Genomic DNA, 144,179 nt, shown 5'->3' with positions numbered 1-144,179 from the left:
TGTAGTGGAATCATTCAAGTCATCTCCTCGTGACAATATTTCATTATTGGTGCTCTCAATTTCAATCAATGTAGTGGAATCATTCAAGTCATCTCCTCCTTGTGACAATATTTCATTATTGGTGCTGTCCATTTCAATCAATCTAATGGAATCATACAAGTCATCTCCTCCTTGTGACAATATTTCATTATTGGTGCTCTCAATTTCAATCAATGTAGTGGAATCATTCAAGTCATCTCCTTGTGACAATATTTCATTCTTGGTGCTGTCCATTTCAATCAATCTAATGGAATCATACAAGTCATGTCCTCCTTGTGACAATATTTCATTATTGGTGCTCTCAATTTCAATCAATGTAGTGGACAATTCAAAAGAAATTGCCACGGTCTCTTCATTGTGAGCCATTTTATTTTGAAATTGCTTGCTGTAAATTGCAGAAAAAAATAATCACTTTCATTTATCGTTTTTAGTAATACATAATATAAAACTAACTTTATCAAGTATTTAGTATAACAGAAGGACTGCAAATAAATAACAGAAAACATTTTTCAAATTATCTTCAAGTGTACAACATAGTTCCCCTTACAAATTAACAACTCACCTTTTTAAAAGTAGGAGAAGTGTTAGTACTGTGTAAATCAAACACCAGAAATTCACCACCAAAAATTCCTCACAAATGTACCTCAGACAGTAGTATCACAAAATGGCTGTGGTTTCCTCTCATTTGAAATATATACATAACCAATTAACTTTCATCACACACAAATACAAAACCAAAGTAACATTTTAATTGGTTCTAAATTTCAACACTTTCAAATGTGTTTTCCCCATGCAATTTTCCATAGGACATTTACATACGTCTACAGCCTGAATGGCTGAACGGAATTACACCAAACTTGGCAAAATGGTACATCAAACCTAAGAGGTCAGGAAGGATCTACTATGCCCCCTTATGGTCATTTCCCCCTTCGCTTTGGCCTCCTCTTGTCTCTCAATCCTACCGAGAGACAAGATGGCGGCCGCTACGGACTGTTTGGAATGTTGACAGACGCCGGAGAACCAATCAGCTTCGCAAAGCTCCGTAACGCGAAAAGTACGCGAAGCGGAGCGCTGTTACAGATATATATCTTTTTTTGAACGTTAATTTCTCAAAATCGACTGGAGCACATATATTGAGACCTAGCAAAGGCACATCGGGCTACCAGTCCCTAATATTTTGCCAAGTTTCGTGCAAATCCATTCAGCCGTTCGATTATTATAATTTTTTTTTTTTTTGCCCCGCGGGGCCCTTTTAAAACCTCCACATCAAACGTAGGGGGTCAGCGAGGATCTACTATTCCCCCTTATGGTCATTTGCCCCTTCGCTTTGGCCTCCTCTTGTCTCTCGATCCTACCGAGAGACAAGATGGCGGCCGCTACGGACTGTTTGGAATGTTGACAGACGCCGGAGAACCAATCAGCTTCGCTTCACAAAGTTCCGTTGCGCGAAAAGTACGCGTCCTGGAGCGCTGCCCGGTCCGCTGTTACAGATATATATCTTTTTTTAAACGTTCATTTCTCAAAATCCACTGTAGCACATATATTGAATTTTGCCAAGTTTCGTGCAAATCCATTCACCCGTTCGGGCTAAAAGTGAGGCCAACCGCCCTATGGAAAACTCAATGTTAAAAACACGTTTTGGGACCCCCCTTTTTTCTCAGCCCCCCCTTGACGAACCCCCCCCAAATTTTCAAGGGCTGCTCAGAAACAAAATGTGCCATTTTCCTGAAAATTTCAGCCAATTCCGTCCACAAACGCCAAAGTTATTAGACATAGAATTTTCAAAAAACCCATAGAGAAAAAATCCTAACTATATATACCTACTGGCGACCGCCAGTAGGTAATATATATATATATATATTCACTGAAAAAACCATAGGTTATAGACCATATATAGTTAGGAATTAGCATTTACAAAACCTTGAAAATTCACTGAAAAAACCATAGGTTATAGACCATATATAGTTAGGAATTAGCATTTAGAAAACCTTATTTTACTCACACAAAACCATTGAAATTCCATATATAGTTAGTTGCACTAACTATATATCGCGCACCCGCAATCCACTGCTGATGATGTCACATATTACATCATTCATGACATGGTCAGTGACATGGTCAGTGGCATCACTGATGACATCACTTATGACATCATCTAGTGTCTGTGTGTTTTTGTAAAGTTTAAATACGTTTTACATATTGAAGAATGACTGGATGGATGGAAGACTGAGTGTGTGTGTGGCTGGCTGGGAGGTGTGTGACACTGTGCATATCAATGTGTACTTGTATCAGTGATTGTATAAGAGAGTAAGTATGTGTTAGTATATGTGTGAAAAGTATGGTGTTCTGTGTTTAACTATAGATGAGGAAATCGAAGTGTGATTGATTCTTCACAGGACTGACTAGGTGTATGAGTGCATATGATAGTGTTCTAATAATAACTGACTGTATGTATGAGTAATTGTATGGGTGAATGAGTGAATGTGTGTGTAGACGTACGAATCAGTGAGTGCGTATGTAGTAACTGGTATTGGTGTGTCATGATGTCATCAGTGATGTCATTTAAGATGTCATCAGTGATGTCATTTCAGATGTCATTAGTGATGTCATCAGTGATGTCACTGAAGTATGGTGTTCTGTGTTTAACTGTATAGATGAAGAAATGGAAGTGTGATTGATTCTTTACAGGACTGACTTGGTGTGTGAGTAACTCCATGGATGAGTGGCAGTGTGTGACTGTCTGCATAGGTGTATGAGTGCATATGATAGTGTTGTAATAATGAGTGACTGTATGTATGAGTGATTGTATGGGTGAATGAGTGAATGTGTGTGTAGACGTAGGAATCAGTGAGTGCGTATGTAGTAACTGGTATTGGTGTGTCATGATGTCATCAGTGATGTCATTTGAGATGTCATCAGTGATGTCATCAGTGATGTCATTTGAGATGTCATCAGTGATGTCATCAGTGATGTCACTGACCATGTCATGAATGATGTAATATGTGACATCATCAGCAGTGGATTGCGGGTGCGCGATATATAGTTAGTGCAACTAACTATATATGGAATTTCAATGGTTTTGTGTGAGTAAAATAAGGTTTTCTAAATGCTAATTCCTAACTATATATGGTCTATAACCTATGGTTTTTTCAGTGAATTTTCAAGGTTTTGTAAATGCTAATTCCTAACTATATATGGTCTATAACCTATGGTTTTTTCAGTGAATTTCATTGGTTTTTTAACAGCTAATATCTGTAGCTGTAAAATGTATTCTTCTTTAAATCCAAAAATATATTTTATATGTTTATTAATAATTTTTTTTTTTTATATTTTTTTTTCATCGTTCCCGCTTCGCGAATCGGGAAGCTTCCCGTTAGCTGACCTTGATGCCGCGTAATAGACCGCGAGCCGGTAAACGTTTCTTTACCGCAACTGCCGCGTTAGAAAACAACATCGTGACGCCTCCCGTCCGCATGACGTTTCGCGTTGTCGCGTGATACGTCATATGACGTGCTACGTTAGCGAACTGGTACGCTTACCGAGTCGCAAAGCACAGGTTTCTGGAAGCAAACCGGGAGGCCCTGCAAAGCGCTTAACGTAAACACAGCAGGTCATGTGACTTGGTAATAACACTTTTCATTGGTTCATTTCACTTTTGGTTTCCTAATGATGTAAGACTAGGTCATATAATCTAAAATGAACACTTTTCATTGGTTGAGAACTATTGTTTTTCCCAAATGATGAAAATCCCTCCTTCTTTCCTCACTCTGACTTTCATCATTGTGAGAGAAAGACCCTTTGTTACCAGTGAGCAATGGCTTCTTTAGTAGCTTCAGCTGGTGCTTCCCCACCACCTCCACCACATCCAAGGAAGAGTGGACCACCTGCTCAAGTTATAATTCAGCAAGAAGAGGAAGAAGAGGAACAGGACGACGAGCACGAAGAGAGGCACTTTTTGCCTGAGGAGCCCAGGACGTCTCACCGGAAAGAAAACTTCATTTGGCAATTTTTTAAAATTCCCAAAGGTCAGGAAAAAGTAAATGCAAGATACGTAACTTGCCTTATATGTCAAGATAGACTGTCCAGAGGGACCGACAAAAAATACAGTTTCGGAAACTACACAATGCATCGCCATATGACTAGGTGGCATCCTAACAACTACAGTGCTGCACAGTTTCGTAACGACCTAGATAATCTCCCTATTATGGCCAGAAGATCTGTTGTACCGGAAGTAACGGGACCAGAGGGCCGGGAGATGGTGCCAAATATACAAACGAGATTTCATGAAGTAAAACAAGTCTGCGTATATTGCAGTGGATTCATTTGCTACGGAGAAAGAAGCATCACTCTGATCAACAGAGCTATTGACTATCATATGCAAGTTTGTACGAAACGCCCCAAATAAGAAATACTTTTTTTTTGTTTTGTTGCTCCTGTTGAGCCCTTTATAATGAATCGTTTTCATTGCCCCCTCCAAGAAAAACCCCCAAAAATATAAAACTGTTCAGAAAAATTCAAAAAAAGTAAAAAAATGTTCAGAAAAATAATAAAAAAAATATAAAACAACAAAAACAATAAAAAAAAAGTTATTTTCAGAACTACCTCCCCGTTATAAAAAAATTGGTACAATATTTGGAACTGTGCCAACCTCTATTTCTCGTAGTTCGCTTCCCAGTTCGCTCGCCGGTACACGAACCGGAAGTGAACCAAAAATTTAAAAAAAAAAAAAAGAACAGTAAGTATAAGGGAAGGAAACAGACACTTATGTTAAAAGAAAGACAGCTATAGGGGAGTAAACTAGAGATACTATTACCCGTAATCCACTGCTGATGATGTCACATATTACATCATTCATGACATGCTCAGTGACATCATCAGCAGAGGATTGCGGGTTTTTTGGCAACGTGCCTTATCCACGGTTTAATAACGCTGCCTTTTGCTTTATATAAGTTTTCAAATTGTATGAAATATATACCAATAGGTCGTTATGAACCTTTAGATAGTGCTTTTCTTCATGAGGTCTGGTCGCTTCCATACACATACAGATGTTTCAAAGATGATCAAGAAGTTTATCTGAATGGAGAGGAATGCACTGAGACGCCAGATCATTCACTAATGTGTAGGCACATACAGTTACACGGTTCATGCAACAAACACCGACCAAATATGGCTTGCGTGTTGCAAGGCACGCCAGTTCCTGCTATCATCCCCACGTTCAAGTTGTTGGAAAATGGTAGTTATTTGATGCTCAATAATGAAGATTGTTCTGGGTTAATTATAAGTATTCCTTTTATCGTAACAGTAAGTGAACGGGTTATTTGCTGCAGAAATGTTCTATTTCCTCCCACACATGAACATAGGGAGTTTTCAATCTGGCCACAAATACCAACCTTGGGAGCAGATTTCAACGGCATGGCAAGAATAAGAGCTCTTTTGTCTCAGAGAGAGGTGGCCTTGAGTTCGGCCCGTGAAACTTTCGTGCTTCACATAGCGAACACCCGTACAGAGGTGCAGACCCTTTTCAATACTGATTCGCCTTTCCATTTCAGCAAGATGGTTTGGACTATCTTTAACTCGTCCTCCACAAAGGCCCTGGCGCACTTTTTTAAAGTTGTTACCAGTGGTCTCGTGACTTCATTTGAGAAAATCTTTGGAGTCATCCCTGCTTTCTTTCATTCTATTTTTTCCACTGTGCTTCGTGGATTCCCATTTTTACTTGCATTACCAGCGGACGCTCTTGTGCTTTTTTACATTTTTAAATATGGATGTCCCTCCTGTGCAAGCTCCCGCCCTGCAGCTGCTGACACTGTTCCGCAATCGCATGCTAGAATATTATGGCACAATGCCGTTGGCGATATTAAGCACGGCATATGGATTATCTTTTCGATTCTCCTACTTCACCTGTGTCCAGCCTGTATTTCACTGCCTGACCTGTGATTTCGATTGGGCCATTGATTTGTGTCTCTGCGGACCGGTTTCTCCTGACGTCGACTTTAATCAGCTGATGACTCCTATCATTACTCACGAGTTGGTTTGTCCTGGCGAAAGGATTATGGCTGTGGCATTGATGCATGGACTAATTGGTCCCTGGAATTTACTGGCGGCAACACAGTCTTTCTTGGAACAGAGCTTTCTTGAAAACCCACCGAGCTGTCCTCTCATGGTGATAGAGGATCCGGTGCTGGGAGAGCACGTATGTTCTTTTCCGCTTTTAAATTGGATGGCTGAACTCTTTTCGGATGAAGACGGTGACTTCCTATTGGAGGCTGTTGCAGCTTATTTTGCATACACAGTTATGTCATAGACCTTTTTCATGTTTGATATGCTGAGTACTAGCATTTCATTGACAATTCATTGACTTATTTGTCAAGTTTTTATTATTTAGCTTGCCTATTGGCTTAAGACTCGATAAAGTACTTGGCTGTTTTATTTTTCTTTAGCATTAAATTTTCCTAGTTTTTAATGTTTTACCTTGCGGACCGTCCACATATAAAGTTGCAATCTGCTCTCATGAGATGGCACTTCTATTATCTTATTCAGTTCGTTTCCGGATCATGGGGAGGTGTCATCTAGGTCCTGGATATCTTTACACCGTGTTAAGTTAGCATGGGCTCATTACCGGTTTAAACGCCATTTTTCCTTTTTTGCAACTTCTGCACACGACACTTAGTTGTTGCTTTAGCTTTCAACCTAGTAGTTCATCGTGGTTTACATGAGAATAATATGTTTTTGCTCTACTATCTGCTTTGCTTGTTAAACTATATCTGTACAGCGAGTGCTGTAGTTTCAAGAACAACACGATACAGAATTGTTATGAGGTCTGATCTCCACGACTTCATACTCATAACATAAGTGCAGCTTCTGCCAATTCTGGGCATGAGGCGGGTTTTATATTGCTTTGCCGAACACACATACACAACAGTTGATGCGGTTCACATGAAGAGAGAGCTGGTGTATGCTGATGTGATTCCTTCAAATCTAAGACACTAAAGTATGGGCACGCCCTAAACCAACACAAACAGACCTTCTTAGCAAATAATATAATATGTGTATTAGGGAGGGTGAGATATAAGCAGCCGCGGGCCGTGGAGGGAGTTACGGTGGGGCAGGGAGGCGGGGAGGGGGAGGGACAGGGTGGAGCCCACTCCACCCTGCCCCTCCCCCTCCCCGCCTCCCTGCCCCACCGTAACTCCCTCCACGGCCCGTGGCTGCTTATAAGTGTTGCTAACTCTTATTCATTTACAGCATGTTAACATACTGTCACCATTCGCTTTTTATGTACTAGTAACTATGCTGGTAATTTTGCTACTGATAATATGTGTACTTGTATTATCTAAGATACTGCGCCTGAGAAGACGGCATTAGTAAATAAACATTTCAAATACACATGTGTTCTTCTTAACTCCATGTTCTGGTTTCTAAGAAATATATAACGACCGACTGTTCATGAGTTCCACGTATCCTGAGGTACTATAAGTTCATATTCTGGATTGTCTAAACATTGAGAGTTTGTTATATCCAATGTGACACTGTACCTAGCTTGCTAAGGGGTTTTTGATTACTAAGGTGAGTTTTGGGGCACCCTAATTCGCCGAGGTTCCAATCCTCTGTCCACAGTTCTGTGTGAGAACAGAAACCCTGCGACAGGGGCACCCCCGACCCTTGCTGGAGCTTCATCACACTTGCGATACAACTCCAGCAATGCGCCACCTTTACGGCACAGATACATCACGCATCTGTGCTGTTTTTGCCCCATGATGCGCCGCATTGTAAATGCAGCACACCATAGGTGACGGAACAGCGGCACAGAATGACTAACACATCCCTGGTGATGCGCCAGTCATCATAAATCTATCCCTATGCTTCTTATCTTGTTAGAGATGAACCGCCATATGTATCATCAAAGTTTTTTGCATTTCCTAAATAGCGAACTTTAAGGAATAAATAGCGATTCTTTACCATTCCTAGTTTGCGATGAGCTATTTGCTAATTACAAATTACCCATTCATTTCCTTCATTTCCATAGGGCGGTTGGACTCACTTTTAGCTCGAACGGCTGAATGGATTTCCACGAAACTTGGCAAAATTGTAGGGACTGGTAGCCCGATGTGCCTTTGCTATGTCTCAAAATATATGCTCCAGTGGTTTTTACGAAAATTAACTTTGAAAAATATATATTGGGCTACATTGGCCTATATATATGTTGGAGCCCAAATGTAGCCCAATGTAGCCCAATGAAGCCCAATGTAGCCCAATGTAGCCCAAAGATGGCCGCCAGAGACAAAAAAAACAAATGTAGCCCAAATATCAGCCAGATGTAGCCCAACTATAGCCCAGTGACAGAATGACCAATCAGCTTCGCAAACCTCCGTTACGCGAAGCGGAGCGCTGTTACAGATATATATCTTTTTTTGAACGTTAATTTCTCAAAATCCACTGGAGCACATATATTGAGACCTAGCAAAAGGCACATCGGGCTACCAGTCCCTAATATTTTACCAAGTTTCGTGCAAATCCATTCAGCCGTTCGATTATTATTATTATTTTTTTTTTTTGCCCCGCGGGCCCTTTTAAAACCTCCACATCAAACCTAGGGGGTCAGCGAGGATCTACTACGCCCCCTTATGGTCATTTGCCCCTTCGCTTTGGCCTCCTCTTGTCTCTCGATCCTACCGAGAGACAAGATGGCGGCCGCTACGGACTGTTTGGAATGTTTACAGACGCCGGAGAACCAATCAGCTTCGCTTCACAAAGCTCCGTTGCGCGAAAAGTACGCGTACTGGAGCGCTGCCCGGTCCGCTGTTACAGATATATATCTTTTTTTAAACGTTAATTTCTCAAAATCCACTGTAGCACATATATTGAGACCTACAAAAGGCACATCGGGCTACCAGTCCCTACAATTTTGCCAAGTTTCGTGCAAATCCATTCAGCCGTTCGGGCTAAAAGTGAGGCCAACCGCCCTATGGAAAACTCAATGTTAAAAACACGTTTTGGGACCCCCCTTTTTTCTCGACCCCCCCTGGACGAACCCCCCCCCCCCAATTTTCAGGGGCTGCTCAGAAACAAAATGTGCCATTTTCCTGAAAATTTCAGCCAATTCCGTCCACAAACGCCAAAGTTATTTGACATAGAATTTTCAAAAATCCCATAGGAAAAAAATCCTAACTATATATACCTACTGGCGACCGCCAGTAGGTAATATCCAAACAAGATCCTGACATTAGGAGTGCCACTGCCTCTCAGGTCGGGCCCGTCTCAGGTGTGTCAGACCTGTGGAACACTGTGACCGTGGTATGGAACTTTCCTTTTGAAGCACTGTGTTGCACTCGGGACACAGGGAAGCAAGTTGAAGTTTTGCCTAGATCGACATTGAACAATATAATAAAAGGAAGCATGCAGTCTTGGAGAATTATGGGAATTGCAGTCCCGGTAACTCTGGATATGATACAGAACAGTGTAACAAAGGAAAACTTTAATTGGGAAACCATTTGGGGGTTAAACTGTTTAATCTGAGTTAAGGAACAGTACTCACCTTCGTTATACAAATGAATTGTGGGAAAAACTGCACGAATATCCTAAATGTGACTGCCTCTTTAAAATTTGAATTGAGAAAGTGGACAGCTATCCGTTTTCAATGTCTATAAGTTATGTTTTAAGAGCTAAATGAACCCATCGATGTAAAGGCAGCAAGTGGCAAATGATTAAGACTCGCCCAGTCGAATCGTGTTATGCCTGTTTGTCGTGGAATAAGCAATTTAAACAAGCACTGTTAGTGTGGCCCGTATTACGCTGCTGGAAGTAGCGCGTGTTTCATGTGAAATATGGGAGGTGTCTGACACACCTGAGATGGGCCCCGACCTGAGAGGCAGTGGCACTCCTAATGTCAGGATCTTGTTTGGAGCTTATGCTAAAAGGAGTGCCCTCCGGCTGTGTTACTGAACAGGACCGAAGTTTCATTGGAAGGGCCACGATGAGAGGCCCGCCTCAACTTGGAGAATGAACATTGTCCAGCTAGGGTTTGCTGGAGGAATTTTTTCCCTTGCACTTCGTGCTTGATGTAACCTGCTGGAAAGGCTAACTAAGTGCTGAAAAACAACTCGGTGGTAGCGGGACTTACCTGTGGAACACTGTGACCGAGGTATGGAACTTTGCTATTGAAGCACTGTGTTGCACTCGGGACACAGGAAAGCAAGTTGAAGTTTTGCCTAGATCAACATTGAAAAATATAATAAAAGGAAGCAGGCAGTCTTGGAGAATTATGGGAATTGCAGTCCTGGTAACTCTGGATATGATACAGAACAGTGTAACGAAGGAAAACTTTAATTGGGAAACCATTTGGGGGTTAAACTGCTTAACCTGAGTTAAAGAATAGTACTTATCTTCGTTATACAAATGAATTGTGGAAAAAAATGCACGAATAACCTAAATGTGACTGCCTCTTTAAAATTTGAATTGAGAAAGTGGACAGCTCTCCGTTTTCAATGTCTATAAGATACATTTTTAAGAGCTAAACAAACCCAGCGATGTAAAGGCAGCAAGTGGCATATGATTAAGACTCGCCCAGTCGAAACGCTTTATGCCTGTTTGTCATGGAATAAAGCAATTTTAACAAGCACTGTTGGTGTGGCCCATATTACGCTGCTGGAAGTAGCGCGTGTTTCATGTGAAATATGGGAGGTGTCTGACACATCTGAGACGGCCACGACCTGAGAGGCAGTGGGAAGGAGAGAACTCTGGGTAGTTCCCAAGTTTAGGTGGAAGGCATCTCCTGTATAGGACACCCTCAACACCAGCGACACTCTAAATTTGCTCACCTCAAATGTCTGCTTTTCTATCAAAGTTTTTAAGCATAGGATTAGCACAGTGCTATCCAAGCCGAGATAGAAATGGACAAAGTCTTCTGCCATTTGTACAGCAAAGTCTTTAAGCATAGGATTAGCACAGTGCTATCCATGCCGAGCTGTAAAATGACAAAAGCCATTTACCACTCCAGGAACAATATCACAGCTTTGAATTGGTAAAATACCATCCAAGCCAACCTGAACCATTTCAGGGTGGTGCAGTACAGCATCGATACAACATGTGAGGGGGTAGTTGCTGAAGAAGAGCAGGCAGAGGGGTCACGGTGGGGGGCTCCTGTGGGAAACATGGGGTTAAAGCCCTAATGTCTTGTTGCAGGGGGACGTAAAGAAAGTATTCCAAGGGGGAAGTGGGGTGTCGCCAAAGAACTCCTCGCTGAGGCGAAATTTACTGTTAACATATAGCTCACCCCAAGTTCAAATAGGAAGTTTCCGGAGGAGTTGGTAGCAGCCTCCCTACTGCATGACCGGGATGTCGGGTCTGCCATGGAGAGGCAGCAGGGGAGAGTATAATGTAGGCGTGTGGAGGAGTCAGGCTAGGTCTCGCCAGGCACTGGTGGTGCAGTCCACTGTGGTAGAGGCTAGGGGGCACATTTATGTTAACTGGCGCATCCGCAGGGATGCGCCAGTTAATGTGCGCCACAGTGCGCCACTGCTCCGCCACCCATGGTGCGCCGCATTTACAATGCGGCGCACGATGGTGCAAGGCAGTGAAGATGCGTGACGCATCTCTCGGCGTACGGGCGGCGCATTGCAGGAGTCATGTCGCAAGTGCGACATGACTCCTGCAATGCACAGGGGCCACCTCTTCAATGCATGTTGTGTCACCCTTACGCCTGCTTCAAGCAGGCGTAAGGAATGGACGTAGAAGGTGACTGAGTGAAATCTCATAGATTTCACTCAGCCACTTTTAGGAGGTGTTCATGCGCAAGAACGCCCCCCCTGCGCAGGAACGCCTCCTTATGGCGCAGGGCTTTCCAACGTGACGCATCTCCTAGATGCGTCACGTTGTAAATAGGGCGCATTGTTTGCGCCTCCGTTGCGTCACATTAAGTGACGCAATTGCAGCGCAAAGAGGCGCAAGGGCCTCATAAATCTGCCCCTAGGTGTCCCGGGATGGCAGGAGTGCTTAAATAGGCGGAGCATGGGGTCATGTATCTGTCCTCAACAGCAAGATGGGGCAAGTAAGGAGGGGGGGGTTGTCCAGTATGCTGCATAGTGGGCCTGCGCACAGCTGAAGTATAATTCTAATTCTGGGATTTCAAACCCTCCAGTGCAGAAGGGTTGAGTGAGGATATTCCAATGCAGTCTAGGTTGCTTTCCACCCCAGGTGAGCTGGATGAGTTGAGTTTTTAGGGCTTTGAAAAATGTCTACTGGAGCCATATGGGATAATAGTGAATAAATAAAGCAATTTAGGCAGAATTATCATCTTTATAAGTGAGGTATTCCCAGCGAGTGAGATCGGCATGGCGATCCACCTGGTGATTTTAGTGGGCAACCATAATTAGCTGCCATCAAATCGTTACGGTTGCGGGTTATTACTATTCCTAGGTAGGTAACTGTGTTGTCACACCATGCAAGGAGGTAGTCAGGCGTGAATTGTGTGGTGGAGCCTGTGAGGGGAAAAATCTGGGATTTGCCCCAGTTTATGTTGACCCCAGAGAGGTGTCCGAAGAGGATAAGGAGCCTTAAAATGGGGTTGAGGCTGGCTTCTGAGTTGGGGAGGTATAAAGTAATGTAATCGGCATATAGAGAAATCAATATTTGCCTCTCAGGGTAAATAAGGGCATGTTCGTGGTAATGTTGGTGGATTTTGGCAGCCAGGGCTTAATTGCCAGGGCAAATAGGATGGGGGACAATGGGCACCTCTGCCTGGTGCTTCTGGCTATTGAGAAGGAGGAGGATCTGGTGCCATTAACCACCACGCTGGCCTGTAGGCCTTTATATAGGAGGTGGATCCACGCCGAAAACGGAGCAGGAAATCCCATGCGGTTGAGCACGAAGGCCAAACAGTCGCATTCCAGGGATTCAAATGCCTTGGTGGCGTCAAGGAAGACAGCCACCACATTTGTGTTGGAGTCAATGTCGTGTAAGACAGCGAACAGGGTGCGAAGGTTGTGAGAAGTTCCTCTACTGGGAACAAATCCAGACTACATTTTTAAACATATTTATGAGTGAGTGCTTATCATCATGTCTGATGAGATCAGAGGAAGTGATGGTACACCCTTTTCAGTTATGGCATTGAAGGTCATCAGTAAAATGATAAAAATAATTGCAAAATAGAAGTTGAATTAAATAATGAATTATCTCACTACTCTGTTTTAATATTTGGCAGATTTCTGCCAAGTCCTAGGTGCCTCCCAATTCTGTTCTTTTTGCAGTGCTTATCTGCAATTGTCAGTGATTGGTGCTTGTGTCTTTGGCACCTAAGCATTGGTAAAGTCAATAAGTTTCAAGGAAAACACCAGCTGGCTCTTTCAAAATTGTATCTTGAACTACCTCATCATCAACCTACTACAGTCACTTTTATGCATGAGCCAGGCTGCTTTTTGGCCTTACTCCAGTAGTCTCAGCCTATCCGTGGGAACCAATTCTTGTTTAAAAACCAAAACAAATAGTCAAAGAAACATTTAGCATATTTTATTTTGACAAACATTTTCATACCCAAGCTTTTAACTACTACATTTTAGCTGCCGATTACTTATTTGAAATTGATGTTTAAGTTGTGAAAGCTGGCTCAAATTCATATTTTAAAATGCAGTTTGACATCTGGATCATTCTTATGAAACTGTCCTAAATGATCTAAAATGTTTAAAAAGCAGTGGAAAATTTCTGATTCCTTTGTTATGTTATGTTATTTTAAAATCTCTTATAAAGCGCACATACCCCGTCTGGTTTCTTGGCGCTAATTCCAAGAACCGCTGGAGCCCTATCGATTTATTATGTGCTTAGGTTTAACTATAGCCTTGAGAAAATAACCAGGTCTTGAGGAGTTTTCTGAATTTCACAAAGTCCGTACATGCTCTGAGGTTAGAAGGAAGAGAATTCCAAAATCCAGGTGCCAGCACTGCAAACCTGCAGCCACTTTGTGGCTTTAGTTTGTAGGCCAGGAGGTTCATGTGAGTTGAACGCGGGTTGCGAGTAGGTAAATGCCTGTGAGTAAGGCTGGAGATGAATTTTGGGCTAGGACCATACAAGGACTTAAAGATCAGGCATCCCACTTTAAGAGCTTTTTGATATCCATTCTGTATAGAATATAAAAGACTTCTGCATGTCCATTCAATTGATTCAAACTAGAAACAATCCATTAAAACAATGAACCAAAGCCTTTTTAGCTCGAACATACAAGAAAAATATTCAAGGTCTTTCAAACTCATTAAAGCTCTGTTATACTCTATTTTCAAAAGAGATTAGGATGTTGAGACTGATTCAACAATCTAATTGAAAGAGACAAAATAGAGTTGAAGGCTGCACTCCCCCATCCTTAGGACCGCCCAGTTACGTCAAATACTCGCTCAGCTCAGGGCTCTCTTTTCGGTATGGTGTCCGCGACATAACACGGCCAGTGGTGTTTCACTGTTGATACTTTTTTCTTTGGTGTGAGTTATTCAAGGTAGGTCAACTGTGCACAATTTGTACACAACAAGCATCTGTAAAGAATATCCATATGTACACAATTCTGTGGATGCCTAAAACTACAAGAGTTCTTAGAGACCAGACATTTAGGAACGTAAGAGCTTTTTTCTACCTTATCATGCCATATTCAGATGTTGTGATGATCTGACCAGCTTCGGGTGAGGACGTCTCATGAACTCAAGAATTAAATTAGACTGCGAACAGGTTCATTAAATGATGGCAATATAGCTAAATAAATAAAATGCTAGTCGCTATCATCTGCAGTAATGTGGAGATCACAAGTTTGAATCCTCACAAGACTGATATTTTGGGTAATAGTAACACCAGTTATTTACTGTCCATAGAAACAGCAGATGTGCAGTACAAAGCACTATTATTATTTAAAATACCAGTCATCCTGGTGGGAATTCCTGCTTCCAATTGTTCAGAAAGCTGTGACCTGGATACAGTTGAGCTTGATTGCTTGACTAAAAAAACAATTGATATTGATACAGTAAAGCAAATGTGTAATAATTGCGACCAGTTACACTATTCAACTGGGGGCATATTTACAAGCCCCTAACGCCACCGGAGCGTCACTTTTTCTGATGCTCTGGTGACATTGGGGCATTCCCCGTATTTACAAGGTGGCACTAAGCCACTTAATGTGGCTGAACTGCACCTTGTAAATATGATCCTTTTCGCAGCAGTCTGCTGTGGCAAAGGGGCAGGCACTGGGTGTTACTGTGGATGTTCCACTGCAACACCCTTTGCTTTTTAACCCTGCCCCAGATTTACAAGGCTGGGGCAGCATAAAAAACTAAGGCCAGGTAATACCTAGTCTTAGAATGGCGATACGAGGAGAAATTATTAATTCTCCTCATTTTTTGTACGTTCTGTGTGAAATCGCCAATTGTTTATTATTGATGTGCAGGAATTATCCCTTCCTGCACATAAACAATCACCCATACAACACAGTCCCCCTTGCAACATGGCACAAGGCAGGCACTAGGCATCTTTTTTTGCACCAGCACTAGGGAAAACGCAAGGGTGCATCGTATATTTGTAAATATAGCGCATCCCTCCATTTTGAAAATGTCAGAGTGCCCCATTGCCAAATTTGGCGTAACTATCCCCCTGGATTTCTTTCCAAGGGAGACAACAGGAATGTTTTTTCATCTGAGGTTAAGGGATACACTTTACCTATTTGTGATTATGAGATATAGTTAAGTTATTTTGCACTGATCATGACGTGCATTGACACTGAAAGAAATTAAATGTAAATATAAACCTAAAATGTCAAAGTTATATGTGAGATAACATTTTACTTGAAATCTTAAATTATCACATTGGATTAGTACAGAAGTAAGATAAAATAATATCTTGGAACAATTCTGAGTACATTATGTTTATGTGTTAGTTTTGCAATAGCTATATCTGATCCCAAAGCACACTAGGCTCGTAAAAATGCTGCTGTATTTTAAAGTGCCCTTGCTCCCTGCAGAGATGTCAGCCCTTAGAAGATATGATTATAGGGCGACACAGTTAGTACTTCGTCTATATTTTGCTGTTTCACTTTGATAACCTCGGGGTTACAATGTATGCCTGACAAAATGCAACTCTATTGTGACTAATGCCTTGTGGCAATTTAAGGGACTTATTCATCATTTGACAGCACATTTATAACAAGGATTTTCATTGTTTGTTGTTCTCTGCCTACAGTTATTGTTGGTTTATCTTTCTCGAAAAGCCCGAATGTAATAGCCAATAACAGAGTGCTTAGGCTCTAAGCTTGTGAGAAATGGTCTTGCGTTATATACGCACACACTGCTCATCCTTCTCACACAGCTGAAAATACACTGTATCTTCAGCTAAAACAACACGTTTTATGGATTCATTATATAAGGGTGGCACATTTTGATCTGTCCTTGTAGAGCATTGTCATGATTGCCAATAGAAAAACTGGATTTAACAAAAAGAAACTTAAATGTTGTTAAGAATTCAGAGGCTCCATATTGCATAGGTGGATCTGATGTTGAACTGAAAAACTATGCAAACACGTGTAAAGTCAGAAGCCTCTGTTGACTTTGGTGATGAAGAACTGAGGGAAATGCAGTCTCACTAGTTTTACCTGTTAGCAGTAGTAATTTATATTTGTCACAGATCTGATATTCCTGAGGGATTGTAGAAAATCTGGACGAATTTAAGATTTAATCTTGCAAAGAGCATGAGGGCTTGAGGTGGTTCCGGCATACTACTGTAGGCAATGTCTCTGTACAATAAAAACAATATTAGTGATGCTAAGGGCTTTCATATTATAGAAACTGCCACTGCTACTTGTGTAGTCCTTTCTGTAATATAAATGGAATAGGCCCTAACTTTGTGTCCATGAAATTTCATAGGAATGTTCTCTCATCTACATTATTGTGATTACGTTGGCAGGTCCCATTTTGACGTCTTCTTTTTTCATTAAGTGCCTGCTTGCAGATTCTTGCATCGCTTTGAGCAAAAAGTGTGAAGTTTTAGACATCTGCAGAAAAGTGTTAGTATCATGTTTGCCTCATATCTACACTTACATATTTATATTTGTATTTATTATGGACACTGACATAACTTTATGGACGCTCATAGGGGAAGCTGCTATGTTTTTCTTATTTTAGATATTGGAGCATATTATCTTTATGTGAATTGAGATGACACATTTATTGCCATGTTTGTTTACTCCTAATGATACTTTAGTGTCTGCAAGTTGTGCTTTTTTTATAAAAATGAGATAAGTTTAGTGATCAGATACTATAAAAAAAAAACAGGTATCTGCCCATAATTTGGAGGGAATTCGAACTTGGACAATTGCACTAGATGTCACACTAGTTTGTAGCAACACTAGTTTTGGTCCGGGGCTTCTCTGGGAGCGATGCAGAGCAGTGGCCTTCAGCTTTGCTAAACAGCTATTTTTTGCCAGTAGCAGGTATGCTCTGCTATCCATCTGAAGTAACTCAATTTCTAGGCTTGCTATTTCCTGCATCTGCTAAAATTGAGCAAAGCACTTACAAGTAGCAATCGGTTAATATAATGCTGAAGGGTCCAAGGGGTAGACCTTCGAGGGGTTTGTGCATTTGGGTGGGTACCCATTTGGGTTGTACGGTGAAGAGAAGAGAAACTCATTCACCTGATATTTTATGTATTCTTCTCACCCATAGAAACCTCCCACAGTTGGCCATTATCAATGTCTACTCTCGCCCAGTTAAGTACGAGCAGACATCTCCGACGCTAGATTGTCTGGCTGCTCTTCTTACTTCACTGTCTGGGAAAGCGTATTTCTTAATTGGTGGGAGTTTTAATTGTCATTTTGAACCCCTTAATGGTTTGTCAACATCTATTACCAGTGATGAGGATTCAATATGGTCAACACCTGCATCCAACGCCTACCTTATAAGGGGGTGGACCCCACTAGTTTTGCAATTAACCTCTCTTACCCTCACTTATTCGTTGAGAGCATGTAATGGTCGGTTCCCTGATGCTAATCCTGGGCACCCCACCTTTGATAGAACTGGCCAGGCAACAATAATTGATTATATTGTATTAAATGTTGAATTCTGGCACAAGGTTGCGAAGTTTTCTGTCCATCCCCATGAAGAAATCGACCATAATCCATTGGTCGTAACCCTAGATAGTCACTTAGTAGAAGTAGGTCAAGGCCTGGATAACCTCCCACTTGATAATTTAATAGTGGTTGAAGGAGGGTGAAGAATCCGTTGGGGTTTAATAATTCAATCTCCAGAAGTAATGTCGGATATGTATACTCGCATTATTACTTTGTTAGAAAAGGCAAGTCTCGTCTCTAGAAATAGTGCCAATCCAGAACTTGATAAGGACTTGGGTAAAATCCACCAGGACTTGGTGGCTAGCCTGGAGGATTTTTTTTTATAGCAGTAAGCCCAATAACGGTAATTATCGCAGAGAAAAAAAACCCTGGTTCAACAGGTCATGCAGGGATGCAAAGATAGCCCCGCTGTTAAGCCTTAAAGGGGGGGGGGGGATAGCACTTGAATAAGGGAAGCAACGGTGTTTTAAAAGAAATTCTTTTAGCAGCGAAATCTGAATGGAAAACAGAAAGATGGCAGGCCATCAGGAATGCCATGGATCATAAAGACACAATAGGCTTCTGGAACTTAGTCCACACTGGAAAAATTGAGGGTAGGACTACCATTGAGCTGAATATTGGTGAGTAAGCCTAGCGTCTTTATTTTAAAGATTTATATTTAAGCCCATATAATGGATCTAGTGAGAGTGGGATGTCGGTTTTTTGCCAAACCTTTGATTCCCCGGGGACATACTTCCCTGCATCTTGGCTGAGGTATTAGCTGCCCTAGCCAAGCTACTACCACACAAAGCTCCTGGGTTGGATAGAATCCCCGGGGACCTGTACAGAAATGAACAGGTTGTTTGGGCCCCATATCTTCAGACATTATTTAATGCTATTCTTTATGGCATGTCACCGCACCCCCACGTGTGCCGGGGCAGAGATTATCCCTATCTATAAAAAAGGGTCCCCCATAGAACCTGTAAATTATAGGCCAATTAGCCTTATTGACGTAACACTAAAGATTTTTGCTAGAGTGTTACTGGGAAGACTCCAGGAATGGATGGAAGACCGTACTATTTTAACACCCTTACAAGCAGGCTTTAGATGTTAAACATCTACCATAGATCAATTGTTTAGGCTTCAATTGCTCTATTGGATGCATATAGTTTTGGAGGGTGGTAGTTTGTACCCTACATTCGTGGATCTTAAATCGGCGTTTGATATGGTAGATCAAGACCAGTTGTGGGGTATTTTGTTGGACAGGGGAGTACCACCATACCTTTGTCACCAGCTCAAACGCCTCCATGAGGGAACATTTGCTAGGGTAAGGTTCGGCAAGAATGGGAAATTAACGGCTCCTTTCCCTGTTGGAAAGGGGGTGAGGCAGGCTTGTGGGCTTGTGCCAACCCATTTCTCACTCTTTCTTAACTGGTTAATTGGAGACCTTCTTGCCGTTAAGGATATTGACTCCCCAAAACTAGCTAACCGCAAATTTCCTGCCCTAATGTTTGCAGATGACACCCTGCTCCTCTCGAAATCACCAATGGGGATGCAGCGTATGTTAGAGTAATTTAGCCTGTTTTGTAAAAAGAGGAATTTGGTAGTAAATATTAAGAAAAAAATATATATGATCTTTCAGGCTGACTCCACAAATTGCCCGCACCCAAGAATGGATGATAGACCTTTGGAAAGGGTCTCTATTTTTGATTACTCGGGTCTCACATTAAATGATAAAATGGGGTGGGGACCTCAAGTCAATAAGGCTAATCTAGAATTAATCCAGGCCGTTGGGGGGATTTTAAAAGTTCATAAGAGATGTGCCCTAAAGGTTATAAGCCCGCCTGTAGAAATTTACAAGGTTCAAGCTAGGGGGGCAACTATGTATAGGGACGAACTGTGGGGACATAGCTTAGCTAATGTCCTCACTGTTACAGAAAACAACTTTATAAGACAAAACTTGTGCTTGCCTAAAAGTACCCCCTTAATACCATTAAGGATGGACCTGGGCATCCTTCCCATTGCGGACCTAATTGCTTCACGCCCACTGCTTTATTGGCGACGGCTGTGGAGTAAGCCAAGTTGGGACATTATAGGGAGGAATTAAAGGCTGTAATGTCTACTCTGGGGGCGGGTAGTATTCCGTGGTTGTCCTTTATTAGGGACTCATTTTGTGCAATAGGAAGGGATGACTTATGGTCGGCACCGGAGGAGTCATGCCTAGCTATTTAAAAAAAAATGTTGGCTAGTACATTGAAGGAGTATAAACTGACACGTATTTTACAGACAGTTAATCCTTCTAGTTTAACCTATGGGTTCCTGGACATAAAACACCAATATAAAATGGAGCAGGTGTTGGATCTATACAACCACCAACAGCAAAGAAAATGTTTTTGCAATTTAGATATGGGACGCTGCCTCTCAATGCACTAACCAATAAGTGGCTGGGCGCTACCACCCACCTTTGCCCGGGGTGTCTAATAGATTAATAAACTGTAACTCAGGTGTTGTTCTTCTGCTTAGCATATAAGTGGGATAGGTCAAAGTGGGTTATTCAACTCTGCAGAAACCTGGGTATCAGAAATTATAAAGAATTCTATAGGGTTTTAAAATCTGACACCAGCCCGGTTTTTGTTGTTGCAATTTCTAAATTCCTCTTCGCTATGTGGTGTAAACGAAGGTACTTATTGAAAACCCGATGCGAGAATTAGTAATACCCGCTCCTATCTGCCAACTATTGTGATCCTGGTCTCTGTAAAAACCTAGTCTGTAAGCGTAGGTATTCCTTGAATAACTGATGTGAGATCTATCAATACCCGCATCTAATTGGTTGTTATTGTGATCTTGGTTTTTATAAAAACATGGGCTGTGAATTTAAAACAAAATATTTATAGTTAAAATTATATTTTTAATGGTTGTTTTTAATTGATTATTTTTCCCGATAGTGATGATTATCATCTTATTTGCCTGCTTCCCAATGGGTGATTATTACTGCTATGTACGTTTGTACCATTTTATTAATTAGTGCTCTTTATGACACTGTGAATTTGTAAGAGCTTTTATGGCTGTAATAGCCGAAATAAAGTTTCATGAATGAATGAATATGATGCTATGCTAGGAACTAATTGACCATGTCTGAAATGCTCATATTACTTTTGCTGGCTATGTCATGCATTGCTTCATTTAGTTTCTCATTCTGTGTGGTTACTATACGGTGTGTATCACTTACAACGCAACTTTTACGTCGTAATGCTGTTACAACGCAGTTATTACAACGCAGGATCCATTACATCGGATGCCATTACAACGCATGGCATTACATAGCAGATGGTATTACAACGCATACCATTACATCGTAAGTATTGGTAAGTATATAATTTTTTTTATTTTATTTAATATTATATAATTGATTTAATTATTATTAATTATAAATAAATAAAAATATTTATTTATGTTTTTAAATATTATAAATTAAATTTATTAATTTAAGTAATTTTTTTAATAAGTATGAGTATAGGAGTATATGTTTTGGGGTACTGAGGTATATGTTTTGGGGTGTTTGGGTATTTTTAGGTTTTAGGGCAGGGTTTGGGTTTTGGGGTACAGGGGTGTTTTTAGGTTTTAGGGTTTTGGGGTACAGGGGTGTTTTTAGGTTTCAGGGTAGGGTTTGGGTTTTGGGGTACAGGGGTGTTTTTAGGTTTCAGGGTAGGGTTTGGGTTTTGGGGTACAGGGGTGTTTTTAGGTTTCAGGGTAGGGTTTGGGTTTTGGGGTACAAGGGTGTTTTTAGGTTTCAGGGTAGGGTTTGGGTTTTGGGGTACAGGGGTGTTTTTAGGTGTCAGGGTAGGGTTTGGGTTTTGGGGTACAGGGGTGTTTTTAGGTTTCAGGGTAGGGTTTGGGTTTTGGGGTACAAGGGTGTTTTTAGGTTTCAGGGTAGGGTTTGGGTTTTGGGGTACAGGGGTGTTTTTAGGTTTCAGGGTAGGGTTTGGGTTTTGGGGTACAGGGGTGTTTTTAGGTTTCAGGGTAGGGTTTGGGTTTTGGGGTACAGGGGTGTTTTTAGGTTTCAGGGTAGGGTTTGGGTTTTGGGGTACAGGGGTGTTTTTAGGTTTCAGGGTAGGGTTTGGGTTTTGGGATACAGGGGTGTTTTTAGGTTTCAGGGTAGGGTTTGGGTTTTGGGGTACAAGGGTGTTTTTAGGTTTCAGGGTAGGGTTTGGTTTTTGGGGTACAGGGGTGTTTTTAGGTTTCAGGGTAGGGTTTGGGTTTTGGGGTACAGGGGTGTTTTTAGGTTTCAGGGCAGGGTTTGGGTTTTGGGGTACAGGGGTGTTTTTAGGTTAAATTAAATTAATTATATTTTATTAATTACATTTCTTAATTAAAATAATTAAATTAAATACATTATTTTAAATAATTTAATTTAATTACAATCAAAAAAATATTTAAATTAAATTAATTTAATTATATTAATTAAATAAAATTAATTACAATTTTTATTAAAATTAATTTAAATAAATAGATTTAAATTTATTAAATAAAAATAATTACTATTTTAAAATGTATTTTAATTAAATTAATTAAATTAAATTAATTAAATTAACTTAATTACATTTTTTTTAAAAGGTATACTTACCTATACTTACGATGTAATGCCATGCGTTGTAATAGCATCTGCTATGTAATGCCATGCGTTGTAATGGCATCCGATGTAATGGATCCTGCGTTGTAAAAATTCCGATGTAACGGAATGCGTTGTTATAAACCGCGTTGTAGTGACACCAATCCTACTATACGTATTTTATGCATTACACTGGTTTTAGAAATAAATATAATAGAGCTTATCGCCTATTTTTTGTGCTATTTTGAATATGTTATTCATTTACGAATTGCTCAGTGGTTTGTCGATGGATCAGAGACCAGCTGGATCTCTAATTCACAATGGTGCATTGAACTAAGTCCTACCCCCACGGGGTTAGAAATCTAACCCCTGCATCTATCGTAGGGGGGGGCCAGAGTGTGCCAAACTGAGTGGACATTTTTGCTCCTGCAGCTGTGCTGCTATAGCAAATGCACACAGGCAAACAGACTGTTGGGATTTAAACTCAATGAGAGCCCCAAAAAAAGAATTGCACATTTGAAGTTGCCAAAAAAGGGACCTTATTAGAAGGTGCAACTTGTTCCAAGGGATCTCATCAAGTACTCCCCCCAGGCAGGGACATTCTGCACCTGCTTAAGGGATGGGTGAGAAATCTCTGCCCTCCACAAAATTAGGCCTGTTCCAATAGCAGTTCAAAACAGCCATGATATCTAAGCGTACCACTCCCTTCAGATGCTGTGGCCCCCCAGCATAAGGGCGAGAGTATTTTTGTCTGTAATGTGACTCTCAGTGCTCATCTGTGTCATTTGCATAAAGTGCACACAAGGATTGCAGATTAAATTGTTGTAATCATAAAACAGTTCTGCTATCCACCAAATTTTGTTCACTTGTTAAAGTTCATAATTTTGGATTCAAAGCAATACATGGCGCCCACATTGTGCCCACACCCTTTACCACTGTCATATACGGGCACTGCACTCACTTAAATCTAAGTGGCCATTCTGCATCAAGCTCTCCTCTAATTTCAGGTCCTTCAAACTGTTAATTCCTCTCAACTTTCCCACCAACTTTGAGCCAAGATCCACTCTAGCCCAGCATTAAAGTCTGCCCTCAATCCCTAATTCGCCAGTCTCCTTGCCCACTGAGGCTGACCACACTAGGCAACAATTCTTTACACAGGCTCTTTTTCTGAGACTCCAGCTTATTTTATTTTGTATAGAAAACATAAATATTATTTAACGTATCGAAATGTACTGCCACTCACTGTATTTCCTATTTTACCCCAGTTAGGTATCAAAAAAGACTAGCAACATCGGCTAACCCTGACTGAAGTAAGAAAGTATTGTATCGACAGCTCCAGCATAGTTGCCCGTTGCGCTGAGTACTGGACTTCTGCATATTAAATCTCTGCCATGAAGCAGAAAATCTGAAGTCGCTCATATACTTTGGGGCATATTTACAAGTCCTGATTGCCACAGGAACGTCACTTTTTACGATGTCTGTGTGGCAATAGGGGCTTCCCCTTATTTACAAGGCAGCGTTAAGCCACTTAACCTGGCTTAACACCGCCTGCTAAATAAGGCACCCTTTCGCTCTATATTTAGCCTGAAAGGGGTGGGCAATGGGTGTTGCGGTGGCATTCCACTGCAACACCCATTGATTTTGATGCTGCCCCCTAGTTACAACGGTGGCGTAAATAGAAGGCAGCACAAAAATTAACATGGCAAAATGAGGAGAAATGCTTTATTAATCCTCGTTGTTTCTATGTGTGCTGTATTGTGCAGCACACATCGAAACAACTAACTGCCAAGAATAATTGTTTATGTGCAGGAAGGTGTCCCTTCCTGCACATAAACAATCATTAAAAAAATTATGATATGAAACTTCTATGTCTGCTGTTTTAATGCAGCACACAGAAGTTACAACTCACCATTCTGGATTGTTTATGTAGGGACACCTTCCTGCACATAAACAATCATTCCCTCAATGTAGCACCCTTGCACTATGGTGCAAGGGTACCTACATTGGCACTCAGCAGTTTAATTTAGATCCAACGCAGGGAGAAACGCTGGGGTGGACCGTATTATTGTGAATACAGCATATCCCTACATTTGTAATGTGACGGAGTGCAGCGTTAGCTATTTTAGAGGTAGCCAGCAATCTGCCACTTTATTGTAAATATGCCCCTCCATGTGTTGAGTGCCCTCTTCAGCTACATGTGTGATGTAATTTAGCAAGCACTTGGTTATTCTTAGGGGAACAAACACACTCAGGGAGGATCAGAATAGTATAAAAATATCTTGACACCAGGATTCAGAAATACTGTCGAGATTTATATGAGCAGCACAGAGACTTCTTACATCAAGACACTCTAAAAGGGGGTACTGAGGACACATTTCCGAGAGTGGAACAGAGACCCTACATATATCACTTTGCTTGAATTCCAAACATACAGGAATCTTGACAGAGAGTGAGGTTGGGTACTCTTTGTATCGTTATTGTAGACATATATGAATAGGGTAGTGCGAACCAGGGCTTTAAGTGGGATGAAAAAACTGAGGGGGGGGTCTCTCAAAGGGGCGTGACCGATGTAATTAAGAGTGTGGCTTAAAACCCATAAGCTAAAAATCTGTGCTTAGCATAGTGTGCCACCTGACATGTATTTTGCTGTTTCTGATATATAATGCAACAAGTAACATCATACCTACAACAAGTCAGGACTATTGGCTTTGTCAACGGTTGTATAACATAGTAACTATGGCATTGTTGTATATAACAAATCCAGAGAGAAAATGAGTCTCCTTACAAGATTTCCCTTCCTATCAACGCTCGCCTGGCATGACGTCATGCTGTAACTTCTCCACTAGTGAGAAGTACGCAGTGAGAGCTCGGGCACATAGATGTGCCTGCTGTCACTGCAGTCCGGGGGAAAACGGACCACCTGTACCAGGGCACAAAACAGAGGCCTATAGAGACCCGTTTCGAGTCCTCGTTTAAAAAAAAACTGCCGGTGCCCAATTAAAGTCCTAGTGCGAAGCTCTATACCAGCAGCGTCTGCATAAAGGAAAGGGCAAAGAACACAACCACTGCGTGTTTCATGGGGTGGTGGAAGCTGCACATTTCTAAAAAGGGAAAAGTGTTTTATACTGCGTCGAGATCAAACTGGGCAGCATATATATACTTTCACTCTCCAATGAAGCTCAATTCTAGTTATTTCCTTGCAGATTTTACCAAATTTTCAAATGGAAAATTGAGCAATGTTCACAGATTCTCACGTACGCCTCCTAGGATTTGTTACATCCATGCCTTCAATAGTAGGCTGCATCACACACCTCACGAATTCATCGTCACAAAAATGATTTTATGCACGCAGATAGACCAACAAAACAAACTGTGCACACATATTCCCATGCACAATGGAATATCAGCTCAACAAGAAAGAACAAACAGAACCCCAAGATGAAAATAACAAAACACCGCCGCTAAAGCGTTTTAAGTGCATTGTCTGTTCAGGGTTTAGATTTCAGCTCTGTAGACTCAAAGCGAGAGAGCTGCAGTGCACAATGTGTGCTCCACAAACAGCCCCCCCGGATTTTGGTTCTTTGCATTTTAAAGTAAGAAAACATTAGCTTAACTCGAGCCTTTGATGTCTTCTCATTCCAGCAAAGGTCGAATAGGGGAGGTCTTCAATTAGTTTCTCATCAATAATGATGTCTTTGAGTATATTTTAATCAGGTATTCAATCTTACCCAAGACCAGCGACCGCATACCTACTTCTTACTGATGTTTTGAAAGATTTGGCTTCAGCATGCCGATTTATTTTGAGTTTGTAAATTGATGTGAACTATCTCAGTGCTTAAAAAAAGCATCATGCAAATACCTTACGTCCTCATCGTGCAGCGAATACTGGAGAAATACTGTATATGAAAAGAACCCTAGTGATTTACAAGGAAGTGCACGTGGTGAGCAATTTTTTGTTTTCATTATCAATTAAGATTCCTCAATTAACTAATTTTCTTATAAGCAGAAAGGGGTAGGTAGAATGACAAACGTCTTTTTTTTGTTTAAATGTTACCCTCACCTTCCTCTTAAAGTCGAAATTTCGACCATCTACCACCTACCCCAACCAAACTAGTGTGTGCACCTGCTCAATAATGTACGTTTTGCTGTGAGCACTGGAAATGGCTCCAAAGTGTTAATTTTGAGGGCTAGTTATGTTCTGCGTATGGCGCATGAAACACTGGTGGGTGATGATGTAAACCAGAGTCTATTTGCTATCTTCTCAGGAGAGGGGCAGCAATGCCAAAAGCAGGCAATTCCTTTCTGGGGCTCCATTCGAATATCTCAGTTTCTTGGAGATAGATCCGGAATAAGAAGTGACGAGCAATGTCTACACAATAGGGCTAGCATTAAAAACCCATAAACAGCTCTAGGAATGAAGAAATTAAAGCATCTTTATAGAGAATTGTTCAAATGCAGAGAGATCGTATATAGTAACTGAACCAAGTCCCCTCTGGCGCACTCCTAAGCAGGAATGTTCATCAGCTGGCTCTTATTGTTACAACAGGGTAAAGATGAATATGAATCAGCGGCTGATGGCCTCCAGCCTGACTAGGTGGTTCAGGTAACAGGTGAACCATTCCTCGGAACTGTTAGAACCTTTAGCTGAGGGAGCATATAAGTCAAAATGGGGTACATATGACAACGTACAGAACCCCAAAGGGCTATAGGGAGGTAGCTCTTAGAATCTGAAGACAGCTAATAGTGCCTAAAGTATGGACATGAGTTTTGGTGCTCGGAAAGTCACAATGTGTGCACTATGATGACATCTCCCCAAATATTTCTGTTGCATCAGATAATGATAAGCATTGCTAGGCACTCATATTTACATCATGCTACTTATTTGACTTTTGCTGGACCCTACTTTTGCTGGCTTTAGGACTTTATATAGTAGTAAAGTGCATCTGCCTCCATAATGTTAAAAATCTAGACACTAATAGTAGTTGGGGTTGCATGTACAGTGAATACATCCGGAACCTTCTTAAGAATCCAGCAAGAACCAGTCCAAACCAAGGTAAAATATTGTAAATGATTTGGCAAGTTCAGTAGTGGATTGCCTTTTACAAGCCCATTCAATCCTTTAAGTGCTGAGGCTTTGACAACACAAGTGCTGGACCCCTTTTTATTATTTCAGGGAGATCACACGTAAGCCTACACAATGTTTTTCCACTAAAAATATGGAGGCGAAATTTGCATCCTTTTTCCCACATGTTGGATATTCTGATGGTTTTGAAGGTCTATAGTTTACGCTTGAGTGTACATAGTAAGTAGCCAAAATGTAGCATCATTTTGGGTTTTTTCGGGATAATGGTGAAAATTGGTTGTACAAGAAAATATGCTTTTGTTTCTAATGTTATCATCAAAAAAACGTTAAATGTGCTTAAATCATGCTCTTCAAAGCTCTCAGGAACAGAGTTGATAAAAAAATCTTTTAAGCAGTTTTGACGTTTTCCAAGTGGTAGCCAGGATTTCCTGTTTTTGCCATATCTACCTAACTGCACTTTGTCGGGGGAAAAGGTATGAAACCAAAATGCTATATATTTCTGAAAAGTAGACACAATTCGGATTTCAGCAATCGATTTGCATCAAACTTAATCTGAATTTCATACATTTGATGGGTGGAAAAATGTAATGATTACCTTTGACTTTATGTGAACAAAGCAAAATTACTGGAAAGTCACCGTGCACCATGTATTGGTCCATTTGAAATGAACCTTGGAGATATTAGCTCTTTCATTACAGAATGAGCAACAAGGGTGCAAATGTATTTGCTCTGTGTGTTTTGCACCAGTGCAAAGTACCTTGAATAAAAGTCCTGATAACACAATAGGTTTAAACTAATTTGTTTCGGGTCAAAGTAAGTAGATTAACTAAAATGGCCGAACATATGTTACAGAGAGAAGAGGCTGAGAAAATCTATGTTGTGTTCTACGCATGCAGGTGTAAGACTTTTTTATTACACAGAATGCTTCATAGTAACAAATCAATGAACATTAACACTATTAAAGGCAGTAGTTACACATACATCTGTGAAGAATAACTCATTTTTGCTACTTAATTTTGATCAATATGCTCATTTGATTTAATTCATGTTATCATTCTATTGGTCCCCCCAAAAATGTTCTCAGTGACTCACAGGACATTCCACCATCGTATATTCTGTGGAAACACTACCTCCCACGTTCCCTCTCTCCAACATCCAGCAGACCTGCATTTTATATGTTCTTAATTATTTCCAAGTGTCTTGTGAATATTAATTTGAGTTTGCCAAATCGAAGAAAATACATTTCTTTATATACCATTGTAATGAACCAGGGGTTTAATTCAACCGATGTAGCTTGCAAGTTAAGACCACTTGTATTTTAATGCAATTTGATGCTTGATCAATAAAATGCACTGACTCACAAGCAGTCCAAAAGACTCTTGAAACTGAATCTTTAAAAAAAAAAATGCTGAACATTCAGCTTTTTCTTTGGCAAAACTGTGAATGGCAAAGAACTGTCCATCAGGTGCTGTACAATGTCAATTTATCCATGGACCGCCAGACTTGTGAAGGGTGTAGTTATGGCGGTATTCTGACCACCCTATTACAATTGGGGTGTCAGACTGCCATTGCCCTACTGCAGCTGCACGTGCCATGGTCAGGAGGCCGCAATATACTTGGCAGGACTGCCGCTGTTCCGCCAAGCATTTTTTGACTTTCCTCCCCTTGCCAGTTTTCATGGTGGTTCCTTCTCCATGAAAACCATGGCAGATAGAAAACAAAGGGGGCCCTGTAAGGCCTCTGCGCCATGGGTGCATGCAGGGGGTCACATGTTGTGCCCCCCTGTTTTCATGCACCACAGTTCCAGCACGGCATGGACTTTACAGTCCATGTCATGCAGGACTGTTTTTGAAGTTCCCATTTCGATGCCCATTTCAAGGACATCGCAGTGGGAACGTAAAATAAAGACCCCCAGAATTTCAGAAATACTGTTGGCAGGCAGCCCGACCACGAGTTTGACAGTTCAGCGGCATTGCAAACCCGTTGCTGCACCGCCAAACTCGTAATCTGGCCCTAAGTGATGAATGTTTCTGTGAATGCTGCCACTTATGGATTTACTTTTTTAAAATAATGCATTCAGGAAGAAAACTCTCCCTGAAAGCACTCTGCCTCAGAGGTATCTGACTATCCTTTTTGAGCATTCTACTTATCAAAGGAGACCCTTTCTTCTTTCTAGGTGAATTGTTGAATTGATGTAAGACAAGAAACGCACTATGCATTGTGCCCAATTAGAAAATATCATGGGAGTCATTCCCTTTGGCATGACATACTGCAACCTGTAATTCGCTTTGGCAGACCAGACACTGGATGTCTCTTTATTGTGTACATTACATGTTTAGAAAAAAATATGTATGGGGGCTTTGACAATTGGCCTGAATTAGAGTTTCTCAGACAGGGTACATTGTGACAAACACAATGGGGTAGCCGGTCCACCAATCTCTCAGTTTGCCCACTTCATTTAAAAATGGGTGTCCTAAGCTTTCAGTTAATGCAGCTCCATTGGCTCTTTTCGCTTTCCTCTAGGGCCAGCCCCTTGCTAAATTAAAGATGTGATTTCGGCCTGCAAGTTTCATTTAATGCTTTCTTATTAGTTTTACTATAGCCTTATAGCCTGCCATAGAGGGCTATACCGGCTATTAAAGGCACTCTCCAGCGTTAAAGGCCCGAGCCGAAGGCGAGGGCCTTTAACAAGGGAGAGGGACTTTAATAGCGGTATAGCCCATCTACGAAGGGCTATAAGGCTACTAGAACATTCTGTCACTAGAGGACAGAATGTTCTAACAAAAAAAACAAAGCCTTTTGGGAGCGTGAGGGATTGGAATCCCCTCAGGTTCCCTGAAGCCTTTGTTCACAGCCAGAGCTGTGAACAAATAAACATTGGAATGTTGGAGCTCCAGGCTTATACCAGCCTTTATAAGCCCAGAACACTCCATTGTTTTCAATGGAGCTCCCAACATTCCAATGTTCTAATTCCTATTAGTTTCATTGTTCGTTTACTTTTTTACTTTTCATTTACTTCATATTAGAACATTGGAATGTTGGGAGCTCCATTGAAAACAATGGAGTGCTCTGGGCTTATAATGGCTAGTATAAGCCTGGAGCACCAACATTCCAATGTTTCTTTGTTCACAGCTCTGGCTGTGAACAAAGGCTTCAGGGAACCTGAGGGGATTCCAATCCCTCACGCTCCCAAAAGCCTTTGTTTTTTTTTTGTTTGAACATTCTGTCCTCTAGTGACAGAATGTTCTAGTAGCCTTATAGCCCTTCGTAGATGGGCTATACCGCTATTAAAGTCCCTCTCCCTTGTTTAACGCTGGAGAGTGCCTGTAATAGCCGGTATAGCCCTCTATGGCGGGCTATAAGGCTATATTAGAACATTGGAATGTTGGGAGCTCCATTGAAAACAATGGAGTGCTCCGGGCTTATAATGGCTGGTATAAACCTGGAGCTCCAACATTCCAATGTTTCTTTGTTCACAGCTCTGGCTGTGAACAAAGGCTTCAGGGAGCCTGAGGGGATTCAATCCCCTCACGCTCCCATAAGGCTTTGCTATTTTTTTGTTAGAACATTCTGCCCTCTAGTGGCAGAATGTTCTAATAGCCTTATAGCCCTTCATTGCTGGGCTACCAGCTATTATAGTCCCTCTCCCTTGTTTAGGGCCTTTAATAGCCGGTATAGCCCTCTACGGCGAGCTATAAGGCTATATGAAATACATATTAAGGGATTGGTTTTACTGAACAATGATATGAATTTCTGGCCTTTCAAACTTTTCTAAGCATTGAGCAATTCATATTTTTATTTTACTCATATAAATATTTGCGGATGTTTTTGTTTCTTCTTGTAACCCTTGAATCCTCTTAGTAATATGTTTATTGAAGAAACTTCAGCTTTATAAAGCCAGTAAGAGGATGGATAGATGTTCAGAGGAAACCTAAATGTCTTCAATCATTCTTCTGTTCAACATGTTATTAAAGAATATTGAGATTTCTACCCACAAATTTCTCGACAAAAAACTCTGCATCAAACCCACTGATTGGTAAATATTGGAAATGCCGGCCATGTCCTTAAGTGCAGTAAATTACTCAAACAAGAAGTACATGGCCATGTCCTGAAGTGCATAAAGTTACTCAAATAACAAGGAAACCCCATCATATTGGTTTGGAAAATAAGTTCAGCATGTTGACAGGCAATTTACTTACTAGGAGCAACAAAGTCAACTAAACTGAATGCTATATGTCAATCTCAAAGAACAACTCTAATTTCAGAGTATATGGTGGGCAAAGCCATACACATTTAGTTTAGGACATTACAACTCTTGCTCCTCCTAGCTTAGCCGAAGGCTTCAAAATTGGGGAATATGGTCCCACTTCAACTAATGTGGCGAATATTACTGATACAGGTGAGAATAATTATTCCTATCATATATACTAAAAAGATGATGGAACTGTTATTCCAGGCATTTTATTCTGTTTTTGGCCCAGCACAAAAATACCTTAAACAGAGAAAAAAATAATTCCTGTAGGTGCTTGGTATTTGGTACTGCTGGCTTCCATAAAATGTACACAATATCACTTCACGATCCACATTGTACTGAGTGGGTCAGCTCAGAACATGTTGGGCAATATATATTAAGCAGGATAAAATTAGCACTTGATAAACAAATGAGGCCCATTCTTAAATATTATATTTGCCTTCCATTTAAATACACACCTACTATCATTCTTCAGTTTAAGACCAGACTCTCAGGCTCTTTCCATGGGTGTGTTCTTAAAAGACTGGGGTCAGGTAATGGACACCAGAATCCTCCAAAGATTCTCCGACAAGGAAAGTAAAGGATAATACTCTCTGCCGCAATTTATTAAAATCAGTGATTATGAGTACGTATTGTTGCCCCCATTGTGTAATCCAGCAGACTGCAACAATCACAAAATACTCGGACCTTTTTTTTGTATAGAGCTCTTTCAGCTCATGAATAAACGTTATTCTGTCACAATAAGACAATGGTACTCATTTGTCCCTCTGTAAGGATGGAAAGTGACCGATCTTCATCTTGAATGCACAGCAAGCACATTCTGCATAAAACTCTTGTGAGAGCTGTTATGTTAATTTCCTTAAACTACTGAATTTTAATATTATCACATATCGAAAAGTTGAATTATCTTCCCCACATTAGATTGTCAACAACCCTGGTCTTTGATTTGTTAAGTTTTGGAAGCACTTGCATTCTAATTGTGATTCACGTAGAAACCCCGGTTTCTACTTGCATCAGAATTGCAAATGTTGTAATAAAAACACAATCTTTGTTTTCTCCCCATTTGCATTTTCAAGAAAACCTTGGAAACAAATCAGTGGAGAAAGGATCCCAGAATTTGGTGCACCAACGTTACTCCCCCTTTCCCATTGTGAACCTCTGTCATAATACTGCATTATGGGCTATTAGGATTTACATACTAGAAGCTCTGAGGCTCAGATAATGAGAGCCTTAGACCTACACATTACTGTATTATTCACCCTTAAGCCTTCATAAATTATAAGAGGACAGATGTACACATCCATTTTTTAATTGCAAATCCTAAAATTTGCAAAATCCCAGAGATTGCAACTACAAATTTACATTTGATATATATGAGACCCACTTTTCCATTCCGACTTTCTAAATGCGTTTAGTGACCCATATTGAATTTCACTTAGTTGGGGCTCTCTCTTCGTAATTGTGATTCCATATGGCATGTATGAAAGGTTTGTGACTGTATTTGAATGCATCCTATCAGCTAAGGGTGTGCAGTTCCTGGGAAAGGAAGGAGGAAAGGTATCAGGTCAGAGAAGAAGGACCTGGAGGTGGGGGGACAGTTTCTTTAGGAACTAGATCCCTCACACACCCATGTGGCAACTTATACGTACATAGGTATCATAGCAAAATTAAAACCTGATTATAAAAAGCCAATGCACAATTTAAGCCGCTCCTCGCGACTATTCCTGTAGTATGTCTGGCCCAAAGTTCCCAGGCTGAGCTCTCACTGCAGTGTCTTTGCAGCTGGAGGAGGAAAAGGGATCTCAAGAAGCCAGAACAAGGTTCCAAGGTAAACCTCGATGGCAGCGAAGTGGAACTGGTACAGTAGCACGCTCCAGATGGGCTCCTCAAAAATGACATAGATCCGATAATGAAGACATGAGACAGGCTTTTGGACAAGAAGAACTAAACGATTTGGCGAATTTCCCAGATGTAGTCGTTATCAAGCCAAGTGTGTCCTGGAGGGACTCGTTCTCAGAGACCGCTGAGAAAAATCAACAGATTGCCCTACCTTTGAGAGGAAAAATCAGAGAATCGCAGCAATGAACGTAAGTGCATAATCTGTGCAGAACATGTTTTAATGGAATCTAGGATGTTGTGTTTTTTTAACAATCCTAGATCCCGCAGTTCTCATTCACCTCGAAGAGGAAATACGGTTTACGTCTGGATAAATTAACATCAACATTTTTGCGTGTGGAATGCAGACCAGTTATTGTCAATCATCTGTAATTACTTGCCACTGGTATGTGTGCATATTTCCACCCACTGCAATGCAATGTTTAGTAATTTCTCCAGTGTTTGAAGGAACACTTTAGAGCAGCTGGCATCTCTTTCCTGCTGACGGTGTTAAGTGAATGGCAGCAGTGCCATGCACGTTGTGCAAAACATGATTTATGTATTTTTCTAATTACTCTGAACAGTGCGGCATTGTAATGTCTATTTTTTCATTATAAACATTGCAAAACAAAGGATTACCCGTGAACACTTCTACAGCTGGCAGAATTTGGCTACGCATTCCATGTTTTCTGTTTTGGTGGAAAGCATGTTTTCTGCTGAATTAATCTTTATGGTTTTTTTCCTGCTGTATGCCCGTGTTGGGGGAAATATTATTTGATGAGGAGATTTTACTCCAAAAGACATATTCACATCACAGTTGACAGTAGCTTTTGTTCTGCATTTGTGCGCACGTTTTTACCTGAACGGTTCCCTGTGTCCAAGAGCATTTCACTAACTAACATCACCGAAAAGGGAATGAAGATAAGGTCCATCCATGACGAGTCTTCGAGAAAGATTATTTTACACTAAATGAAGAGAAGGGTCCTCTTTACTCACCACCAGTGCTTTAAACGGGCAGGAACTGTCTGGCACTTTGTGCCTGCACTTCTTTGATCTGAAAGGAAGGGTATCAGTAGTCTCAGCACTGCTGCAATACATTTATTAGGAGAGTACGAGCACTTCTCAGGAGCAAACAATTACTTTAAAGAGGGTGTGCCAGCACTTGTATTTTACCATTTAAAGCACTGCTTGACATAATATCAGAGGTAATAATAAAAAAAAAGTGATGTTCTACGATTAGCAAACGGGATCTGTTTAATTTGTAAAAATAGAAGTGCTATTCACCAAATCCTTCCTCAGGATTACTTATGAGCCAGCGGAAAGCAGCCCTTACCTGCAAAGCCACTATTGGCCAGAGGTTCCAAAAACCTCTGCATGCTGCCAATCTGGTCAGGAGACTCAGAAATTGAGAAATAGTCCTATTTTTAATATTTTCTGTTGTGGTTAATGGAAATAGAAGTAGGGTAGCCAATACGCTGTATTGGTGAAAGATCAGTGTATTGGCTGCCCTTTTATTTTTATGACCAGTGGAATGGGATAATCTGCTGGTTCCCTATACAGTAGTGCAGGAGATGTCAAAGTGTCCTGGTCCCCAAACAAAACTGCCAGGAGTGCCCTCCAGCAGACATCAGCACAAATTCACCACCGTGTGAAGCCTGTTTTATCTTAGCATACCTACTCATAAGCACTGTCAATAAAAGGTAAAGAAAAAAATGTAACTATGCTGGTAATACACTTTTTAGGTGGGTAATCAATCACCAGAGTTTTAGCATCTTCTATTTTCACACACAGATATTTCACTGCCAGTTTGTGGTGTCCCATGGGTAGGAATGTGGTGGGTACCATTACATCGGGTAATAGTTACACCTATTAGTTGCAAATCTCAGAAACAACAGAGGGAGTTATGAAGTAGTCTGTAACTACCGTCATTATTATTATTTTGCTGTTGTTTTTCTTATTATCATTATTGCCTAACGTATATGTAACTTGCTAAATATATGCTACATGCCTGCATTGTTTGCAATCATAGATTATCATTGAAGATTAAGATCAGACAAGATACATTTTTTGCATTTGTATGTGAATGACATGCTCAAATATGCCCGCCCGATTCAATGTTGTATCCTTTGAGCAAGTATTTAAACAATAGATTACATGCAGGTATGCATAGTTTGATTGGAATATTCAAAATGAACTAGAAAATACAGGATTTTAAAATGTTGCTGTGGATGTCTGATATCAATGTCTAATATGTCATTTGAATATTCAAGGCAAAATAACAGTTACTGTTATGAACCAAATTTGCAAATCAGGAGCCTAATTACAAGACTTCAAGCAGATTTTATTGAGATGTCGGATTGTAATGGTTTAAAGTATATCTTGGTAATTTTATGTTTGTTCCCTAAATGGGTTGAGGCCTATCACACCAGTAGATCAGATAGCCTTACAGTTATCAACTCGTTGATGGAGTTGGTCTTCCTACTTCTATTGAAAAAGATTGTGGAGACATATAAAAAGAAGATTTTGCAATTAATCTTCACAGCATTTGAAAAAAACCAAAGTTTCATTGTAGATATCAACCACAATCTTTAGCAATTGAGGGAAGAACAAGTGGCACTCTCAGCAATGAAGTTTGCAAATGTCCCTTCAGCTGATCTAGTCCCGTTAACTGATAACATTATGCTAGGGCTGGCTGATATGGTGAAATCTGTCTCTCATCAGGTGAATGTTGATACAGAAGAAGCAAGTCATATTACTTGTCATGACCTCAACCTTAGCAACTGAATTGAGATTCAAGAACATGTCAGGAATAATTGTTTGAAGGAACTATGGAGTGGTCCTTTCCACACAATATTGATGATGAACATTGCCATAAAATTTGCTGGTTTGCCACAATGGATGAACGCTTCTCACACAAAGCGAGAGAGAGAGAGAGAGAGCAGTTCAAGAAGTAGAATCAGCTGATCCAGATTCAAGTACACAGAGCCAAATGGAAAGTTGTGTTTCAATTCAGGTTTAAAGCCAAGTTTACAGCGTGAATCCAGAGGGGCATGAAAAAGGAGAAGACAAGCAAAAGCAACATGAAGTGGTGAAGGTTCAGGTTAGTCAAAGCAGTGCAGAACAACCTGAAGTTCCTGAAGTCCAGTTTCAAGGCAACGACCAGAGTGAAGAGCTGTTATAGTACCAAAAGGGTAAATGGTCAAAATATCGATTCCAAAATATAGACTAACCTAAATATCGACTCCAAAATATAGAATGGACAAAATATCGATTGGACAGAATATAGACATCCAAAATATCGTTTTGAAGGTAAGTAATGTAATATCGATTTTAAAAATATAGACAGTCAAAATATCGAAGTACATAATATAGTTTATTAAAAAGATCGAATTTTTAATAATATTGAATTTTTTAAAGTGTTTTGTATGTTAATATATGTGTGAAAAGTGTATATATTTTTGTAATTTATTTTAAGTAATTAATTTTATGTTATTTAATTTTTGCGTAATTTAATTCTGTAGCGGGTTGTGGGTTTATAGGGGAATAGGGTGGGAAGTAATTTAATTATAATTAATTAAATATGTTAATTAATTTATTGGTATTTATTTTGAATAAACTGTTAATTAATTTTTAATTGAAAAATAATTAATTCTTAATTGATAATTACATTTTATTAATTGATTAATTGATAATTATGTGAATAATATTAATTTATTTTCACTAGAGTGGGAATAGTAATTTTTACCCCTATGCTATCCAACGCTTTCCCTACTGTTGCACTCTCTGGAGTGGGAATAGTATTTTTTTATCCCTACGCTATCCAGCGCTTTCCCTACTGTTGCACTCTCTGGAGTGGGAATAGTAATTGTTACCCCTATGCTATCCAACGCTTTCCCTACTGTTGCACTCACTGGAGTGGGAATAGTAATTTTTACCCATACGCTATCCAACGTTTTCCTTACTGTTGCACTCTCTGGAGTGGGAATAGTAATTTTTACCCCTACGCTATCCAACGCTTTCCCTACTGTTGCACCCTCTGGAGTGGGAATAGTAACTTGTTACCCCTACGCTATCCAACGCTTTCCCTACTGTTGCCCCCTCTGGAGTTTGAATAGTAATTTTTACCCCTACGCTATCCAACGCTTTCCCTACTGTTGCACTCTCTGGAGTGGGAATAGTAACTTGTTACCCCTACGCTATCCAACACTTTCCCTACTGTTGCCCCCTCTGGAGTTGGAATAGTAATTTTTACCCCTACGCTATCCAACGCTTTCCCTACTGTTGCACTCTCCGGAGTGGGAATAGTAATTTTTACCCCTACGCTATCCAACGCTTTCCCTACTGTTGCCCCCTCTGGAGTTGGAAAAGTAATTTTTACCCCTACGCTATGCAACGCTTTCCCTACTGTTGCACTCTTTGGAGTGGGAATAGTAAGTTTTTACCCCTACGCTATCCAGCGCTTTCCCTACTGTTGCCCCCTCTGGAGTTGGAATAGTAATTTTTACCCCTACGCTATCCAACGCTTTCCCTACTGTTGCAATCTCCGGAGTGGGAATAGTAATTTTTACCCCTACGCTATCCAACGCTTTCCCTACTGTTGCCCCCTCTGGAGTTGGAAAAGTAATTTTTACCCCTACGCTATGCAACGCTTTCCCTACTGTTGCACTCTTTGGAGTGGGAATAGTAATTTTTACCCCTACGCTATCCAACGCTTTCCCTACTGTTGCACTCTCTGGAGTGAGAATAGTAATTTTTACCCCTACGCTATCCTACGGTAATAATATTGTGTATTTTTTAATAATATTATGTTAATATATATATATATATATGTTTTAACAGATATGACTGTATTTTTTTAATAAGTTAAATTAGTTATTTAATAATTTTAAGGTAATTTAATTATTTTTAAGTATATTTTAGCTATTTATTTTTAATATTTTTTTTAATTTTACATTATTTTTTAGAAATTCGATATTTTTACTAAGTATATATATATAAACAATATTTTGGGTTCGATATTTTGTCTGTCGATATTTTGGAATCTATATTTTGGGTAGTCTATATTTTGTCCCTCGATATTTAGTCAGTGATCCTACAAAAAGACAAAAGGCGGGAATGTCAGCAGTAAGAAGTAGTCTCTGATCCAAACAACAAAAAGTTGCAGTTAGAAATTAAAGTTACAAAGACCCGAAAGGAAAGAAGTTTTCAGAGAACAGAGTAGGCACAGAAAAAGTTGATCAAAGTAAAAATGCAGCCTCAAGTTCGAGTTTGAGTCAAATGGGCATGTCTCCCAAAAAATGTTTTTAGCAAGGACCTCGGCCAAATTTGGCAGTGCTGCACGCCAACATTTTAAAAATGCAGGGATGTGCAGTATTCACAAGAAAACGGCACACCCCTGTATTTCCCCTGGTGCTGGCACAAAAAAGCTGCCTAGCACCAGTACAGGAACCCTGTTGCCATGTTGTAATGGTGCCTGCACTGCAAAGAGACTGTTTATGTGCAGAAAGGGATGTCATCCTGCACATAAACAATCATTAACAGGCATTTGCTCTTTCCATGTGTGCTTCAGAATGCAACTCAAATAAAAAGAACAAAAAACAAGAAGAAATTATTAATTTCTCCTCGTATTGCCATTCTAACACCGGTATTCTATGATGTTAGTTTTTGGCACTGCCTCAGCCTTGTAAATCTGGGGCAGTGTCAAAAAGCAATTGGTGTTGCGGTGAAACGCCCACAGCAACACCTTTTGCATTCACCTTTGCTGCCGAGGAGTGAAGTGGAAAGTGCATATATACTAGCTGGTATTAAGCCATGCTAAGTGGCTTAGCACCACCTTGTAAATATCAAAAATGTTGCTATGCCACCACAGCATCATAAAGGCTTGTAAATATGCCCCAAAGTTCCTTGAAGAGTAAATAAACTCTAACAAAGACTGTTGCTGAATGAGGAAAGGTTAACTAAAATATTTCCAGGGACAGAACTTGCAAAAAAACACTGTGAACCACAAGAAAAACCCTATGAGTCAAAAAGGTTTGAAACTAGTGGAAGTGAAAACCAGTGGGCAAGAGGTCAACAAGAAAAAGGGTTCCTAATCGAAAGATGTCTCACTAGAATGGGTGCATCTAACTATAGTTTCAGAAGAAGAAAAACATGTTAAAACAGTGTTAAATGACTATCCATGGCTTGATCAATGCCAGTAGAAGTTTGAGATTGAATCAAAGACTGAGTTTGAAACAGAAGAAGAGCCACTTTGAATTGATTAAATAAACTTTTCATTTTTAGATGGATTTTATGAGACTGCTGTTTAACATAGAGAATTGAAAATCAAACTGAAATGATCCTTTTGAAATCAAAAATGAGGAAAATAATTTGGATTTAGTTTTTTGAATATTGAACAAAAATATTATTGCTTCAAAGACATTATGTGCTCTTCTTTCTCAGAGATGGGTTTGTAATACTGTATTTCCCTCTTTTGTGAGCACTCCCACTCTTATATCCTTTAGTATATCTGCATAACTCGTATCTGATTCATGGCGCATATTTTGGATTAACTTCGTTAATACTCTTGCCATGTCATGACAAGCATCACCAGATAATTTGTTGTATTGTAATTTGTTGCCATGTTCAACAGGCAGCATTAATAATCGATGAAGGGTAGCTCCGCTAACTTTATGAGCAGCTAAGCTTGTTGGTGCTCTGACTACACAAGACAAATTGGAATCTGTTGTCTTATGTGGGTAATTTGTCAGTTCTTTTATCAAGAAGCTTTTTCCAGTTCCAGCCTGACCACTTACGTACAATAGAACTGGTTTATATCTAGAACACGCTCACTTTTTATTCTCATGGAGAAATCCATGTTCTACTTTTCTGTTTACCTCTTAAAAAATGTCTTTCTGATCTGCATTAATTTGCTGTATTAGTAGTTCTAGATCCGAAGGTTCCCGTCTTACTTGCTGCATTGCATGCTACACTTCATTCATAGCTATTGCAACTTCATTTTCAATGATTGGCTGTCCAAGAGGATCTTGAATTCCAGGTGCTGAAATTTGAATGCTCTGAGCACTCTCTCTTGTTATCTCAGCTGCTATTGTTTCTTCTTGTTCAATCTCTTCTTTTATTTATTTATTTTATTTATTTATTTAGAGAGTTTTGTATAGCGCGAACGTGACCCTTGGGTATCAGAGCGCTTCACAGTTACATGAGGTAGAATTAGAAATACATTTTATATGGCAACATCATTCATCATTATGAGAGGTGGGTTAGGTATAAAGCTATGAAGTGAGCGTTACACAGTGATATGAGGTAGGTTTGGCATACATCTTATACAATATACATTTTATATGGCAAAAACCATTCTACAATATGAGAGGACGGTTAGGTATAAAACTATATAGTGTGCTTTACACAGTGATATGGGATAGGTTTGGCATATATCTTATACAATATACATAAGTATGTACAATGACGAGGTATAATTGGGCCATTGCATGAAATCAGAACTTCCATTGTTAGACGGATTCAGTCTCTAAAACACCTCTGTATGTCAATCTTCAAAGTTACCATCAATGTTATTCTACTACTTACTGTACTGTATATTATATTCCAGTACAATAGGTCCAAATTGTCTTTTCCCGTGTATTCTTCATCTATAAGTCTGGTTTAGTAAAGTACTGCCAGGTTATCCCCCATATAGCTGGTGCCTTTATCTTTACTTACATTTGTTGTACAGTTTTGAAATATCTATGTCGCGGTGGCGGCGATGACCTGTCTTGTCTATGTAAGGAACTTACTCATTAGGAATATCTTAGCTTCCCTTTTGAATGTTGCCGTGTTTGGAATCTTCCTAATATTTGAAGGGAGTAAGTTCCAAATTCTGGGGGCTGCTCCGGAGAAAGCCCTGTCATATGTTTTCTTCCTCCTGAAGATGGGTGGTCTCAGCAGCAACTCCTTGGCACTCCTGGCTGGTCTGCATCCTCCAGATATCTCTATCTTCTGGGCCAGGTATCTTGGTGTTTTGTAGTGGAGCGCTTTGTGGGAGATGCATGCCATTTTAAGTTGGATTCTGGCTTCGTATGGTAACCAGTTTAATGACTTTAGGTGTGGCGAGATATGATCGAATTTTCTTGATCCAGTGATGAGTATTGCGGCTGCATTGAGGCATGCTTTTAATGGTGCTGTGGACATTTTTGGTAGCCCTGCTAAGGTTGTACAACCGTATTCAATCCTTGAGATAACTAAGGATTGCACTGCCAGTTTAAGATCGGTCGTAGAAATGAATGGTTTCACTTTCCTAATGTAGTTCAAGTGAAAACGGGCATTTTTTGCCATTGCTTTGATGTGGGCTTTCATGTCTAGGTTCTTATCCAGTGTGATTCCTAGAGATTTAGCTGAGTCCACTAGGGTAGGGGTGCAGTTTAGTGCCGTGATCAGTTTGGTCCATTCCTTCACTTCTGTGTTGTTCTTAGGTGGTGAGAATAATAGGAATTCCGTTTTTTGCGTGTTTAACTTCAGATGATTGCTAGTTAACCAGCATAAAGAAATTTTTAAGGCCTCATTCATTAATTTAATGTCTTCCAGAGATAAATCTTGATGTAAATCTGCGTGTCATCCGCGTACATGTGATAGGATATGTTAGCGTCTAGTAGAATTTCTGTAAGAGGTTCGACATACAGGTTGAACAGTAAGGGAGATACTGTAGATCCTTGAGGGACTCCGATTGAATTAGGACAGGGTGGGGATAGCGTCTGATTGACCAAAAATCTTTGCGTTCTATTCTGAAGGAAGGATTCAAACCATTTCAGGACATTTCCTGACAATCCCATCCTGTCATGAAGACTGCTTAGTAGTTTTTCATGATTTACCGTGTCGAATGTGGCCGACAGGTCAAGCAGGAATAGTAGACATGTTCGATTGTGATCTAGGGCCAGTAACGCATCATCTAGGATATGTGGGATCGCTGTTTCCGTGCTGTCCTGTTCTGAATCCTGATTGGCAGTCGTCCAATAGCATGAAATTAGCGATGTGATGGTTTAGTTGATTTTGCACACATTTCTCGATTAATTTGGCCAGTATTGGAATATTGGTGACTGGACGAAAGTTATTAAGATCTGCTGGGTCCGCTGTAGGTTTTTTGATGATGGGCACGACATTCTGGAAGGATCCCTTGGGATAGCGAGGCATTTATTATCTTGGTCCATATTGGAATGACGATATGGTTGATTTTTTGTAGACATTTAGAAGGGAGTGGGTCATTGTAGTGGTTATTCGGTTTGATATCCGAGAGCGTTTTGGCGATAGTAATCTGGTCATATAGCTTGAAGGTAACCCACTGTGCTTTGTTTTTTGCCCTTTCATGGTCGATAGTCGGGGTGGTGGTATTATTTAGTGAGTGTGGTTGGTTGGGTATGTTATCAGGCGCCTTCTTGAGTTCTCTTTCTAGCGTGTTGGCCTTGTCAGTGAAGAAATTTGAGAATTCTTCACAACTCAGATGAGTTTTAGTCGATTCTTGTGCCGATTTGGCCAGCTTGTTAGATTGCTGCTTTAAGATCTCGAATAGTTTCTTTGGTCTGTTTGTAGCATTATCCAGTTCTGATCTAATAAATTCCTTTATGGAATTTAGGATCTTTTTGTTGTACTCCCTTCTCATTTTTCTGAGCGCTTTCAGCTCGGGGGATGATCGGTGTTGTCTCCATTTTCTTTCAGCAAGTCTTAGTTTCCTCCTATCTTCATTCAGAGCCCCATTAAACCATGGGTTTTTATCCTTTCCTGTGACTCTTTTCAGTTTTAGTGCCATGGTAGAGTTGACTATATTTGTAACTGATGTAGTGTAGTGATTGGTTAGATCATTCACATTCTGCAAGTTGTTAGACGGATTCAGTTTGAGGTGCCAGGTTTTTAAGAACCCGGTGGTGCCAGGGGATAACACCCGAAGACCTCTGAGTTCTCCCTTGTTCCGGACCACAGAAACACGGAGTCTTCTAGTCGCAGTCAGAGATCAAGTTTTATTGGCAGCTACCATGTAACATGTGTCCTAGAAGCACGACCACGCGGATTGTGTGTTCTCAGGAGACTGTTCGTTTTTACAGAACAAGCCTTCTCCTTATATACAGAAATAATAGCTGCAAGCAAGAATTCTTGAGTTTATGATATGGCTGTACACATATTTCTACAATAATACAAAGAGCGAAGTCATGTAGGCAAGCCCATATTTTAGACGTCCAATTCGTGATAGATTACCCGGTCAGGCCCGGAACTCCCATCAGATATCGACGAAACCCCAATAAAGAAGGGCACCTCCTAGTCATAAAACTGGCCATAAACAGGGTGCGTGGACAGGTGTGTGTGTGTAGAAAACATGATCTGTACGTGGTGAATGGTTTGTGGTATGTTATGCATTGATGCTATCGTATTCGGCCACTGGGCGAAGAGCTGCCCAAACAGGTTTGGCTGGAGGCAATGGAGTCAGTTGGGACAGGTCAGGGGGGAGTCAGGGAGAGGTGGACGTGTCCTTTTAGATCAAGCTCGACCTTACTCAATTGACTTATCATGAGGGCAAGACACAAGATGGATGCCGTTTACAAAATGGAGTCTGAGGGGTCGGAACGGAAACTACGATTTAGGGGTGTTGGCATTCCTCGATCATGACGCAAATGCATAGGAATGATGTCGTAATCATTACCGGTCTGTTGATACCAAATTCGTCATGGGATATGGATATTTTGTGGCACGGGTATTGGATCTCGATATCGTGATAACAGTAGGGTCCAGAATTTCAGAACCACAGACCCTCCTTTTGCCCTTATGTAAGGCAATAACTCATGTTAATCTGAGTCCAAATCTGTATTAATAAATTCATGGAGATGCTGCTGTAGCATCATTCTGTTGCTCAGTTCGTCCCTTGACACAGGCTTCCTTACACATGGGGTAGCACAGAGGCCACATAGTGCAGGAGCGCACTGTACACACAGGCAGAACATAAACAGAAGCGCTAAGATCATCCCAACGAAGATCAGTGTTTTCCATCCCCAGGCAGTGATCAGGCCCCAGAACCACCCTAGAAGGGACCAATCTCCTTTTTCCACGTGAAGGGAACCAGATATTTCGTGTAGTTTGGAGATGGCCTGGTACACTGTCGGTGCATTATCAGGGATGAAAATACAGCTACTAGATTGGATCACTCTGCATACACCACCACGATCGGCGAGTATGATATCTAGGGCAACTCGGTTCTGAAGGGTCATAAGTCGATCCGACTGAAGCTCGGTTGTCAAATTGTCAAGGGCTCCGGCCATTGTAATCACGGCGGATTCAACTATCCTCGATAACTGGCGAATATTCCTGCTGTTCACCATAGGCCCCCAAAATGGCAGAAACCCCTTTGCGAAGTCTGCAAATTCCTGACCCGCGGTGTCGTCTTTACTCACGACACCTCTAGCTGTCCTTGTCCGATGGTAATCTGCTCTGGCCGTGTAGGTGGGAGGCAGCAGAAATGAGATGAAGCATGTACCTGAGAAGTCAGGGGGCAACCATGTGTAGGCTTGGTCGTGGCAGACGAAATACGTGCCTTTGGCTGCTAAGAGTATAGGGGAAGTTCGGGAAGCGAACACATATGTTTCCGTGCATATGCTCTTTCCTAATTGTGCTTTGGGATCCCTACCGATACCTTGTAAACATAAGTGACCTCGGTGGGGTACTATCCAAACTGGGCGGGATTTCTTTGCTGTCTGTCCCTTACTCAGGTAAATCCCATTCTTAGTTATGTTCCAACGACTGTATGGAGTGAGTTCATCTTTGGGGATAGTTTGATACGTGTCGAACTCCCTACTCATATTTCTTATCCCTGCTACTAGTGCCTTGTTACTGGAATCGTTCTCAGTGGAACGGGTCGGGTATGGTTCTAGGGCGAATAGGAACATGGTCTGGAAAGCCCACAGAGAACCATAATAACTGAATGGCAGGATGAAGTATGGGATACCCTTATCCGTTGTGTGTGGCATGAGTCCACATATCCAACAGTTCGATGTGTTCATTATGGACTGGTGTTGGTGTAGGAGTTGAATAAATGAGTTGTTTACAAATTCGAGTCTTCTGGCAGACTCGTGTTCAGGTAGAGGGTGAAAGTAGTGTGGAGAGAGAGTGGGAGGAGGTGGTGGCCGAGTGTCATTTGAAAACAAGGAAACTTGAAATACGAATAGAGCATAACCAGTCAAAAACATCGTTATGCTACACATTAAAATACATGTTATCAAAAACCTTCTTTTGGCCAGTACAGTGCATAGTTGTCTTTCAATGTTCGTGAATCTGATAGGTCTCTTTACCCTAGGAAACTCCATCCTCTAGTTGCTGCCCGCGGTGGTAGATTGATTCTGCCAGGGAGTGCGCTCCGTTCAGTCCGGGGTAACTCCCTTGGACCAACCCGAACCGTTGACCTAAATGTCCCCAGCTGCACTCCCCAGACTTCAACCGCGACCCTAGCAGCAGAACCGGATGGCGGTTCGAAAATCAAAAATGAGCAAGTTCCCTGGGCGAGAGAGCTGAAAAATCAAAAATAGTTCTTAGGGGAAAAGAAATTCACATTAGTTTGCCTTTTATTAGTCTCTTTGTCTAGACCTTAGATTGTATCGTCGTTTCCCAGGTACGGTGTGGTCTTCAAACAATGTCTTAGGTTCTGAAGTGTCCAACTGCATTGACGGTGGCACAAGTCCTTGTAAAATATGATCACTCTCCTTTTCGGTACCAGTTTCTTTTAAACGTGCATTGCTGAAAGGGATGAAGCGAGGTATGGATTCTGTCTCAGAGTCGGCAAGTCCTTCATTGACCCACCGGTCGTATGGGAGGGGTAGAGGGACCCGTTTACAATGGGTCCCGTGCACCCAGTTCTTTTTGCCTTCCACCCGAACGGCTGATCCCGTGGAAAGAAGTACCAGGTACGGTCCGGTCCACCTCGGCTGTCCGTTGTTTGTGCGCTGGAAATTCCGCACCAAGACCCACGTGCCGGGTTCGATGGAGTGACCTGGATCGTCAGAGGCTGGAGGAGAGGAACTGTGAACCTGTTGGTGTAAAACACGCAATTTAGTTGTCAATTCGCACAAATAGTCAAGCAGTACGGGGTGTTCTATTTCGCTGAGTTTCTTTGGCCTTGGCACGCCCCAGACGTTGGCTGGGCGGCCAAACACTATCTCATGGGGGCTAAGTCCTAATCTGGAATGGACGGTCATTCTGGTTGACAAGAGTGCTAGAGGCAAGGCGTCAGGCCATTTAAGACCTGTACAGGCTTGGATCTTGGCTAATTTGAGCTTTAACGTGCCATTGTAGCACTCTACTAATCCAGCTGATTGGGGGTGGTTCGCAGCGTGGAACTTTTGGTGTATGCCTAGACACTCACACACTCTCTTCATCACGCGTCCTACGAATTCACTTCCATTATCACTCCAGACGATTCTAGGCATACCAAATCTAGGGAAGAATTCTTTGACAAGGGCTTTGGCAGTTGACAAGGCGGTATTGTCCTTAAGGGGGTACGCTTCCACCCACCTTGAAAAAGCGCAAACAACAACGAGCACATACTTCAGATTGTTGCACCTCTCCATGTGGATGAAATCGAGCTGCAAAACCTCGAACGGATACGTTGGAGGCGCAAAATGACCAGCTGGAGTTGGGGTTCCCTTACCGGGATTATGCTTCAAACACACCATACATTTTCTGACCACATTCTCTGCATATTTTGGGATATTACTATTCTGCCATACTGGGGCCAATAGCTTACATATTCCTTTCGAACTGATGTGCGCAAATCCATGACCCATTGTTACTACTGCAAGTACATAGGCGTTAGGTAATAGCCATCGCTGGTGTTCTGACAATTTGACCCAACAACCATTTGCATCTAATCTACCTTTACTTTCTCTCCATTCATTCACCTCTTTCTCAGTTGCCTCGGCTTGTATAGATTTCACGCTTTCGATGGTGTCCTCACACATTCCCACATCAGTAATCCATCTAGCGGGACCTACAACATACATCCGACTCATTGTGTTCCTTGCAGTCTCTTTCGCAACCTCATCTGCAAATGCATTCCCGCGGCCAACATCGTCTTGAATCTTTTTGTGTGCACTGCATTTCACAATGGCAACTTGTAGTGGCAAGGTCAGTGACTCGAGGAGCTCATTAACTAGCTGACCATGCTGTATCTTTGCACCATGTGACGTCAGGAATCCACGTTCACGCCACAATCTCCCAAAACTGTGAGCCACACCAAAGGCGTGTTGGCTGTCAGTGTACACATTCACTCGCTTTCCTTTCGCCAACACACATGCTCTTGTAAGTGCAATTAGCTCTGCAGCTTGTGCAGAATTGTGGGAAATGCGCGCGGTCTCTATAATGGTGTGTAATGTTGTTACGGCATAGGCTGCAGTCGTATCACCATTTGGCAACTTGAAACATGAACCATCAACCCATAAAGTATCATTGCATTCAGGAAGGGGAGTGTCCTGTAAGTCTACTCTCCCTTTTGTCTCTTCTTCTGTCCTAAAGCAGCAGTCATGTTTATCAATCTCGTCTGTTTCTGTCGGGATGGGTAGTAGCGTAGCGGGGTTGAGTGTATCACACCTCTTTATGTGGATGTGACTTGCTAGCAGTGTAAGTTCGTAACTGGATAGTCGAGCGCTAGTGAGATGTTGTGTCTTCGTCCTGTTTAGCAAAATGTCTACTGCATGCGGGACCATAACGATCAGAGTATTATTCATGACTAATCCAGCGGACTGTCGAATGCAGACAGCTGCTGCGGCGGTAGCCCTCAGACAACTTGGTAGGGCTTTAGCCACAGGGTCTAGAGTTGCCGAAAAATACGCGCATCGGCGCTGTTTGTCCCCAAAGTGTTGTGTTAGGACTGATAATGCACAACCTTCCTTCTCATGGACGTATAATGTAAAAGGCTTACTGTAGTTGGGGTTTCCCAACACAGGAGCCGAACACAATGCATCACGCAACTCGTGGAAACTCGTCTGACAATCTTCAGACCAGGGCATAGGATTGGGCGTGTCTTTACAGAGTAGTGCCAGCAAGGGTTTGGCTAGTAGTGAGAAATTCGGTATCCATTGTCTACAGTACGATGTAATGCCCAAGAAGGCTCGAACCTCTCTCTGTGTCCTTGGGGCACTCAGCTCTGCAATTGCCTGTATTCTTTCTGGTGTCAGTCTCCTTCCCTCCTTCGATAAGATGTGACCTAGGTAGGTTACTTCTTGTCGACAAAATTGTAGTTTGGAAAGAGAGACTTTGTGCTTCATGTCACATAAGTGACGCAATAATGACAACGTGGCTTGTTTGCAAATTTCTTCAGTGTCTGCAGCGATCAGCAGATCGTCTACATACTGAATCAGAGTTGACCCATCTGGCAGAACAATAGTGTCCAGTTGTGTTTTCAGGGCCTGACTGAATATTGATGGGCTTTCGCAGTAGCCTTGAGGAGCGCACTTGAAGCGGAAGCTTCGTCCTCCTAAATTGAATCCAAAAATATCTCTACTCTCCTCAGCAATCGGGATGCTGAAGAAAGCGTTCTTCAGGTCAATCACCGAGAACCAAGCTGCTGAAGCTGGAACCATTGTCAATAAAGCAGTAATGTCGGGGACAACTGGAAACTGTGGGATAACTACCTTGTTCACTTCTCTGAGGTCAATCACAAACCTGTACACAGGGGGCTGTGAAGGATCAGTACGCTTTAAGACTGGTAAAACCGGACTGTTACAAACATTTCCTGTTGTTTCTTCGATGACATCTTTGTCAATCAGATCATAAACAATCGTCAACAACGCTTTTTCGCATTCGCTGGATATTTTGTATTGGGGAATACGTGGCAACCTAACGTTGGCTTTCAATGTTATGACATACGGTGCTATCTCCAAACGACCTACATCATTAGAACCATTAGCCCAAAGTATATCAGGAAGACACGACAATTCAGTTGCAATATTTTCTTTTGACACATACATTGGAGAAACGACTTTTTTACCTAAAGTAAGCTGTACTCCCAAGGGAGAACAGTACAAAGTCGCATACAACCTCTTTAGTAAATCCAAACCTAACAAATTTTCACCGCAACCTGTTGTCAAAATGAGGGGTGCTTCTAATTCGCATGGGCCAACAGAAAGGGACATGGGACTAGAGATCGGGTTTCTAACAGGGGCGCCAGAGAAACCTACTGAGACATTCATTTCGCCAGACAAAGGTGCGCCAGGAAGTTTTGAGTGCATAATAGAACTTTTTGTAGCACCAGTATCCAGCAGAAATGGCTCTGACACTCCTGAGGTAATTACCTCGACATAAGGTCCATTCTGATCTACTGGAACTGAAACGACTCCCTCTCTTTGTCCATGGCTGTCCTAGCAATCATTACCCTCATTTTCGTGTTCGGTGTAATAGTCGTCAGCATAGTACTGAGCTGACCTAGACGATGCATTATTCTGTTGGTCAAAGCTGTTCATGGAATTCTGAGGCGGAAAAGAAGCTGTGTTCTGGGAGAAATGTCCACGGCCCCTACCTCTAGGGGCATGTTGAACACCTCTTCCCCTTACACCTGAAGCACCGTTTAAACGTCGCGCAAGAGCCGGACAATTACCTTTAAAGTGACCCTCTTCCTTGCAATACGCACATTGATTCCGGCCATACGGAAGACGCTGATGGGAAAACTCGTTTCCTTGCGCGTTTCTCGAATACTGCTGTTGTGGTTGATAATTGGGCTGACTAGCCACACGAGGCGGATAGGCCTGCTGGAGAAGAACCTTAGTTTTCAAATCTTTAGTCTTTTTGTCTACCTTATCTAGCTCGTCTTTGCGCCTATTTTCATAGTACTGGGCTGTAGCTAAAATCTGCGCTGGCGTAGAGACAGCCCAAGCACTCTCTGAATCTTTTAGTTTAGTACACAGTTCAGGAAGCAAATTATGTACGAATTTGTCTACAAACAATCTTTGACCACCCTCGGTAGCCATATCTTGACCACTATGATCGGTGAAAGTCTCCTCAAATCTCGTGAAAAAGTCAGACACATTCTCATCTTTCTTCTGCTTGCACGCAGATAGCTTGTCCCAGTTTACGCGTACTTCAGGCATTATTGTTTTCATGTACGCGATAATCCTACCGGGAAGTTCGGCTATTAACGGCTCAGGTTTAGAACCACCAATTTGTCTAGCATCTATAGCGGTAATATTAGCCCATGAATCACCTAGTTCTTGGTCATGGTCCGTATGACGAATTTTACTCCATAAAGGATGTGGGACAACATTCCCAAACAACATGTCTACATCCGCTAAATTCATTATATATGAGCTTGCAGTTTGCGATAACTCCTTATAATACCCAGTCGGGTTTTTACGGGGATCAGGTAGTGTCTGCTTGAGCGCTAAAACTTCTGATCTTTTCCAGGGGACATGTACCCATACACGCTGGAAATGTGGCAGAATTGGCGGTACTACATTCGCATCGCCTTCCCTCCAAACCGGAGGAACCTCTCTCATGGGGTACTGTCTCGCTCTTTTCCTACCTGATACGTCGTCTTCGTGCAATGATCTAGAGACGTTTCCCTTACTCCTATAAGAGAGCAATAACTCTATCGCTTTCTCACCATCTGCACCTACAATCATACCTTCATGGAACTTAAAGCGTGTACGCCATAGTTCGTCCATTGTGCATTTGGGATCATTTGTCTTCAAATCTTCGCACAGATATACACACATCTCTTCGAATACATATCTCTGAGTGGGTGCATTCCATTGACGGATAACTTCCATAACAGACTGAACATCATATCTAACAGTATCCGCAATCCATTGGCGTGCTAGTTCATTCAGCACTTTTCTTTCCTCGTAATCAGGCAGTTGACTACGTAACTGTCTATCTTCTGTTTTAGGGGTCGTTTTAGGCGACCCGAAGAAAGGTGAAAGCAGACCAGTGACGGTACCTGTCACTCTTTGTCTAATAGAAGGAGAACCTTGCGGAGGGGCAAGTGCATCGGAAAAGACAGGCTGAGGCAAAGAAGAAATCGAGGCCATAGCAGAGGAAGTTGAAACAGTGGCAGACGTAGTATCATAGGGAACAGTTGGAGCTGTAGGCAAAGTCGTAGAAGTAGATGGAGTATGTAGCAAAGATGGCGGCCCTTAAGAAGGCTGCGCCGGAGAAGTAGAAACCAGCTGAAGAGGACCTGGCTTTCGTGCAAGAGCTGGGTTACGTGCGCCGGGGCGCGGTATAGTAAAATGCTTTGGTGGTGCGGTAGCGTCTAACGCATACGGCGGAGGTGAGCTCAATAATTGGGACATTAACGGATCTTTCTCGGATCTTTCCTCTTGACCTCGTCCCTTATTTGGTAACATCGGGTAGCATTTATCTACTGCTAGTTTCTTGCTCCTAAGTATTTGTTCGCTTTCTTGCTCTTCCTCGTTATCCCTGTATGCAACGGCAGCTTGCACCATTGACATACCTCTTTTATTCCTTTTTGCTAATTTTATTTCTTTCTGTTTGGCTTCTTTGCGCCATAAGCGAAAAGAGTCAAACATCGCCGGCCGGGCTTTTTTCTTGAACAATTTGACCTCTAGGTTATCTAATATTTCTGAGTCAAAACTACCATATTGGGGCCATTTTAAAACACCATCCTTGCGGGTGTATTTTATCCACATTTCATTATATGTGATGGGATACAGAAAAGGGGGTGGTGATGAACAGAGTGTCTGAATTAAGCAGACCACTCTTACCCAGTCCAAAGATCAGGGCTTGATCCATCACCGTTATTTATCTCACTGCCCCATCCCAGCTCAGAACCTGGCTATATGCAAATTAGTCTGTCCCTGGCCCAGTGCATCATGGGAACAGGGCAGACCAAACTACCAAGCCAATTCTTCACCAGAAAGGAGACAAGCTACCGGGGACCGGTTTCTGGCATTTCAGCCTCTTCGGCCCGGCTTGCTTGAATCCTGATGGAGCAGTGAGAAAGGGACTCATGTCTGAGTATACCCTGCCACACCTATAGTGGCCAAAAACGATACAGAAAAGGGGGTGGTGATGAACAGAGTGTCTGAATTAAGCAGACCACTCTTACCCAGTCCAAAGATCAGGGCTTGATCCATCACCGTTATTTATCTCACTGCCCCATCCCAGCTCAGAACCTGGCTATATGCAAATTAGTCTGTCCCTGGCCCAGTGCATCATGGGAACAGGGCAGACCAAACTACCAAGCCAATTCTTCACCAGAAAGGAGACAAGCTACCGGGGACCGGTTTCTGGCATTTCAGCCTCTTCGGCCCGGCTTGCTTGAATCCTGATGGAGCAGTGAGAAAGGGACTCATGTCTGAGTATACCCTGCCACACCTATAGTGGCCAAAAACGATACAGAAAAGGGGGTGGTGATGAACAGAGTCTCTGAATTAAGCAGACCACTCTTACCCAGTCCAAAGATCAGGGCTTGATCCATCACCGTTATTTATCTCACTGCCCCATCCCAGCTCAGAACCTGGCTATATGCAAATTAGTCTGTCCCTGGCCCAGTGCATCATGGGAACAGGGCAGACCAAACTACCAAGCCAATTCTTCACCAGAAAGGAGACAAGCTACCGGGGACCGGTTTCTGGCATTTCAGCCTCTTCGGCCCGGCTTGCTTGAATCCTGATGGAGCAGTGAGAAAGGGACTCATGTCTGAGTATACCCTGCCACACCTATAGTGGCCAAAAACGATACAGAAAAGGGGGTGGTGATGAACAGAGTGTCTGAATTAAGCAGACCACTCTTACCCAGTCCAAAGATCAGGGCTTGATCCATCACCGTTATTTATCTCACTGCCCCATCCCAGCTCAGAACCTGGCTATATGCAAATTAGTCTGTCCCTGGCCCAGTGCATCATGGGAACAGGGCAGACCAAACTACCAAGCCAATTCTTCACCAGAAAGGAGACAAGCTACCGGGGACCGGTTTCTGGCATTTCAGCCTCTTCGGCCCGGCTTGCTTGAATCCTGATGGAGCAGTGAGAAAGGGACTCATGTCTGAGTATACCCTGCCACACCTATAGTGGCCAAAAACGATACAGAAAAGGGGGTGGTGATGAACAGAGTGTCTGAATTAAGCAGACCACTCTTACCCAGTCCAAAGATCAGGGCTTGATCCATCACCGTTATTTATCTCACTGCCCCATCCCAGCTCAGAACCTGGCTATATGCAAATTAGTCTGTCCCTGGCCCAGTGCATCATGGGAACAGGGCAGACCAAACTACCAAGCCAATTCTTCACCAGAAAGGAGACAAGCTACCGGGGACCGGTTTCTGGCATTTCAGCCTCTTCGGCCCGGCTTGCTTGAATCCTGATGGAGCAGTGAGAAAGGGACTCATGTCTGAGTATACCCTGCCACACCTATAGTGGCCAAAAACGATACAGAAAAGGGGGTGGTGATGAACAGAGTGTCTGAATTAAGCAGACCACTCTTACCCAGTCCAAAGATCAGGGCTTGATCCATCACCGTTATTTATCTCACTGCCCCATCCCAGCTCAGAACCTGGCTATATGCAAATTAGTCTGTCCCTGGCCCAGTGCATCATGGGAACAGGGCAGACCAAACTACCAAGCCAATTCTTCACCAGAAAGGAGACAAGCTACCGGGGACCGGTTTCTGGCATTTCAGCCTCTTCGGCCCGGCTTGCTTGAATCCTGATGGAGCAGTGAGAAAGGGACTCATGTCTGAGTATACCCTGCCACACCTATAGTGGCCAAAAACGATACAGAAAAGGGGGTGGTGATGAACAGAGTGTCTGAATTAAGCAGACCACTCTTACCCAGTCCAAAGATCAGGGCTTGATCCATCACCGTTATTTATCTCACTGCCCCATCCCAGCTCAGAACCTGGCTATATGCAAATTAGTCTGTCCCTGGCCCAGTGCATCATGGGAACAGGGCAGACCAAACTACCAAGCCAATTCTTCACCAGAAAGGAGACAAGCTACCGGGGACCGGTTTCTGGCATTTCAGCCTCTTCGGCCCGGCTTGCTTGAATCCTGATGGAGCAGTGAGAAAGGGACTCATGTCTGAGTATACCCTGCCACACCTATAGTGGCCAAAAACGATACAGAAAAGGGGGTGGTGATGAACAGAGTGTCTGAATTAAGCAGACCACTCTTACCCAGTCCAAAGATCAGGGCTTGATCCATCACCGTTATTTATCTCACTGCCCCATCCCAGCTCAGAACCTGGCTATATGCAAATTAGTCTGTCCCTGGCCCAGTGCATCATGGGAACAGGGCAGACCAAACTACCAAGCCAATTCTTCACCAGAAAGGAGACAAGCTACCGGGGACCGGTTTCTGGCATTTCAGCCTCTTCGGCCCGGCTTGCTTGAATCCTGATGGAGCAGTGAGAAAGGGACTCATGTCTGAGTATACCCTGCCACACCTATAGTGGCCAAAAACGATACAGAAAAGGGGGTGGTGATGAACAGAGTGTCTGAATTAAGCAGACCACTCTTACCCAGTCCAAAGATCAGGGCTTGATCCATCACCGTTATTTATCTCACTGCCCCATCCCAGCTCAGAACCTGGCTATATGCAAATTAGTCTGTCCCTGGCCCAGTGCATCATGGGAACAGGGCAGACCAAACTACCAAGCCAATTCTTCACCAGAAAGGAGACAAGCTACCGGGGACCGGTTTCTGGCATTTCAGCCTCTTCGGCCCGGCTTGCTTGAATCCTGATGGAGCAGTGAGAAAGGGACTCATGTCTGAGTATACCCTGCCACACCTATAGTGGCCCAAAACGATACAGAAAAGGGGGTGGTGATGAACAGAGTGTCTGAATTAAGCAGACCACTCTTACCCAGTCCAAAGATCAGGGCTTGATCCATCACCGTTATTTATCTCACTGCCCCATCCCAGCTCAGAACCTGGCTATATGCAAATTAGTCTGTCCCTGGCCCAGTGCATCATGGGAACAGGGCAGACCAAACTACCAAGCCAATTCTTCACCAGAAAGGAGACAAGCTACCGGGGACCGGTTTCTGGCATTTCAGCCTCTTCGGCCCGGCTTGCTTGAATCCTGATGGAGCAGTGAGAAAGGGACTCATGTCTGAGTATACCCTGCCACACCTATAGTGGCCAAAAACGATACAGAAAAGGGGGTGGTGATGAACAGAGTGTCTGAATTAAGCAGACCACTCTTACCCAGTCCAAAGATCAGGGCTTGATCCATCACCGTTATTTATCTCACTGCCCCATCCCAGCTCAGAACCTGGCTATATGCAAATTAGTCTGTCCCTGGCCCAGTGCATCATGGGAACAGGGCAGACCAAACTACCAAGCCAATTCTTCACCAGAAAGGAGACAAGCTACCGGTTTCCTTCCCAGTACAAGAATTGGCTTGGTAGTTTGGTTTGCCCTGTTCCCATCATGCACTGGGACAGGAACAGACTAATTTGCATATAGCCAAGTTCTGAGCTGGGATGGTGCAGTGAGCTAAAAAACGGTGATGGATCAAGCCCTGATCTTTGGACTGGGTAAGAGTGATCTGCTTAATTCAGGCACTCTGTTCATCACCACCCCCTTTTCTGAATCATTTTGTCCACCATAAGCGTGGAAGGGTATACTCAGATGTGAGTCCCTTGCTTATTGCACCATCAGGATTCAAGCAAGCCGGGCCGACGACGCCTGAAATGGCAGAAACCGGTCACCGGAAGCTTGTTTCCTTCCCAGTACAAGAATTGGCTTGGTAGTTTGGTTTGCCCTGTTCCCATCATGCACTGGGACAGGAACAGACTAATTTGCATATAGCCAAGTTCTGAGCTGGGATGGTGCAGTGAGCTAAAAAACGGTGATGGATCAAGCCCTGATCTTTGGACTGGGTAAGAGTGATCTGCTTAATTCAGGCACTCTGTTCATCACCACCCCCTTTTCTGAATCATTTTGTCCACCATAAGCGTGGAAGGGTATACTCAGATGTGAGTCCCTTGCTTATTGCACCATCAGGATTCAAGCAAGCCGGGCCGACGACGCCTGAAATGACAGAAACCGGTCCCCGGAAGCTTGTTTCCTTCCCAGTACAAGAATTGGCTTGGTAGTTTGGTTTGCCCTGTTCCCATCATGCACTGGGACAGGAACAGACTAATTTGCATATAGCCAAGTTCTGAGCTGGGATGGTGCAGTGAGCTAAAAAACGGTGATGGATCAAGCCCTGATCTTTGGACTGGGTAAGAGTGATCTGCTTAATTCAGGCACTCTGTTCATCACCACCCCCTTTTCTGAATCATTTTGTCCACCATAAGCGTGGAAGGGTATACTCAGATGTGAGTCCCTTGCTTATTGCACCATCAGGATTCAAGCAAGCCGGGCCGACGACGCCTGAAATGGCAGAAACCGGTCCCCGGAAGCTTGTTTCCTTCCCAGTACAAGAATTGGCTTGGTAGTTTGGTTTGCCCTGTTCCCATCATGCACTGGGACAGGAACAGACTAATTTGCATATAGCCAAGTTCTGAGCTGGGATGGTGCAGTGAGCTAAAAAACGGTGATGGATCAAGCCCTGATCTTTGGACTGGGTAAGAGTGATCTGCTTAATTCAGGCACTCTGTTCATCACCACCCCCTTTTCTGAATCATTTTGTCCACCATAAGCGTGGAAGGGTATACTCAGATGTGAGTCCCTTGCTTATTGCACCATCAGGATTCAAGCAAGCCGGGCCGACGACGCCTGAAATGGCAGAAACCGGTCCCCGGAAGCTTGTTTCCTTCCCAGTACAAGAATTGGCTTGGTAGTTTGGTTTGCCCTGTTCCCATCATGCACTGGGACAGGAACAGACTAATTTGCATATAGCCAAGTTCTGAGCTGGGATGGTGCAGTGAGCTAAAAAACGGTGATGGATCAAGCCCTGATCTTTGGACTGGGTAAGAGTGATCTGCTTAATTCAGGCACTCTGTTCATCACCACCCCCTTTTCTGAATCATTTTGTCCACCATAAGCGTGGAAGGGTATACTCAGATGTGAGTCCCTTGCTTATTGCACCATCAGGATTCAAGCAAGCCGGGCCGACGACGCCTGAAATGGCAGAAACCGGTCCCCGGAAGCTTGTTTCCTTCCCAGTACAAGAATTGGCTTGGTAGTTTGGTTTGCCCTGTTCCCATCATGCACTGGGACAGGAACAGACTAATTTGCATATAGCCAAGTTCTGAGCTGGGATGGTGCAGTGAGCTAAAAAACGGTGATGGATCAAGCCCTGATCTTTGGACTGGGTAAGAGTGATCTGCTTAATTCAGGCACTCTGTTCATCACCACCCCCTTTTCTGAATCATTTTGTCCACCATAAGCGTGGAAGGGTATACTCAGATGTGAGTCCCTTGCTTATTGCACCATCAGGATTCAAGCAAGCCGGGCCGACGACGCCTGAAATGGCAGAAACCGGTCCCCGGAAGCTTGTTTCCTTCCCAGTACAAGAATTGGCTTGGTAGTTTGGTTTGCCCTGTTCCCATCATGCACTGGGACAGGAACAGACTAATTTGCATATAGCCAAGTTCTGAGCTGGGATGGTGCAGTGAGCTAAAAAACGGTGATGGATCAAGCCCTGATCTTTGGACTGGGTAAGAGTGATCTGCTTAATTCAGGCACTCTGTTCATCACCACCCCCTTTTCTGAATCATTTTGTCCACCATAAGCGTGGAAGGGTATACTCAGATGTGAGTCCCTTGCTTATTGCACCATCAGGATTCAAGCAAGCCGGGCCGACGACGCCTGAAATGGCAGAAACCGGTCCCCGGAAGCTTGTTTCCTTCCCAGTACAAGAATTGGCTTGGTAGTTTGGTTTGCCCTGTTCCCATCATGCACTGGGACAGGAACAGACTAATTTGCATATAGCCAAGTTCTGAGCTGGGATGGTGCAGTGAGCTAAAAAACGGTGATGGATCAAGCCCTGATCTTTGGACTGGGTAAGAGTGATCTGCTTAATTCAGGCACTCTGTTCATCACCACCCCCTTTTCTGAATCATTTTGTCCACCATAAGCGTGGAAGGGTATACTCAGATGTGAGTCCCTTGCTTATTGCACCATCAGGATTCAAGCAAGCCGGGCCGACGACGCCTGAAATGGCAGAAACCGGTCCCCGGAAGCTTGTTTCCTTCCCAGTACAAGAATTGGCTTGGTAGTTTGGTTTGCCCTGTTCCCATCATGCACTGGGACAGGAACAGACTAATTTGCATATAGCCAAGTTCTGAGCTGGGATGGTGCAGTGAGCTAAAAAACGGTGATGGATCAAGCCCTGATCTTTGGACTGGGTAAGAGTGATCTGCTTAATTCAGGCACTCTGTTCATCACCACCCCCTTTTCTGAATCATTTTGTCCACCATAAGCGTGGAAGGGTATACTCAGATGTGAGTCCCTTGCTTATTGCACCATCAGGATTCAAGCAAGCCGGGCCGACGACGCCTGAAATGGCAGAAACCGGTCCCCGGAAGCTTGTTTCCTTCCCAGTACAAGAATTGGCTTGGTAGTTTGGTTTGCCCTGTTCCCATCATGCACTGGGACAGGAACAGACTAATTTGCATATAGCCAAGTTCTGAGCTGGGATGGTGCAGTGAGCTAAAAAACGGTGATGGATCAAGCCCTGATCTTTGGACTGGGTAAGAGTGATCTGCTTAATTCAGGCACTCTGTTCATCACCACCCCCTTTTCTGAATCATTTTGTCCACCATAAGCGTGGAAGGGTATACTCAGATGTGAGTCCCTTGCTTATTGCACCATCAGGATTCAAGCAAGCCGGACCGACGACACCTGAAATGGCAGAAACCGGTCCCCGGAAGCTTGTTTCCTTCCCAGTACAAGAATTGGCTTGGTAGTTTGGTTTGCCCTGTTCCCATCATGCACTGGGACAGGAACAGACTAATTTGCATATAGCCAAGTTCTGAGCTGGGATGGTGCAGTGAGCTAAAAAACGGTGATGGATCAAGCCCTGATCTTTGGACTGGGTAAGAGTGATCTGCTTAATTCAGGCACTCTGTTCATCACCACCCCCTTTTCTGAATCATTATATGTGATGGGACCTATGCCATGCTTCACATAGAGCTCATACGTTGGAGTTCCAATCGGAGGAACCGGACAAGAATCCTCTAATCGGGAGTCCTTACTACAACCAAGACAAAACAAGTTTCCAAGTCTGCTAAAACCAGGCATCTTCGCTCACTAGTCTAGCTTCAAACTTCAAAGGATTATCTGTTACGATATTTCTCGTGAAAACACGAGTCCTTCGGCTTTGGGGCTTGCAAGTACCAAATCAAAGCGTATCTCAAGGATACCAAAAACTAAGGATCAAACTAAGGACTGGGAGACGCTCCACTTATACTTAACTGAAGTATTTGAAGATCGGTGACGTCGCTAGAAGACTCGTCTATCGTTTCGCTCTACCAAGGATCACTGGGTCCAAAACAAGGCGATAGTCAGGGCAGCAGTCCTTCGTAGCCGTCGGGACGCGGGGAACCTCACAGCAAAGACCTTCGGAACCACGTCGACATACAGGGGTCACTGAAGTGGCTGGCCGTCCTCTAGAATTTTCACACGAAGCTCCTCACGAACATCTGGCTTGGACCGTCGCCGCTTGATACCGCCCCGAGTTGGGCGCCAACTGAGGTGCTGGGTTTTTAAAAACCCGGTGGTGCCAGGGGATAACACCCGAAGACCTCTGAGTTCTCCCTTGTTCCGGACCACAGAAACACGGAGTCTTCTAGTCGCAGTCAGAGATCAAGTTTTATTGGCAGCTACCAAGTAACATGTGTCCTAGAAGCACGACCACGCGGATCGTGTGTTCTCAGGAGACTGTTCGTTTTTACAGAACAAGCCTTCTCCTTATATACAGAAATAATAGCTGCAAGCAAGAATTCTTGAGTTTATGATATGGCTGTACACATATTTCTACAATAATACAAAGAGCGAAGTCATGTAGGCAAGCCCATATTTTAGACGTCCAATTCGTGATAGATTACCCGGTCAGGCCCGGAACTCCCATCAGATATCGACGAAACCCCAATAAAGAAGGGCACCTCCTAGTCATAAAACTGGCCATTAACAGGGTGCGTGGACAGGTGTGTGTGTGTAGAAAACATGATCTGTACGTGGTGAATGGTTTGTGGTATGTTATGCATTGATGCTATCGTATTCGGCCACTGGGCAAAGAGCTGCCCAAACAGGTTTGGCTGGAGGCAATGGAGTCAGTTGGGACAGGTCAGGGGGGAGTCAGGGAGAGGTGGACGTGTCCTTTTAGATCAAGCTCGACCTTACTCAATTGACTTATCATGAGGGCAAGACACAAGATGGATGCCGTTTACAAAATGGAGTCTGAGGGGTCGGAACGGAAACTACGATTTAGGGGTGTTGGCATTCCTCGATCATGACGCAAATGCATAGGAATGATGTCCTAATCATTACCGGTCTGTTGATACCAAATTCGTCATGGGATATGGATATTTTGTGGCACAGGTATTGGATCTCAAATCGTGATAACAGTAGGGTCCAGAATTTCAGAACCACAAGTTCCCTCTCACAGCTTTCTACCAGTAGTTCAATATTCAAGTCTTTAGTGTCCCTGGTCCATTTTTTGATTTGGATAGGTGCGTGGTTTTTTTCTTTTTCAAGTTGGGTATAAGGAAGGTTATGGCATAGTGATCTGACCAGTCATACTGAACAATTGAGTGGATTGCTATGTTCTTGTTTCTTGATAAAATCCAGTCTAGCGTTGCTCTTTTTGAGTGTGTTGGCTGTGTGCAGGCTTGGGTAAAGTTTAGCTTATTTAAAAAGTCTTTAAGAGCGTTGACCTGTTTGTCTGTATTGTCGTCCCAGTGTAAGTTAAAATCGCCTAGGAATATGTTGTTAGAGTGAGTGTTAGAGTTATCAGTGATGATCTCCATTAGCTGGTCTATGAAAGTGGCATTATTTCCTGGAGGATGGTACAGCGCATGCAGATTGCATCTTTGACTGTCTGTCGATCTTATATTAAGACCTAGGTATTCACAGGATTCAAGAGGGTCGGATTGTATTTGGTTGATCTCTATATCTGATCGGTGTATGCAGGCTATACCGCCTCCTATCTTTTTTAGTCTATCTAGTCTCACAATGTTATATTGAGGGGGTACTAAAAGATCCGTGAGAGGAGAAGCCATGTTTCTGTCAGGATTGCTAGGTCAATTTCCTGGCTGATGATAAGGGCAGCCATGTCTGAAGCATGTTTTGCTGCGGATCAACAGTTGAGCAGTAAGCATTTCAGAGGTTTCCTTGAGCTACTGGGGTCCTACTCTATCAAGTTGGTGGTTACTTGGACTTGTTCTAAGTTGTTAAGATTGGCTTTCCTTTCCTTATTTTTGGATGTTCTATTAACATCGATCGGAACTGTTCTAATTTCCTCTCCTCTACTGTGTTCTTTAGGCTCATATGTCTGGAGTAAGGATTGGGTTTCGTCTTCCGACAAGTAACTAAGATTCCTTACTGGTCGACTATGTCTATTTGATAATGGCATGGCCGTCTCCCTCCTCTTTCCTTGAGAGTTATGCACTACTTTTCGGATGTGCTCGACTTTGGTGTGCGTGCTTACCGTAATTTCCAGAAGCTTTTCCATTGTTTGCAGTGTACTTAGCATGTCCTGTGATATATTGCTAATTTGTGCCTGTAGTTCTTTGATATCTCTCTGGGTCTGGGTTGGCGTATAAGGAGTGCTCATCCGCTCTTTACGGTATTCACATTCTTCGTTCCAATGTTTTGGATCTGTTCTTTTTTCCCGAGTACCTTTTCTTTGAGTCATTAGTGTTGCTGTCTGCGCCTTCTCTATGTACGATGTGGGATTCTCTAACTGTGTCCTGCGCTCTTATTGCCACGTTTGGGTGAAGAGCGTTTTGTATGGTCATATATGTCGATTGTGCTGTACTAGATGTGGGTAAGGTTCCTAGGTTCTTACTGAGTGGCCTACTTATGGGAGATGTCACGTCATGGTAGAACCGCGATGATTCTCCCCTCTGTACCTGCGCCGGGGCGGTATTAGCGTATAATGTAGATATTTCTGTTCTCACTATGTCCTCTCCATCCAATGCGTCTGTCTCCGTTGTGGCCTCTAATGGCATTGATTGCTGTGGATTCAGAGGTTCTCTAGGTAGTGTGATGCCTGTGATGTTAGCGTTGGTGGTAAATAAGGTGTCTACTTGTGATGTCGGGTGTTGTTGAGCTCTTGGGCTCTCCAGTGGCGATGAGTGCTGTGGATCCTGAGGTTCTCTAGATAGTATGATGCCTGTGGTTGTATTGTTAGTGGTACATAGGGTGCCTACTTGTGAGGTCCAGTGTTGTTGAGCTCCTGGGTTCTCTACATACTCTTTTAAGGATAAAAATATGTTGTCAAACTTTTCTAGATCGGTATTGGCTGCTTGTATAAGCACTATTCCGTTCTTGTACAGCGTTATGCACAGGTCCACCCTGAGTCTTGGTGATGGTGTAATCACTAGTTTTGTGCCATGTGGGATATTGCTTACAGTTTTTATGTTGAGCTTCTTAGTAATGATAGTGCGCCATTTACCCGTTTTTCTGGTGTAAAATATCAGGTCATTTATGATTATGCCATTGACTAGATTATAGGAAGGGTCAGAGATCAGCGTGTCCGGGTTTTTCTTCATCAAATTGTGCTTGAATTTTTTGGCTGCGGTCTTGGATAAGTATGTCGGATATTTTATGACATATGCGTTTGTCCCTACAGATTCTAAGTTGGTGTCAACCATGCTTGCTATCTAATGTAACGTAATATGATGGTAGACACTCTTATATGTAGCGATGACTCTCTTATAAGGCACTGTCTATCTCTGACTATTATCGGATTAATGATTTTTCTTGTGGTGTCTCCCCTCTTCTTTGCTGACAAATATCCTGTCTATCCACTGTGTCCTCTTGCTCCCTTGATTTCCTGTGGGTTCCGCTTTTTTTTTTTTATCCAAATGTTGTGCTCCTTTATGTGTTCCCCTTGTCTTGGTATAGGTTTGTTTACTTTTGTAGTCTTGTTCCTTTCTCTTTGTTCATGGTGTTATATTAGGTGTTTAGAAATGGACGACGTCATAGTTCCTAAGCTCATCTGAGGGCTGGCTGCCCTTAACTGTTAATCTAGTGATAGTCCTCTATCCTTTACTATTTCTTATTACTTCCATTTTGGAATTGATGTTGGTGCAACAGGTAAAAAAGCACCAGGCTCTGAGTGGTCATTTTTGCAGACCATATGTGCAGCTAGACCTTGGAAATACACAGGTCGACTGAAATTCCTGCTCACTGTCTGTTTTAAAAAAATGTATTTTCCATCTTTAAGGGTCTGAGAGTCAGCGGCCGCCGCCATCTTAAAGTTAGGCTGGCCGGGCCATGACTTCCCTGCTCGTTGTGCTCTGTGCAGCTCTTCTTCACTTTAAAGGCTTAATTTCCAGATTATTGCAGTTCCAATTCTTTCTATATAACATTTCAAAAGAGCATCGTTTTGAAAGCGCTCTATTCCGGTCTAGCAACCAGCGGCGGCCGCCATTTTAGTGTCAGGCAGTCCGGGCCCTAACTTGCTTTCTATGCTCACAGCCTTGTGAGCCACACTCTTCAACTTCGGCTCCCATCGCTCGCTCCTAGTGTCGTCTGCTCAACGGGCCACGTGAGGACAGCGCGAGTCTAATGCTGGGCGTCCTACCACCAGTGTCCCTGGTGAGAAGCAGCGGCTCGTGGGTCTCGGTCTCACCATTTGAAGATACACTGGAAACACACAGCACACATTGCTGTCTTCCACAGGGTTGAATGAGCCTTCATAATAGTCAAATTCTCCAAGTAGCTCATTTTCAGTTTGCATGGCTTGAACAAATGTAACAAGGCTAAATAGAAAAACTCTCTTTTGTCTGGAGTTTGGCACCTTAGATTTGGATGGTTGATTACATTTCCTTTGTTGTGTCTCACCAAACAAACAAAAATTATACAATTTCTTTGTAAGACTCTTTTCTGCTGAAATCTTCCCCACATCTCTTTCATCTCAGGTTTCTCTGACTTTGCTATATAAGATGTAACATACCACGCATCAGCAATTGAGTTGTCTGCAACAAACTATATATCCATATTTTGCTGAATACCACTCATGATTGCTTGAGTTACAGTACTCCCTTTGCACAGGTTGTCAAACAGCTCTGCTGCCAACCTATCCCTATCCAAATTGTCACTCATTTTCCAATGTATATGCTATAAGTGATCACAGAGTGCCTATAGACCAGCCCTCCTTAAGTTCTATATTCTTTAACACTGGGTGTACAGGAGATTCTAGCGCTCATTTAGAAATCACACATGTTTGAAAACCCTCAATGTAATCTAGTTGGGTGCTTACGAATTAATTGAGAGAAGAGAACACCCTACTTCCCTACATACAATCCTAAGATGAACAGTATATCAAGTAATGTTTGCAGCACACCATTTATCACAATCTATATTAGACAATATTCATTCAAGAAACATAACAACAATCCATTGGGCTCTTGATGATCTTTTTTCGATTCTTATTTTTTCAACTCCATTCCCTTATGCCAACGTGTTTTGCCGTGGTTAAGGTAACCCACCGGCTTCCTCAGGGCTGGAAATAATACAAAATGCGCTTTTACAATTACATTATTGGAGTGCTGAGTATAATTTACAGAGCCCACAATGCCAAACAACCCTGTGCACATACTATTGATGAAGTCTGTGATACATGCATGATATTTACACACACATCACCCTATTGCTCTATAGAGAAAACCACTTTCTTTTATGAACACCATATATTTACAGTCAATCTTTTTTACAGTATATATTCACATTAAAGTACATTTCAATCCTGTTGTTTAAAACTTCCCTTTTGGTGTTTGTGACCATCTGCTACAAGGTTTCGACTGAGACCATAGTGTCCATAGACGTAGTTACCTCAAATGCGTTATTCTAGAGTTCCTAGTGTAAGAAAGAATGAAAACCCATTACAACCGAACAGGCAAAGCAAAGTCAGACTACAATGCGTATTTGTTCAATAATTATAATATTTGTGAGACGATTTCCTACCTCCTTGAGAGTAAAATTTCAACCACCAGTCTAGAATCTTTAAAATCTTGCATAAAGTGGAATTGTGTCCGTCTGCATTTGTACTAAAAAAACACACATGTGTTGTGCTACAATCCGCAATCGTTTATCCACAAATGAACTTACAACGCTACGATATCTGTTCATTGCCATGTTGCAATTTTTACCTTCCAATCCAAATCCTAGGGTGCGGTGAGATATTCACTATATTCAGTCGTATATATATTCTGTATATTGCTTAAAGCAACTCTGTATTCAATGAAGTCATCCATTTTATATCCAAAGTTCTACTTACAGCCTACTTATAAAACCAACGGAGTATGTTATCCAAACCTACCCGTTTTGGTCCGATCCCGGTTTCAAAATACAGTTCTCCATCGCAGCCTGCCACACATCCACTCTTCCCTTGCCAGAATTCTCACACGAAAAGACGCAACGTGAGTATGACCTCTAATTCGAAAGACAACTCTGTTACATTCATAAATCCAGCTCAACTCTCCTCTTACCTTTAGTCAAATGGTGGATTCGCTAATGTACATTGTGTTATTACTAGTCATTCTCCATGTGAATTTAGACTTATTCCACAGGGTCCTACGTGTATCGTTTCGTGTGGTTTCAATGTTGGTATCTTGCTGGCCTCTTTACCTCTTGCGCTTTGTAGTAGCTTTATGCTGGGATGATTACATTTGGGGTTACACAGATGAAGGTGGGGTAAAGAGTACCGTTGTTTTATGAGAATGGTCATAGATATACCCCAAGCCCAAATTGTGGGGCAGCGTTTAGGATAGCTAACACCATGTCTTCTGTCATCCAGGTTGCAAGTGTTTTTTCCCTGCCATTATTGTCCACCTGCTTGATGTACTCTATTGCTAACAGGTCTCTTGTTGATAGGTTCTTTAGTGCTGGAATGGCTACCATTAGGCTAAGGAAGTGTCCTCTGTTTAAATAGTCTTGTGGTCCTTGCGATATGTAATGGGGAGTTAATATTATCCGGTTGTTTAAAGGGTGTATAGAGTCATTTATCCGTAGGTGAGAAGCGGATGTTGTACTATGAATTGGGTAACCAGGCTGCCCATTTGGTGCTTTACTTCTCTCTTTTTCATGTTTCAGGTATTTTTTTGTACAAACCTGGTCGCTTGGTTCTCTGACAGGTTGGTGACCTCTTTGTAATGTGATTTCTTGTTCTCTAATAGAGTGGTTGGTTGTCTCAATATATGCCTGTGGTGCATGAAATGGACCTTTATGAGTGTCAACAGACCTCTTTTGTATTGATAGCTACTGTCTGGCGAGAATTTGTCAAGCCATTACAGTATTCATTCGATGTGTCCTGTGTTACTTTTATGTTATTCGTGGGGGCCAGTGGTCTTCTGTCTTAGGGCTTTGTTGCTTCTGTTTGAGTTGTATTTAGCAGAGCCCTTTAGTTAGGGACCTCTAGGTAACTGTTTTTGAGCTGTTTGGTACTGATTATTCTCCTGGTGATGATCCTTATGTCTCTGAAGTCACTGATTGATTAGTGCAGTTACTCCCCCCTTCCTCTGTATTTCCTTGGCAGGGTATGGTGGCAATTAGTTAACGGTTCTTTTCCTCATTAAAATTGAAAATTGGGTACATTCTATTTACCATTTGATCTGTTCCCTTATTATTATGAGGGTTATTTCTGGCCTCCTTAGCAGGTTTCTTCTGTCTTTTTATTAGTTGTGGTAGAAGTACATTTGAGTGTTCCGTCATTGTGTTTATATACCAATCTGCTGAGCCTCGGTGCATGTCATCCTCAATAACATGTGATAGTGGGGGTGGTTCTGTAACGGAAGCATTGTTGTCTAGTCCGGTGAGGTTTGCCATTTATCAGTTGCTGGGAGAGTGTTACTAAAAGTTCTTTGCAAAGCTAAGGATTTTGAAGTTTTTTTCCTATTTGGTAAGTGAGTCGCTATTGACTTGTGTGGTACTGGTAGCTGCACTGGCTGATTACATTATTACATTCATTTAGAATAGTTGTTAGAATTGTTGGTAGTTCACTTAGTTTTTCCACTATTTGGCAACATGCGCAGTTGGTTACCAAATGCGGAGAAGGTATGTTTTTCCTGGCAAATATTAGACCTATTAATGAGTCCAGTTTGATGTTTATGCCACAGACGTAATCTGCTATGATGTTCATCAGAATTATTTGGATATCAAGTTTCTCAGATTGCATACTGAGGGCAGTGTCTGAGGTTTGCAAGGATTTTATTAAAGAAGTGTGCAGATCTGAAAGAAGTTCCAGTTTTATGTCAGCTCCATTGGATACATAATTCCTTCCCGTTGAATGTAGGATAGTGGGCACTGGCCTCAATTCATTTTGGTTCATTGTGAATCCGGCCGATTTGGGCAGGCTGTTTTGATATACGAAGTTGTCCCTTTCTGACTGCTGAACGTTATTTATTTAGTTTTTATTGTTGTTAGCTGAGCTTATATTGTCATTATTTGATTGCTCAGATGAGCTGGCTATTTCTATTGTTGATTGTTGAAGTCTACCATTTGGGGTACCAGTTTGTTCGCACCTTGTGCAGTAACTGAATTTTTGACAACAATTCCTGTGGCCTGTGTTGGATCAGTGTTGTTTATTATTAGGGGTGGCTCCTTGCTAATATTGTCAGATTTGTCCTCCTGTTTAGTCAGCTGAAGCTTAACTGTTTTTTTTTTTATATTATTATTTTTAATGTTTATTCCTTCGTTTGTTGAAACCTCGGCATGCTTGATATTTCTATTAATTTTTGTTGTTCCTCCAGTTCGGATGCCGCTTAATTGCTGGATTGAACTGGATTCTTGGTATTAAGTCCTAATGCCTGCATTGTGTCTGTGTCGTTTGTTATTGAGAGGGCTCCATCCAGGGATCACTAGGATTTTCTATGTTGTGGGTGACTTCCTGTGTGTTGCTTTTCACTAAGTGCTCTCTTGGAGTGGAGTTGTAATTCGGTTTTACAGCATCATACATGGCTTCCAATCTATTATCTGTCACTGGATCGAACCTGGATGTGGAAGGAGTTGCTGTGCTCATGTGGACTTGAGCTTTGATGCCTTGCCTCGGATTGCTGCTGCTCTTTAGCTTTAAGGCCTCTGATTGTATATCAGCTTCCATAGAATGTGACTCTCTGGTGCTGCTATAAGCTGTATCCTTTATTGTTGTTGTTTATGTATGCCCTGTGGTGTCCTTCAAGTCTGCATCATATGTAGAGGCTAATTTATGCAGCGTCAGAGGTTTGGAAAGTCCTATGAGTTTGTCTGGCATTAAATAAATAACTGCTGGCGGATCCTTTAAAAACATAAATTTCCCTGTGGGATTAATTGATCCAAAGATGGAATAGGTTGGTGATATTAGCTTTCTCCAGGATTTCAAGATGATTTTTTCAAACCTTCCATAGGGGACTTGACGTCTTTTAGTTTTTGCTTCAGCTGAGTTTTTTTTGTGTTGATTGTAGTGGTTGCTTCCTGGTCCTGCACACCCACTCACTCAGCCATACAGCCTGTCACATAGTCACTCACTCACTCATATAGCCACACACATGCACTCACTTTTTCACTCATACAGGCACTCATACACATATTCAACCACCCATCCAAGTAGTCACACACCTACTCACTCACCCATACAGTCACTCACAAACCCTCTCATTTACTCATACAACTACTAACACACCCACTTTCCAATAAAGCCACACACACACCCACTCACTCATCCAAATAGGCAGTAACAGGCACATTCATTCACCGAAACAGGTACTCACCCATGCACTCACCCATCATACAGACACTCTCACAGTCACTCACTCACCAATATACTCTGTCACACAAAGGCAAGCATAACAAGACATAATTGCACTGTTACAAACATACACGTAACATATAATTATTCTTTCTGAAACCAGAATTGATGGTTCTAACAAGAATCACTTTTATAAAACTTTTTGCCATTATTTTTTTAAGTTTCTTGAAAAACGTTTGAACCACGGTGCTTGCTAATAAAAACCAGAAAACTTGCACCAGCACTTATGAGTGTTGAGAATCTGAACAATCGCAGGGATTAATTGCTCCCTTGTGGTCAAAATAGTCTTACATTTCGGGTGATAATGTGCGACTGCAGCACATTTCTGGACTGTGAGAGGTGGTTCTGTTGCCAACACCAGAGTAGATGAGGTGCTTGGATGTGCACCATCGCCACAAGATGTTTAGTCCCTCCTTTCCCTCTCAGCTTCTCTACTCTCTGAAGACGGGTTGAGCGGTGGCGTAACAAAGGCCCCAGCAGCCCATGCAGTGTGGGGTCCCAAGCTCCAGGGGGCACCCTAATCATGGTACCATGGCCTGAGAGCTTCTTAGTGAGTCCAGACAGAGACCCTCAATGTGGTTTGCAGGGGAGCACCTTCAACTTTCATTACACCACTGGGGTTGAGTGCATGGTATGCAGATGTTTCATCATTGATGATGTGCTGCACTAATACATTTTACCAGACCCTCTAGAGGGGATTCTTATGCAAAGACTCCCTGTCACCTTCTTGGCATTCACCTTCTTCTCTCCTTCTAATATCATGAAGAAGGTCCATACTATGCTCTCTTTCTTAGCCTCTGGTGGTTCTTTATCCTGGGACAAGTTCTCATGTCTTTCTGGGATCTGAGCACCACCAGATGCTATCTTGACCTCCAACTGTAGTGTAGTTCCTATATTCCCAATAGGCTCTGCGCATTGGAATAATATAAACAGCAGTGTAGACGTAGGACTGGGGTCGACTAGGTCTCTACTGACTATATTAGACTTAATTAGTTTTGCCAGCTAGCTCAGAGGTCACTAGAAACTTTCTCGAATAAACAAGGAGGAGTTTAACTTCCCTGGATAGACAAGAAGGGATTAGCTTCTGACAACCATAAACATGACAACTTTGCTCCCTCAGAATAAGAGTGTATCTCTAGAGTCGTGTGAAAACAATAGACAGTTATTTCGCTCAGTCAATCGTGCATACTTAGTTTCACCAGAGTGCAGAGAATAGAGAGACGGGCGTTTTCAATAAAAGGTGATATTTATTGAGCAGTCTTCTTTCTCATGCAAGAGAAATGAATTGCCACAATTGCAATACTTAGTATAAAGTAAAGTGCGTACAGTAAAAGGAGTATTATAAAATAATACTGTAAAAGCATGGATATGGTTTCTTAGTCATATGATACTTTAAAATGGATAAAATATAAACATACATATTTACATTGACTAACGTACTCAACTGGTGCTTCTAAATACGCCTACCCCGGTGTACCTGACCTAAGTCTAATACGTGGGAAGGAGTAAGTAAGTAGCAGTTTAGTGTTAAGTTGGTTTTGCCAAGAATCTGAGTCAAGAATTCTCTTTAAGGGTTTAGCCAGCTCCGTACCTGGGTAATAGAAAGCAGGAGGTCTGGTATCTCTCTCTCAGGACTCGATATCCCAGCAACCCGCAAGGGCATCTGAGAACACCGGAGCTAGATTTCTCGGCAGGAGAAAAGACAGCGTCTCTCTCAGTGCGTCAAAAGGGAGGGGAGCGTCAGTGGGCTCTCGCATCAGCTGGGCTCTCGGGCAAGTAGATAGCCGCTCTGCTCCAAACCACTGTGTGTTTGCTTAAGGCAACGTTGGTATATTTATACCTGAAAGGTGCCGGGTTGGACGTAAGGTTGGACATAAGACGTCAATAAAGATGTCACTAAGAACTGGCCATTCTTACAGTGCTCACATGAGTTCTAGGACAAATCAAAACAAAAGCATGGGGAATTCCCAGGTTGCTGGAGGTTTGGTTTGTTTAGAGAACTCGTACTTTCTAGGAGTCTGGGGAGTAGCCTTGCTTAATTTGGACTGCATGGGCTACGACTAAATATAAATATGATTCTTATGCCTTTATAAGGATATTATTTATTGTAACCACATAAGGGCATAATTCAGGAATATCGAATTAGGGTCCTAGATAGAAAAACACCAAACAAAACCAGAATTTCCAGAGACAATACACAGGTGTGAAATTCCACAGACACCAAAAAGATGGAGGAAATAAAGGTAGGATTCTCCTCTAATAATGAGATAATGGTGTTCAACCAAACAAATCCATAGGTTCCTACATCACATGGAAGTCACAACGCCGTTGTGTTCACATCGCAGTGATGTTGCGATGACATTGCAACTTCACAAAATGAGTTAATAAGAGCGTTAAAATGCTTTCCTGTCAATAATTACACAACTTTTATTATTTTGTTAGCAAACCCTTTACCACTACTAAACATTTGCCGGTGTCCCGTCCCCACTGCAGATCTGGAAACACATGCCGGCATAGTGTGCATTGGCATCACAACTACCTAAAAAATATTAAAACATACTTTTAAATATTTTTCCTCTTTATCACATTGTTATGTAAATATGTAAATTGATACTTGTATAGCGCACTACTCACCCGCAAGGGTCTCAAGGCGCTTGTACGAATACCGCTGTGGAACCCATCCTGGCTTTCCCTGTGAGGTGTCCACTCCTGGGCACCCCCAAGGTGGAGGCCAGGCATCCTTAGCGTTGTGGGGCCGTTGTGGAGATTAAGCAAGCTATTGCCCAGAGTTGCAGAGTGGGACTCCATGATTGGAATAGGCACCGAGGCGAGAATTATCAGGTCCGTGGAATTTTGAGCCCAAGGCCCGCTGAGGCGGGGAATTGAACCCTGGTCCCGGGCTAGACCTCTGCATCAGGGTCTGCCGCTCTAACCATTGAGCCACACTTCTCCACTTACCTCACTTACCTCAAACATAACCTTTAAATTTCCTATATATCTGTTTCAGGTCTGTCAAAACCATGCTGGATTCATAACACCAACACAACGGGTAACAATGGTTGTGCAGCTCCCACATTTTTTGAAAAAAGTAATATAAGCAATATATTACTATGTACACCTCACACCACAGTAAAAAACCTAACATGCAATGGTCATCCCGCCTTCTGACAAGATAGTGGGCGGCTTACCAAAACTTCCCCAATGCTTTTCCTATCAATTTTCATGCTGCATTCCTGATGCCCATGAATAAGAGGACATGTCCACCAAACAAGCAAATGGATACTTCATATAGCTAGGAGGAAGATGCCATGTTTGGTGGAGAATAAACAGAATAGTATCCACTCAAGGTGGTGGTGGTCCCTAAAGTGATGGGGAACACACAGTGTTGTTTAAATACCCCTCACACACCAACAGGCCCCTTGGTGTCATGCTTCATCATCGGGGCCTTCGCACCCCTCTACGGGATGCGGCGTGCTACGACTCACGACTACGTAGGAGCACTAAGTAGTGAACTATGTGAGGGGGTGTGTTACTAAAGGAAAAAGTGAGTGAGGTGAGGTGAAAGTGAATTACTTAAAAAATACCTGGCACGTAGGGAAAAATGTATTTTAATAAGTCCTCGGCTGGTATTATTAAAAAGGTGCAGAGTGGGGTTGGATAAGCACATATCCTCACCTTACTCACATGCAGATGTAAAAGTGGTTATGTGCTTATCCTTGTCCTGAAGAAGGAGCCCCTGCGCTCCGAAACATGTTGACACTCTGAAATGGTTGTAATACCCTAACACGTATACTTACAACCCCACTCTGCACCTTTTTAATAATACCAGCCGAGGACTTAATAAAATACAGTTTTCCCTACGTGCCAGGTATTTCCCTACGTTCCGCCGCGGTTGTAAGCCAACCGCGGCGGAAAAGCGGCAGACGGAAACCAGGACCCACCAGCCATCCTAATGTGGCGGTGGGTCTTTGGTGGGTCCGCTGCGGTTTTTCCGCATCCTCCGGTCCGGCGGTGGCTTCCGCCGGCCCGGAGGATGCAGAAATTCGGCAATCATAATAGGCCCCATAGTATGGCATTTAAATAATGCAATTTTAGGTCGACTGAAACTGTAGGATTACTGTTTATATGTGTTAGTTCATAGCTAGTCTATATCAGTTTTAAATTGATGTGAAATATTTTATACTGTGACATATTGGTAACATAGAGGTTGTTTCATTGATGTTTCTTGGTACTCTGTGAGCATCCACTTTTAGCAGCTTCGGACAAAATGTAATTTCCTTTGAGCATCCTAACATTGTCAATCACAGGCATCAAACTTTAACAATTTATGTTGTTGTTTCACCATATGAAGGTTGAGTTTTATTGTGAGTTAATATTGGTCAATTTAGTATTATAGAGCAAGTGTTTGATAAAGTGTCATACTCCAGAATGTACTTTTGTAATGATTTTTATTAATCTAATGAATAAAAATATTGTTTTCTGATTATCACCCTTCATCAGCCAGGCTAGCTTGAAGCCAGTGGTGTAGTGAGCACAGGACCCACGTCTGGGCATACCCTTCCACTTAGGGTGACATATGCAAAAGAAACAAGTGATGGACGGAATGCTGATCAATGCAAATATTCACCCTCCGTCACAAGGATTTGGGATTAATCCATCATTCTTTTGCTCACCACACCACCCCAGTTTCGACCCAGCCATATGCAAATCAGTTGTGCCCCTGTTCCTTGTGAGAACAGTCCAGCCCAAACTGCCAAGCCAGGTCCTCCCTGGACCATAAACAAGCAAGGCATCTGAAACATTATTTGCGATTCAGCGAGTGAATTTTAGTGAAGAATGTTACATTATTGTATGGTCAAACTGACCTAGGTTCGACTTTGCTCAAGTTGTTCTTGATGCACTGAATGCCTTTTTTGTATTCTTCTATGGCTGCTCAAGCCGAATAAAGATTTATTGATGATGATGATGAATACAGATATCAACCTGATCATAAAACATAACAATACATCATCAATAAATAGTATTTTACTAAACACATTGTATTAACTTTTTTCTAGTTGAAAATGAACAGACCTGTTTAAATTCTATTTATAATTTTTAACATATCAAAAATAAACAAACATTTCTGCTAACAAATGGCCTGAGAACTGACAGAAGACCAAGATGAATCCCCGACTGGTCTGACTTTGGGGCAGCTCCTGCTACTTTCTTGTCCACGTCAAATCAATAAAGGGTTCTGGCGATGTAATGAATGTGCTTCTGGCTAAAAGAGCACACCCAACCTCTGCACTCCAACTCTGGGAAGGAAATATACCACTGCACCTTTAAAAATACACTTTGAATAGCACTTCCTAGAGATGAGGAAAGGACACAGCACTCCCTTTAGGCAAGGCAAGGCAAGAAAAACGAATTCTGGTGCATTTAAAATAACACACACAAGTTTATTATTGCAATGTTTAGAAAGGTAGTCCAAATATATCATTAAATGCAGACTCCCACATATCAAGTAAGTAAATAAAATGAATGGTTGTAATAGAATGCAATATGTACACAGGTAGCAAAGAATTGAAAATATATACAAGAGAGAGAGAACGAGAGAGTGGATAAGAACACCTCACCGACTGATTCTGAAACATCCTTGCCAACTCTAGCTGTAGGAAGTCCTTTTCAACAGCCCAGGAAGGAGTTAGGTCGGGACTCAAGTTCCATAACCAATCCACAGCAATACGTCTATTCTGTGGTGAACTTCCCCCTGGCCCACAAAAGCTTCCAGCTTTAATACTATTATTCAATGTGGGACGAAACTTCTAGAAAACCCTGCCCCTTTCTCATTGGAAAAAAACAACCGGCTGTACCAGTCTGCATCAAGGCCAAGGCAGTGGCTGGCCAAGCCCCTGTATTTTGACTTTGAGGCAGAGTTGCACATTCTACAGATAATATCTAGTTCACTCTGGTCAGTGAGGTGCGAAAAACAAGTGAAGAATAGAAAGACCTTGAATAGAGTCAGCCACGTCAAAGCCAATAGTAAGAACTCATAATTCTGTACACGCAGAAGCCAACAAAGTCAGAAAGCAAGATGACATCAGGCCATGTCAAAGCCAATAGTCAAAGTCAGAAAACCAGATGACATGAGGTTATGTCAAAGCCAAGAGTAAGCACTCATAATTAACAAGCAAGGCAAAGTCAGGTCAGAGCCAATAGTAAACACTTATAATATAAATGTACTATTCTACTATGTGACAGCTCTCACTAAAAGACAACACGATTACAAGACAGAAGAGAAGCAGGCATATGCAGGACAGTCTCATATATCCAGGCTTCGGTAAAATAACACACTAAAGTCAGTTAACATGGTGGTAGTTTAGGGTCATCATAGGGTGCCAAATCACAAGAGCACCTCTTTTACTACATTCCACCCTATGACCCTCGATTATCATCATTTACATATATCAAAAACGGAACCTCTCAACTAAAGACACCACCACACGTGAAAAATTGCAATTCTTAACTGAAAGCACAAAAAGTTCATTTCTTAATTGAAAGACACAAAACTGTTGAAAAACTACATTTCTGAACTGAAAGAACAAAAACTATTCACAAAACTACATTTTTTAATTGAAAACTCAACTACAAGTTAAAAACCTCATTACATAACGGAAAGACACAAGTATAAAACTATGAATTCATAAAAGCATGTGATAATTACTTCAAAGCAAGTTCTAACTGAAAACATAGCCATGATTAAAAGACAGCATTTCATAACCGAAACTGCATTTGTTAATTGAAAGACATAAAAACTGTTGAAAAACTACATTTCCTAACTGAACGAACAAAAACTATTCAAAAAACAACTGTTTTAAATTGAACACACAACTACAAGTGAAAACCCCAATTTCATAACTGAAAGACACAAGTATAAAATTATGAAATCATAAAAGCATGTGATAATTACTTCAAAGCAAGTTCTAACTGAAAACATAGCCATGATTGAAAGACTACATTTCATAACTGAAAAACACAACTATGATCGAAACACTGCAATCATGAAAGCATATAATAGTTACTTCAAACCATAACTTAACTAAAGGCACAACTATGTATGAAGCACTGCATTTCTTAACTGAAGACACTAATATATAACTGTGAAATCATAAAAGCATGCAATCATCAATTGAAGCATATCTAGATATTCAGCAAGACTAACACAAAATAAATGATGCAAGCATATGAACTCAGTAATGCTCCTAATGTCTCAAATGGCTAATGCTGTAACTTCTACTGTTGAAGCAGCCAAACCTATATATTTAATGTCAAAAAATAAAAGCAACATCAACAGTTTTTTTTATCTTTAACTCAGAAAACACTTTCTTCAATAGCAACACATTTTTTTGTCGTTCTCTTTTTTAAACAAACAGTCCTTCTTTGTGAAAGACATGCAGCCCTCTTGCATTATTTTTAACTTCATCTCTACCTAACAGTTCATTGGTCTTGGCAAAATAAGTTCCCATCTGGTTCGTTCAGCCACATGACGTCAGCTTCCACCATCGAGTGATCACTCCAGGCTTGAGGGGAGAGGGGGAGGGGAAGGGAAGGGACAGGTCCCATGCATACAGGGACAGGGACATTAAGCACACCAACATGTCGCAGTATGATGATCTGAAAAAGAAACAAGCATCACTCTTCTTGCAAAAAACATTTTTCAAAAGCGCACATTCTCCTGTCCATGTTTTAAGTCTAAAGGCACTCTATTATCATTCCTGTCTGCACGGTTCACTGCTGGCTCTGGGGAATTGTCTGAGAGTTCTACCCACGCTTTAGCCTCTGAATTCTTGGTATTGGAGTGAAACTCTCTTTTTTCCTTGCACAGTAAGTAGGGCTGGGGCAGTCTCCTTCCTGACTATTTCTCCACTCACTGCTGGATACATGCATCCTTTATCAATTTGCAGAATCCCAAAGCACTCCATCTGCTCTGGTAATTTTCCTTCCTTCAACTTGCCCTTCACCTTCTGTGGGACTGGTCTAGATTGTGCATTCTGACACACAGGACACTGCAAAATCACAGTTTTAAACAAATCCACGGTAACTGTACTTTGTGTCAACATGGTCCAAATCTCTCTCCACAATTCCTTGCCCTACACTTCCTCTTCATTAATCATCCAATTATGAGCATGCCAGGTGGGAAGCCAAGTTGCTAACCCATTGGCAGTGGACCATGAATCAGTGTAAATATGACATGTCCATGGCAATTCTTGTTTCAAAGCTTGATACACAGCATATAGTTTGTGAACTAACTACTCTTTCCTTCTCCAGTAGTGGTAAAAAATGTCTGGGTCACAAGATTGTATGACACAGCCTTCCAGTGCCTCTTAGCCCTTACATACCTGGTTGCACCATCAGTAAACCACAAATGCTTCTTGTCCTCCACGGACAGTTTGCTAAATGGCTTACCCCACTTTACAGGAGACTCCTGTATTTCAGGTACATCCTGCAACACCTCTGTCTCTTCCATTGGTGCCTGTGCCACCTGCTCATGCAACACCACAGTACCTTTGGGACCTACTCTAGCCCTATCCTGTATAATCCACTTCCATTTGATTATGCTGGTTTTCTGTGCATGTTCAATTCTGTGAGTCTTTGGGGAAATTATCACCCACTGCATTTATTGTAATTTCAGGTCTCAACATCACATCATGCCCTAGGGACAATTGCTCAGTATCCACCAGAGCCCAATAGCATGCAAGCAACTGTTTTTTGCGTTGCAAGTAAGTAACACAACAATAGCGTGCCAGATAAATGCCTTTTTGATGCACACAATACCCATCAGGCACCGCTGTTGATAAATTGTTTCCATTGAAAAACCTTCAGTCTGTTGCTGCTTTAAAGTAACATTACCATTCGCACATGATGATTAGCATTGAACTACAACTTTGGCTGACCATGTCAACATTCATGCAATGACTTATGTGGTAGGAGACCTGAATTATTACTGCCCGATCAATTGAACTGCAGGTTGGGCTGACTCTGGTAACATCTATGTGATTCCCAATTGCGGGAGGGTACAATAACTTTTTTCAAAACCTCACGTCATTCATGACGCCGATTCGGCTGCCTTCATCATAGAAAAGGCGCCGCCGTTCACACCAGAAGTGCTGGCCGCAGAACGGACGGATGACTGTATGCGTCTTTAAAATCCGAAAAACAGAAGCATGAGGTAAGATTAAATTGGAAATCTGATCAGTAGCAGTTTGGAAAGCTCGCCCAATAGTATGCGGTTTATTGGCAGTTTGAACTTTGAATGTCTCATCTTCTCTGCATACTTTAGATTGATAATCATGTGTGGTTGCGTGATAGCACAAAATAGTATGGATACAATCTTGGGCTACTACAGCACATCTTGAAGGTATGTGGTTCAGTGTGCACTGAGCCGAAACTCCCATTTAGAGACAATTATTGCTGAACAATGTTTTGGTCCTAAGTTTTTGCTTTTTTGTTTTTCATTGTAAGGTTGTCTGCTGGAGTTTGACCCGCTGGTTTGATTGAAAGATTTGCGTTTAATTTTTAAGTAAGTCGGTGCCAGTTTCTTGCCTTATTGATTTGAGGTTGTTCAGGCTCAAATATTTATAGTTTTTCCTTTTTGGTGCAGACAGTGACAGTTGTATTGACAATGGCATTCATGATAAAAGTGACACAGCTGATGCCAGGATAAAGTCAACACAAGGTAAACGGTAGAAAAAACAGCAATGGACCGCACACCGCTAGCCCCTCCTCCGGGTCGCCCCTAAGCACTCTAGTATGTGCAGTGCCTGAAGTTCGAAGAATTACTGAAAGTTCGTAAGTGGTTCACCTATGTAGGTGCAAGTAGATACTTGTTGTTCCCCTGATCTCTAGACCTGGGACATGGCCCGGGTTTTGGGATATCTTCCCTCATCAGTAGAGAAAGTCAATAGGGGTGAAAGAGAAGGCCGCCTCATAACCGTCACGGGCCTCGTTGCCCAGCACGCAGGTGCGTCGTCCAGAAGCTCGTCAACTTGGGAGGCTCAAGGGAGCCCTTATGTAGAAAAAACAGCAATGGACCGCCCACCGCTAGCCCCTTCTCCGGGTCGCCCCTAAGCACTCTGGTATGTGCAGTGCCTGAAGTTCGAAGAATTACTGAAAGTTCGTAAGTGGTTCACCTATGTAGGTGCAAGTAGATACTTGTTGTTCCCCCGATCTCTAGACCCGGGACATGGCCCGGGTTTCGGGATATCTTCCCTCATCAGTAGAGAAAGTCAATAGGGGTGGAAGAGAAGGCCGCCTCGTAACCATCACGGGCCTCGTTGCCCAGCACGCAGGTGCGTCGTCCAGAAGCTCGTCAGCTTGGGAGGCTCAAGGGAGCCCTTATGTAGAAAAAACAGCAATGGACCGCACATCGCTAGCCCCTCCTCCCCCCCCCCCCTAAGCACTCTGGTATGTGCAGTGCCTGAAGTTCGAAGAATTACTGAAAGTTCGTAAGTGGTTCACCTATGTAGGTGCAAGTAGATAGATCTCTAGTTAAAGGTAAACTGGTTAAATCTTAAACAGAGCTGAAGCTTGTTAGAGTGTTTGAAGATTGAATTGATGGTAAAATGTGCACCTTTTTCTTTTCCTTTTCGTTATTTTAGCTCACTTTCCAGGTTCTGAGGATAACCCCGTTAATACACAATTGTGCAGAATGTTTTTTGTGACCAAGCAAGTATTCTGCAAAATATTTTGAGTATCAGGTCAACATTGGATTGTGTCAACTAATGAATTTGAGTTTGCTATTGACCTGAATACAGTACTGTTTGGCAAATTTTCTCCCTGGGTTTGAGTTTATCTCACATATTCTTGATTTAGTTGTGCATTCTTCCAACCTCTCCCTTGGGTTCCTTTTCTGTCTTTTCTTTTTCTTTGACTTATTCTTTTCAGTTTGTGTTGGAATTTGAGCTTGCTCATATGTCTTAAGTGTTTTTAAATATGAAATGTAACATGATGTTATATTTGTAAGCGATATATTTGTATCATATGGTTGTATTGTTTTGTGGTCCCAAAAGTATATGGAATGTTTATGAAAATAGTAACATGAACTCGTTCATTCTGAAATAATTCTTTAAAACAGACAAAAAAAATGAAAAATAAACATTTTTTTGTTTTACAATCACTATGAGTGCCACATGTAATTGTGACAAATGAAGCGCCAGTAGATATCAGTCTTGGCATTTATTCTGGTGAGTTGGCTTTCTTGTCCACAGCAGAAAACCCTGTTCAGCTGCTGGTCCTAAGAAGGCTATCTGACCTCATGGAACCCTTGTCAACTACAATCTGCAGCTTTGTCCCGCTGAGGAAAAAGTGACTAAGTCCAAATGAAGAAATCTTTACTGGGACTTCATCTAGCGACTCCCTGATGATTTTGCCTCCTATTCCCTGAACACAGCCAACTGCCTTACCCCCACTGAACTTTACCTTCTCAGACATTTTTTGGCAAAAAATCTTTTAAGTCTAAAGGTAACCAGAGACTGGGTCCAATCCACTTTGTGGATTTGAACCGCGTTCAATTGTGGTCTCCCATAACGTTTGACTTTGTCTTGGTCTTACGCGACTGGATGTCTGTGGTTTAGCTCTTTTTATCACCAAAACTATAAAAATTCATAACTCTGGTTGTACTAATTGGAATTAATTCATTTTGTTGTCATTTTATTGTTTGATATGTTCTCAATTTTTCCAAGTTGGTGCGGGGTTTTTCTAGTGTTGTTTTTTTGCATTTTTACTGCTTTGGTGCTGCATTAATAGTTTACATATTTTGTTTGACTTAAGCCTGTCTGCTTTTGTGCCAAGCTACCCAAGCATTAAGTGCAGGTTAATTTTGCGGCATTTGTAGTTTTCCTTGGCAGGGATTGTGGTTTCTGCTTGAGGAAGGTCTTCAACCCCATCAATCAAAGACCCAATTTCCTACATACTCCTTCAAGATTATCTAGGAAATGGTATTTGAATCTATTCAAGTTTATTTCCAGAGTACTATTTTATTTCTTTACATATTTTTCTACATTCAGCTTCAAGTTCAAAACACACTTCTCAAAGAAAAAATAAGTCTCCAAGGTATTCACACGGTCTGGCCACAACTAAAAAATATATTTATTGCCTAGCAAGGACGCACTGACCAATGAGAAAACATACACTACATAACTTCAAAATGGCACCTGCCATTTCCAAACATCTTGAGATTCCAATGAAGAAAATGTTTTCTGTTCATATGCCTCTGTGTAGGGCATCCTTCAGAGACACAACACCTTTTGTAAAGTGACACTGATATTCTGTGAATGCTGTCAACCTTTCCTTTCACAGAATGAATATAGTACTAATGAGTTCAGAGTATTGAGTTCAGAAGCTAGCTGAGCACCGGATTATGAGTATATGCCACAGATCATGACAAATACATCCCACGTGTACATGAGTGTTAAAGATGTTCTGTTCTGAAGATAAAATAATTAAAATGTCTCTTCTTAGATATTAGAACATAGAATGTAATTTAGGTTTCCCTTATCACCTATTAAGTTTTTGTTTCCTAGCCTCTTGGCAACCAGTTAGTTATGAAAAAGATAGCACTCCTGTCACATTTGTGTGTTGTTAGCCGTATTATTTTACAACCAAGAGGCCCCTTTGGGTATACATTACATTGTAAATTATTATTAACATAACATAGCATTACATGCTAACCTAGGTAATAAATGAAAAAAGACTGCCTCTAACATTTCAGTTGAAGGGTCATTATGGTTATTCAGTTGAAGTACGTAATACAAATTACATATCAACAAGGGAAAAATCAGTTACTCTGATTTCTTGGCATACAATGAATAAGTCCAAGTAATGTTCAGACGTTTGTGGTTCTGTGCATTATCTCCACTTTCACTACTTAACAGAATTTTAAGTACCCCATAAAGTGATTCAGCTTTTCAGTTGCAAGTTCTCTTCTCAAAGACATGTAGCAAACTGCATAACATAACGTCCTTTCTAAGCAAACAAATTACATTTTTAGTCAAGATAATATACTTCACCTGACTTGAAAATGCAACATGTCAGAAATTAAGGCACAGACATTATGCACATTCTGATGTGCATGCTCCTGTTTACCCCCTGCCGGTTTCAAGAATATCACAATCACAATAAGAACTAAGAGGTCTTTCAGTCTCTTGCTGCCAGTTCATCGTCTGGCAGCAAGGAGGGGTGTGGGGATTCCTTACTCTTTCCTGTCACCTCCATACTTTACGATTTTAGCCCTGGCCGGAGGGTCCAGGAATACATTTTTGAGTAATGACACCTCCGAGCTACTTTTAACCTTCACTGCACATTTTTCTTGGTGATCCCATTATAATTTGGCATTAAGTATATGTATATTTTACATGTTTGTATTGTCTACCCCTCCCTTTTGTTCCATCTCAGGTTTTGGTCTGCGCAGGGGTGTGCTTCAGCAATGCCCGATGATGAAGCATGTCACAACCTTGTGAGTGAGGGCAGTATTTTCACACTGTGCACGTGCCACCACCGAGACCTTTTTCCTTTTTCACAGTCTTCACTCCTCTTTGTGTGTATATGGTTTGCAGTCAAGCAACACAGGAACTGTTGATCATGTAGGATAGCTGACTGGTGCGAATTCTTCCGAAAGTGGCACAAAAATGTTGCCAATCTTTGGCTACTGTAGAGGATAAGAATAGAACCTGTCCACCAGATCTTCAGACCATTTTTGTATCTGGTGAACACTTAAAGGAAGGAAGGTTCCTTGTGGACCTGCTTGGGAAGAGGAAGGAGCTGCGTCGTGTTCTCCACTATAACCTAGGAATTGGAAGAGCTCTTAAAGTGTAATTAGAATAGACTGCATACTGTTTTAGTGATTGAAAGTCTGTAGAAAATCTGTAATCTGTGTTGCCATCCAGCTGCCCAGATTTGAGTGTACCAGACTAAATGTCATTGATGTCTGGGCTATAGTCAGACCTGTACCCTAGGAGACGTCCTTAGACAGGTGAGAGATTTTTGAAAGTCCAAGAGTAAATTTTCCAGTAACTGGAAGAAATAGAAACTGTTGTCAGAGCATGAAATAGTGGCAGAGAAGTCTGTCTCACCATTAGATCTGTGACTGGAATACCACAGAAAGGTACCAGATAAATTGAAAATGTAGGGCTTGTAGCAGCCTGAAAAAAGACTGCCTCTTCCCTCTATGCCTCAATGAGGCAGAAGTATTTGGTGATAAAGTTTTGGCGTTTTTCTCTTTAGTATAAGAGTGGCCTCCAGCAATGGTTTTTGGCAATGCAATTACACTACAATTGACTTTTATAACGTATTGTTCTATAAGAACTTTCTGACTTCTAATCTTTAAAAAATCTATTTAGCTCATATAATTTTTACAACTATTGTTTTTTTGTTCATAACCTTCTTGTAAATTGGTTTCAAAATATAATAGTTTCATTCAATGTTTATTGATGCAACTTCAATTTATCATGCCTTTATCATTGGAAAAGCCTGCTGCTTATTACATATGTATCAGTGGGTAAACAGAGTTTTTTCAATTAACTGATGTGTCATTCCTCCTTTTGAAATTAATAAATCAATTTCTCACAGCTATATTGTCATATGCTATGTTATATTATGATATTTTGTGACAAGTTATGTTATTTTATGTTATGTTATCAATATGTTTTTTTAAATCAAATTACCGGTGAGGTTATCCATGCTCTTTGTAGCAGGTGTGTAGGGCCACTCCTGGGGGCTTACTTGAAAAGCCAGGTCTTTATCTTCTTGAGAAAGCAAAGAATAGAGGAGGCTTTTATGTTTTGTAAGAGGTCAATCCAGGCTTTAGGGGCCATGCACGAAAATAGGGACCCCTGCTCTGCTTTTTTGTGTATGTGTGGGGTGTGTGCTAGTGAGAGACTGACAGAGTGAGGGTATCTCGAATGTTGGTTGAAGTGAATGTGGCTTTTTAGGTAGGCAGGGCCAGTGTTATGGAGAGCTTGAAGGTGTGGATGAGGACTTTAAATTATGAGCATTTGTGTATCTGGAGCCAGTGGAGTTCCCTAATGTGGTGTAGTGGACTTGCCTTAGGACATTGAGGACTAATCTGACTGCTGCATTTTGGATGGTCTGCAGTCTTCTTGTGAGCTGGTTGGAAATCCATGCATACAGGTATTTCCATAGTCTAGTCTGCTGGTGATGAGTGCTGGGGTGACAGTTTTCCTGTTGTATGGTAGCCACTTCAAGATTTCATTCAGCACCCTAAGTGTGTTGAAGGAGGCTGAGAATACTGAATTGACATGGGAAGTCATGACCGGTTTGCTGTCTATAATGATTCAGAGGTTTTTCACTTCTTGGTAGGGTGTGGGGTTGACCTAAGGTCTGTGGGCTACCAGGTGGAGTTCCATTGCAAAGTATTCTTCCCAAAGACTACCACCTACCCTGTCCCTGTAAAACATTCCGGTATTCAGATACTTTGGGTGCTCCTTCCAAATAATTTTATTTGGATTATAAACTTCTACTAGCTCTTGTAGCATAGAAGATCTGTTTTATGTAGAACAATACTTATTGAGAAGGTCCCCTCTCCTGCCTACTAGTTTTAACATCCTAATTGGAGCGAATTTTTAATACTAAGTTAGGCGTGAATCTTACTGTGTTTCAACATTTTCAAGTTCTTCAGAATTATCTGATTGCTGGGTCTACAGACACTAGAGGAGGTAAGTTATATAAGCACATAATGAATCTGGGTTGGTAAATATAATGTAATTACAGGGAGCCACCAACTTGGGATCGCCCACCTTTGCAGGCAAGAGCCTGGTCTCCATTATAGGTAATATATTAACCTCCCTGTGCTTTCAGTTACATCCTCTCTGCATCCATATCAATCGGTGTTTTCAGTGATCATAACACCCTTGAGTTGATGTCTGCTGTCTCTCAGGATGGTAACACTCCTCTCCCTAGAGGATACACAGGTTTAACAGTTCATGCTCAGGGAGTAAGGGTTAGATAGCATGGTACAGACTTTACCAAATGTTTTCCTCTTGTGGTCAAATTAAATCTTTCACATTTTCTGGAGGTTCTGCTATCCATCGATTGTCATAGTAATTCTGTTGTCCTAACATTTTGCAATCAGAATGCCAGCATTAAGAATAGCCTGTCTCATCCTGGTCCTGTGTTTGAGAATTGGAAACCATCTTGGTTTAAGAAGGATTGTTCAATTGCCAACAGGTGGCTGCACAAAGCCATAAAGGCTTCCCCTGAGTTGGGCCCTATTTGACAATTTGCTGCACCGACTATAAAAAAGCAAGTGGTGCAAGGAAATGGCCCTTAAGGAGGAAACATGGGGCAATCTAGTCTCATCCCTGAATGCCAAAGATACCTGTGGGTTCTGGAAAATTGTCAACAAGCCTAAAGTTTCAGGGGGCCTGACTGATGGGAAAGGGACTAATATTAGTGCTGACTGATAGATCCACTTAAAGGTAATTTATTCAAATCCAAATGATCAAGTTAGTGCCCCCGGTGTGTCAGGCGAAGTTTACCCCCTGTCATCTGGTTTGAGCTTGCTGAATTAAGTAAGAAAATTTGTTTCAGCTCCTCATGGAAGGCACCAGGTTCTGACAGGGTCCTGAAGGACCTTCACAAGAACAACTTAGATGTTTGGGCTCCCATTATAACCAATGTAGTAAACTCAGCTGTATCTAGTGGCCTTCCAACCTCATGGCACTCAGCAGTAATACTTCCTGTTTTTAACAAGGGCTGCAGATTTGATCCTTGCTGTTACCACTCAATATACCTGCTAGATTCTGCTGTAAAAGGTATTGGCCATATTATCCTATGGAGAATTGAATAATGTATTGTGAGTAATCATGTGCTTTCCCCAGCTCAATATGGGTTTAGAGAAGGCCTCAGCACAGTAGAACAGTATCTTAATCTCCATCTAATTGTCAGCAATACACCTTTGTAAGGGGGAGGGCTCTGCGTCTGTGCTTCTTGTGTCTAAGAAGAGCCTTTGATAGAGTCAACTGCAGCAAACTGTGGTTTTCTTGACTTTTTTTGCTGTTTAATCTGTTTTGTGATTTTTTATCATGTAATATTGGTATGGATCATTTTGCAGATGTATTTTAGAACCTTTGGTTCTTTTTAATGTCATTCTTTTGATTCTATTTTGTGTGTAATTTGTCTTTTAGTAGCATGTTTTAATGATCAAATTAAGATATATTGATGTCGGGAGGTTCCCAAGGAACCGGACTCTTTGATTCCCACTGACACTGATGTCCTGCTGCTTCAGGTGCAGGATATGGACAGTCCCTTTAAGACTCCTTGGAGGCAACAGGAGGAGGAGACAGGAGGCGTGATGTCAACCTAAATCTTCCTATCGGAGGAAGACGCCGAGAACAAGAAGGAAGTAGTCGTGCATACAGGAGAATACGCCAAGGAGACAGCGGAGAACAGTGAGGAAGAGAGGAAGATGCCAGAGATGCGTTGTGGAGTTTGACCAGCTGATGATGACCCTGGAGTCCTACCGAAGGTCCCAAAAAGTAGAGTTATGCCAGGAGGCTAACGATACCGCTCTTCGCCCCGCCATTCTCCAGGAGGAGTGTAGCTAGAGCAGGTATGTCGTCATCTTCAAGGGCTCTCCAAGGCACTAGGAGGGAACGGGTAGCTTTTTGGGGTGGACACCGCTCTAGCCTTCTTTGCGAGATTTCACATGGTGGCGGCGCTAGGTGGTACCACACACTCCCTTCCCTATATTTAAGTCTCCTGTGAATTGCCCACTGACCCATGGCTTGCTTTTGTTTTCTTTCCCATTGTTTCTCCGACTCCCTGGAGGACAACGGAACTCCGTATGGAAAAACAAGGCCATCCCTGAACCAGTGAGGAACAGGAGCCACTCCCACAAAACCGGACTCTCATTGTGTTTGAATTTTTAATAAAACCTAACTTTAAGCCATATCAAGTGTCTGACTGCTTACTTTTGGGTGCAGTGTCATTGGAGTGGACCCACCCCCCCTGGGATTTACGACAATTGATTAATTGATTGATTGAGTAATCAGCCATATACTTACTGTTTTGTTTTATATAAGCCTGTTTTTATTTTCTGGTCTTAGTATCTGGTGTATCTTGTTTGTTACTGTCTTAATGACCATTTTAAAATGAATTGGCCCTATTCGGTTACACTGCTTCAAAATTGTTCATGTAATTTTCACAAGCTTGGCACCAGCCCCTTTGGGGAACATTAAGATCCTGTGCTTAACTTTTATTGACAAATGCCTGTTGTCATTTTATACATTGTGCTCTGCACTTTGCAGTTATTAGCTCTTGGAGCAGCTGGCTGTTCCAGTATTTTTGATGGTCGTAAAATGTATTCCTGGGCATGAAATTCCGCTCCGCTCATGGAGTTTGCAGAGTTTTTCCCACTTCACATATCACGCAGAGTCCTGAAAAACTTGAGCTGAGTTTTTTCCTTGCTCACGTTTGCCAGTGTTAAGTTGGTGTGTATGGAAAATCTTACTCAAGCCCACCTGCTAGTGAGATTTTTCAATGTGGGCAGTTGCAGATGGCTGCTACTGCTCACGTCGATAAACCTTCTGTTGCATTGAGGAGGCTGCCACTCGAGTAGTACAACTACACAGGTGGCAGAAATAAGCAGCGCTCTATCATGCTGCGCATAGTGCTGTTTAAGCTAATTTTCCACTACAGGACAAACACCTGGCCCTAAGCATCAGCGGGAACAGTGCGACCTAACACGCTCTGCCGCTTTCGGTGCTCCATGTAGCGTGGCAGAGTTTTTTGGCACCTTTGTTGAGTCCTGCGTAGTGGAACTCCGCGATCTCCACCCAGGTTTAGTAAAATTAGGCTAGGCGCATGTTTCAGAAGTGAACATCAGGATTTTGCTCCTAACTTTTGTTGCCAAAAATCAGCCGCTACCCTACATATTGTACCCTGCATTTGTTTATTAACTACTGGAGCTGTTGTCTGTACTAGTAGTATTGAAAAAAGCAAAATGTTAGAAGGACACTTACCTTGTATTTTAAGACTGCTCACATGCCCATTGGTTGTGATAGTACATTTTTTAGTGCAATAATGAATTGAGGGCTATCTGATTTGGAATGTTACCATTGTTTATGTTGTTATTGATTGTAATGGGTTTAAGTAAACAATAAACTTATCATTATTATTATTATTGTGAGGTGTTTCTGGTGACAGCTGGGGGTGTGGTGAAGTCTTTGACAATTGCACAGATTTGTTTGCTGCTGTTGGAGTTGCCCTTTATTCCTCTGCTTATCCTCTTGTTTTCTAACATGGGCTGGTTTACATCCTCTGCAAGTCATTTTTGTCCACTTTCCATTTGCTGGTTCTCCATTTACATTCCAGTTGTTTACAGTGTCACTTGGTCATTTTATGGGTTTCTATGTACCAGCTGGCTTGAGTTCTGGTTGTTGCTGTATTGCTTGATTTCACGAGGGCCAGAGTAGCCGTGCAGTTGGTGATCCACTTGTTGAAGTTCACAATGTTGCATGCCAAGATGCCTGTGAGTTCTTGTGTAGGAATGATGTCCAAACCACCTATAATAATTTAATATAGTATTGGCATGCCGGGCCCACTGGCGGGGCTCTTCTGAGTTAATGGATGTCTATTGTGCCACTGACTACGGCATGGTCTGCCCAGATGATGGGTCTTGGAGTGTTGATCGCAATGTTGCTGAAATATGAGAAGGTTCCGGAGGTTTTTAGGAGGGGCAGCAGAGTTGGGGTCAGTTCAGTCTTCAGTATGGAAAATGAGGTCTCCTAGGAGTATGAGTTTGAGGTGCTCCATGTAGTGTGTTCTATCTTTGGCAGTGCAGACGAAGGTGTCTTTGTAGATGATGTAAATTCTTCCTCCAGGCCTGTTTTGACAGTCTTGCTTGGAGCCCTTATATCTAGCAGGAAGGAAATGGCAATCTCTGGCATTGAAGCTGAGGTCAGCCATGTTTCTGAGAGGAAGAGGAGTTGTGGGGTGGCATCTTCCAGCATGTACCAACGATCTGGGGCATGTTTGCTGAATCAGCAGGTGTTGAGGAGCATGCATGCTATTGGTTTGTAGGGGGGTGCAGGTTTCTTTGTTGGTAGGTGTTGGAGTGTTTGTGGGGGTAGGTTTAGTGGACATGTTCTTGGTTGGTGTTACAGCTGCGGTGATGCAGGTGAAACGGCATAGGGAGCAGGTGAAGGCTCCACCATGTTGTATGGTGTGGCGCACAGGCAGAGTGTGGGGCATATATGGGGTTCTGCAATACACCTGATGCCTGGCAAAGAGTCAGTGGCTGCTAGTTGGACTTGCTCTTGAATCCCAGAGATATGGGTGACCCCATCCAGTACCCATAATTCACTATTGCTAGATGCACTCACATTGACTAGGGAACTCTTTAAGTGTGGTTTGGAATCCATCCGCGGGTTTGAAGGTTGGATATCGACAGCAGAGAAAGGCTGAATACGGTCACGAATGATCTTGTTCATTAGAGGTATGCATAAGCTAGCGGTTTAGAAACTTTTAAATGCGTGCTTTCATGCATGGATAATTGTTAAAAACCGCCATTTACTTTGTTTGATTGCAGTTATCATTAGTTGAAAGTGGCTCAGGCAACTGATTACCTCGAGGCGACCTTTAGGTGACAACGTTACGTTGAGGTATATTCCCGACTATTTGCATGGAGTGTGTGTATGATCTTCTGTACACAGGAGTTTATTTGTGACATCGCACTGGAGAGTAGGTGCAAAGTTATCGTATTACGCTGCTGCGTTACAAAGGAACGACAGGTTAGTGCCAGACTGAGTGGGTGACCCTTGACCCGGTCACTCCACTACCGCACGGCCCCCGTGTTATGTTATGTTATGTTAGGGCTATTTGTATTGCGCACGGCTGCTCCAGCGAAGGAGCGTCCCGGCGCACCGACAAGGTGGCGAACACAACACAACAGAAAACAGAAAATATTATTTAAAAATGGGGGTATGGATTTTAACATAACTCAGAGAACAGAAGGGTTTTAGCGGCCTTGCGGAAGGAAAGCAAGTCGCCAAGGGTCCGGAGTTTCAAGGGGAGAGCGTTCCAAAGCACGGCTGCCCGCACCCTAAAAGAGCGACCCCCCACCCGACTGAGTTTGAACCGAGGGGCTGCCGCTAGTTCTTGGTCCAACGAACGCAGAGTGCGGCCCGGGATGTAAGGACACAAAAGTTGGCACAGTAAGGGAGGCGGTAGGCCCTTCAGAATCTTGAAAGATATGCACAGTACTTTAAAGTGGATCCGCTGCCTAACGGGTAACCAATGCAAGGCTCGCAAGGTGGGACCGGCCGAGCAAAACCTAGGAAGACCTACGATTGCTCTGGCCGCTGCGTTCTGCACTCTTTGAAGTCGGGTTAGCTCGGCCTGGTTTAACCCTATAAAAAGGGAGCTGGCATAGTCCAGCCGAGCCAAAACCGTTGCTTGTACCACAAGTTGACGGGTTGCGGCATCAAAATATTTAAGGGCAGGTCGCAGATTGCGCAAGATGCCAAAGCAGCACGCCGCCGTCCTTTTGGTGTGACCAACAAAGTTGAGGGAAGGGTCCAGCCAGACACCAAGATTTTTGATCTCGGCAACCGGAGTGGGGGTGGGACCCAGCTCAGGAGGCCACCAGGTATCTCCCCATAGGTCCGTCCGCTTCCCAAAGACCATCACCTCCGTTTTTTTGGCGTTAAGTTGGAGACAGTTGGACGTCATCCAACCAGCCACCGCCCTAAGTCCTTCTCTGAATCTTGGGGCATCCACCCCAGAGTCCCCGCTGATCGTGACCGCTAGCTGGGTATCATCTGCGTATGACACCATGGTCAGACCACAGAGCTTCACCACCTCAGCCAGCGGCCTCACGTAGATGTTAAACAACGTGGGACTCAGCGAGGAACCCTGCGGAACCCCAAGAGACAGAGGATGACATTTGGACTGATAGGGCGGGGACGCCACACAGAAGGAACGATCCCTGAGAAACGAACGAAACCACTGGTGTGCAGTGCCGGTCACCCCTATCTCCTCAAGACGCTGCAGGAGAATTTCATGGGAGACCGTGTCAAAGGCGGCGCTTAGGTCTAACAAAACAAGCGCCGCCGTTTGACCTGCATCCAGAACTGCCCGCAGGTGCTCGACCATAAATAACAATGCTGTCTCCGTACTGTGGCCGGCCCGAAAACCATTCTGGGTGTCATCCAGAATGTTGGCACGCGACAGATGATCAGTGAGGGCGGTGTTAACATGCACCTCCGCGAGTTTGGCTGGCCACGGGAGAAGCGAAATCGGGCGGTAGTTCTCCGATTTTAAGGGGTCGAGAGATGGTTTTTTCAAAATGGGCATAACTACCGCATGCTTCCATTTCAAAGGCACCTGGCCAGATGATAGCGACATGTTGATTAAGTCGCAGACCGGGCGAGCAAAAGTCTGGTCTCTGAACATTGGTGGCTTGAGCGGGTCAACCGGCGACCCAGACTTGACTCGAAGAGCCAATGCCGTGTAGGACTCCAAAGAGAGACAGGGGAGAGAGTCTAGCATCACCTGATCCTGCTGGATGGGTGGCCCCGTACTGGTTTGTGCAGTGGTGGGGAAGGCCCTATAGATGGTCTGGACCTTCTCCAGGAAGAAAGCCGCCAGCGCTTCACAATGGGTATTGGAGCTGATGGAATTGCCGGCAGGCTTCCTAGCCACAAGGTCTTTAAGGGCCTTAAAGATGGTTTTAACAGGATTCCCACTGCTGCGAAACTCCAGAGCGTAATATGCCGCCCGGGTTCTACAAACCGCGCGGTGATAGGACTTAACCGCAGCCATATACAGGGTTTTTTTGCTGCTGTCATACCTCTTCCTCCAGTCTCTCTCTGCACGTCTACAGACACTTTTTAGAGCCCTCAGATTGCCATCATACCAGGGGCTGGGGGCGCGGAGGCCACACTTACTGGAAACCATCGGGATAAGGGAGTCGAGGGCTCTGGTTACCCATCCGCAGAAATGGTCATAACCAGATTCCACGTTCTCCACTGCACCCAGAGGATCATCAGTGAGAAGGCGATGGAGATCTTCCGCCTTAAGTTTGCTCCAACGCCGTCTGGGCATAGCTCGCAGTGGCACCTTAAGTGGGGCTTCTATAAGAGGACAGTAGATAGTCATGAGCGAGTGGTCTGACCAGGTCAGGGGGAGAGGGGGGGCCACTGTAGCCCCCTCTAAGTTGGAAAAAAAGGGGTCCAAAATGTGGCCACCCTTATGAGTGGGGTCCGAGACCAGCTGGAACAGTTGAAGGGCCTCGAGATCCGCCACCATCCCTCCCACTGAAGAAAGACACAGAGTGTCAAAATGGAGATTCAAGTCTCCAATGATAGAAAAATTGGCAGACCCTACTGCTAGTGAACTAACTGCCTCAGGAAGAGCCTCCCTAAATGCCACGGAACTACCAGGTGGGCGATAAATAAGCAATCCTGACATGGTAAAATGCGATGTAACTGCAACCTTGAACAGGGCGCTCTCGCATCCCGTGATGTTCTGCACTCTCCAGGCGCAAGGATAACAAGATTTAACTGCAAGAGCGACTCCACCCCCTCTCGAAGAGCAGTTGAGTGTGTAGATGGAATACTCCGCGGGGAGCGCCAAATTCAATACAGTAGAATCGGTATCCTGCAGCCATGTCTCTGTCAGACAGAAGATGTCAGGGGGGTCATTGTCCATAAGATCAGCAATATCCTGATAATGCTTGACCGCCGATCTTACGTTCAAATTCCAGATGGTGAGATGACGCGAAGAGACGTGGCTGCTTATAGCAGGCTGCACTATACTGGACCCCAAGCAAGATGGTGCTTCGAGTAGCCAACCACCACAAGCACAATGGTGGGGGCCACACAAAGGGTCAACACGGGCTCCAGCACAAGGAGGGAGGCAATTGTTAATCGCCAGGAGAGTTTCCCTGGTGTACGTAAGCATAATTAATGATGTACCTGATGTTAAGGCCACCGCGAAACCAGCGCAACCGAGCGCGGACGGGCGCAGACGGGCAGGACTCTGGCACGACTCCGGCCACGCGAGGACACGCCCGCTGCGCGATCCCGCTGCGCTAGGGGAGGAGCATTAAATAGGTGTTCCCAGGCGGCACATGCGCAAACAAGCGCTAGCAGATGGAAATGCCTCACTCCACTCACTCCACTCCAAGATGGCCGCCAAAAACGAGCAGGGCACCCACCCCAGGACCAGACCCGCCCAAACGGCGGTGAGGGGCACAGAATTATGGTGCAGGTAAGGGGGGATTTAAAAAAGGGTCAAAATGACCAAAGCCAGCAGAAATTATAAATAAGCGTTTTTAAAACAGCAGTTTTACTGCAAAAACGCGCGAAGCGCTCTCGCAGCAGCAGCTACCTTGTCAGGGGCTGAGAACAGGAGGGACTCGCCTTAAATAGGTGTTCCCAGGCGGCACATGCGCAAACAAGCGCTAGCAGATGGAAATGCCTCACTCCACTCACCCCACTCCAAGATGGCCGCCAAAAACGAGCAGGGCACCCACCCCAGGACCAGACCCGCCCAAACGGCGGTGAGGGGCACAGAATTATGGTGCAGGTAAGGGGGGATTTAAAAAAGGGTCAAAATGACCAAAGCCAGCAGAAATTATAAATAAGCGTTTTTAAAACAGCAGTTTTACTGCAAAAACGCGCGAAGCGCTCTCGCAGCAGCAGCTACCTTGTCAGGGGCTGAGAACAGGAGGGACTCGCCTTAAATAGGTGTTCCCAGGCGGCACATGCGCAAACAAGCGCTAGCAGATGGAAATGCCTCACTCCACTCACCCCACTCCAAGATGGCCGCCAAAAACGAGCAGGGCACCCACCCCAGGACCAGACCCGCCCAAACGGCGGTGAGGGGCACAGAATTATGGTGCAGGTAAGGGGGGATTTAAAAAAGGGTCAAAATGACCAAAGCCAGCAGAAATTATAAATAAGCGTTTTTAAAACAGCAGTTTTACTGCAAAAACGCGCGAAGCGCTCTCGCAGCAGCAGCTACCTTGTCAGGGGCTGAGAACAGGAGGGACTCGCCTTAAATAGGTGTTCCCAGGCGGCACATGCGCAAACAAGCGCTAGCAGATGGAAATGCCTCACTCCACTCACCCCACTCCAAGATGGCCGCCAAAAACGAGCAGGGCACCCACCCCAGGACCAGACCCGCCCAAACGGCGGTGAGGGGCACAGAATTATGGTGCAGGTAAGGGGGGATTTAAAAAAGGGTCAAAATGACCAAAGCCAGCAGAAATTATAAATAAGCGTTTTTAAAACAGCAGTTTTACTGCAAAAACGCGCGAAGCGCTCTCGCAGCAGCAGCTACCTTGTCCCGTACCTTGTACCTTGTGCCCGTATTCTGCTGCCGCTGCCTGCTTGGCCCTCTTGCTGCCGCCTCTCCTTAGGGCCCCTGCTCTCCAGGCTTGCCCTCGCTCTTCAGGCTTGCCCAGGCTTGCCCCGATCTCCAGGCTTGCCCTCGCTCTCCCCGGCTCCGCTTTCCCGCTCTTTCCCCTCCTCTGCTCCCCACCGCTGCTCTCCTGCGGCCCCGCCCCCCTCTCCTGTCTCCCGCTCCCCATTCGCCGCCCCGCTCCCGCCTCCCAGCTGCTCCTCCCTCCCACTTCGCCACGTACACGCAGCGGCCACGCGCAGCAGGCGCGCCGATTGCGCGCCAAAGGCAAGCCCGTCTACGCCCGTCCACGCCTGGACCGCGCCCAGCGCAAGGAACCCTGGTCCTCAACTATGCCAGCCCACCCGACAGACCTACGACGCCGCCACCCTCCACGCACTCAACGCTGACCGGAACCCTGCTGCTACCGAGCCACCCCGAAATGCACCCACGGACCCTTCACCTGCCAAACCTGCCAATTCACCTGCCTCCGAACCTGCACCACACCCGCCAAGCCGAGCACCAGCAACAACCACCTCAAGTGCATCCTGCTCAACACCCGCTCCGTCCACAGGCACGCCGTCGAACTCTGGAACCTCCTCGACACAACATCACCAGACGTCGCCTTCCTCACAGAAACCCGGATGAACGCCTCCTCAGCCCCCGACATCGCCATAGCCATCCCGGATGGCTACAAGATCACCCGGAGGGACCGCATCAACCAAACCGCAGGAGGCATCGCCATCGTCCACAGAAACACCATCACGACCAACTCTGACGACACCCTCACCGCCGCCGAGCACCTTCACTTGCAGATACACACCGACCCCAAGACCACCCTCAGAGGCACTCTCATCTACAGACCCCCAGGACCACACACACAATTCAGTGAAGCCATCGCAGACTTCATCAGTCCACACGCCCTCACCTCATCAGACTACATCCTCCTAGGGGACCTCAACTTCGACCTAGAGAACAACAAGGACTGCAACACCGCTGCCCTGCGGGACAACCTCGCCAACCTCGGACTCAACCAACTGGTGAACACCCCCACCCACTATGCTGGCCACACACTTGACCCCGTCTTCTCCTCCAGTAAGCACATCTCCTTCAGCCACTCCTCCGGACTACACTGGACAGATCACAGCTGCGTCCACTTCAACTTCAGGAGAACCACGACCCACCACCACCCGCAGCAGGTCCCCCGCAGAAACTGGAGCAAGATCACCGCCGACCAGCTCACCACCGCCCTCAGCCAGAACCCACCCACCAACACGACGGACCCCAGCGAAGCAGCCCGCAACCTCACACAGTGGCTCACCACCTGCGCCGACGACCTTGCACCACTGAAGAACCTCCCAGCAGATCCGGCAGCAGGAAAGCCTTGTGGTTCACCAAAGACCTCAAAAACTCCAAGAAAACCTGCCGCACCCTCGAGAAAGCCCGGTGCCACAACCAGACAACAGAAAACATGACAGCCCTCAAGAACGACACTCGCAAACACCACCAGCTGATCCGCACCACCAAAAGGACAACATTCAAAGAATGACTGGACAACAACACCCACAACAACAAGGAACTCTTCAGCATCGTTTAGGAGCTCTCCAACCCCAGGGCCTGCAACAACGATATCACACCCTGGCAAGACCTCTGCGACTCACTCGCCTCGTTCTTCCACCGCAAGATCGCCGACATACACAACAGCTTCGGCGCACAGACCACGCACCCAACCACCGAACCAACGCCCCCCACCACCACCCTCTGCACCTGGACCCCTGTCAGTACCGAAGACACCACCCGCCTGATGAACACCATCCACTCCGGCTCCCCAACCGACCCCTGCCCACACCACATCTTCAACAAAGCCGACTTCATCATCGCACCCCAGCTCCGGAACATCATCAACAGCTCCTTCGCATCCGCCGCCTTCCCGGAGAGTTGGAAACATGCCGAGCTAAGCGCCCTCCTGAAGAAACCCACCGCGGACCCCACGGACATCAAGAACTTCCGCCCCATCTCGCTCCTCCCCTTTCCTGCCAAAGTCATCGAGAAGACTGTCAACAGACAACTCTCCGCCTTCCTCGAGACCAACGGATCCCTCGACCCATCACAGTCTGGTTTCCGAGCAAACCACAGCACCAAGACCGCTCTCATCGCAGCTACCGACAAATCAGATCCCTGCCCGACAACGGGGAAACTGCTGCCCTCATCCTCCTAGACCTCTCAGCAGCCTTCGACACCGTATGCCACCGCACCCTGATCCAGCGCCTCAGCAACACCGGAATCCAAGGAGCGGCCCTGGAGTGGATCATCTCGTTCCTCGCCGGAAGAACCCAGAGAGTCCGCCTCCCCCGTTCCGATCCGCGGCCACCGAAGTCATCTGCGGCGTCCCGAAAGGATCCTCACTCAGCCCCACCCTCTTCAACATCTACATGAGCCCTCTCGCTGCCATCGCACGCCAACACAACCTTACCATCATCTCCTACGCCGACGACACCCAGCTGATCCTCTCCCTCACCAACAACCACGCCACCGCCAAAGCCAGCCTCCAGGAAGGAATGAAAGACATCCCGGAATGGATGAAGATCAGCCGTCTGAAACTGAACTCAGACAAGATGGAAGTCCTCATCCTCAGACCATCCCCTTCCGCCTGGGACGACTCCTGGTGGCCCCCTGCACTGGGCACCGCACCCAAGCCAACGGACTATGCACGCAACCTGGGCTTCATCCTGGACTCCTCCCTCACGATGACCAAGCAAGTCAACGCCATCTCGTCTTCCTGCTGCAACACCCTGCGCATGCTCCGAAAGATCTTACGGTGGATCCCCACCAAAACCAGGAAGACGGTCACCCAGGCCCTCGTCACCAGCCATCTGGACTACGGGAACACCCTCTACGCGGGAACCACAGCCAAACTCTAGAAAAGACTACAGCGCATACAGAACGCTTTTGCACGACTGATCCTGGACATCCCTCGTCACAGCCACATCTCTGCCCATCTGAAAGACCTGCACTGGCTCCCTGTCACCAAGAGGATCCCGTTCAGACTCCTCACCCACGCACACAAGGCTCTCCACGACATGGGCCCGAAATACCTCAACAACCGCCTCACATTCTACACACCCACCCGCCAGCTCCGATCCACCAGCCTCTCCCTCGCCTCCGTCGCACGAATCTGCAAATCCACCGCCGGAGGAAGATCCTTCTCCTACCTGGCGGCCAAGACATGGAACTCCCTCCCCACCCACCTTCGGATGACCCAGGACCATCTCTACTTCAGAAAGCAACTCAAGACCTGGCTGTTTCGAGCAGTAGCGAATCCCCCCCCTCCAAGCACCTTGAGACCCTAGCGGGTGAGTAGCACGCTCTACAAATTTGCTGATTGATTGATTGATTGAGTCTTTATTTGAGTGTGTGTAGTTCTTAATATAATTAACGATTTCAGGCATTTACAACCACGTGTTACTATGGAATTGAAAGAATATCTATGCAACTATAATAAGCGGTGTGTTTAGGCTGAGTATAGATGCTACGATATCGCCAACAGTATGATTCATCGTATAAGAGACTTATTAATGGGATTATTAGTGTCAGCATCGGGATAATATCTCGACATAAGGATGGCACTTTAAATGACATGAAGAATGGGTTTACCACGGGTATGATGGCAAATAGGACAATGGCATGTATAGTGGGGTCAGGAATAATTTGTTGTCCGATTGATTGATTTTGTAGATCAGCAACCACAGACGTTCGCATGACATTTAAACCACGAATAGCCAGCAGTCTGGAATACCTACACGAAGGTACACATGATAGATTATTAATGTATTATATGTGATTATGACTAGGATAATAGAATGTAGGTTTAGTCAGCAAACTGTGTTAGTGCCATGCTATGTGAGATTCCAGATACAATGTAGTATGTTACACCACTGAATGTATAAGAGGTTTCGACACGTGGCAATAACTTTTGAGTATCAATCATGTTTTGCTGATGACATGTAAAGAGCTTGTAGTATGTTTAATGAGTCATGCAGAATGTACCCCCATTGAGTTTATCTACTAGCTGTTAGTTGTGTATATATCAGATATTTACCAATGTTTTTTGCACTTTTTAGGATTTTTCCCCTGACGAAGGGAATCATAGTTCCTGAAATGCATTGGACGGCGCTTCAGCAGAGTTTATTCATCTAAGGATTACATATAATTTTAAGATCATACTCAACCTATCGTTGACAATTAGAATACCTAGTTTATTGTAAATAGTATCTTAGCATGAATATGAATGTATAAAGATACATGTATGAGGAAACAGGAAACAGTATTGTTATAATTGTATTTACAACATGACTATGAAAATTGGAAGTATGTTGACTACTAAAAAAACATGAGCTTATAGAGATTAGTTTGTGTATTTATTTCTAAGTTTTTTAATTCAATATTTGAAAAAATAAATTTCACGGAACAGTGCACACTGCTTGTAGACCGTAGTCTACATACCTGTAGAGTTTTCATAATTGTGTGGCCAACACAACTTGTAGTGCAGCACCCATTGAGTACATTTAGTTAACTGGATTAACGAGTACGATATTGAATCAGAGTGTGCCTCTATTCCCTAGCTTTTTGTGACCCCATCCAGTAGCCACATTCCTGCCAACATGGGAAGAACCTAGGCAAAAAGTGCCTTCCAGAATTAGTCCCAGGAAGGAGGAAAAAGCCTGAGGGCAAAAAACCTCTTAGATGACTTCTAGATGCAGGTGAATTTCAAAGCAGGGACCTAGGCTGATAATCCAATCAAAAGGAGAGGATTAAAAACAAACTGTGATCTAACTGGAGAAGACAGTAGCCTCCTGGAGGATTCAAGGAAGGACGGGAGTGCTGCAGTGAGCCACAAGAGACCTGGAAGCATTGCTGTGCAAGGGGAGAGTGCAAAACCAATCTTTATATAGGCTGAGGACAGGAATTGCCATACAGGAAATGAGACCACCATGTTGGGTTGGGAACATCCGATAGGAAGGAATGGAAAAACTGCAGTCTTGGAGAAGGAAGTACATCCTATCCTAGAAATCCTCTCCAGAGGATACTGGGAAGAATAAGAAGAAGAAATCCAAACATGTTTCCAAAGAGAGGACTACCACCCAAGTGTGTACCGGTGAGCTGGCCACCTTGAGGTAAGTGTGTTTAGGGACCGTGGCAGCCTGCCAGTACCTCCTTAGTCCTTCTGGGTCCCACAGGATCTACCATTCCCCCTGCCATCAGGTACGGGCTTGGGGTGGAGTGTGACAGTATGCCCCATCCAGAAGCTCTGGGTCTATCTGAACACCTATGGAAGAAGTAGCAACCCATAACCTGAGCATGAACAGAGAAGGCATATTTCAAGACAGTTCTCTAGGAGGGTATCCTTTCCAAGGGATGAAAAACGTGCGTTTTTCATGAAAAAAAGTAAGGATCACATATTTCCTGTGCATAAAACTCAGGATAATTACGAATCAAGACAGGAGGAGGCAGGAAACACATGAAAGAGTTTCCAATGGAGAGACACTTGAACTTTGTATGCTACTAGAATGATGACATGAATATTGTGCGAGAAGTGAGACAGAAAGAAGTTGGAGGAAACCCAGACTTTGTCTACAATCTTGTAGGAAGGTGAAACAATGTTGCCGTTCTCTGCATAGAACTTCATCTGTTGTTTAGATGCCTGAAGATTAAGTGAGATCTTCCATCAAACAGCTTGTAGCTGTCGATCAAAACTGGCTGTGGTGGGTACCATGTGAGAACACTGAATTCCAGAAAGAAATGCCTGAGGATGAAGGCTGTGGAGACCACAACATGGTGGGAATTGATAATTACTGTGGATGACATTATTATAGGTATACTCAGCCAAGGCTAAAAATTGTGACCAGTCACTTTGAGTGGAACTACAGAAACAGCCGAGCTACTGTTATAACTCTTTGTTCAGTTATTCGGTTTGACGATTCGTCTGGAGGTGAAAACCATAGGATAAGGCCATTTTAATTTGAATACATTTTCAAAAAGATTTCCAGAAGCAGGAAATGTACTGAGGGCCACAATCAGAAAATAGAACTTGAGGCAGACAATGTAAGTAAAAGATTTTCAGCTAAATGATTTGATCTAGAGATTTGACAGAGGGAAATGTTTTGAGAGCCATTTTGGTGAAATAGTCAACAGTGACCATGATGACCGGATTCCCTTATGAAGGATCTAGGCCAACGAAGAAATCAGTAGCAATTGTATGCAATGGTTCAGGCGGAATAGGCAGGGGTTATGAAATTCCTGAAGGACGGAAATGAGAGGGTTTCCCCTGACCCCAGGTTGGACAGGAAGCAGCATAGTATTTGGTACCACGTTGTACATTTGGCCAACAAAAAGATTGGAGAATGAGCTTCAATGTATATATAATTCTCCTGTGACCAGCAACAGGGGAGGCATGACACATCATGAAAACTTCAGCTCTCAGATCTTTAGATGTAATAAAAACGACCCTGCCCCAAAAGATAAGATTACTCTTTTTATGAACAGAGCCAGAAAAGGTTTCTCATTCTTTCCTGGGGAGTGTAGAATAACAAGCTCAAACTCTGTCAAGAAATGACTATGCCACTCCAATGATCTTTTGAGGAGGTAGTATATATTGACCAAAACTGAGGATGCTTCAGCATATTTTAGAAACTATTTCTGGAAACATGAAAATGTGTAAAAATAAAGTCATCCTGATTAAAGAAATAAGCCCATCAAGCTTGGTGACTATTTCCGCAGTGCATATTCCTGAGGCATTTGAGATTGTGGTGATCAATATAATTTGCAAAGGGTTCTCAAGCTACCATTAAGAAATGCCTCCAGTCAGAGCAAGCCTTCTTCAGAGTTAAGAGTTCTCTTTCCAGAACTGAGCAATTCTTTTCAGAAAACTGATAGAATATGAGAATGGTAGAATATGGGATGCCTATCCAACAAATATTTTAGTTGGATCAGGGTGACATAGGATGGGTGCCTTGGTAAAGGCTTGTTTTAAAGTCTGGAAGGCTTCCTCAGCTAAAAAATCCCATTGAAAGCTGTATGTATGCATGTCTTTTTTAAGAACAAGAGTGATGCTGCTGATCAACAGGGCAACGTTGTCAATGAACTGAAGGTAGAAATTAGCTAGAACAAAAAAGGGTTGGTTTTCCTTGACACTTGATTGAGGAGGCCAATCCAAAATGGCTGAAAATGTGCGTGCATCCATGGAAATTCAAGTACTATTCTTTTTTCTCATTTATACAGCGCTGAAATTCCATACTTCTAAGCTGCACTGCTTCAAGGAAAGAAGGTATTAAGATTGTATAGAAAAACAAGTTTTTAGTTTCTTCTGAAACATTAGTTCACACTGTTCCTGCCTCATATTGACAGAGAGAGAGTTCCACAGTTTTGCGGCTCAATTTTCTTGCACTATTTAAAAGCATAAATAATCAAGCTTAGACTAGTCAAATTCACATTTTTCAAGCTTGCAATGTAGTTGATTTTGGTGCAGTTTAGTTAACATTTGCTGGATGTGATTGTGATGCAACTGAGGATCTATTGAAAATCCAAGAATATCGTTGAGGTACACCAAGAGAAATTGATTGAGCATGTCAGAGAATCTGTGATCCATAAAACACTGAAATGTAAATAATTCATTGCTTAAGCCAAAGGGCATAATCCAATATTCAAAGTGACCTTATGGAGTCCGAAAGGCTCCCTTCCAATGGTCTCCTTCCTTTACCCGGAGAAGGTGGTAAGCTCCACGAAGATCACATTTGAGGAACGTTTTAGTATTCCTATTTAATTTTAGGATATCCTTGATTGAAAGAAGAGAATAGCTGTCCTTTATGGTGATCTTGTTCAATAGTCCGAAGTCTATGCATGGTCTCGACTCTTTAGATTTTTTTTCAGGAATGAAAACAAGTGATGTCTCAGGAGAAGAAGTAGACCGTGTTACAAGGCCATTTGGCAGTTTTCTTGCAGATATTGCCTTCAAGTTTCTCTTTTGGATTCAGATAGAGAACACACTCTACCAAAAGAAACAGTTGCTCCAGGTTTGATAGGAATTACTCAATCGAAATCACGATGAGGAGGCAGGGATATTTATTTTGGTTTCTAGACAAGGTCAGCAAAAGAGCAGTATGAACCAGAACTCCTTGGAAAAGGTTTATCATGCTGTATGTTTGCATTCTGACAGCAGATGGCGCTGGTGTGAGTGTTTCCCTTTCTCGGCCACCACACCACTTGCAACACGAGGCTGAACTGCACGGCCGGACTCTGAGAACCGGCTCGCCGCCCTGACTAACGGTCCAGAGCCATTCAACGTACCAGAGCTGGAACAACCTGGCGGATGATTGCGCTGCCTTCACTGTTCCCCGCATCGTAACACTGGGCGCCCGAGCATTGGTCTACGCTCGGAGCGGACTTAGAGCAATTAGGTCCCGTGTCTGGGTTTTGGTATCAGTACGAGTATGTTGCTGCGCTGGCTCCTCTGCAGCCGGGGACAGGACCATCTCTGCCTTCACTCACAGGATTCAAAAGGGTCTGAGGCTGCTGAGTGTTACTGGCGGCAACAGTGGAAAACCGCTTGAAAAGCGAGATGGCGATAGCAGCAGGGGCGGCGGATTGACCGTGCGGTCCAGAAAAATCTCAAAGCAAAAGAAAATAACACGTACAACGAAGATCCAGGTGAAAACCACAAGCTGGTGAAAGCTTCCAAAAAACAAGATCCCCTAACCAAAGGTAATAGGGAAGGAGGGGGGTTATAAAAAACGGGCAAGGTCGGAGGAGTGAACTATTTAAAGGAAAATCTAGCTGCAGATATCGCAGGACATTCTCCCTCTATTGCTAGACACTTTCCTGTGCTAAAAAAACCCCATACACTTGTCCCAACCCCAACTCTCAATCCTATCCTCGCTTCTAATGATATTAATAACCAGCCTGACACGGCGCCAGCTCAAGAGCTCATGCAACTTTCATTACAACCTGAACAACTACTCATGAGTGGTCTTAATGGAGAGATTATTGAGAGCAATGAAGCGCTACCTCCAGCTTCTTCTCCTGGCGAACAAGCTGCCATAGCAGCCGCTGCTGCTGCCAATGTTACTAATGTTATCACTCTCTCTACCTCCTCTGACCTCGAAATGATAAAAGACATTTCTGGCAAGGATAAAAAGTTTGTAGAAAATGGTGTGGAAAATGTGATTTACCAAACGAAAACTTTTTCTCGGTCTCAGATGGATCCCACTCGGGTACAGGCGATGAAGCTTCAAGCTTATCAGAAGGCCGCAAGTCTGAAGGGATGCAGAGCGACTCAGCAGCCGGTACTATTAGAAAAAAAGCCGCAAAAAAGCAGCAAAAGGCATAGTCAACTAAAGGGGGATTATCCAGATCTACAAGGGACTTTACCCTCGGGGGTCTCTAGCCAGCAACACGGGGCAAGCCCACTGTTAACTTACGCAAGCACATACAAACCCTCTCTGTTGTCAATTCTTGAGTCTATCAAGCAATTCCAGGAGGAAGCTAGAACCGATAGCCTAGCTGCAAAGGGGGCCTCCAAAAAAACTTCAGGGTGGTATTCGAAAATTAAATAAAATTTGCACCGACATTGGCGACAGGGTTTCTATGGTGGAAGCAGGAACAGAGATTTTAGAAACTGAAGTTGTGCAAGTAAAAAAGCAATGTGTCACACACGAGGCTTGCCTTACCGACATGATAATCAAGTTGGAAGAGCAGGAGGAAAGGATGTAGAGGAACAACTTGAGACTGCTAGGGATCCCGGAGGGCGCCGAGGGTGAGGACCCTAGAGGGTTCATCGTGAAATTACTCCGGGCAGCCTTTCCCTCACAGGCTAATTGGAATTGGGATCAGAAGATCCAAAGAGCTCACCGCTTCCCTTTCAACCTGAAGTCAAAACAGGATGGTAGTAGTCTTAGAAATGAGAAGACCAGAGCCTTTTTAGTCTAATTTGGGAATTTTCTTTTGAGGCAAACAGTCTACGGTCAGGCCAGGCCCAACTCCCTGAAAGAAACTGATGGGATAAACTTTTTTTCCAAACCAGACTTTAATCATGCAACAGTTGACCGGAAGTGGCCGCTATGCCAACTGATAACTTCTTTTCAACAACAAGGTGCTCAAGTATCTTTGATGAACCAGGCAAGACTGAAAGTAATATATGGAGGATCAACCCTGGTTTTCTTATCTGAGATCAAAGCAGGAGAGTACCGGAAAGAATTAACTGAGAGTAAGAAAACATGAAGTGACGAACTTTAAGACTTTGATAAAGACTCTCCTGATCTTCCTAATTCTCAATCCACGTTGTTGAGGCGCTGTGGAGGAGATTTGAATGGCACCTTTAAGCTTTGTCTTCTCTTTTTTATTTTTTTAATCATATGTGAACCTATCTGTTTCCTTTTTCTCTTACTCTTCAGGTCGTCCAGTTAGTAAATAATGAAATACTAGGTGGAGTGGGGGTCAGGACCTCACAGACGCTCACCATCATTCAGGGTTTTCCTGACTGTCTTTTTTTTTAGGGGGAAGGGGAGAGGGTGTTCGGGTCTGCATTAAAGACTGTAGGCCTAAAGGTTAATAGGCTGAACTGGACATTATTTAAACTTTAAATCTCTGTATTATCAAAGCATAGGAAAGTTGGATGGGAGCTTTTGTTGGGTAGGTGGGGGTGTCGGGGCAGGGTTTGGGGTGGGGAATGGGGGGGTGGGTGTGGGGTCATGAGCGGTGGGTGCGGGGGTGGTTGGTGCAGGGAGGGGAGGGTTCAGGTCGCCGTGAATCTTGTACAGGTCACCACTTGAATTAATTAATGAACCCACTAAATAAACTTATTAGATATGTGGTCGGAATGACTCAGAAAAGGGACAGAAAACTGTGCAGGTACTACGATTGATGGGGGCAGATATAAAATGTCTCCAAGAGACTCACATTGAAGGCAGCCAGAAATCCCTGCTGAATTCTCTTGGGTGCAAAACTATCAGGGCAACCTCCCAGGGGGCTAAGGTAAAGGGCGTTGGAATATCGGCACGATCAAAATGGCTTTACTTTTTTCTCCGCTCCTCATGCTTCATTTGCCAGACTTGATTACTTTCTTGTCTCGCCTGCCTTAATTCATGATTTTTCTATTGATGTAGCGCCCCAACTACTATTGGATCACAACCCCCTTATTTAAAATTTAGAAGGCTGGGCTAATCAGGCATCTACTTCGCATTGGACCTTTGAAAAGGCATTATTGTATGATAATACCTACAGAGAAGATATGGCCTGGTGGGTACAAGAATTTTTGAGTATTAATTACGGGACAGCACACACCATGGTCATATGGAACACGCTCAAAGCTGGTATAAGGGGCGAGACATTATGTTTCTCTATCAGGAGGAACCGCAAGGAGAAGCTACAAACCAACTTGATGCAGGCGCAGTTGATAGAAGTGGAGAAGAAACTAATACAGGCGGTCCAGTCAAGGTCGGGAGTAGAGGAGGCGCAGCTTGCAGTTTCAGTGGCAAAATCAGAGATGGGCGTAATTTTGGCAGAAAAAATAGCTACCAAATGGGCAGCATAAAAAGAGAAATGTTACGAGCTGGGAGAACCTATTGGTCTTCAGCTCGCCATTACTACTAGGCAATAGGTTACGGTTAATACTATCACTGCAATAAACATAGATGCTGAAGGAATAACCTCTGATCCTGAAACAATAGAGGAAGCATTCAGGAAATTTTATGAGAAGCTCTACTTGGAAGAAATAAAAGGAACAAATGAAGATATAGAAACCAGGGTAAGGGAATACCTAGTTAGAATTGCTGTTGCCAAACTCAATTTGAAAGCATATGAGGTAATGGAAGTCTCCCCTGTATGGGAAGAGATTTTAGTAGCACTTATTAGCCTTCCGGATGGCAAAGCCACCGGGTTGGATAGTATACCCGTTGAATTTTATAAAGTCTTCTCTGGAAATAAAAGATGCCTTCACCAAGGTAGTAAGATCTATCTTTGAGGGGGCTAAACCGCCGGACTCTTGGTCATCAGCTAAAATAGTTATTTTCCCGAAAGAGGATAAATGACCCCTGGAAATGTCATCATACAGGCCCATTACGTTAATTAACACTGACTCCAAAATAATCTCTAAAATTATCGCTACCAGACTCTTTGTCAACATCGAGTCATTAGTCTCCAAGTGGCAACATGGCTTCATACCAAAAGAAGGCACTACCGAGCATGTCCGCCGGATTATTACTCTATTTGGTGCTGCAGAGGTGTCAGGAGACCCGATCTCACTAATCCTCTTAGATGCTGAAAAAGCATTTGATCGGGTCTCCTGGCAATTTCTCTAGGCTATCATGCGAAGGATCATTTTTGGACCAAGAATACTCCAGGCAGTGCAGGCACCTTATCAAGAGCCTACCGCCAAAATATTTATTAATGGCCACTTGTCCGAGCAGATTAAGATCACGACAGGAATGGGGCAGGGGTGCCCTTGCTCACCCATGCTATTAGCACTCTACATTGACCTTTTGATAAAAAGAATCAAATTAAACCCTTCTATTTTGCCAGTAAGCAGGTTTGGTATAGACACAAAGGTCATGGCTTACGCCGATGACTTGGCCATAATCGGCCATCAGGGCCTTGGAACAAGAGGCCCAGGAATTCGGAGTAATTTCTGGCTACGCCCTGAATAAAGCAAAAATACAGATAGTGGTGAATGGGAAAATAAGCTGGGAGGATAGCAGAATTACTGATAAGGCAAAATATTTAGGATTCAATATAGTCTCTGACTTAGACTTCTTAGTCTCAGAAAATCTGTCTCCTCTCGCTATCAACATGGAGAAGTCACTTCGGAAAGTTGATAATTTACACCTAACTTGTAGGAAGGTGTAATGTCTTAACGATTACATATTTTCCAAAGCTACTCTATTTTTTTCGAACAATCCTGCTGATTTTTATTAATCATACACTTGCTGTTTTTGATCAAATCTTCTTGCGGTTTCTCTGGGCCTATACATAGCCAAGAAGAGCCTTTAAAGTCCTCTCTCTACCTAAGGAGAGGGGAGGCTTGGATCTTCCCAACCTAAAGCTATACTATTGGGCTACTGCTCTACAACATTGCTGTGAACTTTTATATGACGCTTGCGTCTAAAGCCCTTCGGGATTGCCTTCGCCTTACCTCTTGCTTTTGGGGGGCAATGCAAGGGGCTGTATCTGGCATCAATTGGAGTTCTGCTACTACAAGCGAGTCCGATTTAAGACTATGATTAGCACTTATCGGGTCTTCTGTAACGTTTGCAAGGCATTCGGAATATCCAAGTTAAATTGGTATACCCCTATAAGGCATAATGATAACCTTCAGCTGATCTTTAAAAATGCATATTTTCATCAATGGTATTCGGCTGGTATCTTCAGACTAGGGGACCTGTTTAACGCCGGCCGTATCGGGTAATTTCAGGATCGGCAAATTTATTCTAAGTTGGGCAGTAACCAGTTTTTTCAATATCAGGCTATTGCGAGCTACCTAACACATAAAACTGGGGGGTCAGCAGGGTTCTCAGCGGTCTATTTTATTGATAAACTGCTTAGCCCTGACTTACCAATGATAGGAAGTATTTATTATATCTTGAATGAACAGCGGCCAGATGATCTGAGCAAGATTGACGCCAAATGGCAGCTCAAGTAGAACACTACTCCGAACGCTTTTTGTTCTGCCTTGAGCCTATCGCAAACTTGTTTTCTATCTCTTAAATTGCAAGCGCAATTTTATAAAACTGTTTTTTTCTTATATATAACCCCCAGTAGGGTAGCTAAATGAGCAACTGGTCCTGGATCAAATTAACCACGCTGTATGAAATATAGGGCAGACGTTGTACATATGTTTGCTGCTTGTCCTTATCTAAAGCTGTTATTAGCAGAGGTCCAATGTTTCTTAAGTAGAATTCTCTCTTTAGATATTCATCTTACCCCTAGTACCATCTTGCTAGGGCTCTATGATCGTATTGATCTAAAAGAAGGAGGGGCATTAATATTCGTCCCAATGTCCATTTTGCGGATATGCATTGCTTCCTATTGGAAAGATTTGAATCCTCCTTCGTTTGGCCAATAGATGTAAATGTAAATGTAAATGTAAATGTACAGGAATTTATATAGCGCAAATCACCAAGCGGTTTCTAAGCGCTTGCTTAGGGAACCCGTCCTGGTATTCCCCTGTGAGATAACCCCGGCAGGGTATCCGCAAGGTGAAAGCCAGGCATCCCGCCGCGAGGGGCCGTTGTGGAGATTAAGCAAGCTATTGCCCAGAGTCGCAGAGTGTGAACCCGTGAATCGAGTAGGCACCGGAGCGAGAATTGTCGAGTCCATGGACATTTTTAGGACTCAAGACCCCGCCAAGCCAGGAATTGAACCCTGGTCCCGGGCTGACCTCTGCTTCCAGGTCTGCCTCCTCTAACCAGTGAGCCACACTTCTCCACTAGCAAGCGAGATTGTTCGCTACTTACAAGCTGGAATGGGCAATCTATGCTAAAAAGGGTAGGAGGGCTAAAAAAAGGGGGTTTGTTGGTTTGGGACCCATTGAATAGATGGCTTGGAACTATAAATAGTCAGACTGCATAATGCACTGACCTCTGTATATTACTTCGTTTTTTTTCTTTTCCCTCCTCGGGCTCTGGCCCCCCCCCGCCCTGCCCCTCCCTCCGGCCTCCCCGGCGCTTCTCCGCTCCCCCCTGCCTTCGACCTATCTCCCAACTCCGCCCTTCCTGCACCCCTTCTTTATTGGGTGGTACATGATTGCCGTATAGGACATAATTTGTTATTTGTTAGCCTTTTAGCTTAGTACTTACTGTCTAGTCAATGCTGAAAATCTTTTTTACTGAAAATAGCTTACGTTTTGAGTATGTAACGCTGACAAGCCTTAACAGAATTTCTTTCTTTCTCTTGCCTTTTCTTTTTACCTTTGACCCGGGGTGGGGGGCAGGGGGGTGTGGTACGAAGATGACAGAAATTGACTTTGTAAATTGTTGGATTTTTAAAAAAGAAAAGAAAAAAAAAGAAAAAGGTTTATCATACCTGAGTTTGCAATGAAACCATTTATTTAGGGGGCCAGTAATAATCTGATGAATAGCAATTTTTATGACAGAATTGTGAAGATAAGGGTATAGTTCTGGTTTCCCATTTGATATATGGGCTATGGCGAGTCATCCAAGAAATTTCCAGAATAGCAGAGGATTCAGAGATGAAATTAGTTCAAAAGTGACAGTTTCTTAATGTTTTCCAAGATAATTCTTACTAGTACGGTCATCTCCTTGACTGGGCCAGAACTTAGGGTAGTGCCATGAATAGTCTGAGCCTATTTCGAGGATTCTTTAGAAATCCTGGAAACAGTTTTGTTCCGATCCCAGCTCTCAACTATGGACAGGCCACTTGCCACACAGTCCAATAATGGCAGGATTGCTTCTCTCTTGCCATCAAGTAGATCCAAAACACTGGTAAACAAAAGAGTGGAACTAGAGTGTCAACTGATACTCCAACAAAAGGGACTCAAGGTATTTCTATCCATCTTCCTTTTGCAATTGGCACACCTGGTCATTTCCTAAAAGCCTAAGGACAAACTAAACAATCACAGATCTGATGTTCTGATGATCCACAATACATAAGCAGGCCTATCTTCCTGTGAGGATCTCTTTCAGCCTTACAAAGAGAGTCCTGGGCGAGGCCTGGTTGCATGGGTTCTTCATTGGAAATTGAAAATGAAGAGGATGGGACCCTCTGTTGTTATGCATTATACTTGCATAGGTGGTGTTTGATCTGTAGAGCATGATCACTCAAGGCAAGAAAGGATTCTGATAGAGCTGAGTGACCTAGTGCATCCTTTATTTCCTCCTTGAGGCATCCTAGAAAGCGGGTTATCAGAGTTTGCTCTACCCAATTCTTCTCAGCTGTCAATTGAAGGAAGCGGGTTACATATGTTTAAACAGCCTAATTTCTCTGTTGAATTTCACAAAGAGCTTCCTCCACTGAACATTTCAAATGTGGTCTTTACTTATTTATTGATTTTTTTGGTCATTTGATATTGTGCACAAAATTCACTCCCAGGGGCTTATCTTGGTGATACGCTGCCTAAGACGAGAAATGGAGGGAATCTTAAAAAACCAAGTGTTAAGCCCCTTCTGAAAGGAGGAGAAATCTGGGCAAGAGCGAAGACAAGGAGGAAGTTTATTCCAGTGATAAGGGGCTGTGTAAGACAGTAATATGCCCCCATATCTTGAGGTACAGATATGAAGGATCACCAAAAGCTCCCTGTCTGCAGTTCTCAGATGACTTGAAGGAAGGTAGAGAGTTAGTCGAGAAGAAAAATAGGCTAGTTGAGAATTGTGAACTGCTTTATGTGTCAAATACCAGACTTTAAAGATTACTCCCTTCCTGAAAGGCAGCCAATGAAGCTTTCTAAGGATTGGGGGGAAAGGCGAGTGAGAAGGAAGGTTGCAAATTAGCCGAGCAGCAGTGTCCTGGATCACCTGCGGTTTGGGCAACAGAGTAGTGTTTACTGAGATCAACAGGGCATTCCCATAATTGAGGCAACTAGTGATAAGAGCCTAGATAAGAGTGTTCCCAGCAGTGTCTGGTAGCCATGGAAGGGTTTTTCTTAAAAGATTCATGGTAGCGAAGCAGATGCCGCAGGTAATGCTAACTTGACCTTTCATGGAAAGAAATTAATCCAACTTCATGCCAAGATTATTTCTACCTGGTTAGGTTGTGGAGCCGAGCCGAGTTGTGTGGGACACCAACCAACTGACCATATCTCTGCCACTTTGCCAAATAGCATGAGCTGTGTCTTGTCCTTGTTTAATTGGAGACAGTTGTTACTCATTCAAGAAGTGACTTCCATGATACTGTTTGCAAATTTACCCTTCACCTTGTCAGGATCAGGACCAAAGGAGGACATTAGTTGAGTATCATTTGTGTATGACATGATCTCCTCACCGCAGGCTCTACCAATTTAGTCCAATGGTGCCACTTAGATGATATACAAAGTAGGCTTCAGGGACAAACCCTGGGGTACTCTCTTGTCCACATGCATCAGTTGAGACTTGAAAGTATCCAAGCAAACTTGTTACTTTCGGTTGGCAAGGAAGTCTATGAGTCAATGTAGCATCCTAACATGCAATAGAGTAGGAGATCATGTCAAATGCTGCTGACAGATCCAACATTCCCAACATTACCGGAATTCCAGTGTCAATGGAGAGCCTGGAATTATCTGACACATCCAACAGCGTGGTCTTAGTATTGTGGAGCTCTCTAAAGCCAGATTGTGAGAGGTCCAAGATGCGGTTTGTTTCAACGAAGGTTGAAAGTTGTTTATTAATAACATTTTCTAGAGTATTCACAAGCAAAGGTAATAGTGAAATTGGTTGATAGTTGGAGAGGATTGCTGGATCAGCAGTCAGTTTTTTAAGCAGCGGAGATACTAATGCACACTTTGAGTCTCTGGACACTTTAGCAGTGGTCAGCGAAAGAATAAACAAATCTGTGACCATGGGAGCCAGTCATGACGCTAAGCTAATCTTTGTCCTAGGAGGGCAAGTGTCCTGCAGAGAACCGGACTTGACATGGAGAAGTGAATCCAGCACCTGGTCTTCCAAGCACAGTTCATAGTCACACAGTCTACCCATAGCTGAGGGATGTAGATGGTCAAGGTCAAACTCATTCTCAGGCGAGTCTGGAATGATAGAGAAGGATCTTGGATCGGGGAGGATCGGTGGCAGTCATCCTCCTCGATCTAAGCGCTGCCTTCGACACAGTGAACCACAAAATTGTACTGCATCGACTCCTCAGTCTAGGAGTCTCAGGGACAGCAATTGCCTGGCTTGAATCTTTTCTGGATGATCGGTCATTCCAGGTCTTTGAGGGTGACATCATCTCCCCCAGCAAACCCCTGCGTTGTGGGGTGCCACAGGGCTCTTCTTTGAGCCCTACGCTATTTAATATTTACATGAGTCCACTAGCTGAGATAGTCCGTCCGTTCAGGATAAAAATCATCACATATGCCAACGACACTCAGCTAGTGGTATCCCTCAATCAGCCAGATACACTCAAAGCACAGGTCAACCTGAGGGGCTGTCTAGATGAAGTCAACAACTGGATGACCTCCTCATGCCTTAAATTAAATGGAGATAAAACGGAGCTAATGCTTCTCAGCAACCCCCTTGCCTCTACGATTGACTCACTCTAGCCCGCTTGCCTTGCCCCCCCCCTACACCTAAAGACACTATAAAGAGCCTTTGCATTTGGCTGGACAAATCACTTAGCTTCAACTGTCAGGCAGCCAAACTATCAGCCACTTGCTTTGGGCTTCTAAGGCTTCTTAGGAAGATCCTCCCCCTCCTGCCCTTTGGGGCAAGACAGACTGTAGTCCAAGGCCTAATCCTGTCCCGTCTTGATTTTGGTAACATCCTTTACCTGGTAGCCCCCCAAAATACCCTAAGGAAGCTCCAGATAATACAAAACTGTGCTGCTCGAACTCTGCTTCAGATTCCCCGCCATCTCTCAGCCAAGCCTAGTCTGAAAAGCCTTCATTGGCTTCCTATCAGGGAGAGAATTAATTTCAAGATACTCTGTATCTCCCATCGAGCGTTCTGGAAAATGGGGGATGCCATTAATCATTCCCTGTTATTACAGGGAACAAGGGAACCCAAAAGTAGCAATTGGTCTGGGACCTTTGGGAGTATAATGTTTCAGAAGACAGTGGTCCCAAACATTAACAAGAATATGATAACCAGAATGAATATAGACCAAAATTGAAATCTATATTTTTTTTTACTGTCCAGCCGGACAGAATTTAATAGTGTAAATATTCATATATATTACAAAAGATGGGAAGCAATTACCAAGCGGGACACAGCCTGTGTCCTGCTATCACATATGTGAAAACATATGACATAGATATAAGGCAAAAAAAGAAAGGGCAGTCTGTAAATAGTTCAATTTTGTGACAGACGATGGTAAAAATACACTTTGTGTGATCTTTTTCAATACAATATATAAATCATCAAGTGTATATTGTCGATGACGTTTCCATCCCTGTTAGTATGGGATCATCATCAGGACTTATAAATACATGCCTCGTCCTCAAATGAAATGACAGAGTCGTCAAATTTAAAATAACTGATGCAAATAGGGACCGGTTAATTTTATTGCAGATGAAAAACAGGTTCCAAACAACAATCTGTGGCCGGGTAGTGGGTCTGGGTGATACCTGGTGAAAACCGGCATGGAGAAAAGACTCCACCGCGATGGGGGTCTGTCAAGTCGGACGAGTAAATACGGACGAGTCGGACGAGATAGGATCTGGATGAAAAAGTGGATAATTTTTAAACATCGCATATGATTCCACAAATTCCCATATCTTCATAGTGGGATTTTTTAAGTAAGTGCGATACCTTTTATCCTGAGTAAAAACAAATCAGGCTTTTGAGATTTAATTATCACAGTACATATGTCTATCCATTTCTATATTGCAGAAACTATCATTCAAATAACTAATATTAACAAAAGCATCAAATGACAACAATGATAGTTGTTGTTCATGTCCTGTAATATATGAAGTAAGTAGATTTATAATACTCATATTAATTATGTACAGGTCCATCACTATCTTTCCTCACCTTTGACTTGAGCCTCATATTTGATGGTCTAAAGTTCATTATCCTTTGTCTGTTTTAATCTATGGGAAGAGTGTCCTAAAAATGGATACGGCCAAGAAAAGCAATATTAAGAGTGTCTTGTTTATAATTAATGGAGTGGTATATGTATAAAATATTACTTAGGGTGATGTGTATTCAAGATGTAATTGTACATGGCTTTGTAATAATGTATATAGATACAAGGAAGTACAAAGTGGATTATCATAGACTAAGATAATCATGGTTCAAAGCTATTTTTAAGGAAGTGTAGTTGGGAAAGATGCTTTAATATTGTTTTAATATATTTTTCTATTAATAAATTCTCTTCTAGGATTGTGGTAATTTCCTGAAGAAGGCGTTTGATACGCCGAAACGCGCGTCGAAAAATTACTACGTCGATAAATAACCTGACTATTATTATGTTAATGATAGTTACATATTGATTGGAATTTTTTATAAATGTAACCTTGCATGTTTATTGTAAAGAATATTGTTGAGATTGATTTATTATGAAATGATCATTTTGATGTTTTTAATTTGCCATGAATTTTTATAAATGAAGAATAAATACACTTTATATATTCTTATAGATACCCTACTGTTTTTGATTTTTGCTATGCCCTCCGCACATGTATATATGTATTTATCTATGATTGCCTAGGAATTGTTTATTACACATACAAGGAGGGGACTGCCACCCAAGGATGCACCGGTGGGCTGTCCACCTAGAGCCAAGTCTGTTTAAGGGCTGCGGCAGCTGGTCAATACCTCTACGGTCCTTCTGGCTCCTGCAATATCTTGCGTTCTGTCCACCGTTGTGTGGCGGCTATGGTCTGATCGTGACATGTTTAAGGTGAGAAGGAGAGCGGCAGGGTAGTGGTGGGTAGGGGAGTAACCAAGGATTCTGGCACTGGAAGCAGTCCAGAAGCAGACAGATAATGCATATGGGTCTGCCTTTAAGTAGGTCCTGGTAGGGGGAGGATCACAGGAGGGTTTGGGTGGGGCTGAGGAGGAGCACAACGGCGGTGAAGGAGAGAGGTATTTTGGAGCAGGAAACAAGAGGGAGAGTGGGAGGCACAGAGAGGGTGGGAAAAGGACACAGCAGAGAGAGTGATAACCAAAGAGGGTGAGAGGAAAGGAGGGTGTATCAAGAGGGAAGTCCACATGAGCCTTGACTGGTTGGAGGACTAGTTGCAGGTAAGTACAGGGTACAGGGCTTATGCACCTTCTTAAAACACTCGGGTTTCTGTGTATAAATGTAACAAAGTATAGTAAATCAACACTGACAAAAATCTTCTGAGGGCATAATAAAAAAAAACTCAACATATATACAATAGAAATATAAATTAGAGCAATGCCAAACATTTAGAGAGGCATCTAAGAATATACAACATATTTATACAGCGGTTAGTTCTGTTGTTGACACCTCTTTATCATGTGAACATTGATAAATGTCATAGTCCATGTGTATATGTGACTGTTTGAGTGGTAGTCATATTGGGGTTATATGGGCCTGTCTTATGCTTTTTTTATGAGTTATTGCCAATTCCCACATTTGGGAATCTCTGTTGCTGCTATAATGATTTTGCTTACAGCATTGTTAATCCATATCTGTGGCCTCATCACTGCTTTTTAGTTATGACTAAAGCTCTGTTTTCCATTGATACTGGTTTTTACACAGACATAAATACCTGAAACCAATGTGTTTACCTGATAGTATTCATTTTTAAAAATTGACAAAATGCAAAACGTCTGCTTTGTTGCTATTCACGAATACCAGGCAAATATATACATCATATGGAGTTACAAAGGGTTGGCATTTCTATAAACAGCAGCAGATGAAAATGTGTTGCCATTACCATCCTAATGTTTACAATCAAGTCTGTTAGTGGATTACATATGGGTACTTACAGTGCTAAAACCAGTCAGGTAACAGTTGTGAGTGCACAATAATTAACTTCACTTTTGCCATCGTTCCATTTCCAATAATTATCAGGAGAGACTTTAATGTTAACTTGGACCTAGTAGATAGAATCAGACTGGTTTCAAAAGACCAAACACTATCTCAGATGGGTGTAAATATGAGGTAAACTATAAAAAAAACTCAGGATGTACAGAAGTTAACAGATTTGTGGAGAGTATAAAATCTCGATCCCTCCCTATTTACAGATAGATTTTGAGTAAAAAGTACAAAACCCAGGCTTGTTTAGATTATGTTGGCCTTAGATACATTAAGCCGAACAGATTCAGAAATCTTACTACTGTTACTCTCTGATCATACACCAAATTACGTGGTTTGTAAGGTTAGAGACAATGCCCTCAAATTACAGAAATGGCCCAAATGATGGAGAGAACCTATCACCCTGTTGCCCAGCTTCAAATATTAATGATTTTCTTTATTTTTTATGAAGGGGTGTTGGGGTAGGAAGATTGTAGACTAGACTAGTGCAGGCTCAACATGTTGACCCATCAGATCAGCAAATACAGAAAATGACCAGCGAATGGGTAAGATCTAAGAAGGAAATAGTTAATAAGCTAACGGTTCAACAAAAGTTATTCGAGGATGATCAGTTAAGTAATTTTCTCACATGAAAGAAGAAAGCTTGTATCACTCTAAAACTTGGTTAAGAATTGTATTTATAGTGGATAGAATTTTTGGGCAATTCTATCACAAACCGTTTAAAGAAAAACTCGTTCATCAAGCTTATAAGGCACAAATATTTTCAAAAACTGACCAGACTACTGGAGAAGATGGGTACTCTTAAAATACAAAGATTACTACGAGGAAGATTACTCAACAATATATTATTTTCTTTCTGCCAAGACACTGAGAAAGATAGCTGTCCAATAAAAATACATTTTTGTACCTTCCCTTGTATATAAGATAACAACATAATTTAATGTGATTATAGCAGGGATAAAAGCACCATCATCATTCCACAGAGGGAGTCTGATTATTGATTTGAGGCCTGAAAAGGAAACTTTGTGGATCATGTTAGGCAAACATTTTCATGAATGCTGACAATATATTTTTAGGAAAATATTATTCAACAGGTTTGCAGATATCATCCACAAAGTCATTCCCCCTGATCAAACAGGTAGTATCGCTGGCAGGTTGTTAGCATTCAATGAGCATTATCTTATAGAGATACTAGATTATTGTCATAATTCTCAATTTCCATTAGTCATTCTTCTTCTAGATGTCGACAAGGCTTTTTGATTGGTGAATTTAGAATGTTTGGAATCAGTCTTAAGAGAAATGAGCTTCTCTGACTAGTCTAAAAGGATGATTCTCACCTGCTATTGAGGTGCCTGCGCTACCTACCTGTTTACTAATGGAGTGGGAGTTGTCTCTATCCAAACAAAAAGCAGTGTTCATTGGGCCTGTCGTCTATCCTCTCTCCTATTCTCCATACTTTAAAAACACTTGATACAAATCATGATGGGATCCAAGCTGCTCCCGATATCTCACCACATACCTTGGGTACAACCAACAATATATTGTTACAAGTGATGTAGTGCTCTTCTTAATACCTTTGTAGATAATAGTGGCATTGTTTTTAAAGTTATGGCAGAGTTCTCAGTGATATCAGGAACAGTGTCAATAAAACCATGCAACACAAATACTATGTGTTTACATCTAGAAATGTGATCCTGCTGCCATGAGGGACTGATGTGAGACCTGCTGATAAAGGTAGCTGGAAAAAGTGAAGACCTCTAACTTATTAACTGTGGTAGGAAACAATCCAATTACGTTTTCAAGCCTCATGCTTTCATTCTCTTTTTTTCTTGGACAAATATATTGAATCATAATGAATAACTGACTAAATTATCATTTCAGTGCCTTTTTATTTCAGACACTTTCATGCTTCCTTACAAAATCATTCTTTGATAAACAAAACTAACTGATGACTTTGTTCTTCTATTAAAAATCCCTGAGTGGCAAGGTCTAAGCTTTGACCTAGGATAGAATGGTGGGTGGCACTAACCCGATTTAGAAAATTGGTTCATAGCTTATTTCTTGATCCACAAGTAGCATATTGTGATACCTGAAAAGAATAAACAGTTACTCTCTGGAATATAGGTGCAAATGTCAAAGGATTTGCTCCCAAGTTCAAAAATAGTAGATATTTCAATAAAGTCTAGATCTGAATTTTACAAGCAATGTGCCAAGTTTCTGGAGGGTGGTGCAAAAATTTGACTGACTGGAGAACTATGGACCTGATTACGATGTCTGGTGGACTTGGGTCCGCCCGACACCCTTGCGGATTGGAAACCCCCTGACTATAGATCGGCGGTACCGACCACACAATTTGGATGGTCGGAAACATACATTTTTCAATTGCAGCTTGTGTGGTGGGCGGAAAAGGCCCGCAGCACAAGCTGCCACTGAAAAATTGATGTTGTTAAACATCCCTGCACCGTGTGGCAGGCACCACGCAGTGCCTGTCACGTGGAACAGGAATGTTTAGGGGTGCACCCAAGCCCCATAGCGGAGGGCCAGGGTGGCAAGGGGGCCCTCTTAGGGGCCCTGAAAATCATCTTTTCAACAGCCTTTCCATACTGATAGAGCGCGCGGGACAACTAGCTCAGTTTTACCATACTCACCTGGGACCATATACATTCACACTTTGAACTAGCAGTACTGCCTGTGATTTACTAACTAATCACCTATCAGTACTTTGAGTCCTTTTAGGACTTATAACTGTAAATCAGGACTTACCAATCCTTGTCACCTTTGCTATAAGTCCTAAGGATCGAAAAGGGAGTTAGCATAAACAGGCAATATTTAAATACATTTACCTTTCCTGTAATAACCACAGACTCGGGGAAAGTTTTAAAAGCTTTATCTATGCAAGCTTTTCTGATTCAAAAAGAAAGAGGCCACAATACCGTGACAATAAATTTTACAAGCAAGAATATAATCAATAGGACATAAAGTTTGTAAGAAATCACAGTAGCACCTTTAAACATTGGTACCTGGGAAGGGTGAGAAAGGGAAATAGCACAAGGACATACCACATAGATTATATTTACCTAGAATGGGGCAATGACCAATCCTGGCCATGGGCTGAGGCAAATCAGGACCAGGCTCCCGACTAATCAGGTGCCCACGGGACAAAACAGGTGCAGATCAGGACAAGTGACCTCAGCTAAGTCCAACGCCTGCGTCGCACCCGTCTCTCTCTCTCAGCAAGCCAATTAGTACCCCGACTGGGTAATCAATAATTTCCCCCAACACCTCGATTCTTCTGACCGAGTGCTCCGCCAGCACCTCTGCTCTTGATCTCCTATAGCATGCGTTGGGTCAGTGACAGGTCAGCTACTCGGACAAGTCGGACAATGTCTCTATCTAAACCTACCTTAGTTCTACCATTTCGAGGGCAATGTACCACCCCTAAATGTTGCAAATCTATGTGTTCCACTTCAGTGATTGGTCAGAATGAGGAGGAGAGGTCTTCACACCATTCTAAGATGAGATCATCTCAATTGACTTGAATTGATCAAATTCCCACCCATAATTTATTTTCTCACGATTTTATTCCGCCCACCAATATTATTTTATTTTGACATACAATGTTAAAACATTTTCCAAGTCTTCTTCCTTTTCCCAGGTCATGGGGTGAGGTTCTCAGGCGCATCGCGGGTAAGACAATCCCTGGCACACTTTCGATGCCACAGTTTGAGGTCTCTTGTTTCTCCCGGCACATGCGCAGTACGCATTCAAAATGGCGATTCAAGACACCCCTCCGGCCCAGATACGAGCTAGTAACAAAGCCAAACAGAATCATATTAGAATACAAAAATAAATGAATGCATTGTATATCACTTATCTCTACTCTAACACCATTATTTTATTTTAACCTTTGCATTAATGGTTAAGCAGAATGAACAAGCTTAGTACAAGCAACAGCATAAGCGTAAGTATGAGTACACATGAAGCAGTCATCTTGGCACTAGTGCACAGAAGCGAGAAGTTCCCTACAAAAGCAGAGGTACGTCATACCACATAGATGTGGCAGACACATGCGCAGTAAAGTTCCTGCGTTTTCGGCGCCCATTTTAAGACACTCTGGTTAATGTTAGAAAAAGCACATATGCAAGCTTCCCCAACTTACTAGAATGTCGTGTAAATGCAAATATTTGTAAACAAAATATGTTGGTTAGTTAATTATAGGTTATTTCGAGAGGGCTGAGTCCAAGCAAGTTTTGGAATATGTGAAACCTTGCTCCATCACAATGTCCGAAAGCCAGACATGAAAAGGCTGTCTGGGAGTGACATCATAATTCCTACGGCAAAGCTGAGGCTGTCTCCGGCGTCATTTTAGGAATATGTATATTTCAGATTCTCCAACAGGCTCCTTGACCCCATTGTAAGTGCAGCAGACAGTCCCTCTACCCGATGCCTCCATCCAACGAATCGTAATGTGGCGGGCGGACCGCAATGGCAGATGTCGGGTGGACCGCAAACAATGGTTGGTCAGTTGAAGTCCGCCTGACATTGTAATCGAACACTAAGTTGCTAACCCCTGACTCTCCTGCAAGAAGTTACCAAGGGCGGGCAAGAGAAGGCAAAACATAGTGTTGAAGAAGTCAATCAGGACGGGGTAATACCTTATTCCACTCTACAATGGCATTTCAGAATTAACTTCAAGGAAGGTGCTCTACATTTCTACAGCTTAGAGGGTATTTGACTGGTGCTTGGAGGGCAGTGGATACGAAAACATTTATGGTAGCCTTTAAATTGTATCATGGCAAGGGACGAGTGTCTGAAATGAAAAACAAAGGCTTGTGTGAATGTGGAAATGCATGCTCTCTCATGAAACTCAGATGAACTAAGGGTACAATGTATTTGCTATTTATACACTGTATTATCCTCCAATGAGACTGAACAGCTTTTGGCAAGATAGTTTGATAACGTACAAGGTGCCATTTTGTAGAGGAAACCTGCCTTCATCTATCATGGCTCTGCCCTATGTTAGGGGACTTCTGTTGATGGGTCTTTTTCCAAATTTAGAAGGGTGCCTAATCCTAATCTACGTTTGAAGATCCACCTCACAGCTGCCTGGTGGATGAGGTAAAATGTGCTATAAGGCACATATTAATGTATTATAAGCCGTAACCGTTTAAATAACTTCAGTTAATGTTGGTGCTTTTTGAAGATTTGATGGAATGTCGATGGCTGAGTAAATATTTCCCCACTTCCTGGTGGATGAGGTAAAATGTGCTATAAGGCACATATTAATGTATTATAAGCCGTAACCGTTTAAATAACTTCAGTTAATGTTGGTGCTTTTTGGAGATTTGATGGAATGTCGATGGCTGAGTAAATATTTCCCCACTTCTCTTTTCTTGTCTTCCCCAATAGTTTATGGTTCATCATTTATGGACAAGAAAACATCCAATCATAAGGATTTGTGGCATGGGATGCCCAATTTGTTAGTGTGTTATGTTGATTATGTTTCTTCTAAATTTATTGTTAAATGTTTTGCTTTCTCTATCAAATAAACTTTTATTTTTTGCACTGGACGCTAAGTAAATATGGGTGTAAGATTATAAAATGAATAAAACACAAATATGAATAAATACAGATGGAAATGTTACTGCCAAAACAAACACCATAAAAATCAGAAACTCCGTTTATGATATAATCATTAGAAATAAATGATATGGCAATGATTTTACATAGAGCAATCTGAAAATTTGAGCACACATATCCACTAATGGTAGCAGCACACCTCTTTGACACTTAAGATTGCTCTCAGTTCTACAAGTTCCATAATAAAGAATTTGCAAAGAAAAAGAAGGGACGCAGTCCTTGGGAACCTTCTACTGCATAAGAAGTTGGCAGGAAATCAAATTTCATTCTGAAAACTGTTAACAAATAACCTCTTAAAGTATGCTTTCTCCATCTTTGTTTCACTAGGCACCTCCCCAAACCCTGGTCACCACTGTGGCTTCCACTTAAAGGCATCTCCTAGTCTACATCTGCCTAGCCTGTCATTCCCACTCTCAGAGCTCCATTGGCAGCATGCAGCATGTTATTGAGAGAGATGAAAGCCCACTAGGATACTTTGTTGTTGATGGTTCTCTTCCAGTGTACACTGATGTACCATTTTATCGGTTGTGTGGTGTGGTTGGGCAGTTGCGGACTTTAAAGTTACTATTGCTTCGGCTTCCACCATCTGTCAGCCTCTTGATATCCTGGTGGGCACCATCGGATACAAGAGCCGTGTTTGCTTTTGGTTAAACCACAAAATAACATACAGCAGCCTCAGTTGACTGGCAAACTGTTTAGCACTCTGGAGGGAAAAGTCTGGCGAGACAGGAAAATGTTGAACAAGGAATGATGGCACCATTCTGTTGTCTTGTAAAAATGACTTTCATCTCTCCAAAGTCTCAAAATGATTATGGTGTTGATGGGCAGTCTCATTAGTGGTGTTTGGCTTGAGGAAAATTGAATTTTGCCCTGTTGTGTGTCCCTACGTGTTCCCCATCATATGTTATATGTGCATGATTAATATGCATATTTCCCCCTATGACCGAATGAAGACGCATTTACAGTTGCGTCCAACGTTAGTATGTCAGTTATCCAGTCCTCCTGAAAACAACGTGAATTAGGCTTTTAGGCCTATGTTGCCAACGTCTTTACATTGTGCACGTTAAAATCATCAAGTTGCACCCGTTTCTAGGCCTCACAGGGCCCGGACACCAGATTCAGGCTTCAAGTCTCCTGAACCACTCCGAGGAGAGATGCAGCCCCGCCTGCATCCCTGACCCTTCACTTACTTTCTGCCAAGCAACGCGGTGCCCGGCTCGGCCTAGTCTGCCTGCCTGCCAAGAATATGTTATGCCTACAGTTATCTGTTCAGCTCCCCGGCTTCACATTCCTAGCTAACGAACCGCATAAACATCTTCATCTATAGTCTAGTCTTCCTGTCTCCATGCAAGCGAATTACTGAATTAGTATCCATAGAAGATCCATAGCACACGCAATACATGAAGAAATATATGCATGCACTAGCCTTAGTGACAAGTAGCCTTTGCCCTGATGACTTTTAGATTCAAGCAACATGTACTCCAAACACAAAATATCATATATGCTATAGGTACAGGTCGTTCTGACATCCCAGACTTTAGTCTCCTCTTCTAGTGCTAGGAGTCAGAGCCCCCAGCTCTCCCCAGTTACACGTCATGACTCGTTTGCGCGCACCAGTAGGTTAAAGGTTCCAGCTGCCCATGAAGCCCCCTCCATGTATCCACCCATTTATGACACTTCTGTGACATTTACATCACACACTTCCGTGCACGCCCTGTGCACGCCTTCTTTTCACACCCATATGTTCTTATCTTCCGTTTGTCACTTGTTACGCCTACTGTATTCAATGCAATTGTACTGTTTTACTATATATACTGTATGATGTTAATGAGATATTAGCTGTCCCCTCTTTTTCCTGATGTCTGTCCCTTCCTGAACCTTAGCAGGTGATGGAACCCGATGGTCCATTGGCTCGAGCCACTTAATTAAAACCCGTATGACTCAGATACCACGGATTCTGCCTCTTATTTATTGAGCTATCCTTTTCAGTTAAATGCATAGAAAAATAGTACTGGTAATTATTTATTTATTTACCACATAATGGCGCCCGAACAGGGACGAGCCCCTTCCCCACACGCCGGCGATGTAACGCAGGCCCCCTGACCCTTCTACAGCCGTGACGGACCTCTACTGCGCACCTGCAGGTATTCCTGCTCAAGTCTCCCTCAGGCCCACGGAGGAGACGGAGACTGCGGTCCGGCATCCAGACGAGGCGGTGAGGAAGGCGGAGCGTCCCGACCAGAGCCCAAGCCGAGAGAGCAAGGTCCGAGGTATCCTGAGGCCCACCTGTTTCCGAAGCCCGAGGCGCATGCGTAGTGTGTAGTAACCAGACGTCGTAGCAGTCCAGTCCAGTCCGAGGCCTTCAGTTTTGCTTCCCGGTGAGTACCGTTGCTGGGAACGTATCTAGACGGGTTCATTAATTTGTGCCCGGTCCGACGGGTTTGGGTACACAGATCCGGTCCGACGTGTTCACCTAGGTGGATACGGTATGACGTGTCTCTTTATGAGACCGGTATGTTCTGTACTGTTTTAGCAGTGCATCCAGTAATTCTAGTAATTCTGTTCTCTAGTATAGTTTCTCGAGAAGTTCCAGTATTATGTTTTCGACGTATTATGTTTTCAATGTACTAGGTAGTATCTGTTCGAACTGTTATTAATGTGTTTTGATGTCGTGGTATGAGTGATTTGTTTCGCTATTGCATTACTGTGTTCATTGTGTATTTTGTTCAAGTTCAAGTACGTTCAAATATGCCTCTGTTTTCAAAGTTACGTCAGATAAAAACTAGAAAAGCGTTACTCGAAGAGTCAGTTCCTGTCCCTCCCAGGGACAGTCCCGGACATTTCATGTATCATAAACATGGCTTAGATGCCATACTGTATCTAGACTTATTGGTGGATTATACCAAGGATCTCGAAGAGAAATATAGATGGCCTGTTTCAGGAACATGGGATGCCGAGTGCATCATGAGAGTAGAGGAAGCATTATGGAAAAAGAAAGCCAGACAATCCCAGAAAGATGCCATAGAATAGTGGCGTAAAGAATCGCATAAAAGAACAGAAAAAGAATTCAGGAAAGCAGAATTAAGTAGGGAATCCTCAGAAAGAGCCCAAGAAAGGGAACTACTAGAAGAAGGTGAACGAGTTAGAGCAGAACAGTCTGACAGACAAAGAAATGCTCTTATTAAAGGTATGTATCCCCTTCTCGCCGAGGGTTTGCCCAAAGCGACCCCGGAAACACCCTGTAATTTACCGCCACCATTGGTTCCGACTAAGCTACGTCATAAACCAACCGCAGCTGAAATTTTTCTTTCTTCCTATTTAGACGACACTGTCCCAGAATATGTTAATACGAATCCTACCCCGCCTGTTCAACCTCAGCACCCTGTTAATAACGTTATTACTGTTCCCCCAGTCATTGGTCCCGGGAATCCTGTTAATGTGCCAGTACCCCAGTATCAACCCACATCACGTACGCCTACTTTACCAGTCACTTTACCAGCAGCTGCACATTCAGTATTAATTGACGATTCTAGTTCAGGAGGAGCAGGGGGAGGTATTCCTATCACCCCGCCTCAAAAAAAACGAATGACGCTGAGAGACGCAGCATTACAGCGTACTCCAAAAGTGGCTACATACGAAGCCCTCAAAAAGTACCTTACTGATTGTAGATATGATCCAGTGCCAGGCGAAGATCACATGAAATTATACTCCGTACGTTTACGACGAGTTGCAAACTTTTTGGCTACCATGCCAGATATGAAGGAACATTTAGACAGAATATATCATTTCATCCGAACAGGGGAGAAACCAGAAAGTATTCACGAGGCTATGGCACACAGAAAAGTCGAGATTCAAAGTATGATTTTGCAGTTTTTGATAAATTGTTTAATAAGAGAACAAGATCATACTGATAAAAACAAAGACGAGATGAAGGTCCTGACAAGGTGGAGTGACAATATAGCAGAAGGAAAACACAGTAAACAAGCTTGTGTAGAAACCATGTACAGAAAGATTCGTAAAGAAATTCTAAGCATACACGAGAAGGAGAAAGCAATGAGAGTAGCCGAGAAAGAGAATGACAGTTCAGACGAAGATGTAGACACCGAGAATCCAAGCAGAATAGCATATGTAGGTAGGAAGAGACCTTTTGACAGACACACCCGCCTAGACTACAAGAAAACTTTTCTTCCTCCCGCACCAGAACAGTGTTCTCTTGAACATTTATTCCAGGCTACTGATAAAGTTCTGAAACTACGAATAGGTTACAGTGAGCTTAGTACGATGCAAGAACAGGAACTAGCCCGATCAGCAGTTCGATGGACTAGTGATTCTACCACGTATTCAGACGAAGTAGTGGCCCAAATGTTTCTGAAGCTTCCCCCAGACGAACAGCGACTGGTGGGTATATACATGATCCAGCATCTCATTACACTGTACGAGGATCAGCATTCTGATCCAGGTCCCTTATATAATGTATTGAATGAGTTACTCCTAAACAGATGGAAAGGTTTAGGTACCGATTTGATTAATGTCATTTTAGAACAACGCCACAAATACAGAACGTTCCTGACTTCACATTTTGTTCCTGTTTCACCCCCATTCTACATAGACAGACAGAATCCGTTGCGAGAAGTGCATCCTGTTAAGGGAACGGGGGGTGACCTCGAACGAGTATTTGTTTACACCCCTTTAACGAAAATAGAACTACTAGAAATGAAAAAGTTAGTACCCTGTCACGATAAAGATCCAGCAGGGTTCCACCGTGAATTAAAAGACATGCTCCGTATGGGAGAATACACGTATCCCGATATCATCAAAATGTTAAAGGTCCTGCTGCCTGCGGGCATATATGAAAAACTCAAAGAAAAAGAATGGGAGGTGGGAGAGAAAAAGATTGACTGGACAGCATTAGAGAACGAAGATAACACACGAGTTCCTGGTACCGGTCTCGGGGAAAAAGCCAAAGCATTGCCCGAGTTGCTAATACAAGTCTTGCCAAGATTACTAGCCACGAAAAAGGAAGACTGGGATGCCATCTCAGCCTGTAAACAGAAACAAGACGAAGACACTAGTGATTTTTATTCCAGATTTGAGAAATGTTTCATTATTAATAGCGGTTTGAAAACAAGTAGTGAGTCGTATCCACATCTTTTTGTCACCAAATTAGTTGAAAATTCTTTACCACAAGTTAAAAATAGAGTACTGAAAGTCGAGAGTACCTGGCAAGCTAATACCCCGTCCCAAATGCTACAGATGTTGCAGTACCACCAGAATCGAATCAGGGAAGAGCAAGAACACGAAAGAAGACGTATGAAAGACACGAAAATGAAAGTACTAGTTGCACAGTCTGTTCCAGCAGATGGTCAGAAGAGGGGTACGAATCAGACTAGTCATTCTGCAGCTCCTGTTAAAGGGACATGCAATTACTGTAAACAGCCAGGTCACTATATAAACGAATGTGCCTTTCTGAAACACAACATAGCTACTGGTAAGACGAAAGAGAGACCGCGTCCTCCTAGACAGGAACAGGTTCAGCAAAATACGCAACCACCGCAGAACGCACAACAGACAGTTACAGTACCGCAGCCTATAGCTGCCACACAACACGTTACACAGCAGATGTACCAATACGCACAGTCAGATTATCCAGAATATCAGCAGTATTCATGAAACAGCCTAGAGAGGGAGGTTGGCTTGCCGCTCATCGAGGTTCCTGTAGATCAAGAGGGTCCCTATGTACACAGTCAAGTATTAGGGAAAGACAGAAAGTTTCTGATTGATACAGGGGCAAGTAGGACTACCATCAGTCATGACGAGGTTCCAGGGGCTCCACTCTCAGGCTCAAGAAATGTTTCCCTGGGATTTTCAGGAAAGCCTATTGTTAACGAAATATCGAAACCAGTTTCTTTAAAAGTTGGTCCATTGTCCCGAACTACAGATTTATTACTTACGAAATCATGTCCAGAAAACTTACTTGGTATTAAAACATTGAAAGAATTAGGTGCCGTAATCTGTTGTTCTCCGGAAGGAGTGAGATTGTTTTTACGTGATTTTAAAGGACATTATGTGTTAAGAGATTTTGATCCAAGATTACTGAATGTACCACAGCATTTATGGGCGCAAGGTCCAACTGATGTAGGGTGTATGCACATTACACCATATCGTGTCACTCTGAAGCAAGGTGTTGTATTACCCCGAATTCGACAATACAAGTTACCCTCCGAGGCTGTAGCAGCCTTATCGAAAATCATTGACGAGCTCATCGCTCAAGGAGTAGTTGTAGAAACTGACTCCAATGTATGTAATTCTCCTATAATTCCGATTCTTAAACGTACTGACCCAAATGCACCTCCAGTTTATCGATTAGTAATTGACCTTCGAGAACTTAATAAATGTATCATACCCCAGTAACCAGTAGTTCCAGATATCTCTTCCCTGTTGACTGCCATTGATTCCGAAGCTACGTTCTTTACTGTTATTGATCTCAAGAACGCTTTCTTTAGTGTCCCCATTCATCCAGACAGCCAGTTTCTTTTCGGATTCTGTTTAAATGGAAGAAGCTATAAATTTACACGTGCACCTCAAGGGTTCACAGAAAGTCCTAGTATTTACAGTCAAGCACTTAAACGACAACTAGACAGTATTCACATGCCAACTGACACTGCCCTGCTCCAATATGTCAATGATCTACTGATCACAGCCCGTACAGAACGTGACTGCGAACGTGCGTCACTGACAGTCTTGTATTTTCTGGCAGAAATGGGGCACAAGGTGTCCCCTTCGAAACTGCAATTCTGTGTCCAGCAAGTGGTATATCTTGGACACTTGCTGTCCAAGAGGGGTAGACAGTTTACACCTGACCGTATCCAGTTAATAGCACATCTTCCACAGCCCAAGACACAGAAGGAGGTACGAGCTTTTATCGGCCTCACTTCTTACTGCAGACAATGGATTCCTCAGTACGCATGCCTAGCCAAGCCACTGATACAGTTAACAACACAGGAGGCAGCGACATCGACTGTCCTCCCTTGGACCCAGGAACATACACTTGTTTTCAATGAGTTAAAGAAAGCTTTATGTAATGCACCTGTGTTAGCGACACCAAACTACAGCAAGCCTTTTACACTTTTTGTCACTGAACGTGATGGTACAGCATTATCTGTTCTCACACAAGATCAAGCAGGGCAACACAAGCCTTGTGCTTATTTTTCTAGCACATTAGATCTAGTAGCCCAGGCTCTGCCTGCGTGCCTCAAATCAGTTGCAGCCACAGCTCTAGCTATTAGACAAAGTGATTCCATAGTGTTAGGACACTCCCTGACGGTACAAGTTCCACACTCCGTGGAAGTTCTTTTAAACCGAACACAGACTCAGCACTTGACAATTGCACGATTAACAGGATATGAACTGACACTGTTCCAGCCACACATAGAAATCAGACGCTGCAACATATTAAATCCTGCTACACTGTTACCCTCGATTACATCAAATCCTGCCACACATGATTGTGTGGAAGTTATTAACACCATGACAAAGCCAAGACAAGACTTGACGGACATTGCATTACCTAACCCAGACCTGACACTTTACGTGGATGGTTCATGTATGAGAACAAGTACAGGAGAGTTAGTAGCCGCATATGCGGTGACTACTGAAACTGAAGTTATAGAAACACATCGTATTGACACCCTGTCTGCTCAAGCAGCAGAGCTTATCGCTCTGACCCAAGCCTGCATACGAGCCAAGAACCTGACAGTAAACATATATACAGATTCACGTTATGCATTCGGAGTCGTACACGACTTTGGAGTCCTCTGGCAAGAAAGAGGTTTTATGACCTCTCATGGAGCCAAGATTCAGCATGGCCCCCTCATTCAAGCTCTGTTAGAAGCAATACATTTACCGACAGCTATCGCCATTATGAAGTGCAAAGCACACACGAAAGCCACTGACACCATTTCCCAGGGTAACGACCTGGCAGATCGAACAGCCAAGCTTACAGCTCAGACTCCAGACATTCCAGTTAATACGACAAAGACAGACGTTCCAGTCCAGACGACTTGTATGACAGTTAAGGACCCTACACAAGACGTACTAGACATACAGACACATGCTACCCCAGACGAAATCAAGAAATGGTCTGAACAAGGAGGGGTCCAGACAGATCAGGGATGGTTGACGAAGGGAAAAGCCACATGGTTTCTCCCAGACTCTATGGTTCAAGTCATTATTAATACAGCACATAGTCCAGCACACTTAGGAGAAAAAGCCATGTTAGACAGCATCCAGAATCTCTGGTTTAACAAGCATTTACGAGCAGCAGCGAAGCAGAAAGTGCGTACCTGCATGATCTGTTGTCAGTTCAATCCAGGTAAAGGTGTTCCCGTGGAACAAGGTGGATTCCATCCTCCTGACCACCCTTTTGAAGTCCTCCAGATGGATTATATCCAGATGGATCGATGCCGAGGTTTCAAGTATGTCCTCGTAGTTGTCTGCGCTTTGTCCAGATGGACAGAAGCATATCCAGTCCCAGATTACACTGCCGCGACCACTGCCAAGCAGTTGGTTCGTGAGTTCTTCCCTCGCTATGGTTTACCTCGGGTCGTGTATTCAGATAACGGACAGCCATTCTCGTCTGAACTCATGAAGCAAGTATCACTTCTGTTAGGGTACCAGTGGAAGTTCCACTGCGTACGACATCCCGAGGCAGCTGGCCTCGTCGAGAGACATAATCAAACTCTGAAAATACGAATAGCGAAGGTCTGTGCAGAGAAAGGTGTAGATTGGATGGTAGCCCTGCCGGTTGCCCTCTTCTATATGAGAATGGTCGCTCACTCCCGATCTGGTCTGTCACCGTACGAAGTAGTGTTCGGTCGTCCCCCAAACATGTGGGGTACACCTATGCCACGTAAAATCACCGATGTTGACAGTAATATGCTGACAGATTACCTAGCTTCCTTGATGTCTGCACTACTCTCTTGTCGTTCACAGGTCGCGGCTGCCTTTCCAGACAACACCCAGGTGAAACCGCACGAGGTTGTTCCAGGCGACCTTGTTCTCGTCCGCAACTTTGATCGTTCAAGCCCTCTGGAGCCCCGCTGGAAGGAGCCGAAACTTGTTCTGATGACCACAAGGACTGCCGTGAAGCTGGAAGGACGAAAAGGCTGGCTCCACTCCAGTCACATCAAGCGTTTCCATGGACTGTGTCCAAAGACTTTTTTCAAGGACTGCCCCGATACTGACTCTGAACTTCCCACGTTAGAGAAAACTCCGCAGCAGGAGTATAAACTTAAGTTGAGGTCTAGCAAGTCAGACAGCGTTTAATTGTTTAAGTCCCTCTCGGGTGAAGCGGTTAGACAGGTTCCTGACATGTATAAGATAGACCCACATAGTGAGAGAGATAGACGAAACTCCAAGAAAATGAGATACTGTAAAAGTCTGCGAAGCAGATGTATTGTTACATTATTGTTTATGTTATTTCTGAGTCTTACGATCACATGCATAAGTTATATGCTACATGTATTTTTTCCTCCTCTTGGTTCACATGTACACTTTTCCTCTAATGATACAGTAGAGCACACATTTAGTGAACTACCCCCTCACGAGTTATCCTATCGTCTTGCAATGCGCAACAATACTTTTATTCGTATGTTACACTATTCGCACCAGACCAGCAATGCCACTAATTGTTGGGTGTGTGGTCGACTCCCCCCTTACCAGACACCGAAGGGAGTTCTGCCACTCTTTCCCTATCCGTTTTCACACAATGGTTCGTGTGTAGCATGGTTTACATTAACATCATCCTTAGACGATAAGTCCCTTCTGAATAGAACATGTTTCCCAGACAAGGAAGGTCTTTCCCATAGGACAGGGTTAGATCTAGAAAATGAAGTATATGATTTAGGTAATTTTTCCTCTAACCTCATGGTTTTGAATGTTCAGTCCGAGACCACTCCAGACTTGCCTTCCATAACAGTTCTACCAGTGAAAGGCGAATTATGTGTTAGAAAGAATGGTTCTGTACACCTAGGACACAGTGATTGTACTACTGTGGTCGAGTACAGTGACAGTGGGAAATCTACTTTTAAAGCCTCACGTCATTCCTATTTTATATGTGGTCAGACCGCATATGTACGTCTGCCCCTAGATTGGGATGGAACATGTTACATTGCCTTCCTACTGCCACCAGTTTTCCTGGCCCCATCCGATTATCACCGAAATACACATCTAGTACACGTCAGACATAGAAGGGAGATCGAGTCCCCAATTGTCGATCAGACTGAAACTGCATTAGAACAGTATACGGATTTCAATAAAGGTTTCTTTTTCTTCATAGGTCCTATCCAAAACAGTAAATTAATACGTAGGTTAACCAGAACCCTTGAAGCAGTAGTGAATGAGACTACTTTCGCCCTAGGTAACTTAACAGAAGAACAGTCTGCTATGAGATTTGTTGTTCTTCAGAACCGCCTTGTTCTTGACGTCATACTGGCCGATAGGGGCGGAGCTTGTAGAGTCATCGGATCTAGTTGTTGCGTTTTCATTCCTAATAACGCACCGTCTGTGTATTCAGCAATAACTAGACTTCATAAAATAGCCCATCAGCTACACCAGAATCCAGGCACCTGGACTTGGTCCGGTTGGCTCTGGAGTGTAATATCTGCCTGGGGATGGAAAGTACTGTCATTCCTGGGAGTAGTGGTAATGATCATATTCAGCTGTTGTCTCTGTTTACAATGTGGCCCTGCGATTTGCGGCTTGTGCGCTACATCTTGTATTCCACGTCCAAAGTCCCATTCTCAGCGGATAAAAGACGAGCAAATGATGCTGTATGAACAGATAGATGGTATTATGAATATTGATGTTTCCTGATGGAAACGTAGGGAACAAGGAGGGAATGAGGAAAATTGAATTTTGCCCTGTTGTGTGTCCCTACGTGTTCCCCATCATATGTTATATGTGCATGATTAATATGCATATTTCCCCCTATGACCGAATGAAGACGCATTTACAGTTGCGTCCAACGTTAGTATGTCAGTTATCCAGTCCTCCTGAAAACAACGTGAATTAGGCTTTTAGGCCTATGTTGCCAACGTCTTTACATTGTGCACGTTAAAATCATCAAGTTGCACCCGTTTCTAGGCCTCACAGGGCCCGGACACCAGATTCAGGCTTCAAGTCTCCTGAACCACTCCGAGGAGAGATGCAGCCCCGCCCGCATCCCTGACCCTTCACTTACTTTCTGCCAAGCAACGCGGTGCCCGGCTCGGCCTAGTCTGCCTGCCTGCCAAGAATATGTTATGCCTACAGTTATCTGTTCAGCTCCCCGGCTTCACATTCCTAGCTAACGAACCGCATAAACATCTTCATCTATAGTCTAGTCTTCCTGTCTCCATGCAAGCGAATTACTGAATTAGTATCCATAGAAGATCCATAGCACACGCAATACATGAAGAAATATATGCATGCACTAGCCTTAGTGACAAGTAGCCTTTGCCCTGATGACTTTTAGATTCAAGCAACATGTACTCCAAACACAAGATATCAGATATGCTATAGGTACAGGTCGTTCTGACATCCCAGACTTTAGTCTCCTCTTCTAGTGCTAGGAGTCAGAGCCCCCAGCTCTCCCCAGTTACACGTCATGACTCGTTTGCGCGCACCAGTAGGTTAAAGGTTCCAGCTGCCCATGAAGCCCCCTCCATGTATCCACCCATTTATGACACTTCTGTGACGTTTACATCACACACTTCCGTGCACGCCCTGTGCACGCCTTCTTTTCACACCCATATGTTCTTATCTTCCGTTTGTCACTTGTTACGCCTACTGTATTCAATGCAATTGTACTGTTTTACTATATATACTGTATGATGTTAATGAGATATTAGCTGTCCCCTCTTTTTCCTGATGTCTGTCCCTTCCTGAACCTTAGCAGGTGATGGAACCCGATGGTCCATTGGCTCGAGCCACTTAATTAAAACCCGTATGACTCAGATACCACGGATTCTGCCTCTTATTTATTGAGCTATCCTTTTCAGTTAAATGCATAGAAAAATAGTACCGGTAATTATTTATTTATTTACCACAGGCTCCTAAAAAGTGGAAGAGCGCCAGTTCTTGAAGCTTTACATTAGGGTGCCCTTCAATAGCCCACTTAAATATTTGTGCTTGCTTCCTTTTGCTATTTATGAGCGCCACGCTTGCTGATATACCCTGGAGATTGTCTGTAAATTGTTTGGCAACTGGTGTATTTTCACTTTTACACTTTATAATACATATTTAGATCTGAATCATGCTCTCGTGCACCTAAACTAGTTTTCTATTATTTTAAACGACTCGTCGATGTTTAGCATTTAGTTTACTTCCAGAGCTACAGTGGGACAGCTTCAAAACTGTGGGAGAATTTAACTGAATCAGGAACATTTCTGGTGAACAGTTTAGTCTGTTCTGAGAGTACAATCTAAGAAACAGGTCAAACGTAAACAATAGTATGTCACAGAACATTTAGTAAACTTGCACACTTAATAAAACATCTCGCTTTCAAACATTGTTCAGAATTGTTCGATCTATTCATTTTAAATCTTTATTTCGGCAAACAATGCCATAAAAGAATCAAGCACAAAAACATTACAATTATAAAACATTTTTGAACAATTATACAATTCTTACAAAAAAAAAGAAAAAGGAGAAATATTAAGCACATCCTTTGAAATATTCCAAATGTCCCTCAATATGAGATTGTCATCTGTTGGTTCATTTATGGAAATATACATTAATCATTTATAACTGTTGTCCCTTTCTTTTCCTTAAAAAGAATATTGAGTGTAGAAAGCGGCTAACACTAAATATTATTACTTGGTTAGAGTTTGTTTTTATTATTCTTAATGCCTGGTTGCATGAATTTAGCCCTAACAGTAAGCATAGTGGTTTAGTCCATCTTTTCCTGGCTATCGTGTAAGCAGGACAAATAAAAAGCATGTGGGCCTCGGTTTCAGGATGTTTACATTCGCACATGGTACATAGGTCATCAGCTTCCAGGGAAGGATCAATTATCCTCCTAGACCATGTTGCTGTTATGCTTTTAATTAGCAGGTTACCATACCTAAATTTTAGGAAGAGGGTCTTGGCCAGGGGTGGTTCAATCTCGTCGAGAAAGGTCTCGAAGAGAGGCTCATCCTTGAAGCTCAAGAATTTTGTTACCAGAGATCCAGCAACCGAAGCATTTGTTGCCCTGCTCACCATACAATTCCAGAATGCCCTTTTTAAAATTAGTTTTGCATTGGGCGGTAAAAGTTCCGGGTTTTCCCAGAAATGAATTAGACCTATATCAGTAAGCCAAGTCTTAACATGCTTTATCCATGGGATAGTTAAGGAGTTACCATATTCCATAATTTCTTTTAACCCATCCCTGTAATCCTGTAGTTCGGGCACTCTCCATAATCTGACCCATAGCATCAGCGGGCGGATTATGGTATAATGGTCGGTTCTTTTGATATTCAGGTCCAGTTCAAGAGGTACTAATGGAGTTCCTCTTGGGACTCTTACCAAGATCCTCATAAAATTATTGTCCAAAAGACGAAAGGAGTCTCTCGACCCAGGCCCCCAGATTTCTGCGCCATAGAGCACTGACGGTTGAACATTACATTTAAATAGTTCAATTACTGGGGACACCGCTTTACTAGTGCTCAAGCTTTGTTTTGTAAGGATTGGTTTAACATTCTGAGTAAATACTAGCTTACTTTTTTCCCTTTGAGCTTTCCAGGTAAAATTTGAGTCCAAAGTAACACCCAAATACATGAAGTGTGAAACCGATTCTAGTTTAGTTCCTTCCAAGGTTAGACATCCTTTAGCTGTTTTTTGTGGATTAAGGGACATATATTTGGTCTTGTTCCCATTTATCTCCAAGCCTTTCTTCCTGCAATAACTGCTGAAAGAATTCAACAGAGCTTGGAGGCATCTTTTTGTTTGGGAAATCAAAATATTGTCGTCGGCAAACAACAATGATGTCACCCTTTCGCCATTTAATTTAGGTGAGTCATTTGTGCATCCTTCTAAAAATTTTGGGATATCATTCACAAAAAGTGAAAAAAGGGTAGGGGCCAAAACACAACCTTGGCGGACTCCGCGCTCGATAGGGATATTTTGGGTTAATTCCCCATTTGGGCCCCATCGGATTTTCGCGAAGTTCCTTTCGTGTAGTTCTTTTATTTGTACCAGGAGGTTATTTGGCAATCCCATATCGTGCAATGTTTTCCATAAAAGATTGCGAGGCACTAGATCAAACGCTGCTCTCAAATCAACGGAGGCAACGTATAGATGACCCTTTTTGATGTGAACATATTTCCAGTAAAGACAACAAAATCTGAATATCTGATCAATTGTGCTTACTTTACTACGGAACCCAGCTTGGAGTTTCGTTAAAATTGTATTCTCGTCCATCCAGTCACTGACACGAGTTAATATGTGCGTGAATAGATTTTCTGAAGGATGTCCAGCAAGCTGATTGGCCGGTAGTTAGAGGGATTCTTCCGATCCCCTTTTTTATGGATTAAAACGATTTCTGCCCCGCGCCAACTTTCCGGGAATTCTAAGCAAAGGGATAATGTATTACACAAGTAATTTATATACGGTGCCCAGGTAATTATGTCATGTTTATACAGGTCACCAGGGATCTTATCCAAACCGGGTGCTTTACCCGGTTTTACTAATTTGATTGCCGATTCTGTTTCGGCTATTGTAAAACCCATACACTCTGTAGGGTATTCAAGACATGGAGCATCCACATCTGTTCCGGTGCCCTCATATTTTTTGTATAGGTTAGTAAAGTGGCTTACCCAAGTTAATTCGTCCAAATGGACGTCTTTAACCACTCTCCCTACGTGGTTCCTATTGGCAACCAACCTCCAGAAGCCAACATTGTCATTATTTTTAACAGCCAACAGCATGTCGGCCCATAATTCTTCTTCCCAGGCTTTTTTGGAGGCCTTTTGTACTTGCTTATAATTGTTCCTAGCATTTTTTATCTCAAGTAAAGTATTTGATTTTATAGCTGAGATAAGAACTTTTTTGGATTCCCTACAGTTTCCGTCATACCATGGTTTACTATGGGATAGATTCTGTATTTTTTGTTGGGCTTTTTTGGGCATTTTGGTGACAAGCATCTTTAATTCGTTAAAAACAATTTTGTGCAAGGAAATAAAATGAGTGGGATTACCTTCTATATTGGTAAAACCTACAAGGGAATCCAAAGCCCCTGCAAGGAGTATATATATCTGTGCCAGAATCTCGCCATGGTACAATATAAATGGCCATTTGAGGGCTCGTCTATTGTTGCTCACATGTATCTCTGTGTTACCAACATTGTCTGCTGACAAAGTACCCACATCACCTTGCAGTAATGGTTCTATTGATAGACTCAGTGGAAAGTGGTCACTTTCTGTTCTATCCTTGACCTCGAAGTCTTGGATGTAGGGCCAAATAGGAATGGATACTATTATAAAGTCAAGATTACTCCTGTAATTATTTCTACTGAAAGTTGTTTTTTTCAGGATATCGGACGAAAAACGTCCATTGCAGGCCCTAAGAGAATGAGCTGCACATATATTCGTTATCTGAACAGCCAAAGTTGAACATTTAATTGGTTTGGCGTTCTCTAGTGCGGGAATTTTATTTGCATTATCCTCATCTTCGAAAATATCACTAAGTCCCATTACTGGTTCATAATTGCAGTTTAGATCACCCGCCAAAATGACATGTTCATCTTTTCTGTCTAACCCGCTTAAAAAAGTGTCTAATTTGGCTAAAGTTAGCGAAACTTTTGATAAGGGTGAAGGTCCATTATAGACATTTATTAAATATAGTGTTTTCCCTTCACGAGTAGTAATCTTAAGCGCTAGTATGTCGGGTGAGTTTACATCTACCACCTCGATTTGAACCTTTAAATCAACTTTCACCCAAGTTAAGAGACCCCCCGACGGCCTTCCGCTCCTAGATGGGGTGGCACCTATTCCAAATGTTTTGTACCCTATTCTATGTGGTGTTACAACAGCCCAAGTTTCTTGTAACAGGCAATAATCATTAGCATCAATAAATCCTGCCCATTCTGGATCCCTCAGATGTTTTGAGACACCGGCTATGTTCCAGGAAATCAACCTTAAGGGCTCTTGCACATTGGCCAAGGTCATAGATTGCCCTACCATGGTGCACTCCTCGGGCATTAATCGGCGTCTCAACATTACTTCTTCCACGGCACCCAATACATCATGTCCCATTCCAACCTCCTCCCCGACATTTCCATCCGTCAGAGATACATTTAATATGGGACTGGGCAAAACATTCAAAGAACCCGGAACAGCCTCAACGTCTATACCTTGGGTAATTCCCATGGGGCACGATTCATCCACTTCCCCTATAGGATGTATTGCATTTAAATTCCTTTCAAGGCGGCCATCCCTCGGTATACTTATAGGGGATTGGGGATCAGCATTGTGTCCGTCTAATTGCAGAGTGCTATAACACGGGCTCAAGGCTGGTATTGCCACAGCTACAGCCGAGTTGGTAAATGTTGCTGTTGTTGAACAATTGGCCCCTACGCTCACCATCCCTTCTATTCCAACCTGTTTGCTGTCTACTCTGGTGGAACTGGTGCCTCTTCCATGATTCCCACTGTTCATAAAGCATCAATCACACTCCTCAATTCCATTGAAGATGTCATATCTGTTAGTAATCTCCAAAGGCGTAAATGGGTGTAGATGATCCATTCTCCTATTGTAGGAAAAGGTTGTCCTATTTGGTACTTGGTTCCAGCCATAAGGGTCTGGGGCCAGCAGAGGGTACGATGGATAAGGATTCGTCCTTCCATCATGAGTAGTTGAGGGGTAAACTTGTGTTTGCGTGGGTAGAGGAGGATGGTATTGAGGCAATAGGGCCACTGGTCTAGGATAGAAGTATGTTAGGGGTCTGGGAATGATATTGGTGTTGTTACCTGTCTGCCAGTTTAATATAAAATGAACTGCATTGGGGTCCCTAAAGTTCACCACCACCACGTCGCCCGTAAGATCCTTGTGTTTACCACCCAACCAGTGTGATCGACGAACGTTTATAATGTCTCCATCTACACCGCTTGGGAGTGGGCGATTTAGCCTGAGCCAGTGAATGATCTTATTTTTTAATTGGGCGTAGCCTTCCCGCTTGTTTTCCTCTAGTACAGGGACCCCTGTTAAGACAATTACAAAGGGAACTGCTTCCGGGGGTAGTTCTGGTGGAGGAACCCTGTGTAATCTTCCCTGCTTATGCCTATAACCCTTGGTTTCCTGTGGTGGTTTTTTCGGCAATGTTCCTCCTGTCCCAATTGAAGGTTTAAGCGTTATAGTGGCCAAGGTCGGGGCAGATTGTGGCTTTGGCAGGGTTGGCTGAGATCTCCCACCTTTGTTGTCAGCAGTTTTCATTATAGTTGGGGCCTTAGATGATACAGAACTAGGGACAAGGGTATTAGATTGGACAGGCAGTGAAATGGTTTGGATAACCGTATCATGAGGTGGTAAGGTGGGAACGCCCCTCTTCCCTAGTTCCTTTTCCAGATTCCCAAGACGTTCTTCAACCTTGTCCAATCTCCCTAAAATCGCTGAAGAATAATTTTTTATTAGAATTTCAATGCTTTCTAAAGTTACAGGGGTTTGGGCTATTTGGGACATGGTAATGTCTGGACAGTTAGAAATATGCAGGTCCCCCTTAGATTGGGGAATAACCAACGGCTGGGATATTGAGTTTGGGGACTGTAATGTACCTGTTACAGCCTTGTCACACCCAGGAGTGATTTTTGTCTTTTTACCAAAGTCTGAATGACTTAATTTTGGTTGCAAGAGTTCCTCCCTTTTCCGCCTTTTTTTTGTCAGAGGTGGACCATCATTTCTAGATAACGGAATTTTGGTTTTTGCCTTGTTCCGTTGAATAGTACAAGGTGGAGGTGCGGGGGTAATCTGGGCCTTCGTGATTACAGTCTTACTTATAGGATGTGTTGGGGAGAGGACAATTAGGTCTGAATTGGGAGGAGTAACAGGAGTGGAAATACGGTCTCTGAATACTAAAGGCAAGTCATCCGTTTGAAATTGACTTTCGTTGCCATTTGGGCTCCCTCTGTCCATAGGGACGATGGATGCAGATGACTGTGATACCGGCCTAATTTTCATACTTTCTACAGAACGACGGCGTTCTGCTCGTCGTTCTGCTAAAGTAATCTCCTTTGGGTCATCCCCCACTGATTTAATAAAGTAATTATCCAAGGTGCCATTGGACGTCCCCCCTATCTTGTCAGACATATCTATATCTACACTTGAGGGTAAAAGTGACATTAGTATTAAATAATCAACAATGATAAAATACACAGGATAAACTCAGTGACAACTTACGCATTGATATAAAAATGTTCATAGGGATATGCCCAGTCCAGTCTCCTCAGGCCTCTGAGGGCCACAGAGGGCCCGCCCTTTGCCCGGGCTTCGCCCCTTTGCGCTCCCGCGCAGCGGTAACGGTATTAAATTTATAGAAGGTGTGACTCGTTGGGGGCGGGGCTTGCAGGGAGAGTGGGCCAGGTGTAGAGTGTTGGCCGGGCAGGGACTCCTGGTAATTGGAGTCCCTGCAGTCGCTCGCAGCCCTGCAGCTCTTCCCCGTTTAACAGCAATCACCAAATGCTGATCTCCGTCAAGCCCAGCTCACCTCGCCCACGAAGCGGGACCCGCGAGGAGTGGGTTAGAAGTCAGCAGCAAGCAAGGTCTCAGGGCGGGGGTCCAACGGCGCAGTCCACGCTGGCAAGAACGGCAATCCAAATTGACAGGGTGTCCCACCGACACACAGTACAGCCAGGGTTTTGAAGGTCCGTTCGTTGGGGGCGGGGCTTGCAGGGAGAGCGGGCCAGGTGTAGAGTGTTGGCCGGGCAGGGACTCCTGGTAATTGGAGTCCCTGCAGTCGCTTGCAGCCCTGCAGCTCTTCCCCGTTTAACAGCAATCACCAAATGCTGATCTCCGTCAAGCCCAGCTCACCTCGCCCACAAAGCGGGACCCGCGCAGCGGGTCCTGCGAGGAGTGGGTTAGAAGTCAGCAGCAAGCAAGGTCTCAGGGTGGGGGTCCAACGGCGCAGTCCACGCTGGCAAGAACGGCAATCCAAATTGACAGGGTGTCCCACCGACACACAGTACAGCCAGGGTTTTGAAGGTCCGTTCGTTGGGGGCGGGGCTTGCAGGGAGAGCGGGCCAGGTGTAGAGTGTTGGCCGGGCAGGGACTCCTGGTAATTGGAGTCCCTGCAGTCGCTCGCTGCCCTGCAGCTCTTCCCCGTTTAACAGCAATCACCAAATGCTGATCTCCGTCAAGCCCAGCTCACCTCGCCCACGAAGCGGGACCCGCGCAGCGGGTCCTGCGAGGAGTGGGTTAGAAGTCAGCAGCAAGCAAGGTCTCAGGGCGGGGGTCCAACGGCGCAGTCCACGCTGGCAAGAACGGCAATCCAAATTGACAGGGTGTCCCACCGACACACAGTACAGCCAGGGTTTTGAAGGTCCGTTCGTTGGGGGCGGGGCTTGCAGGGAGAGCGGGCCAGGTGTAGAGTGTTGGCCGGGCAGGGACTCCTGGTAATTGGAGTCCCTGCAGTCGCTCGCAGCCCTGCAGCTCTTCCCCGTTTAACAGCAATCACCAAATGCTGATCTCTGTCAAGCCCAGCTCACCTCGCCCACGAAGCGGGACCCGCGCAGCGGGTCCTGCGAGGAGTGGGTTAGAAGTCAGCAGCAAGCAAGGTCTCAGGGCGGGGGTCCAACGGCGCAGTCCACGCTGGCAAGAACGGCAATCCAAATTGACAGGGTGTAGTTATGGCGCATCTCTGCCCTCTCTATTTGACGCAGAGCAGTACAACAAGGTGTCTTGCTGCGTTGCGCTGCATAAAATGTAAGTCAATCTGCCTTTGTGTTCTTTTATCCACAATGGACACACCTCACTACTACTTAATGTCCTTGCTAATTTTATAATTATAATGTCTCCTCCCTTCTTGGGATACTGTTGATCCCCAAACTGCTATTAGGACGGCCTCATGACAGTCTGCCCATTTAAAAATAAATAAAAATGAAAGTATTCATGGTGATTTACAAAAAACATGACTAAACATCCTTTCTATATAATACGAAGTTTAAAACATCCTTTCAGTAAGGTGATAAGTGCTCAACTAACCCCAATGCATTACTCCGTAGAATCTCACAACACCGTGTGGAGACGAAAGCAGGAACCTCCCCCTGATGAAGGGCCAGTTTGGCTCGAAATGAACTTCATATTCAGTGGCGCCTCGCAGAGGGAGTGCTGCAGGGTGGTGGGCGGGGCGGGGGAAGGGCAGTGTGGGGGGGTAGTGGACTGAGAATTACGATGGACAGGAGTAAAGTAAGTAATTAAATAAATAAACTATTTACCTTGCTCTTGCTGCAACGCAGAGTTGGCGATGTAGCGAGCTCATGGTAAATAGTTTTATTTATTTAATTACTTACTTTACTCCTGACAGTCGTATGGCCGAGTCAACTACCCCCCACCCTGCCCCTCCCCTGCCCCACCGCCCACAGCCGCCACTGTTCATATTAAATAAAGGAAAGGATGTTTCATCATGTGCATAGCTTAAAGAGTGTACTTTGTGAATAACCACGTCCTCCATTTTAAAAATAGGGGTAGACTGTGATGGAGCAGACTTTTCACGAAAATAAAATCTGCTCGGATTGAACCCTCAGTAATAGTTACTAACCGTGTGCAGTGAAAATTATGCAGGAAAGGCCTAACATGAGGAAAAATGCTACTGCGCATGCATGTACTAAAGTAATATAAGTAGGCTGGAAATGCTTTTTGACTAACCTAAATAAAAAGAACTAATGCTACTTTTGTGCACGTTATTAACCCCTTGGGTGCTGCCCACGTTCAACGGACGTCGCGTGCACTACCTCGGTAGTGCTGCGCACGTCCGTTGAACGTCGTGGCCCCGACGGCGCAATAGAACGTTCTGCACCATCGCGGAACGTTCAGCGCAGGCAAGGGGTTAATGTCAGCTAGGGAATAGGTAATAATTAAAATGGGTTGTGCAGGGATAAATGCAGCATTGGGTTGTTGCGTAGAGAAAAAGCATTATAAGTGAATAATACATGCCTGTGTTTGTCTTATAGGAGTATGTTTTTTTATTCTGCGGGGCAAATAATGGGTCAAGGAATCACCAGAAATTAAAAACATTCAAAAGATGAAAATTCGAGAGTGAAGAAGAAGGTAGAACATTATTCTGTCCTTCGAATCCTGAGTGCCTGCCAAGACTTGTATGAAAGAACAATGCGACAAACAGAGGGAAGCGTCCTCTGCAGAGAGACGCTCAGCGAAGAAAGATATACAAAACTTGCTACAATTGCTCGAGTAGAGTAAGAGAAAAGTGACTCAAATTTGTATTTCCCGGGGTGGAATTAAATAAAAAGAACAAAAGGACATATAGTAAAATGGACATGCTGAGAGTGATGTGATTATAGACCCCCTTCCTTAACCAATCAAATGTGAAGAAAACACTTAGCTGGATACATGTGTGGGTTGGACATTTGGTTTTAGGGTATAATTGAGGTTTCTGGTGGGAGAGGTTGTAGACTGACTCGTGAGACTGTTGGGAGATTGTCACTGTTGTTGGTTTTGCTGTCCTGGTTCCTGTCTACA

The sequence above is a fragment of the Lissotriton helveticus genome, chromosome 12, assembly GCF_964261635.1.
Source record: "Lissotriton helveticus chromosome 12, aLisHel1.1, whole genome shotgun sequence".
NCBI lineage: Eukaryota > Metazoa > Chordata > Amphibia > Caudata > Salamandridae > Lissotriton > Lissotriton helveticus.
This window is presented reverse-complemented; position numbering follows the sequence as displayed.